The sequence below is a fragment of the Rhea americana genome, unplaced genomic scaffold, assembly GCF_003343005.1.
Source record: "Rhea americana isolate MKP2758 unplaced genomic scaffold, rheAme1 scaffold_10, whole genome shotgun sequence".
NCBI lineage: Eukaryota > Metazoa > Chordata > Aves > Rheiformes > Rheidae > Rhea > Rhea americana.
The window spans coordinates 9380078-9524256 of record NW_028185039.1 but is presented as its reverse complement, the minus strand read 5'-3'; the positions used below and the strand labels follow the sequence as shown (position 1 = coordinate 9524256).

At 41.0% G+C, this 144179-nt stretch overlaps 1 protein-coding gene and 1 long non-coding RNA gene across 2 annotated transcripts in view; one reads left to right on the top strand and one right to left on the bottom strand.

Annotated features, from left to right (window-relative positions):
- The first annotated feature begins 36219 nt into the window (after nt 1-36219).
- LOC146601739 (uncharacterized) lies at nt 36220-109425 on the top strand. Its single transcript, XR_014895681.1, has 3 exons — nt 36220-36297; nt 106902-107142; nt 109385-109425. It is a non-coding gene; the product is annotated as an uncharacterized LOC146601739 (long non-coding RNA).
- A 29614-nt stretch (nt 109426-139039) lies between these two features.
- Nucleotides 139040-144179, bottom strand: part of TMEM114 (transmembrane protein 114) — a 90801-nt gene continuing 85661 nt past the window's right edge. Inside the window, exons 6-7 of the transcript XR_014895667.1 lie at nt 139936-139982; nt 139040-139075 (exon numbers count right to left, since the gene is read on the bottom strand). The gene's annotated coding sequence lies outside the window, so the exon portion shown is untranslated. The remainder of the gene's footprint in view (nt 139076-139935; nt 139983-144179) is intronic.

Sequence of the window (144179 nt, the reverse complement as noted above, 5' to 3'; positions counted from 1 at the left end):
TGTCAAAGCAAACTGTTGAAGGGAGAGAAAGAGGCTCAAGGTAGAAACCCCACCTGACAGATTGAAATTCCATGAATCAGTGTTCAGTTAAGTATAAGGAGTGATTGCTTATGAWTCTGTTGAGATTATGTTTGAATTCATGTAGCACTAAGCTTTTAGCTGCTATTTAAATAGTGCTTCCTGTAAAATAAAAGTAAAAATAGTCACCTTCCCTTTTGTTAAGGATTCTTGCTAGTACTACAAAATAAGACTAAAAAAATTAGGCAATACCACAATAGGAGTTGACATTCATTGTCTGAAGCAATAATTTTGTGCAATAGGAATTAAAAATACTTTTACAATTAAAACTGTATCTTCTTGCACTGGGAAACAGATTCAAAGTTGCATATAATTTGACAGATTCCTGTTTGGAAGCATTAAGTATGATTCATCCCAAACTGAGCTAAGTGTTTGTCCTCCCTCCACTGTCTGTGAAGGAAAGGACATTGCCACCCCTACTCGATTCTAAAAGACTTTTCTAAGATATGCAGTGTTTATAAAACTGGTAATACGGCCAGTTCCCAATTCCTGACTGTTTATTGCATTGCAAAGCTCTGTTGCAAATCCTGCTGGATGTGATTAAAAAAAAAAAAAAAAGAAAGAAAAAAGAAAGAAAAAAAAATTAAATGCTTGTTCTCTTAATAACTTTAATATTTTCATAAACTGGGATTATATTGTTCACAGCATGTTATATTAGATGGGTGTAGTGTCAATGGAGTTTAATTATGATTGCTCAGTTTTTAGCTGAATATAGATATAAGCAGCAGCTAAATGATGAGCAGCAGACTGTCAGCTTCTGTTTTTACAGAGGGGAGTAGTGTAACTTTTAACACTAAAGGAAAATTTGTCACACAAAATACTAGAGACACTGTTTCATATTGTGAACTTTAGTAAATGAACTTCTGCTAGACAAACTGTTGCTGCACCGTATGTCCAAGCCCTGTGAATGTGGATATAAGACTGTATGCAAATTATTAGTTCTGAACAGTTTAAAATTAAGTAGCTGGCATAAATCTTAGATCTTCATTCATATCTGGACCTGAATGTTTGATGGGTAACTGGAACTGAGATTTTGTTGTGGACTCCCCTCCTGCATAAGTAAATGAATGATAGCAATCAGAGAAGCGCTCCTCTTTAAGGACTAGAACTATATGCTTTTATAATGAAAGGTAGGGCCATGTTCTGGCAGCTCTTTTTAGGCATTAGTCACCATTGAATTCACTGTGAAATTCTGCATAAAACATGATAGCATGCTGTGGCATACAGCAATTGCTGTGATGGGATAGAAGTGTATGGAGAAAACATATTAGAAATGCAGCGGGTAAATGAAGTTGACATACCACATGGGATATTTTGAGCTACATTTTACATTTCAGAGTAGAAAAATCAATGTAGAGGGGAAAACTTCTACAAAATGAGCATCAGGGGTTGATCATTCCAAGAACTTCTTTTTGTTCCCTGTTATCTAAATTCAACTTAGAGTGAGTGATGTATTTTATATCTGTAATGTATTCTGCTGCTGTCTTTATAGTGAAAGAACAGCTGTTGAGCAAAAATTCTGCCTTTGGCAATATCTGTTAATTGATGAGTTTCCTCAAAAAACCCAACCCATAACAAAGATAAAACACAGTGGAAGGGAAGTACTGCAAGGTGGTTAATTTCTAAATGTATTAGGTGACCCTAAAATATGTTTGAAGTGTTTAAGAAAATAATTTTACTGTTGCTGTTTGCCAGAAACAAGTTCTAGTTTGTGTTGATTTTACAAGGGGGAACAAATGGGTCATGGCAGCCACGGGGGGGTCCCCTCAGTAGCAGAGGCACCGGGGTGCTGGGAGCCCAGTTTGCTCTGCGGGAATCCTGCACCCACCCGTAGACTCGCTGGTACCGCAGAAAGGGAAAGCAGGTTTCACTGGGCATCTGATTTTTCAGTTCTCCATATCCCTGCTAGCTTATTGTGTGAGGGGATCCGAGGAGCTGGAAATGGATGCTTACATCAGGTCATCTTATTTGCCCTACAGCCAGTTTGAAATTGTTCTCCATATTCAATTTTCCGGTGATTTGTTTTGTCTAATTTTAACTGACCCAAATAACCAAGCTTTTATTTTCTTCTCTTTTTCAGTCTAATACTTCTAAATGTTAGCAGCTGTTTCCTGTACCTAATCTAAATTTATTTTTTCTTAATTTCATGGTGTAATTGGGGAAGAAAATAGGGGGAAAAAAGGAGAGAATCAATTGACTAAAGTTGTGGGCTTTTCTATCTGTTTCTGATTTTCGTAGAAATTATGAATAGATTTATTTATTTTTAAGAACATCTTGTCAGGGTGCTAATGTCGCATCCACTAGGTCACTTTAGAAACAGATGAAATAATTCAATGTGGTTCCCATACTGTCTGGGCCGTGACAACAGGCGAGGTTTTGAGTGCTGCCGTAGGCGAGCTCTTGCAGTACCTAATGAGGAAAAGGAAGACCTAGAAGTCACATGAGAAAAAATGTTCTTGCGAAATTCCCTTCCCTATTTTGCTGATACAAGTTGTTCAGATAAGCTCCAGATAACCATCCAAGCTTATAAGTACTCATTTGCACCATCTCCAGGTGGTTTTGAGGCTCAGTCATCACTAATGCAAAAATATGTTTGACAGCAAAGGAAGATATGAAGTGCCCTCTCCTCTAAACCAGGAGCTATCATTCACTGTAACAAAACATTGCAGATAACACTGCTGGCAACTTTTCTCTATCTCTTGCTTCAGTACCAAGGATATAGAGTGAACTATCTCTCTGATTCTACTGTCAAAAATGAATATGATTCATTTTATCATTACTTACCAATAGTAATTCATTTAAGTCTTGGCAAAGGATGATGACAGAATTCCAAGCTGATGGAAGAAGTTCAAAGCTTTACAATGTGCCATGAAATCTCATGCGGAAATTATGTCCTGTGAAATGTTTTGCCACAGAAAGTTCAAGTGTCACCCAGCTGTAATTATAGCCTTGCTTTCTGAGAGGTTTATAATTCAGCAGCAGAGATGATGCCAGCATTAACTGAGCACGCTGTACTGGGCATGACTCTAAATAAAACCTCAGTATTTTTCTGTCAGATTTGTTCCTAAGGAGGTTTGGAGGCTTGTTAGTTTGTTTGCTTTTTAATGAGGGCTGCTTTCTTTCATTATTTGGTGGAGAAACCACTAAAGAATATGTGGGAGTTTAAGTCTGGTCTCTGTTATACATCCAGAAGATACCAAAAAAAAAAAAAAAAAGTGTCTTCAAGTCATCTTTGTATCTTCTGGTATCTGAAATTTAGATTTCTAGTATAACAACAGATTTCTCGCTATGTTTCTATTTAAAAAGAAGAAGAAGAAGAAGAAGAAGAAAATAAAAGGAAAGAAAAAAGTCTTTTGTTGCTTAAGGCTTGTGCAGCAGACAGAGCTTACCACAGACCCTGCCTTAGGGACTGCTGTGTTTCTCTCCCTGAATTGCTGTGACTCTGGAGTTTGCTCAAAGAAAGATCTCATCACTGTGCCATGCCCTTCCAGCTGGGAAAAGTCCAGCCCCTAACACCTAGCTCGAGTCTGAGCCAGAGAGCAACTGCATGTAGCAGCTCAGAGGCGTTTGGAGCTACTACAGCTACTGCTGCATGATGTCACCTCTTGAGGTGCTTTACTGAAGGAAAAGCTGTAATCTTTCTGGTTTTTCTGCAGTGCACATTGTGGCACCTGTAATCTCTGTTTGCTCTGTTCTTTCAGCCTGGGAGACCACAGGTTAGTACCATATTAAACCTTGCTGAAGGTGGACTTCCTCATCTGTGGCTCTACAGGCTAGTTTTCTGGAAATACTAAATAGCAAATAAATCCTGATTAGCTTTTAATTGGATTTTCCTCTTCTTTCTATGGTTATGTGCCAACATATTTATTAGACTGAGCTGGTTTCTGAAACTTGAGAACAAAGAATTCTCTTCTCGGATTCCTCTGTGAGTTCCTTTTAACTTCAATGAACTAAAACAAAATTGGGTTCCAGTGTTCTACGCAGCTACAGTTAAAGAAAAATGTTTCTTTACATTGGCCCGTCCATCCTACTCAAGTCACTTAGCACTCGTCCTCCTGCTGATTTTCCCCTGATGGGGAGGGGCAGACGGTTACTCCTGGTGAGAATCTTCTCCTACAGCGACGCTTCCCWGCCTCTTCCCAGAGCGTGATCATATTTTCAGAGTATGTCTACCTATCGATTTTTCTACCTGAATTGTTTCARCAAGTATACGCTCCTAGGGATTTAGGAAAGGTCTCTGAAAGAGTCTGTCAGGTTGGGTGAGGGGAAAATTATCTWCGCTTCGTAGCGCAGGGGCGTTTGCTCCCTGGGATACCAAATGCTGGGAGAGGCACGCATCGTCCTGGCCTGCCGGGGCAGGTGGGACAGGCCGACCGCTTTGCACACGCYGGTGCTTAAAATCAGCAGGCTCCAAGAAACCTTTCTGGAAAACATCAGTCTGCTGAAAGCCTTTCTTTTTAAGCAAAACACTATCTGGAGATGTGGATATCAGTGGATACAAAAGCACTTCTCTAAAGGCTTTGTGATTAAAATCTTCCATGCTAATTATGTCATTTAAAGGGTAACTATGGGTAAAATCACATATGTGGCCTTTTTGTGGGATGCTGGTACAGGTTCCTGTTTTCTTCCATTCTGACTGAGATGCTGCATGGGGGGTATAAAAACTTTGTGTGGCCTTTGCCTCCCTCTGCTCACCCACTGCTCCTCGGGGCAGCTCCGACTTCAACGGGCGGCTTGAGGCTCTTCCCAGTWATGTTTGGATTTATTGGATCCTCAAAGATTGCACTGAGAGAAGAGAAAAAGGAAGCTGCGGCAGACTCGCAAGGGAAGGAGTTGGGCAGGCAGGGGCTTCCTCGGCTCCTGGGTTTCTGAGCACCTCCACATCCTTCGTTACAAGGGCACTGAGAAAACAGTGTCTCCAACTACACGTTTTCTTATGCTTCTGCCACTGTTATGGGCGTTCAGCAACTGAAATTATTCTTTTTTTTAGTTATGCCTATAGACTTTTCTAGGAATTCTGTAACTTTCTAGAAGAAATTCGGGCGGCAGAACTTAGGGATGATTTTAACTACAGTAACACTTATTATGTGGCAAATAGTATAAATATTTAGACTTCTGCCCATTCAGGCATGAGAGCAGGAATAAATTCCGTGCAGACATTTTAGGTACGTTCTAACCTCCAGTCCTCAGTTTTCAGAAAGCAATGTCTCAGGAAGAATTTGCTGATAAGTTAATGCAGGGAGACGTATATTAGATTAATGTCACAGCTTATGTTCCAAAATACACATCACAAAAAATAACCGTACAAGTGTTTCATCGGGCTCCTGTATTCTTGTGCCATGAAAGAAAATACATAAGCGGAACTATGCAGGAAATTTTTTTTAGCCTGTGAAAATTGTCATAATTTACAAATGTTCTCACTCTATATTAGTATAAAACCTTGAACTTCAATCTTGCATGTTGCAAAAGGAGAGTCCAAATCACCAGATATTAGCTCTTCTTGAGGAACTGGCTGTTTAAGAGATAAGGCCGTCTTCATGGAAAATTTTTAGTTGTGTTTGTAAAATGTTATCACCTGGTGATTTCCACAATAACAAAAAAATTGAAATCTCTATTCAGACAAAGATGCCCGTTTCTCCATTGAAAAGCAGGAATAGTAGGTCCTTCTCAGACTTTGTTATGTTCTGTAATCTGATTTTTAAAATAATTGTGAAGGTTCTTCTATTTCTCTAGAATTCCTATATATAAAAGCCTAGTGTGATGCTTTACAATAGTAACACCTAAAAGCACCTATTTTTCAATGAAAAGTAGCAATAATGGTATCAGCAACACTGTACAGCTGGTGCATGCAGACAGCACCACCAGCGTGCTCTTGGAGGGGATCTGCGTGGGCCGAGTGGGATGGGAGCTGCCAAGGTTACGGTGAGAGCTGAGGAAGCCCAGAGCGTGCAGCTGTCCCCAAGTCTCACCAATGGCAGCTTTAAAGAGCAAGACTTTGCTTCAGCCGCGTGCAGTGGCACTTTCTGTTACGTGGTGGTTCACATTAGATTATTTTTCTTGTTACTGTGAAGAATCAATGCGACTATTAGACTGTTGTGAAAAGCTTTAGGTGGAACCAAGTAGTTTGCCAATGAGATTTTAAAATTCAGTTGTYATAACTTAGGTGAGGTGTCATTAGCGATATGGCAGGTAATATTCCTTCTCAGAGAGATAAATGTAGCTTTAATTACATGTAGAGAATACACACTTAAACACTCTAGCTGAATTTCATTAAAATTCTGGTGTTCTGTCCTCACCACTGCTGACCAGGAGCTGCCCGCAGAATACAACATGCCCTAATCAGCATGAAGACGCACTGAGGAGTTTGTTGCTCTGTATTACTAATATAGACAAAAAGTATGATTGCAACTAAAATAGACCCTTTTGGAAGTATTTATCTAGGAAGTAAACAATTTGATTTAACACTATAAAGATAGATCTGGAAGCAACCCAAATAAATAAGTGTATTTGATAAACCTGTGTGGTGCATTATACCTGCAATTTCAGTCCAGGCCATGAAGGCAGTTTTGTAGGCTGATGGAGCAGAACTGGAAGTGGTGCTAGTCTACAAAGTGGGTTTTATTAAAAATTTTGCACCTGCTTTTAAACATGAAGATAACAGCTTACATGCCTCCAGGGAGATGTGCAGGTACAAGCAGCTTTTCACTACACTGTGTCCTCTTACTACAGTGTTGGGCACTGGTCCAGTTCCCATTATAAGTTAGATCCATTTCAATGCGAATCATCCCTTAATAGCTTCAGAGCTCTTCTGCCAGCCGAAGCTCCGCTGGGCACAAGAACGCTATTTTTTCTCCCTTTGGTGTAGTGGGTCCTTTCTGGGATGGAGCAGCTGTTGCAGTTGCAGTGGGCTTTTCCCACCAGAAGATTCACAAGGAATTGCTCATCAGAAYATTTAGTTGCACTGAGCACTCTCTCCAACTTAAAAGGGTTTTTTTGTTGTTGTTGTTTTTGTTTGTTTTTAACACTGGAGAGCCTGGTCTTGTGCTAGTTCATTGCACACAGAGACACATAGCAGTTGCTGAAAAAAAAAGAAAAAAAAAAAAGTAGTTGCTACCTCCGTAGATGAAGTATAAGAAATGACTGCCATATTTCCAGATATTTCTAGAGTAAACATTGAAAAAAACTGACATTTTAATGGCAACCACTGCTATAGTCATCGGAGCCCTTGTACTGGAGTCTGCTTGGTGCTATGCATTCTCTCACATCTTGAGGAAAACTTTATTTTGCCCCTCATGACCTGAACACAGCCTAGAGTGATCAAGGTATCCCAGGGATAAAGCAGCCGATGTGGATGGCTAAAAGAGAAATTTCCCAGATTTCGTTCTGGATTGCAGCTCTCTCTATAGATGCTCCCTAGCATGCACTGATAATTATAATTCATTCAGAAACAGTTATTGAGATCTTCATGATCAGACAGAGGTGAACATTAATGCCAGAAGAGCAATATCCCATTCCAGTTAGTGATGTCCTTTGAGGAGCGAAGCACAGGAAAAAAGCAGAGAGATGAAAATAGATATGTGGTATCTAGAGTTTTTAATTGCTGGTAATCCTCCACCAGGACGAGCTTGTGATTGTACTGTAAAAAACAAACACTGACTCTAATGCACGTATCTAGGTGATTGTTCCATGCAGTGTCCTTTTCCATAAGGATTAATGCACATTTTGTACATTCCTTAGAGTGTTAGAATTCACTATAATTTCTTCAGTGTTTGCCAGCCACTCACAAGCTCAGTCCTTTCTCACATTAAGAAAAAAAAGAAAGGGTCGAGTGAGCAGAGCTCTTTGACAATATTAACATTTGTCCCGTGGGATAGCTTCTATATTATAAAGTGAAAATTGACTCTCATGGAGGTGGATATCAAGGTTTATCAACCCTAGAGGTACATATTGACTGAGACAAACTAGAGGTCACTATAACGTCAAGAGTAAATAAATCTTAATACTGCCCAAGCAGGAAATCAATATACATATTTTTCCATTTATTTCAAATGTTGTGGAACTATCTGGAAATCTCTYGGTTATGTGCCTGAATTCTGAGATAACAGGAGATTTTTTTCTCACCATGAGTAACTCTCTAAAGCAAAGTCAAAGCTTGAGCAAGGATTCAGGAAAAACCGTGTTGTCTGGTTCTGAATCAGACAGGAAACAGGATCTACTTCTTACAGAAAGATGGAATTTTTTGTGTGACCTGTGTTGAAGGAAAAGTACTCAGCTGTGCTGAATTTCACTCCAAAGATAAAATCTTTTCCCACAGTCAATCCAATGGTAGTTAAATTGTCGGAAATCGAGTTTACACCATAACCTGTAGTGACAAAAAGCTGCTTTGTAACACTCCTGKAGCCTGACTTCAAATGAGTAAAATCTGGAGGCTGTTGCTAGCTGAGATAGTTACAATTTGGGGGTCTTAAACAGCACTGCATTGGTATAGTCTCTTGTTTTCCTACGAATGGCTTTTACATTCATGCAATCTGAGGAAATGTAACATCTTTTTGAAATTTTGTGCATGTGGATATGCAGTATTCAAAAGGCATTGAGCACACTCCTCCAGACTCCCCAGCAAAAAAGGCAGAAAGATGGCACAGAGCTCTGTTGTCTCGCACCTGAGTACCAGGGTGTGAATTAGCATCTAAAATTAAAAACAGGTGCAGGCCAGTGGACAACTAGATTGAGAAGGGCAATGGGTGACTTAAATAGCAAGTGTTTTGTTATGTATTTAAAGACGGGTGGGACAGATGAATATATTGAACGTACTTTTAAACTTGCAGTGAGTATTGGGCAAAGGAGAGGAAGGGGTAGGGGAAGAGGAGAAAAGATGACCCCAACTAAAAAACAAGSTTTTATAGTTTAAAAGGTCAACTAGAAAAAAAAACAGCTGTAACAGTGTGCAAGTCTGTCACTGAGGATTTCAATCTGATTGTAAATACCTGGACAGAAATTGAAGGGTAGCAGCACAGGGGGGTTTTGATTTGGCCAGGATTAAAAGAAAACAGGAGGAGGTGGAGAAGAGACTTGAGATATTATTTGCTTTGTTATTTTGAAGGAAAACACAGAGTCAAGCTCATGAAACTAGCTGGTCTAACTCCATAGCACAGCTCCTAATAATAAGGTTTTGTTTTCATGTGCCTTTGCTTTCAAGGATTTACAATTATTAAGAGGCAAATTTCAGCAAATTATCTGAAGGTCAGCTGCAGAAGACTTTACTCACCTGTGTTCCTGAAAGCACCTATTCACTTGCTTAACCTTCAGGCTACAGGCTGTGCTGAGCAGGGCTCTTTGGTGGCTATTTAAATCTCATTGACCTTGTTGGAGTGGAGGCTTGGGTTTGAGAGAAGGAGTTGCTGAAGTTTAGTTTATATGCTTGAAATTAGGTGGGTTTGCTGTTTGGTACCTAAGGCAAATGTTCACTGAAAGTGAAAAATGAGCAAGTCTGATCTTAATTTAAAGCCTGATGAATCTGAAAGAAGTCTTCGTGTAGGCCATTGGCACTGAAGGATTTTTACATCTCCGTGGTTGGCAGCTACTGGACAAGGCATGGCTGGATGCTGTGTCCCGTGCGGCTCCTCTCAGCTTCTGCTGCTCCCTTGGTGACAGCGCATTTGCTTCTCTGACCTTACTGGGAAGGTGCTACCATGTGTACTTGACTTCACCCGTAAGAGCCGCTCCCCAGGAGTGCCATGGAATGATCCCTCTCACCCAGCTTGCCACCTTGGTGGTGAGCAGAGACCCCAGTCACGAGCTGTGAAGGCCCTCAGTCCCGTACCTCGCTCCTACTGCCCTCTCCGAGCTGTCTTAGATACTTCAAATGAGAACCATGAATCTAGTTATTTACACAACTGAAATACAAATCAAGTCTATTTTTTCCTCTGTGTATATTTTTTTCCAATTACAGCCTTCTGCTATCAAGAACAAGCCACGTCTCTGAGGACTTGAGAGGAATTTTTTGAATTGGGAGAACTTATTTTTAAAGCCAAAGTAATAAGTTTGTCAATCACTTCTTTATTATCAGTCACTCTCTGATGAACAACATTCAGACTTTAATATCAGCAAAGAGACAATCTGAGGAATGAATGTTCAAGTAATAATATTTTATGATTTGACTCTGTTTTTAAAATGTATACGCAATGGCCTAATTTAGCATCAGTGAATCTAACAAATTCCCTGTGGCAAATGCAGCATATGGGAATTAGTTTTTATTCTTTTCTTGAAGTGTGCAAAACTCCCGTTAGTGTCATGCATACATGTCAGGAGGAAAAGCCCCTTCACTTCTGCTTGGTTTGGGGTGCTTTTTTCTTAATTATTTTTAGAGCAGTCCTACATGCTTCTAGATAGGTTCTTGTGCATGACTTTATCGAAAGAAATCTCATGACAATACTATTGAAATGAAACTGTTGCAGAGGAAAATCTTTTAAAATTTTTACTTAGTTATATTAGCAGTTCAAGTTCCCAACCTCCTTTTTTTGAGCAGATGATTATTAAGACAAAGTAGTTTTGCCTTTACATCTTGTAGGTATCCTTCCTTGCAATGGTGACCTGACTATTGCAGAGATGCTATGGAGCATGTGTCTGCAGCTAGCCATGGATTCTGTAATATCTGCTTATTCAAGCAGCACCTCTAGGCAAGCTACAGATGTGTTCTGGCTTTGGTTTTTGTTGTTGTTGTTTTTGTTTTTTGGGTTTGGTGTTTTTTTGTAAGTAAGTCTTGTTAACTGATGGTTCTGTGAGAAACTGAGAGGAAATTTAGGAGGACACGTAGCAGTTGAAGAAAAAAATCTTTTTCTTTTCCCTTATGGCTAGAATAACACATGGTTTAAAGTACATTTTATGGGGTGCCTCCATGAACTGTGACATTCAGAGCCCAGAAAGCATTTCCAGTACTGGAGCTCTTTCTCTGAGTTCTGAACCGAAACAAGTTTGACCCAGGTAGACAAAATTCCTCTCTGGCATAACTGTGTTCCTAGCAGCTATCATACTTGAATTTGGTCTACTCATGCTCACTTAAAAGTAGTGGAAAATATTTAGTATCTTATTCACAAATATCTGGAAATGGGCAAAATAATTGCGTAGAAAAGATGTTGTGTCAGTCACAAATTGATGACTGAGTTCTTATGCAACAGTACCTATTACATCTGGCTTTTTAGTGCCTTTTGAAACTGATTTCAAAGCTCTAATGAAAATGTACAGAGAGTATTCTCACATTTTTCTTAGAAATGAGGACTCTGGCATAGAAATTGCAACTCCAGGGAAGGCTTGGTGAGAGAAAAAGCAGAGATTTGAAGACCAAATCCAGGAGCATCACAAATTTGAATTGTGAAAGAGTCTATCTTCACTGTCATGGGTCTTTCACAGGAATAATTAAAAAAATGAGATTCTGTTCATGAGCATTAAAGATCCACAGAGTGTTTTGTAAGACGGAGGGCTTAGCAGCGCTTTCTCTGGCCAGATTTTTCTCTTCATTAACTACTTGGCAGTGTGCTAAACATCCAGAGGTCGTATGCAACCTTCCAGAATCTATGCATTTAGTATTGTCTGTTTAACTATAATGTGATTTGACACTTACAGAAATCTTGTGGTTTTTGTCCTTATTTGATTGCCTCATACATTCAAATTAGCAGGCGATTGTATCATACTGTATACAACTTGATGTTGGGGGTGTGGGTTGACCTCTTGTGCARAGAGAGCAATTCTCTTTGTATGCAATCAAATCCTGAATATGCAGAGTAAGGGCTGCTGCAGTAGTTAGCATAATTCTGGCTTTATGGACGATTTTGCAAGGCTTTTCCAGACTCGCTCTGTATTTTTAATGTGCCTTTAGCAATGCAAGTCTGATCAAAGGGAATAATTTGTGCCTGTTTCTAAATGGCTGGCAAGAATTTTAACAGATATTTTGAGTAATAATTAATTAGGGATATGGTATGATAATTACTACAGAAACACAGGTCTTTTATTTAAATAGGATAATAATCATTGCTACAGTGAAAGAGTTATTTGGATTATTCTGAGAATCTCATTTCTCAAATAAAAATTTATTTTATGGAATTAAAAAAAATCACAAAGGGTTTTGAAACACTCTATTGTCAGAGTAGCATTTCATTTTAGTGCATATTTTTTGTAATTATCTCAACATTTTTTTTCTGAGTTTCTCTCATTTGTTTTCCTTGCTCCCATAGGGGATAAGTATCCACTTTTCTACTTTTTGCTTTCACGGGGACTCCAGTGTATATTTGGTGTTGTTTTAATAACTGTTTAGGTCTTGATCTGAAATCAAACTTAAAAAGACTCTTGTTTTCCTTGAAGAACAATATATCATATAACAGAAGTTTTAAATCTGTTTATCTTTTTCTTTTCTGAGTTCTCAGTCTCAAGTCTAAACCTGGTTACTATTCCTCATTGGCTGAAAGATTTTTAGACAGTTATATTTGTAGATCATATACATTTTCCTACTGCTTCCATCTCTAATAGCAAGACACTTCAGCCTTGTCTTTTTATTTATATATTTATTTATCGATAGGCAGCTAGGAATTAGCTGGAAACACTTTGGTATAGCCATTTTCTGCTGGAGTTTGCATTTCTATCAGAAGCAAAATGGTTGTAAAGCTATCAGTTGTGCTGAAATTTTGCATCTGCAAAAATTAAGGCAAGGGAAGTGCTGACAATGTTAAACCATCCTGKTTTGGTAGTATAAAATACTTGACCCTGAATTCTGAGGTTATAATCTCTTCAGAGCTGTAGTCACCTGTGGGAGAAGTAGAAAAAGTGAAGAGGGAACTCTGAAAGTTAAATGTTCCTCTGGGTGCAGTTGTTGCACCTTCTTGCTCTACTGCTTATTCTTCTTCTGCAGCTGAAATGTTAAATAGCCAGTTTCTTCATCATATTGCTATACCTAAAGTGTCAGGAAGATTGGGTGTCCAGCTCCGAAGTGCTATATGGTAATGCCTACAGTCAACACATCATGGTGACATTTAGCTACCTGACATCCTTACAGGAGTCATAATCCAATAACATAGAACATCTTCAATGGAGCTTTTCCTTTGGCAATTTTTGAAAAATTGCTAAAGCCTGAACTATCAAAGTCAAAGGTTTTTATAAATCTAAAACATACTGGGTTTTAAAATTTTTATTTCATTGAGGAATCTGAAGAGGAAGCAAGTTTTTGTTAGTTTGTTTTTTACCAAATCAGATGTAAGGTAAATACTGTAATCTCAGAATCATTTTCAAAATCTTTTTTACATCTTTGCCTGTGCTGCTGAGAGTGCATGCTCCATGGTACTAAAGGGGAACCATTTGCTCACAAGGCAGAGGAACGTAGAGGATGAAAAACCTCAGTTGTGTCTCTCATGACCAATGGCTACATTGCCTTCTGCCCAGAGTCTGCTTACCATTTGCCTACCATTAAATTGGCTTCTGGTAGCCTTTGTATACTGCGTTTTCTGGTAGCCTTTGTATACTGCGTTATAAGTCCTAATTTCCATCTCTCTTCCTAAAATTCCCCTATTACTTGGTGCTCTGCCATTTTTCCTCTCTTTTGAGTAATAAGGAGTATAGCGTTGCTTGCAATTTTGGTAGGAAGTAAACAGAAATTAAGTGGCATTGGTTTTGAGGCTACCGTTGTGATCCATAGCCTAAGGCCAGAGGGAATGGTTATGGTCAGAAGACCAGAATTTCTCTAAAGAGCTGCTTGAAACTACAATTCCTACCTAAACTTAGACTGYGACTTCTTTCTTGAAATGTCATAGAGTCTACATAGAGTCAAGGCCTCCTCCAGCCCTCTTTTCAATTATTTTAAAACCTCTCCCACGACCACGAAAACCAGCTGTAACATAGTGGTCAGAGGATTTCAGACCTGCATTTTTTGCTGACTTAGTCGTGTAGGGACTCCGTAGTCCTTCCCTTTGGGCTGCTGTGTGGCGGCAAGCACAAGAACTCAGCTGAGGGTTTGAGCAGACAAGAATCAGCTTTYGATGTTCAAATGTAAGCTGCTTTATTTTTCTCCCAACTGAAGAGGCAGTATTTATTTTCTTGCATGAGCCAGTAGACTGAGCAAAGATGAGTTTTCTTTTAGCATCTCAGCACATTTAAGCAGCATAATGTAAGCGCTGAAGAAAAGACAACCTTGAGCCGAGAATAGTTTGGGTAATTCTAGTTGAAGATGGCTGCTTATGGCAACGYGCTAATCGTCTGGAAGCTGAATGCCTAAATCAGGCAGGTTTTTAGACTCTGAGAGACAGCAGCTTGTGCTGTGTATGTGTGTAGTGGAGATTCCCAGCTCTCAAAGACTGTTATTATGAGGCCAGACTTTCTTTGAATGCTGCCTGATGCTGGTGCAGATGAAATCAGCAGATTGTAGTGTAATATGGTAAGTGCTTACAGAAACTGGTGCAAACAGGGAGGCGGCAGCTAATCGGATTAAGGCAAAGTCTATCACAGCCGCAGCTGTCAGTGGATTTTAGCAGATTTTTTTATCACTGTTTGTGTGGAAAACACATGATAGAGGGAATCTAATGAAGGAGATTGAACTAATAAGCAGAAGTGCTTTTGATCTGATAGTTGCTCTTCTGAGTAAAGTACTCTGGAGAAGCTCAGGGAAAGTTTTGATGTAACTCTTATGTGGAAGAAATAACCTGCAGACATTTTAGGAGAGAAAAGTGATTGGATAGGAGATGAGATAAATTATCAATAACTGGTTTAAGTGTCCTGTTTGGTGCACTCTGGGAAGAGGCTGACTAGTATAGGTGGCACGAGCACGGCACAGGGCGAACCAAGGTACCTTGGACTCAGGCCAAAACTGAACTGACAGCTAACTTGTCATATTCATGTGGGGCTTTATTTTTCCAGGAATATCTTGTTTATATTCAGGGCAACAGCCCCCACTGACTTCAGTTCCCACCCTAAAAAGGAGAATATGTCATTAGTGATGACTGAGAAAAGTTGTTTCCAAAGCCTTCCTCTCACGCCACAGAGGCAAGGGCAGGGGGAAATCTAGTTACTAGGACAGCTGCTGTAAGCCCAAAACCATCTTTCCTTCTTTTAGCTCATTCCTTATGCACTTTCCAACTTAAACTGCAAAGACTGAGTTTCAGGACAGTGCAGACTAAAGCCTCTTTGGCTGTGCCGGAGAGGCTGGGGCCAGCGTGTCCTTCCGTTCGTGCCGGCTGAGCGCGCGCCCGGCCCTGGGGGACAGGACCTTCTTTTTCTTTGAAACCAGATAAGAATGGGACACCGGAGCTGAGGCCTGGCTGTGCTGGGAGGGCAATACTGTGCGAGCTGCCAGGCCTTCCCGCGAGCCAGCCGGGGTGCCTGGGCTGCACGGGGCAGCAGCGGCACGAACTACCAGCGAGAAAGCCGCGTTTTGCCGGAGAGAGGGCCCGGGACATTTGTTCTGCTTCCTTGCAGGACTGCTTGGCTCAGGCATAGCTCCCCCAAGGATGCCTCCACATTTTGCAGTTTCAGAGGGATCTTGAGTGCTGCTGGAGCGCTTAGCATCTCTGTCACGGCTGCAGCGTAACAGCAGTCAGTGCTTTGCTCCGGCCTCTCTCGCAGGCACGTACTCAGCACCTCTTACAACCCAAAACCCCAGGGTATCTATTTCAGGTCTTTCTTTAAAACAAATGGTGCTACTACTAATCTGAGTCAATGTAACTGAGCTGGGAATCAGAGCCTGAGTTTTAATAATTAGAACATGATAGAAAAAGATCAAAGTAACATTCACTGTTTTGTTGGTTTAAGCTGTARCCTCCATACTGAGGGAGGTTTGTATTTCCTGCAGATTCATGGCTGTATGCAAGTTGGGGGGACTGTACTTTAACCTTCCAGATTCTGTCTTCATCATATGTTTATATCAGAACTGAGCACTAACTAATTGAGATTAACTGAGGCAGAAAAGTGGCGTGGATTTGTTGGGTATTTGCTTGTGAATTAGATGTTTTCTTCTAAAAGTCATGGCAGAATCCTTTAATCCAACTTTTTGGTTTTTAATGCATGCAAAACAAACTGCTGTATCAGTGTGTTCTGCTCTGGAACTAACTGAAGGGAAGAGATTTATTCTGAGCTACAAATGAATTAGGAGGGAGAAGAAAAGCCCTTGTAGAACGCATGAGGTGTCTTAGACAAAGAATAAGCAAGACCAAACTGGAAAAATGCAATTTTCTAAAACTTGTTAAATGTGTCAGCTGTTTTTTCTGGACATTTTTGTAATTATGTTTAAAGGAAGTTATTCTGAAAGCCTTAAACTAAATATTAGTCATTTTWCTGTACTCCATGTTGCTCTGCTGAAAGTACAGAAATCACTATAGGCCTTGTGGCCCTCACAGGTAAGAGAAAGACTGGAGCTGCAGCTGAAGGGGGCTGAAGAGGAGACAGTCTTCCTCTGAGCTCTCAAGGTTCCTGAGCACTGCTGAAGTGCTAGTGTCAAAGAGCAATAACGTGGTAAATCAAAATTTTATGCTGTGATTTAAGTTCTGACATGCAAAAACCCACAGGATTTTTTGTACTTTGATATCTCTGTGCTTGTCATGCATTTTTGCCCCTTCACTTTGATGTGAATACTGGGGTAAGAAGAAAAGACATAGCTCAGTACTCTGAGACCTTATTTTAATCAAACTCCTGTACCAAGGGTAAAGCTGGAGATTTTCAGACATCTTTACATCAATTAGTAGGACCCACTTTGTAGGATTTATTCTCAGGAGTCCATTTTTTCATAATGAGAACCCTTTATGCTGTCAAAATGACAAAAATTTCTTGGTGTAAAGGCCTGCTTTTCAATTAAAATCTCTCTTTGCTGAGTGGAAGAGTCCTTTGGCCTTGAGGACTCTTCTCTCTGTCTGCTGTCTTTTTCCCTTGCATGTATGCTCATCCTTTCAGATCTTTTTTTCTATTCTGCTCTTCAAAACAAGAAAATTGCATATACTTCAAGTAAAAAATGTGTGAGAGTAAACAACAATTCACAGCATYCAGTGTCTTTGATACTAAAATATAACTAGAAATGCATCGTTGAAATAACTTGCAAGTGCTCCTACTGGAATAATTTCCACATCCTTGGTTGGAGGAGGAGAGTGGGGAAGTGGGTAAAAACAAAAAACAGCTAGAGTATGGAACAGCATCTTTTCYTTTCAAATGCTTCGGTGCTCGGCAYCATTGCACTTTAATCCCTGCCCCACCTGAGCAGTGCTGCAGCTGCAGCAAGTACTTCACAGCCTGACATTTCCATAGGTAAGGCAGATACTGCATAAGAAAACGCTTTCACACATTGTACTGTTCAAACATAGGCTTTTACTTTCTAAATTTTCATTCCATCACTGTAACAATGTATTTGGAAGAGATATTCACTGACATAAGAGTAAAAGTAGGCACTAAGTTGATTACAGAGATGTTGCCAGTATGGCCAGGAATTGCCTGTGATGAGTAAATTGATCCTGAGTTGAGTTAATGCTGGATGATCCATGACAATTGAATTTTTAACCTAGGAAAATAATGTTTACAGCTGAATAGATCTTCAGGAGACGCTGATAGCACAGCATTGTCACGCAACGCTGTTCATGCTGCTCCTGACACAGGCAGCTGTCATGGGTCCGTAGTTGCTGGCCTCAATGGAAACTCGTGRATCTTCCATACGTGTTCAGTGCACAAGAATGAATTGATGTTGATAAGCAGAGACCAGCAAAAACATTGCATTAACTAGAGATTGTTTGCAAAGTGTCATGTGAATGTTAAACACTGCCGTTTCTTCAGGTCTTGCCCTGGTACGAGCCTTTTGCGTGTGGAGGCAGGTTCAAGCTTCTGTGGTTTCTTACTCTGCAGCATCACTCAGACAGCCTCAGAGCCCAAGAAACTTTGTTCTCTAATAAGCAGGCTGGGAGACTAGAAATCCTGGGGAGCCCCCCTCTAAGATGTTTGCTTTGAGCGGATTTGAGGGCTTTGAGATGTCCTTTATACTGCCTAGCCAGTGATTGACTACTGGATCAATTGTGTCTCCAAGGCAGCTAACTTCAAGGGCACTTGGCTCTGGGAGCTTGGAAATTCAACTTCTTGGAGCCCGTAGGGTGCCCAGTTCCAACACATTCTGCACAGCAAGTGTCCAGGAACCACAGACGTGCATTAGCCATGCACAGGAATAGCGAGCTGGGAGGAGGAAACTCTCCTGAACTTCAGTGGAACTGTGGAACCTTCAGCTGCTCCCATAAATTGTCAGACTTCCAGGGAATCAATCAATTTGATTTAATTTTTCTGATCTTTCACAGGTGTTTCTCCAACCAGCTCCACTCTGCATTAAATATGTGCAAATTATTACACAGTAGTTTGAGTACCTTGCTAAATGTTATTGCTTTCGCTTTGCTAAAATCTGCTTTGTTTTGTGGATTAAAGCAATGGCAAAAATCTTACTGTCTACAACGAAAACAAGCTGAGCTTTTGGTACGTCCGGTGGTGCTCCCCTTGAAGAGCACTAACTTGCAGGTTCCAGTGAATGCTGGAAGTTGCCCCGACACCCTCCTGTCATTCTTTCCTTTCGTTATGCTGACATTGGATCCTACGCTTCGGGACCCGGGGGAAGCTGCCGGAGCCCCTCAGCGTGTGGGGCACTGTCGCGTGCGAGGCCAGGCCCAGCCCTGCTGACCTTGACCAGCCTCAGACTCGGACTTTTCCTGAGATCAGGACCACCTCCTGCGTGGTGCCCCGGGTGAGCAGCTGTCGCAGGACGGCTCCGTCTCCTCGCGTGCTCAGCTCACAGGGCGCTACGTTCAACCCTGTGCGCAAACCTGCGCACTCTGTGTGCGCGCTCCAGTGGACGTAGGTAATCTTGTAGATTTGTGTAAGGCTTCAGAGAAAGAGGTGACTTCCTTGAACTTGTGCATGGACATTTCGTGGATGCTTTTTCTGTGTTTTTCTGTGGAAGAGGAAGAATCTTAGTAGTCCAGCATCGCTCGAGCAAAGCTGCATGAGGAATTTACCGCCGAATTTGGCCATTCACATGAGGTAAGAACGTAGGGTCAACTTTTCAACTTAACACTGTAAGGCAATCTGTTTGGAAACAGCTGCATTTGTTTAAGAAGTTACAACTCCTGCTGTTTGCTACAGATTGCCAGACTGGGTCAGCCTGAGCCGTGAAGGAGGTAAGTTTAAAACGAGGTGCCTGACTTTGCACTGAACGAGACTGGCAGCGCTGACGCAGGCACCAGCTGAAGAGAGGCCTTCAAAAGGCCAGGGCTACGCACGTTTACCTGTCTTTGCCTTATGTGACATAGATACTTAAGCATTATTTTTTGAAAGTGATTCAAGGGTTTTCAGGCCTATGTCTCATTTTCCTCTAAAGATCCAAAATGCTCTTCCCTCTCTTGTTTCTCAATAAATAAATGATCAGTTCTGACTACCCATGCCAGAGCAGATAGCTGCACTCTACATGCTTTCCTCACTCAATATTTCAGGAGATATCCCAGAAGCGCTTTGTTATTAAGCAGTTTTGTCGTTCTGTGAACCATCAGTTACCAAACAGTAGCTTAAAATAAACAATACGTCTTCTGCAGTAAACAACGTGGCTGTTGTTTTAACTCACAGCTGCATGACCACATCTCCTTTCTGTAGGCGTCACCGTTTGCCCCCCACTGTCCTGCTTACTGCTGGCAGCAAAAGGACATGGGGGTCTCCCTTCCTTCCCTATGCACGTTTGCAGCCTTCAGTGTTTAAAAAAAAATAACTTGAAGTGTATCAAATTGAACAGTATACKAGCCCATGATCATCAGTCCAATTAGTGGACTCTTTCCTCAGATAATCTGGACCAGAGCGTGAGCTTGCAATGCTTTCCCTGCCGGACCACAGCCAGGCTGACCTCCAACCCCTCTGCATAACTCTGTCCCCTCCTGCAGACAGCATCGGCTGGTTGACATGGAAAAGCCATTCGGCGCTCAGCAATCCTTCAGGGCACAACTCATTCAATCAGGATGGAGCGGATTTATGGCTCCTGCGCGTGGGTCCCAATTTCCTGCACTGACATCCTGATTTGTTTCTGTGACATTAGGGGTTTGCCAGGAATGGTGTTTGTTCACTCGTGAGGTATGGGATGGAGGTTGTTATGCTAACGGTCTGCAAAGGGGCAGCAGAAAGGCCCTGCCAAGAAGGGGCCTTCTTGAGTCTTAGCCTTCCCTGCRTTCCAGATGTATTTTGTTAATCTGCTTTTCCATTTTCTAACCAGAAAACCAATAATACAACACCAATAAAACTGTTTTGCATGGGGCAGCATTAAGCTAATAATAATACAAAAAAGCTTGCTTGCTTTCTGGTATCCATCATGCTTGTCAGATGTGTGTAAAGTATATGCCATCTTGTGTTGACAAGCCCAAAAAGCAGCTGTCGTTTTCAAAACTGTTTGAAATTGTCTTCTGTTTGCTATTTGAAAAACAGGAAATATGAAGGATTGCAGAAAGGTTTGATGCTGCCCAAGTTTCATTTGCTGGCCTTCAGATTATCCTTCAGATCACCTGGGAGAAACATGGGTTTTAGTAAATAAAATTTCTGAATAAGGTTTCTGCTATATGGGGCTGTACGGCTAGGAAGAAAAGAGAACCATGGTCTCCCCAGAATTCGTAAGTTAAGCAGTGCTAATTCTGAGTTACGAAAGTCAGACCCTATCGTTATCTTGATACCCCAAACCTGTGGCTGGCCTAGCTTTTGTTCACGCTTTAAAGATCCTTGATCATGGCGATAGATGATTAACAGTCATTTTCTGCTATTTGCTGCAAAGGGCAGCAAAACCCTGCCTTAGAGTCATACGAAGTTGTAAGCTTAGAAAGGCCTGTTGCCATGGCCCTGATCTGACCTTCTTCGTAATTCTGGATATAGAACTTGGTCGAATTAATTTTTGTCTGAGGTCCTGTTGTTGTGGTTAAACTAAACCTGCCAGACTAAATCAGGAGTCAGTTGAGGCAGTTCTCCATCTCCCAAAATGAGAACAGTCCTTGAAAGCATTTTCTTCTGTCTCTGCAACTCACGATTCAACTTCTTAATGCCCAGTGTGCTCTTAGTGGCTCTAAGGTCAAAAGTGCTCTGCAGTAATTTAGGAAAGAGACCTGCCTGAGATGGGCTTTGCTTCTTTTCTAGCATTTTTGTTTGTACAATAGCTTCTTTTTATCTTAAAAATACAGAGTGGGGAGATGTAAGTAATGCAGCTCACATATCATAATGTGCTTCTGAAAACAAGGGAGGCTGGTAATGTCTCCAGCTGCAGCCGTTTTCCTCCTTAGCAGAGGAGGCAGGTAAGAACTCGCAGTGTTGATTTCCCCGTGCAAACGGCAGCTGAGCATGCTCCTGGTTTTACATCGTGGGGCTGTGATATACTATCTTTCCAGAGTAGCTGCAGTCAGAAATGGTGTTGTAGGTGATAGCTCCCTTCCCTAGTAAATCTTCACTCTTTGCAGCATTTTTATAGGTATTAATTTGGGGTAAAGGAAAAGAAAACACCTTCCTTWGCTAGGTCAGCTAAGGGATTCTAATATTTTAAAATTTTTTCCCTCCATCTGGATACTTTCTTATGAGATTTGAGTGGACAACCTGTGCGTGATTAGAACAAGCAGTGAGGTCTGGCTTAGACTGAAACCAGTTTAATCACCCTGATTGGAAGGAGAAATGCAATTTGTCATCAGGTACGTGAGTCTCTGGGTCGGGCTCGCTGTCTGGCAGGGACGAGCCCACGGCAGCGCTGGAGAGCGGAACTGGGACACGAGGCCTCAGTGCAGCTTGCCCTGACGGCAGGCAGCGCCTTGGATTTACGTTGGACTAAAATAACCCAGGGCTGAGCTTTTGCTCCTACTGTAGGCAGGTATCTTGCTGCTCTTGCCCGGCTGTGCTTTCTCCTGGGCAAATAAGCACAAACTGCAGAGAAGCAGCTTTGCAGTCCTCCGCCTGAGCCTGACCCCGCGGCGGGCGGGAGTCCCCGTGCACCGGCGGTGGCAGAAGCCCAGTGTTCGGGACAGGGCTTCTGGCTGACTCGAGGCAGCCGGCTGAGACGCGGGGGCTGCTGACGTGCTCCCCTGTGAGCAAGGTAAAGGGCTGTGGTCCTGAGCGATCGCCGACGGGGTTAGCCCCGTTCGAGTGTGTCGGCCGTTCRTCCTCCCGTGTGCTGCTAAGGTGCAGTGGTTACTTGTGCTCAGGAGAGTTACCACAGAAAACCAGATGCTTACTGTAGCCTTAGTYGCTTCCTTGAAGTGAACTCTGCACAGTTTTAATTATAATGTAAAACCCAAGTCTGATACTTTTACAGCAGAAGTTTCCTTTTGAGTTAAACAATGATGAGGAGATTAATGGAGCTCTGTGGGAAGAGGCTTTTTGATGGAGATGAAATACTGTCTGCGCAATTTCAGATGATTGATTTTTGTTGATGAGGTACCCATCAAAGTGCAGTCAGCAATGCTCAGGGTATGATCACAATGCAGCAAAGGAAAGGGGCAGCTCATTAACTGCATACAACCGTCCTGCCATCCCATCCTCACCAACCCACCCTCGCGTATTTTCCTGTTATTTCTTAAGCAGCTCAGGCCTCACAAGACTCCTGTGCTGTATGGAAAGGCATGTGGTACCTGTCACAGGCTGCTGTAAGGTAGGGTCCTTGATATGGAAAATGAGGCGTGCAAAGATTTCTAGTCACTTACTCATTTTTAAAAGTTTTGAACAAGCAGGTATTGTCCTGTGAATATTCCTTACTTTGTGAGGAAGTAGTTTGGTATCATCGGAAGAGTAACTTTCAATTTGGCTATTCCCCGAGCAGACGTACGCTGCTAAATCATCTTTCTTATCACTGGAGCTTTAAAAACAAGGCTATTGACCATGAGATGAATTTTGTCACAAGCTAGATGTAGGAGTCAGTTTTGACATTGCTTGAAATGTTCTCTTCTCAAAGAAAATCTCTACTGAGAGCGGATGAATAAAAGCTAAGTGGGAGATTTTGGATTGCATAAATGAGAATAAGACATCTGATTTACTCAGGCTTCCACTGAGAGTTGAGCATCTCACTGTCCTTTATGCCTTTAAAATCTTCCCTCTAACTGCCATCTTACAAAATACAGTAGTGATATCTGGTTGCAATATCTAAGTCAGATTTGTGTCCGTAAAGGTTTGCTGATTTTGATAGCRTAACATGTGTCCGCAAGTCTTCCAAAGAACCCAAACAAACGTTTTCATGTCTCTTTTCTTATATTAAGTGAATCTTTGCTTTTGCCTATTGCATAAAATCAGTGCATGCTGTTTCCTTTGAGGATGTTTTGTTGATTTCAGGGAAATCTGGGGGAAGAGATCTTAACATGTCCCTTTACGCTGGTAAGAAATTTTGTCATTAATAATAGCGAGGCCACTATGTGCTGAYGTTAACTCAAACCACTGGGATCTACCTCTGCACGAGCATGGAATTTGGTTTTGCCACCTTCATATTGGATTTATATTTTAGAAGTGTAACTCATAACAAAAGTGAATGCTTATGTTAACGCAGCATTACTGCTGTGTATTGAGGGATTTGAGAATTTATTACAGAAATGAATTTGTGTGAATATTTATGCTTCATTAGTTGCTCACTGATGTGGAACACAGTATGGGAACTTTGTACTTACCGATTTTCTCAAGTTAAACTGCCAAACTGTTCTTGACTGATATTCCCATATTAAGTGTGTGCAGCTTTTAACACTTGACTTAACAAGTGCCTTTAATTTCACTGAACATAAGTTATTGATCATGGTGCTTGTTGCCTGGAAGCTCCATTCCTGATTGTTAATTGAGCTATTGATTTTTTTAATGTTATCATTAACAGAAGGGTGGATGCCATATTGTGAAGTGGTTTGCTTTACAGCAGGGAGGAGAGAAGTATAGCTGACTAAAGACTTTTTTGGTTGTGGTTTTTTGTTTGGTTGGTTTGGGTTGTTTTTTGTTTTTTGTTTTTTGTTTTTTTTTTAAAGACTATTTTGGCTGAAATTTGTTGCAAAGCTCCCATTGACTTGAACAGAAGGAGGATTTCACTTGATGTAGAGTTGATTTGGCAAAAGTAAAGTTAATAGCAAAGTCTTGCAGACTTCAGGGAGACCAGATGTTTGGTACAAGTTTTGTGTGTTAGCTTGCTTGGCATGACACTAAATCCAAACCAGTAGGCCTTGCTGAGCAAAGGCTCATGTGTATAAGCTCAGGCTTGGCACCACATTCTTACAGCCAAAGAGCTCCTGTTCTGAGCTGGCTTGTGGCCAGCCGACGTGCAGCTTGGGCTCGATGAGCTTGTGTTTGTCTGCAAAAGGCATTTAGACCATGCCAAGGTTAGTCAAGCCACACAGATTTACACCAGCTAAACTAGCCCATTGCTTTGTTACATACTCACTGTTAGCACGTTAACCTTAAGATGTATTCGCACCAAATGAGCACTACCAACACCACCGCATCCAACTGAAATGGAGAGCAGTATCTCCATGTTAGAAATACAAACTGCAGACATGAAGACTTAGTGGTAGTGAGCATAATCTTAGCATTTGCCAAGTGAATAATGATGACTCTAGGGTGTTCAAGTGTGTGCGTATGTACATATATATATATGCGTGTGTGTATATATGTGTGTGTGTGTGTGTTCTGATGTTATGGACATGAACTGTAACTGAATTCTATATATTTTCTTATGTCCGAATATATATGGTAAGCAAGTGGCTGTTTAACTACAACTGCATCGTTGTCTTGGAAATAGTATTATTATTCATAAGGTCATCTTAATTGCTTAGCAGACTTGGGAGAAAGTCATTTTAGTTCACCAAAAGCTTTTTGCTTGTATTCTCTCATTTACAGCTTTTATGAATTTTGGAAATGGAATAAAACAGAACAGAAACAATATTTCTCTCTTGAAGGCACATGATGGAATTTGTTTTCTTCCTTTAGAYATTGTTTCTATGAGAACATATCAAGGTATTCAGAAAGTAGCTTCGTAAACTGTTTCTTCTGAGCTGTCTTGCAGACTTCCATGGTGATTTTAAAGGGCATGACTAGCAGATGCAGTCTAGAAAATTTGAAAGGATTCATTATTGCTGTTCCTGTGGAATCGTATTAAAAAAAATATCCAGTAGAAGCCACTGTAGAGGTGTCCATGTTCATGAGCTCCCTGAATAATACTATCGCAGTGTGACACCTATGGTAAGGATGCATTCATGAGTTTACAGTTCTGAAGGGTTTGAGTTCTTTGTAGTTCTCCAAGCAGTTTCCAGAAGATCATTAATGACAATTTTAAAAGACTTTAAAGACTTATTTTGGGGTATACCGTCTTTCTCTGGGAGACAGAGGTTTGGAGAGAGGTCTAAGTTGAGCTGATTCGGGTGATACCAGCTCTCCTCATTTTCTGACCTTGTGTGGATGACAGTTTTAGTGAGGTTAAAAACAATGCTGATTTCTGAAGACTGTCAAGTGTGAGCAGTTCTCTGCTGAGTTGTAGGAGGCTGGAGATCTATAAACCTTTTTAAGTGCTAAGAGGAAGGAGAAGGCATTGTTTTCATTGCAGCTGGTCTTTAAGTCAGAAAGAGAATAGTAACTATTGAGTAATGGACTTGAGAAAAAAGGCTAAGTGTTATTTATTAACTAGTAAAATTTCTTAAAAGGAGAGTGACTGAGCAAAAATTGTTTAGATCTACTGCTCTGGACAAGTAGGTCTACAGAAAGCATTCTAATAACCCAGCATTAAATTGTATTGCTAAAGAAATACAAGTTCTTCCTTTTCGAAAAATCATTGTAAATGTGAACAGCATTTCAAGACTATCAAAACTAAAATACTTGTTACTGGAAAGTAACACACCCAAAATTATAGATTACAGTTTTTCTGAGCATTTGTCTGACTTTGGCTGAGAATTTTCTTTATTAAATACTTGGTTCTATTCCCAACCCAACTAGCCAGATTTTTGAAAGAGTTGAGATTATATTTATTGAAATAAAAAGTCAAGGATGAAACTGGTGAGGCACTCTGCAGGGCCGGGGGCCAGGATTTCACTTCAGGAATTGAATGGCATTTAGTTTCTTCTAATCACCAATTTTTGAAAATGGTTTGTCAAGCCTAACCTTCTGAGCTCTACTGAAGACCAAGTTACTTTCTTAATGACTAACAGGAAGCTGAGGAGGTGAAAGTACTAGTGAATATTTTGAATGTTTTGTGGCCTTTCTCAAAGCAAGACTTGGCCTTAGGCCTTTTTCGTGTTGAGCAGCTACCTTTACAAACAGAAACTGGGGGCAAAGAGTACAGTGCACTTCTCTGGTATTTTGTCCATGATCTGGACGGTTTCTGTGATGCTGTTTCACTACCCATCTTTGATAAAAATGTACATATGCCTGTTTTTTTGCAGCAGAGCAAAGAGGCACAAAGGAGAATTGATAGAGCAGTCCACCACAAGGTAACACATCTCCTTTCCAAGAGGCTCTTCACCTCTGGGAGAGCCACACAGAGAATCCTTAGTTTTCTGAATGTCTTGGATCTGTGGTCAGACCTGACAATGGAAATAGCATGAATGGCATTCTCTTCTCCACATGAAGAGAAAATGAAAACCTCAGGAATCAGGTGGAGGTACTCTTTTCTTGAAGGAAGACTTTTGAACCAGCTTGGTGATAATGGTACAGCTGAAACCCTGTCCCTGTGACACACAGGAATGGAGAAGAAAGCCACTGACTGGGCTGGTTCTCCTACCATTTGTTCTGGCTATAGATAATGTTGAGATTGGGCCTCCTGGGCTTAGAGAGCCAGAGGGGAACGCTGACATCTCTAGTTGCACAAGACATCCAAGTGCAATGTTGTGAGCTACCGTCTCCTAGCTAAGAGTCATGCCTTACTGTACACAACTGCATCAGGTAAATGAGCTCTTTCAGGGCCTAAGTCCTGTACTAAGCTACACTGTGAACTTACCTTGTAGCAGCCTCATTGGAGCCTTTATGATCTGCATTTACACAGTAACTTCCCACAATCCAGATTTCAGACCCACTGTGAACACTGGCAATCTCTCCAAAGACTTCACAGAGTCTTCACAGGATTAAGACTCTTTTAATACTACGCTGATTTTTCCCCATTAAATATCATTTTTCTCAATTTTCCTGCACTGAACATGCACATGCTTTCAGATCCTGGCTTGACAAATCACCAAGTCTACTGCATACTGTTGGCCCCTCCATACCATTCTGATAAAAATAAAAAAAAACAGCTAATCTCTTGATCAGTTTGATTTGTGGTCATCTAATGTTATTAACTGATCCGTAGGTCCAATTACGAGCAATCCTGTGAAGGGCATTGGCACTTTGATACTAGCATTTGTCCAGGCCAACTAGAGAAATAAGTTCCAAGTAGTGTCTGTGAAGTTATTGTGAACAGCATTCAGAATTTCAACCCACCAAAGGGATTTGTTTTTAAGCTTCTCTGAACTACAGTATCTGGACGAAAGCTTTACTGTTTAGAATTAATGATGTCTTGGGTTAGCTTACACAGCTTGCAGCGCTCTAGGTACTGCGGTTTGATGACTGTCACTGTTGGTTGGGTCAAGAAGAGCTGCCACAGACATAATCARCGTGTTTCCTCATTTTATCAGACTGGTGCAAGAGGTAGTCATTTTTTCCAGGGGACAGAATTAATGGGTGAATGTGCTGTGGGGCTGGCACATGCTGCTCCAGTTTAATAGCTGAATTAGAATCTTTTTAAACCCTTGGCACCAAGAAATGTGATTTCCCGATGCTTAGGGCTAATGCTGTAGTAAGTGCTGGGAAATCCGGACTGATAGTGCTGAGAGTTAACAGAGACAAAAATGAAGCACAGTAAATCTTACCTGAAGTGTTTAGCTATGTATGAATTACATATGTGCATATATGTATTGGCTTGAAAGGTATGTGCACACGTGGAGAGATTAATTATAGTTTAACTCACACATAAAAGGGTCATCAAATCTAATATTTTTTCACTAAATATTTCATCATTGCTTCTGATGGTCAAGCTGGGGGGAAAAAGATTTATAGTCACCATGTGGGGAACTGTATCAAATAAATAATGGGGGCAAATTAAACACATTGATTAACTATCATTCACTATCCTGTAATCTCTTAATGACTAAGGTCTAATTTAAGAAAGGCTGGAATCAGGATTAAATTCTGAATTGCTATTATTATTACATGTGTTCATTAGGTTCTAGAGGAATTCAGCAGAGAGATTAAAAAGGCATCTGTGAATTAAGACCAGCTATTAATGGGGAAAGTTGAAGGGGCTTATCCGCATTAACAGCATTTTTCTTATTCAGATAGCCTAACAAATGGAAGCATTAAACTTCACAGATTGTCTGTGTATTCATGGATTTCATCAGTCTAGTTTATTGTCAGAAAATTTGTAGAGCACCTGCAAAAATAATAATGGCTTCTGTGTTACATTTACTAATCAGAGTAGTGCAAAGCTAATTAGAGAGCTTTTCAGGGCAGTTGAAAGGGATAAGATTCAGTCAGTTCTGCAGCCAGTCTGAACAGATAAAATGGAAGGAGACYGGCAGAGGAGGGGAGAAAAGTGCTTTTGTTTTAATTGACCTGTGTCTGTAGTTATTTATATTTAACGCTGCAGGTTTCAGACTGGAAATGTGCCAASCTCAAATGAGTTACTCATGGGAAGTGGAAGGACCTCGTCAAAGAGGTGAATGACCACCTCTCCACTCACTCACTGTGGCGTTTGGGTCAAAACAGCAGTAAATGCCACCATAGTCTTAATATTTTTGGCAGTTTCTTGTCTTTTTCTTTCAGTAGTATGTGCGTGCCTTGCAATGAGTTAGGTGCATTAGAAGTCTACATTTGTCATTTCTACATTTGCTAGTCAGAATTGCAAGATGGCAATGGTATCTTCTGGGCAAAGCCAACACACAAAGTACTGTATGTACAGTAGTTCAGTCTGTGCATGGGTGAGACGGATATGTTGTTGTGAGTTTGGTGGATAGCAGTCTGCCAACTGGAAGAATTCTTTCCATTGACAGCCTCAATTTGACACAGTAAAGACACAAGTGGATGCTTAAGTCTAGACCACACTAAAGAAACCACTTCAGGATCTGTGTAATTTCCTCTGCCTTCCAGAGTGCCAGGAATAGTTATGAATTCTGTTGAGCAACTTTTTACATGTTAAAATTTGGAAGTGGTAATTAAACATACGTACAAAACATTATTCTGATGTGGGGAAAAACTCAGTAGGAGTTCACTCTTAAGATCCTGTGTGCCTATCTCTTTCTTGATCATCTTTTCTTACACTTACGTATCCAATGTTTAATCCTGAATAACTGTTTTGGATTTTCTATCTTTAACRTATGGGTGGCCTTGCAAAACTGATTATAAATTCATGCTGCCCTTTTTGAATATTTGATTCCATACTTGCTAATAAAGCACTTGCTCATGATCTWCAGCCCCTCCTTCTTTGCCACTTTTAAGCCAATTTTTTGATGTTTTACTTTCCATAGAGGCTATTATTTCTGCAATCTATCATTATAAGGAGTGCTGCCTACTTCAGAGAACCTCTTTCACCCTAACTGGAATCATTCAATGATTTGGATCATTAATATATTGCAAAATGACAATAAGAACTGAAGTGAGGGGGCAGGCAGACACAAAGTGCTGATGAAGATGCATCTCCTCTGCTGTCAAAATTCCACTTATAGGCACCACCACTGAATTTCTTTTAGCTAAAAGGTGAAGCTTTAGCACACCTAAAGAATATTGATTATTAACCCTATTGATCTCAGTTTGGGAAGAGGCTCAGAACAGTTCAGTCTTCTGCTTTTCCTTTAGATTTCTGGATCTAGCACGAGATTTTTTTAATCACTGAGTTATGGATACGATTTCCTTTTTTCAAGCTTTGTTCATTGTTATGATACCACTGTATAGGACTTMCTTTTCTAGGCTTTTTCTCCTTTGGAACCTGAATTTGAGTTCTGCTTTTTCTCTTTTTCCTACCATAAAGTCATATTTTTAACTGAATTTCATGACATTAATGATTTTTTTTTAAAAAAAAGCTAGAAACAGCAGTAGCTCATCTCATCTGCAACAGCAGCACTAATCTTGTACACATCAGCATGCACACAGGGCAATAAAAAGTGACATTATGTAACATTTCAGTGAAGACTCGTTAGTAGTGGAGCCAAATCCTGACRTTTCAGGCTTTCTGTGAGGATAGATTTACTCTCAATTTGCAAGGTTTTTGTTTGTTTTTTTAGTTTTTGACAGATTGTTGTGAGTTTTGTGAATCATGCTTGTACTTCTAGGTATAAGCGTACTTGTGACTTTAGGTGTGCCTGCTTTCTGGTGCCCAACTTGATGTTCTAGAAGAACTTGACTCTCATGTCATGGCTCAAGCACACGCRCTTTCATCTTAGAAAAAGAGGGCATCACAGAGGATCTCAAGCAGGACATACAAAAATCATTGGCTTTGACCCTCTGTTACCTGCTATTCTGAAAATGCCAAGAAAGATAGCTCTAACAGAGAGTGTTTTGGATATTAAGGTCTGATCTAGCCAGACAGCTTTCAAAAGTTAACATATTCTCCATTTATACAGGCTTTTAATAGGCAGAAATCTTCTATTGCTCCTAGAATAGGAARTGGAGCAGGGACTGATGGGACAAGTCACTTCACTTTTCACATTATTAGTGTGCTCAAGGCATARATCCTTTTTAGAGGCAAATACATAATAATGATAGCTGTTTTGCCAACGGTGTGATAATCTATATTGTTCAGTTTAATAATTGGCATGAAACCTATTAACTGCATGAGATATGGAGTTGGAAATCTGGGGTGAAATCTTTGGCACTTGAAAATACTAACCAACTTGTTTGTAATACTACAATCTCCTTCCGTTAACATTTTGGCAATTACAAAGATACAAGCTTTTGAAGATAAGCTTGCTTTTTTTGTGCTATACCAGTGCCTTTCCCTGTACTCAAAATCCAGAGTAAGCCTTTTTGGAAGCTCCAAAAACTTGTAAGATTTTAATCTAAGTTAATTTATTTTGATTCTAAACACTTGTGAACTTCCTGGCTCTGACAGAGTCTCGCAGTGACTAAATCCACAGAGCATCTCTTTGCAGCAGTGTTGATTTGGGGAATAGCAAACCAATTATCCAGCCAAGGGTTGGGCCGCTCTAGTGTTTTGATGTTCCTACATTGCGTTCYGTGTCCCTCCGTTGTCATTTCAATTTTAGCTAGCGAGAGTGTGGAATTAAGCTGCTTTTACCAGTGATTGTGAGTGCTTCTGCATAGAGTCAGTTCTCCTCTCCTTGCATGTGCCTATCTCAGTTGCTGAATTGTGCTGACAGAAGTTTGAAACTTCCCTTTCAGGAGAGGTCAGTGAAGCTTGTAATTTGTCACTTCAAGACGTCAGGTCCTTTAGCAAATTTCTCATTAAATTTTCTGTGTGCGTATCAGAGGTGGAGGTCGCGAGGCCTCAGGTTGTCTCRTCTCTGAGGGGAAAGCCGGCATTGGAGAGTTTGATGGCTCCACCGTAGCCGTGAATTTGAAGAAGTCAATCTCATCTGGTTTGCCCTCCCTCGAAGGCGTATTTCCTCCACGACAAAATGCAGTAGTGATTGGCTGTTTTAATAGCTTTTGAATAAGCTTGCTTTTAAAAGTATTTCCTCCAGTTTTCTGCCATGCACGGCATGGAGTTTGCACTCTGAGTAACTTACTGGTTTGCTCTGATGCTTTCCATGCCCTCTTCAAATCTTCTTTTTAAGTGTAGCGATAAGTAATTAGGGAATGTCATCAACACTTCCCTTTCCTGGTGCCATGGAAAGAATCGGTGCTTATCATGGTGCCTAAAAGTCCCCTTGTGATTCCCTGTTAAAACTGTTTTGCTATCTGCCAAGACCTGGATCTCTCTAATTACTTTTTCAACATTGTTCTGGTAGTAAGACTATCTGTTATCACTCTAGGACAAGTTTCCTTCTCATCATCCCAGTAGGCTTCAGTGTGCTAGATCCTGTTGCTTCATAGTTCGTCACTCTGCAGAAGCTGGCACGGAAGAGGAAGTCTGCTTGCGTCCAGTTAGTTTTCTGATAGTTTTTTTCTCTCTTTCCCTATAATTTTGGATCACTTTGTTGCCAGACACTCTATTTTGTAATGAGCCCCTCTGCAACTTCAGCTGTTTCATCTGCGCTTTTTTTTTTTTTTGCGCAGACGTTAGAACTGCGTCCCTCCGTGGAAGGCCATACGTAGCACAACTTTTCATGGGCTTCTAATTTCTTTGGCTTTAGTAGCTGAAATCCTGGCAAGTGAAACCACCCCACTCTTTTCTTTCTGTCATGTGTCGTTCGAATTAACTTGCTTTTCTTCTTAAAGAAGACAGCTGACTATAGTGTTAATGCAAAGCAAACCTATGAATTAATTTGCTAAATATTATTCACACAAAGAGCAATACTTTCTCAGAACACKAAGTCCTGGTATTCTCCATCTGTTTTAACAGGAAATAGGAAATGATTAGTATGACTATGCTGGGCTTATCTCTTTCTGGGCGGGTGGGAGGGAGGTGTTTCTAAGGGCCTTCATGGCTGCCCTGGCAGGGGCTGGGTGCGACGCTGAGACTTGGGTCTCAAGCCATCCGAGTGGGGTTTGCAGGCAGAGGCGCTTCCAGCCCGCAGAAAAACAGGCGGTAGCAAAGGAAAGCCGGATTATGGCTCGGCTACAAGTCACTCGTGCAAATCCACAAGGAAATTGGGTCTTCTGACTGTCACTGCTTAACAGAGGATTTGGGCACTAAATTCTCCTAAGAGGGTAAGTGGGGGGTGGATCGTTGCAGCACGATCAGCAGATAGTTTGTCTTGGAGAAAAGCGGGGCCCTGCCCTGTCGTCCCCGCTCTCCCCTGCGTTCCCGGCCTTGCAGCCGGAGCGGTGGGTGTCTCCCGCAGCGATTCTGCCCCTTCCTCCGGTGCAGCCAGCGCTGCAGGTTAGCCGTTTGCACTCAGCAYCCTAATGTGCCTGGCTGTCTTTGCAGGATGAGTCCTGCTGCTTCTCCCCRGCAGTCTCTGCTGCTTCCCTCTGCATGCCCTTACCACAAGCAGTGCCTTAAAATCATAGCTGATGGCAGAAGTCAACCGGGGAGAAGAAGATTTGGAAATCCGAGAGAGGTGGAGGCAGCCCGTAGGGGAGGGCAGAGGACCGCGTTTCCTTTGCTCGGGGTGCTGAGCTGGGAGGGCAGGAGGAGAGCGGGGACCGGAGGAGCTCCTGGGGCCAGAGCAGCGAGAGCCGCCGCGCCGCTCTGCTGACGGGGCGGCTTCAGGCTGCGCGGTCAGGTGGAGACAAGCGCTGGCGTGAGCGCGCTGGGCAGCGACAGCAGGCTTCAGGCCGGAGAGGAGGATGCGTCCGTCGGCCGCCCGCGGTACCCCAGCGCGGCTGACGCAGGCACGGGCTGCACCCAGCCGCAGCTGGGGCTGTTCTTGGCGGCCCCTCTGTGCGGGAGGAACCGGCGTCTCTCCGTCGAGTGAAAGTGGTGCTTTAACGGAGAGCTTAATGCACGACTGGTCTGGAAGAGCTGGAACTGCCGGTGGTGCCGGGTCTGCTGTCTGGGGGAGAGCCTGGCGGCAGGGTGGCTGCGCGCGTGCTGTGTTTATTGCAGCTGGCGTATGGAGAGATTTATTCTGTGTGCATTTTGTGGCACAACAAACATTTAAGTGAAAGAAAAGGCATTTTCAGAGAAATTTTAAGCACTTGTACTTAAAAATAAAAATAAAAAAATTTAAAGGGAAAAGGGAAAAGTTGTGAACAACAGAAGACCCAGTAATGCTGCATGCTTTTATATATATGTGTATGTATATATATATTGCATAGTAAAGAATCAATTTCTCTCCATAATTTTTTTTCGGAATCTGGCCACAGTAGAGTGCGGGAAAGCCTATAAAGGTCCTCTGTGCTAGTCCGTAATTGTTCTCGACGTGCACACGGAGATCCACCGCGGCTCTGCTGGCRGGCGCCGTAGCTCCGTGCAGGCGGGCCGTCGCGGAAGCGGCCGGCTCTCCTTGGCCGCCCGGGCGAGAGCCGAGCTGCCGATGCCTTCAGCTGCCTCTGAAAAYCCATGCAGCGCGAGTGCTCCTGCTAAGCACGTTTGACTGAACAGGTTGCATAGCCCTTCCGTGCTGGTATTGAAAAAAGAATAATAATTTAATACTATTAAAAAAAACCCTCTAGTAAAATGACATTTGTCGCTAAGCAGAGAGGCACGCTATTTGTGTTTCTAATAGGAGCCATTGGGAAAAGAGAGGTTTGGGGGGAAAAGTTAGCCAGAGGGAATAGGTTGATGAAAGCTGTAAGTTCTAAGAGGGTTTTATTTCTTTGCTGCTTTGTGGTTCCTGTGGGTAGGCAAGTAAACCTGACAGTTCAAACTACATTTTCCTCAATATCTCAAAATTCATTCGACCTCCCATGTTACTAATTATTTTTCCACCTGAGAATCAGCTATTTTGTTTCAGGCTACAGCAAGGAAAAAGCTGCAGCTTTATTACCAGGGTCAAAGGAAAACAGAGAACTCATTCCATCCTTGATAGCATGCAGCATTTTGCAAAGAATACCAGTCCCTCTGTTTTCACTTGGGTAGTTACAGTAAAGCTGTTAGCACCCACCAGGATGGCAAAAGGAGGTGAATCTTTTTGTTAACCCTCTTGAGTGAGTAAGTTCTCTTATTTGAAAAACTAAATGCTTTCTATAATAKTAAAAATGTAACGGATTCAGGAGATTTTCTTCAGCAACAGATTCAGCAGGTTGGTACTGAGAATTTTGGAAACTGGAGCTTTAATTTCCTTCCTTTCCAGAAAGCATTGTACAGGCATTAACTAAGTCTTTAATGAGGCGCCTGATTGCATTTTGCTCTAGAGGGGTTAAAGGCCTGGCACACAGACTCTTTCAGATCGATGGCAGTCTTTACATTGATTTTGGTGGGATCTGGACAAGTCACACAGGWCTCGATTCAATTTTATACAGAATGACAGTGAAATAGATTCTAGATTTCTGACCTAYCTTTGCCTCCTTGGTGTTCAGAGAGTGCACCCTAAGAAAAGAAAGGTTTGTGCWAAAGTAGTGTCCAGAACAAGAGTTTAATGATTTTGTTGATCTCTGCAAATATTGCTATCAGTTAATGATTAAGRAATTTCTGTAGATGATTCACAAAATGGTTACAAACTCCAGAAGCCATTAATAAATGTTTTGGCTTTGTGTTTTAATAACGAAGGTGGTAAGGCAGGAATTGGGGGAAGGGGGTCTAAGAATAGGCCATTCTGAAAGTAATAGTGAAAAGCAACTTGGTGGATAGTAACTTGAGAAATTATTTGTCGATATAATTTATAACTAAGCTTCAGAAATACAACCTCATAAGAACGAAATGGGATAATTCATAGAGCTAAAGCTAAACAATAAGGTCAAAGCTGACATATGGAAATAATCTACTCTGTGGTTTAACAACTGAGATGTCCTAGAACAGCATTTTCCCCCGAACTCTAACCAAGTTAGTCCATTCCTTCTGGGGAGCTCTTGCCTTTCCCTGATTTTTCCTGTGAGAATACTCTAGTCCTGCAGTGAAACAGGTGCTGGATGAGCTAGGCACAGGGTGCTCAGTATTGTTTGTGGTGTTTATGCCTGAGGATTTTCATGGATCTCTAGAGTACAGCCAGACTATATGGATGTTATTGAAAACTTGTCATTATTGGCTCAGAAATCTTGGGACCGTGGCTAGTAATGTTTTTGAGAAGAATTTTCAAAAATCTAGGAAGTTGGGCCAGTGTCCTGTGGGATGTTTTTCAAATCTCCCATCCCTTTTATCGGTGAGAAGATTTGAGGTTTAATGCTGGAAAGACTAAAGTACTGGAAAGAAAAAACAGGACTGAAATTGYTTTGTCATGCATCTCAAACACGTTAATTTTCCCTTCACCTATATTTTCAATAGTCTATTCAAATAATCTCAAAAGATTAATTAAAACCCTTCAATGTATATTGTACCTTAGCAATGGATTTAATGTATTACTCTGCTTCATTAGATCAATTAGGCAGTCAGGACAAATAGAGGATTATATTTGGAATGTAAATCTTTTTTTGTTGTTTTTTCTTTTTTGTTTTGTGCTTTCAGAGGACAGAACACCATTTTAAAGTCAGTTATGCYGAAGGTCTAACGACGTAGTTGACGGTCTGAAGCTTTTGAGATGGGAAGGGGTAAGTGACAGCAGATGATCTCTAATCTATTGTTCAATTATTTGATACACCCARTATCCAGCTTCAATGAAATGAAGCAAGTAAATCTCATCAAATATTCCGTTATAGGCAAGATAATTAATTTAGCTAATTCTTTTCATCATTTGAGAGTAAACAAAACTGATAAATTCACTCATGTAAGATTTGTACAGAGATGAAGTCCTGTCATTTCATTTGCACTTAAAGGTAGATGAGATTGTTGCTAGTTTTAATATCTGTAGTTGAACCATTGTTTTTATTACAGTAAGCGATTCTAATGTGATCAAGAATATCAGGCAGTTGACAACTTTTTGTCCCTTGTCCGTTTTTGTGTCCATAATGTAACTGTGTTGCTGTGGCAGAGGGGCTGCTTGAAGACAGTGAGGGTGCTTCCTAGCATATGGTGCAGCATAAAGTCAAAATAAGCTGCATCTTTAGTTAGTATAGATRTGAGTCAGCTGTTCACCACTAGTGGAGGCCACCTCGTATCGGGTGATTGAGCCCCAGATGTTTCTGTGATCAGGACAGGTTTAAATTGTATTGGCAGTTCTGATGCTGAGATGTTTCCTCGCCTTCTTCTGTCCACCCTTAGCTGGCTTTGGGAAAAGATTATTTATGCTTCTGTGTGGTTAGCAAAAGAATAGCATTTGCAAGAATTTTCAAGTCTACTTTCAGGAGTGAAAGGCCAAAGAAGAGTCATTTTTGACAAAGGAGGTGTTATTCTATGTTAATTTCCTGTTTTTTCTTGAGCCTAGCCTGGCTTGAGGGATAGGCCGAGGTACTTGGCCCATTCTCAAAAGCTTCCTTTGCTCAGAGGTTTAGCAACTAAGTTTACATAATAAATTTTAAGAAGCTGTAATTAAAACATGTTCTTGGTTTTTCAAGCAGCTTAAACTGGCTGGATAGAGCAGCCACTGGGAATTTAAATRCCAAAATACATTAAAGAATGGGARTCTGTAGTTCATTGGATGGGGCAATTTTGTCACTTTTCTGCACAGTCTGTGTGCTTAGACTGTGGGAGAGAAATAGCCAATACACTGAAAATATATCACYTGAACATCTCCAAATAAGACTTTTTGACAAGATTTGGAATGGATTCTGTTTTGACAGATTATTAAGGGATTATCTGCAGAAATAAGGTTTTCTCTCCGTTTTATGTTTTCTGGAGGAAGGAAAAAGAGTGGTGAGCAGATCTAAAGCCAAATACTGTAACTTTATTGATTTCATTGAAATTGTTACCAATATCAGTTGATGGAAAGAAGATTTAAGTCTGTCTCGCAGTCACCTCTTCATATGCCTTGCATTAAAAATATAAAAGAAGTCAAGGCTTTTTTTTTTTTTTTAACATAAAAAGAAAGTAATCCTTTAGCTGCTTACACAGTGGTTTAGATAACTTAAAATAACCATTGCATAAGGTTTGTTCAGATATTTGGAATGTTTAATGGATTTTTCAGACATTTCATTTTCTTTATAAGTGCCAATTATCAATCTAAGCTAATAGAAGATGGTTTAACATGAACTGTCAAGAAAGTTTATAAAATTATCATGTCAACATTGTACTGTTCCAGCAGAATTACGTGAAGACTACAAGAAAATGATATTGTCATTTAATTAAACAGTGTGTATGTTAATATTTTGCTACTACTCATTACTTGTTCTTATACTGGCAAGTAATAGGTATCGTTTTAKGGTGACACCTGTCTGCTGCACTTGCGGTTGGGCAGCTTCTTAAATGGCCTGACAATTTCAGGTGTTAAATTGTATGAGTGGGCGTATATGTAATAAAAGTGGCGATTTTGCTATCCTAACCTGATGCCAAAATGAGATTTCAGTCAGAGTTGATTGTGCAAATATTTTAGATGTGAGTGATCTTCCCTGTTCAGACTTGTTCAGTCATCAGTGAAAGGAATACGGATACCTGTCTGTACCTAACTAACCTGTCTTTGAGATGTAGTCCCAAGTTGTCCACACACTCAGAGCTCCTACGATTAGTTTACATCTTTTCGGCAGCGTCGCTGATGTTTGTCTTTAAATCTAGATCGGAAAGCACAGTCTCCTGCCACCAAAAACTCTGCTAGCTCTGTAAGCAGGTACCTGTGTTCATTTAGATCACGTAACACAAGTAGTACCTGTGAAACCATGTCAGCTAACCCGGAGTAGCACCGCAGGTGGAGATAAAAGACCTTACTGTAGGCTACAGATGGCAGCAATGCCACACTGGTGTCCAGATGGGCAGACAGAACTGGGCTCCAGCAAGAATGCAGTTTTCCTTGGGCCAGTGCTGCTATGAACCAGAAGGGCCCAAATTAAGTCACTGATGCTAATCCCAATTTTCCATACTATGCAAAGGCTCTTTTGAACCTAGCTTTATAGTTTAGGTCAAGAGAATTAATTTCTTTCCAGCAGTTTTGAAAGCTCTTCAGACACACTAATTAATGAGTATTCAGCTTTCCCTGTGGTAACAATACATTTGCTGGAGTCTTTTTAGGAACATTTTTGGCCCGTTGTGGCTACTCTGAATTATTCTTTTTATTCTGAGATTTGTGTCAAAATAAATCCCATTCCCTCCAGGATACTTACGGGCTGGTAGAAGTGCTGTATGTAACAGTTCTACTCTCTGTCATTGCCTAACAAATAAGCACTTTCCTTTTTTTTTTTTTTTTTTTTTTTTTTTGAGTAATCTCAGTCCTGCAAGTGAATTACCTTAATTTACAACTTGACTTACCTTAATTTACAATTTGGCAATGCTGTTGTGTCTCAAACTCTGGTTGTTGTGAAAATGGCTGTTGTAACATGTCTGTATTATTCTTTGAGGAGGTAGACCTTTTCCTAACTCTTTCACAATTGTAAAAGTTCTCTGATAGTAACAACAAGCAGTTTGAAATGGTCACAGCGCTGGAAACTAGAGAGCCATGTAGAGACGGTAAATGACACACCCGCCGTTAAGGGCTCACAAACTAAAGAACAACGCGTAACTGTAAATAAGGAGGAGTCAGTGTGCTTCAGAGTAAACTAGCATGCTAAAAGATTAAAAAATGGCTCTCACTGAGCATTCCTCCGCTGGAGTCTTGAGGGATTGACCGCTGAACAAGGCTGTGGGTTTGAAGAAGATACCTGAGTGCACAGAATTCTTGCAGAATTGGCTCTCAATTTTTACATTGATTTTGCACTGCAGATTTAGTAATGTTCTGCAGGCAAGAAGGAAGTGATCCATTCTTAGTACATTCTTAATGTAAGACTGTTATTACAGGCACCTGTCAAAAGCTACTAGAAGTGATTAAGATCATAGGATAATTGAGGTTGGAAGAGACCTCAGGAGGTCATCTAGTCCAACCTCCTGCTCAGAGCAGGGTCAGTTATGAGATTAATATGCTTCAAAATACTTTCTTTTACACTTCCCAGCAGATCATAGGTTAATTCCAGCAAAGTGATAATTTTACCAAGTGCAAACCATTTCCGTAGAGATTTGGCTATTATCACTTTTATATGTTTTTAATTCACGGGTTAACTATGGGAGCTCAGTAATGTATAGTCACAATTCTGTAGTCCTTTAAAATGTTATGCTCATTATTATACCATCTTCTAACTTTCCTCTTAGTTCCAACAAGTGCTAGAAATACTATTGTTATGATAAGTTATGGATCCCTGATGGAGGTATTTAATTTCATGGTATGTTAAAGGCTATAAGAGCCTATTAAAAAAAAAAAAAAAAAAAAACCCAAGGGGCAAGTGGCATTTATCCAAGAGAGCCATTTCTCAAAACCCAAATCTTAAAGATAAAGCTTTTTTAAAAGTAATATATTCTTCAGGGTCTAACTATGAGAATGGTGTGGCCATCCTTTTCTGCAAACTTTGGCTGCGATTTCTAATTCAGAAGAGCTATCGGTGGCAGCTGAAGAGAGACTAAGCTAAAACTGATGTATGTATATGATCTTCCTTTAATCTTACTAAAATGGCTGAAAAAAATGAGACCTTTAATAGTTATTCTGAGATGTGTGATTATAATATTGGGGCATATTCCTGTGAAAGGCTTGGTCAGTGCTTAACTTTATTCACATATGTAGTCCTTTTGGCTTAAAATCATAGATGAAGCCCCAGTGTTTGTGCGGCCTTTAGGAAGCGTTCAAAATGCAGTTAGCCCTGTGTGCACCTTGAGCAGCAGTCACTGGTTCGACTAGGAAATCTGAAAATACCTCCCCTGCCAGTGTAAGTAGCAAAGCACCATTGCTTGCATTTCAGCTCTAAAACCTTTTGGTTTTGTTTGCAGCTGTATATCATAAGTAGTTTCACTGGTGAATATAAATGAATAACTAAAGATGWGAGGTGATTTTGTATACGGAAAAAAAATAGATGAAACCTTTATTAAACTCAYGACTCTAGTTTTCTAAGTACTTGTTTCAGTGCCCGTTGTAGCAAACAGGAACCTTTTCRTTGGCTGTAGCAGATACTGTGCAGATCCCAGGAACTGTAGCTCAGGATATAAATGAAGATGCTAAGGATTTTCCAGAGCTAAAGGATCCAGGAATCTAGGGGGGGATTAAAAATTAATTTCTGCCTAATTGGTACCAATCTGCAACTTGCTCATAAGGGATGTCAAAGAGTCAAAGAACAGGTTAAAATACAAAAATAAATACACAGCTTGAAAATCAATAAAGTCCTGTCCTATCGCTTCCYYGGGAATACAATTACATTGTCTTTTWTTATTAATATATATGTCAACATAGCACCAAATAYGGGTTGTGCTGTACACTCTGAAGCAGCATACAATCCATGATTAAAAAATGTCAGATAAAATGACAAAGAGATGAAGGGGGAGTAGGAGAAAATAGAGAGGTGAAATCCAGAGGTGGCAATCAGATAATCTTGTCACTTCAATAACTCATTAAACAACTCCATGACTTCTTGGAGTGCTGTGGTGGGAAAATATGGTTAATAAAGGTTGGGCCAGTTGAGGAGGCTTGTGGGGCAGAAGCTTTCTTAGTCACCTAGRAGAAACAGTAAGAAAATTTGAAGGTGAGGGAGGTTGGGGTGACGGGTGGCAGAAAGTGAGGAGCTAATGTGAAAAGAAAGACTGTTGTCACCATGGTACACACTAATAGTAAGGGCCTTGAATATGAGGACAAGGAGCCTGAATTTGRTGCAGTTCAAAGTGGAAGCAAAGCAGAAGTTTCAGCAGTTAAGGTGGGAAATAATTTGCAGCTGCATCAGTGAATGAGCAGTATGTAAAGGAGGAGGTGCTGGGGTATGGATTGAAAGCAGAATGATTTAGTGCAGCAGGATTCTTTTGAGAGTATAATGAGCTTCTGCCCCTAAATTAAAACTTTTCTTTAAAGATTTTGAATCCAAAAGTAACTATCAAGGGAGTTTCACAGAAGCATTAATTACTTTCATTCCTGAATCTGACGGTGATCCAAATTCATGTTCCAACTACCATCCCTTTTCCCTTATAAATTAAGGTTGCAGAGCTAAATTATTGGCTTCTAGGACTGCAAAGGCAATTTTCTACATCATATCTCATTCCCARGTTGAATGTTATACGTAGACTATGCACAAACAGTGCTAAAAACCTTTGCAGCCCTATCCCTTGAGCCGTTAAACTCTCCTCGTCTGCTAAAGAGAGCTTCCTAATGACGCTGAGAACATCTGACTGCCGAGAGTGGGATTGCCTCTTGTGTAACCCTCCCTTGGTCTGTATTTGGCCCACATTTGATACATCTATTTTTACTCCTCCTTTGTAATACTTGTAGGTTTATAATGTTATGAGTGGTATTTTCTCTCGGTCTTCCCATACGCTCTTTTCTGCGGGCTTTGCTAAGTGTTTTTGCGCAAGGGCGTGGGGAGATGGGTGCAGGCATGGCTCGCTAGTGAGGATGGCTGCGCGCGGGCAGCGCCCGCGGGCGCCCGAGGCCGCGCTGCTGCTCGCGCTCGCCGGGCGGGCAGCTCCTCCGCTGCCCGCTCCTACCGGCAAGCGGGCTTCAGGCATCGCGGCTTCAGCCAGCGCCTGAATGAAAAAAAGCGATGTGGGCAAAAGCTCGTTTTGGCTGTTTAACTGCATCTACTGCTTCTCTTTTTGTTAGGTCTTGCTAATGTATAAATGTAATTAAATGTCACAGACCTGATAGGCAGTGTTAGAACAGCAGCAGCTTCTCAGGACTGTTTAGGTCGGCACTGCCCCAGCTGAGCTGTTTTTGCAGGCCTAGATCTGAGAAACAGATTCTCCTTCTAGATTCTGAAATTTGGGTTTAGCTGAGCTTGAGGTGAGCAGAGACGTCAGAGTGGGTATTGCTGTCTGCTGTTGGTTTTGCTAGCTTTTTTATCGGAAGCCTTCAGTTGCTGCCTTGGACTACTGCAAGCACACGTGTATTGATACCCTTTCCCTTTCCCTTTCCCTTTCCCTTTCCCTTTCCCTTTCCCTTTCCCTTTCCCTTTCCCTCTCTTGCTTTTTCTGTTTTAGTTGTATTGGCAGCTAGGAAGAGGCTCTGGAATTTTTCATTTCTCTGGCTGATCTGAGCGCAGGAGTCCGGTATAGCAGACAGGCACCTTCCTGCAGACGGCGGTTGCTCCATGCGGACTTTATCGCCGTTGCTCTGCCGTTGTGCAAACAAATGCCGGAGTGCAAAAACAAATGCTTCTGCTGGCCTCCTGGCACAGCATCACTGGGAAACGTGCTCTTAAAATAAGGCTCTATAAAAATATATAMTGACCGGTCCTAATTCTAAAACTGGCATGCTTTGAAACTTCAGAACATGTTTTAAGATTAAAGTCTTACTTAAGTAATCAACTTCCTCTGACATGGCTGGACCTGGGCTGTATTTTTTAAGTGAATGGATATTCTTTAAATAGTACAGTAAAACTACGGGTTTAGCGGAGGAAAGCGAATTAGTATCTTTCACTTTTTTCCTGGTTCTTTAGTCTTATTTCCATTTAATGAAGTTGTTAATGTTTAAGGGTTAAGCAACACGCATGCCTGTCCCTGAACCCTGGGTCTGCGCAGGGGAGCCCGGCAGTTGCCCAGGCAGGCGAGGGGTGCTCCATGTTAGCGTGGTACGGCCATGACGTGCACATCACAGGCACTTGGCCAAGGCTAGTAAAATATATGGAAATAGTATGATGGAGTCTTTCCTACTTCTATACCTTTTTTTTTTTTCCTGGTCCAGTGTCCTTACCAAGGGAAGTTGGCAACAGTCTATTTCCCAAAGCATGCATGAATTGTCATGCTCTTCTGTTGAATTMTGATTTTCCTTATTTTTTAACTAGCACATCTCACTGTCTCTGGTAGTTATTTTGCTTTGGAATGCGTAGATGGGGTGGCAGAGGAGTTTCCTGCAGTATTCATACTTACTATGTGTGAATCAAAGGGAAGAAGAAATAACCTGGGATCTTTTGCAAGGAAATAGGGAGAGGCTTGTTTACCAGATCTCACATTTCTGGCAAACAGCTGGCTGTAGTTTTAATAATGAGCTGCCCATAATTGGAATGTATTTAATCCAAGGTAACACACATGCACTAAACTTGCTAATTGGAAATTTCTCTTTATAATAAGCACATTACTCCTGCTTTTTCAAGTAATGCTAACGTGCTGATACAGCAGAGAGAGTGCACCTCGCTACGTGAATGCAGCTAGCAGGCCCCAGTGCATGGTAATTTTTGAAGAAAACATATGGTAAGAGTAATGGCTGAAGTCTGTAGACAGCTTGCCTAAATTACAGTGCATCCATTGAAACCAGGACACATGCTAAGCTGCTGAAAGCAAAGAGATGTCATTAAAAAATGATTCATATACCTTTGCCTTAATGAGTGCTCACACTTGAGGATTGCCAATTGCCTGATCAATAGCTTCACTGCTGCCCAAGACAATTCTTTGTACAAAGGAAATATTGCAATTGCAGAAGTGTACAGCTTCAGCCTATACGCTCGTGCCTTAAAGGAACTTGAAAATAATTATTTTTTATTTTTCTGAAACCTGCCTATATTTGAATCTAGTAAATAAACAATCATGCACTGCCATATGGAGCAATTTCATAACAGCACATGGTGAGGTTCTAATGAGTTTTACCATACTGTGCCTGACAGGTGAATTTTCAGCTTTGATTACAGGAGGCCAAAAGTAATTCATCCAGGCCAATAAAGTCTGATTTAGATAAGACTGGATTATTTTTGTTATCAGCCATTAAGAATTGTTCTCTGCTTGTTTTTGTTTTCAGCCCACAGCCTGGCAGCAAGCAATAATGGATATTTATTGGGCTATCAAATCCACAGAGACTTGTTTACCTGTCTGAGTACAGCAATTGTCAATACTCTGTAGTCCACTGACTGCTATCTTTAAAAGGTGTCATGTTTAGGAGTTGTTTTCAAGCTCAACTCTTAAACTTTGAACAAGTCCTTTGAAGTTATTATTAGTAATACAGTGCCTAGAGACCCCATTATGCCAGCCCAGGTACAAACACAGTCAGAGACAAGAGACAGACCTGACACAAAATGAGCAGAGAATCTTCTGTGTTTATTGGCAGGCCCAAACATGTAAACAGGGATAGTCCAGCTCAGTCCTGGTGCAAGCAGAGGCACGAACGTGGCAGAGGGTGCCGCTGCAGCACCAATAGGCACTGCCGGGCTGCGGCAGCGCTGAGGGCTTCCTGCCGCAACATTGCACCTCCTGGAACTGGCAAAGGTTGGTAGGACAGAGAAAAGCTGAAAAACCCTGTGTTAARCCAGTGTCTTAAGCTGCTGTTAACTTAGGTCTCAGCCTGACCTCTTGAAGACTAGCCTAAAGCCTCAAAGACCAAGTTATACCACTGAGACAAAGCCACAGAGCTAACTTCAGCGAAAGAAACAATCAAATGAGATTTTATGCCATTTTTGGCCATGTGAACAAACAAAATTATTTTAGCTTACTGTTTCAGATCACCTAGTTTCCCTGGTTTCCTGGTGAACTGGGACACTGGCATATTCATTAAAAGGCGAGCACAAAGGAACGAATGTTTTGTCTGGACCTCCTGCTGCTGCAAGAATAAGGGAAAGTACTGTGAGTCTTGCTATAAAATTATGAGGGTTTCTCCTGGCCATACCCAAAGTAGCTTAGCATTTCTGGAAGGCTGTTATGCCTCAAACTTCTAAGATTGCACTCTTGAACTAACTGCTGCTTTCTGGATTTCTTAGGCAAAAGGGCATATAARATGACATCTTGGTCTCTCAGAGGGCCCTTTATTCCCATTCCTTTATTTCTTCATCATTTTTTCCTCCTTCCTCTCGTGTTCAACAGGTGATGAACATTTATGCCTTTTCACAGARTTGGTGAATAGGCAGGCATGCCATCCCTGCGTAGTGTGTGACATTTTATGCAAAGCTTCATCTCTGACCTTTCTCTTCCTACCCTTGGTTCAATTTCTTTCTGCCCCAGGGTTTGAGGCAATTAAAAGTTAATTGTGACTCCTGATGAGTCCTTGGGGAGGTTGCGTCTTCATATACCTCTACAAAAAAAGTGACCTCGAAGATCCTCTTTCAACAGATGTCCCCTCTCAAACTTCATCTGATTTTCCTTCCTTTTCTTTCAGCAGAAATTTTGATTAGTTTTTCTGTTAAGTGAGGGGAATGTGAGAATTCAGTGTGAATAGAAATGATAACAAATGCAATCTTATTTTCTTCCTAGGGAATAATCTTGGGATTCCTGCTCAAGGAGTTCAGAAATCTTTGCCTAAAATTGAGATTACATCTCTGAATACCAAGATAGAAGTCTAATTCACCAATACATTCCCATAGCTACTGAAGCTCAAGCAGTTCCTTTAGGTCCCCTCTTTAAAAGTGAAATTGAAATGACTTCTCATATTCTCCAGAATTATTATGAGAATGACTTAGGTGCTTGCTTGGATGGCTAGCTAGTGGTTTAAAAATGCCTAGTCTTTGTGTTCATGAGCTGTGTTGTAGTTGGTGTCCTACTTGATTAAAAACGTAGGATAAGCAAAGAACTACAAAATTAAACCAATKTATACCTGAGCCTATCTAAGGCAGTATCTCTGAGGTAATTAAGAACAGAGCAATAGARTGATCAAATCAAGGTTGTAGTTAAAACTGAATCAACAGATCAATGGGTTCAAAAGAGCAAATCATATAGCAGAAAATCAAGTAGAATTAAGAGGTTGACACAGGAGGGAATTTCTGTGAGTTTTACCCTTATGCTGGGGGGAGAGCAAGGGAAGAGCCAACTTTTTCTCAGTCCAACGTTCCACAGCAGCAATTGCCAACGTAAGGAAAGAAGTACGTGCATGAGCTTTCTGATCCCAGGTTTAGTCCTAGTGCTTTTGTCCACCGTATGTGATAGTCTGATCTAGGTTCGTTTTTAGGAAGTGCGCCTTTTCAAGACMGTTTTCTTCTAGCCCACAGTTTTACAGGTTTGTGTGTACAGAATCTGCTAGTGGTTTTAACCATCATCCATGTCTTTACATTCAGTACAGTGGCAGCTTTTGGCCTTTCTGCTGTTACTGAAGTACCAGGGAGTCTGATCCCGAACCAGGATCCTGTAAAGTATTTGATAAACAAGAAAAGAAAAGGCAGGCCTTTTTCCAAGACTTAAAAATAAAATATAATGGGACAACAGAATGTCTCAGGGAACAAGGCAAMTGGTTTGGGTGTGCGAATGGACAGAAGAGGCGCAAAATCCATAGGATCGTTTGAGTTGAAAGGAACACGAGGCTGCCAGTCCCTTCTTCTCTAAGCCTTTGGCAATATCCATCTCTGATATTGGATATATCAGATAGTGGATATATCTCCACCTATCTAACTATTCCCTATCCTATTAAATTTAGTTAAAATAGGTTGTTAAGCTCAAAAGATGCTAGAGGCATATAGACAATATGATGATATATGCCTTGTTTCCTTAGGAAAAAAAKGTTAACAAATTCTTTTTACATTTTAGTGTAATAAATTCTCTCCTTTATTAAGGTACAAATCTTCCCAGACTCAACTAGAATTTTGACATTCCCTACAATTTAAAATAATATATTTTGCCAAATAGGTTACTTTTGAGATTATGAGTTACATTTTTTTTTTCACTGGTATAAAATAACTCCAGTAAGCTATAAATATAGCTTTAAAACACTGAGGTAATTCAAACRTCGTCTGCTTAGTACGATGAGTACGAAGTCTTCCCCTTTCCATGTTAATGGGAATGGACTTTTGGAAAGATTGTAAAATCGTTGTATGAAAAAGATTTTGTTTAAAAATCACCATGATTTTGGTAGTCAGATTGTGCTTCTCCAGTCCTATGGGATGCTTACAAATYTTGTCATCTTAATTCAGAGATGCAACACAGGAACACAGGTCAACTTAATTTCATTTCTGTCACAAGGTCTTCTGCAAAWATAATGCTGGTGAGCCACTGGCCACCACAAGGCGATGCCACCTGAGGAGAGTTCATTGTGGTCTGCCTGCTGGAATGAAATTAATTAACCCATGTCAGCAGTGGGTAGTTAAAAGTAGGCCCGTAATTTCTTCATATGCCCAGAGTAACCATTGATTTAAATTTCTTAACTTGTTAAGAAGCAACACAAAATGCCAAATGAATAGATTTTTAAAATTGATAGACATTGTAACAAAAAGTGAAGACTGAAAAAAGTAAGATGAGGCATGTTTTTTTTCTCTTTTTATAGTAAGTGCTTACTAAGCTTAAGTTAACAGCACTGCATCCAACTGCAGCACTGGATTGCCCATGATATCTAATTTTCAAACAGACATAAATACTACAGAACAACTTGTCATTTTAAAAGGGTAAACAGAAAAATCATATAAATTAAATGACATTTAAGAAGTTCAAGGTTTATATCACTGCCACCAGGGAAATCAGAGAGCTAAGGAAGAAACATTTCTTTAAAGCGTTGATGTAATCAGGGTTGGAAGAAAGATTTTTTTTTTCTTCTTCTTCTTCTTAAATGATTGTCCAAATAATTCAGAAGCATAGTTTTGGACGCAGATTGTCACAAAGGATTAGCTATGTCTCTTTTTAATTATGGGCCCTGTATTTGGAATTAATTTTTAAATTGATTTAAAATCAGTTCACTAAAGCAGTAAAAGGCTGACTGCGATCAGGTGACTAAGAAACAGCCTCAGCAAGACCCTGTTTTCTGAAAATGGGTGATAAATGGCACAGTGCCGAAGTTTATTTTGTTTGGGTCCTAACCTAAGTGTTTACAAGGCTAGCAGGTCCTGCCATGGGACAGAGGAACACTGGCACCTCCTGAGGTCCATCCGCAACTATTTGCTCTAATGCTAATTCTATCAAATGTTAACAAGCGTTCTTACGGTGAGACTGCCTCATGTTAGGGGAGCACCTCGAGGTGGTGAGTTAAGGGCCCTAGTGTTGACAGTAACTAACTGGACGATACACTGATGGCAGAGCTGAGCTTGAACTGCTCAAGAGTGATCGAGGCCAAGCTCTGCTTAGGCTAAAAGGCAGGAGGGGATGGATGGGTTGTGATGGGAAGGGAGAAGGTGAGGAATCTTCCATTAAAACTTTGACAGGGCGAGTATGTGAGAGAGAGAGACCTGTGAAGCCATTTGTGTGCTGCTTCCACCTGTGGGAATAAGCAGACGGAGGGGAATGGGTCCCCCACTTCTGCAGCGGCTGGTGGGATGCCCCAGCAAGCAGCCTGCTAGTAGGCAGGCTTTTGCCCTCACTGAGCCCGGGTCAGACCAGAAGAGTCCCGCTAAGGAGGCACACCTAATCTGGAGCATGACAGCGAAGACAAGCTGTTGCCGTAGCGGATGAAAGGTGTCCTGCTGCTATAGTAGTGATAGGGCAGCAAGGCACCTGGAGCGGCTGTTTCTTGTGTGGCTGTAGCAGCTGGTGGAGATGTTGGTCCTCTTCCCGTCTGCAGTTCAAGGCCGCTGTATTGACGAGCGGAAGAGAAGAGAAGTGATTAAGGGGAAATGCCRGCTCCCTGTGTTTGATGTCCCTCGCTGTCACAGCACGTCGAACACACGCACTGTTACTTCCAACCCAGAAATGCAGGAATCCATCGTGTTTGTCTCAGAGCAGCGTCATACACGCCAGGCAGCRCTGAGGGCCTGTCCTTGCTGCTGCCGTTTATCGTGTTAAATGGTGGCCTTTGGAGGCTCGAGTTACCAAACACCATGCTGGCCACAGCTTTTCAATATGTATAGCCAAGAGCTAGCTGCAATGCAATGGTACATTAAATTACTTAGCCCAAGCAGGACCAGAGCTTGACCTCAGTACAGAACATGACCTAGTCTTTGCTATATTATCCAATTAGTCATAGTCATTAATTCATCTCTTTAAGGTCTTGTTCTAACAGGAGACAGTCTTACTGCCAGGATAATCCCTGACATTTCACAAAGGTAGTATTATAGACAGTTCTGATGAAAGAGAACCTCAGGGGGGTTGACAAATCCTACCCCTATCCTAAGGCAGGATCAATGAGACATTAAAGCTTTTCATGAAAGATATTTATCTAACYCATCTTTAAAGAGAACCTATAATTTTGAGGAGAGGGCTGGGTTATAAGCCCTGTCTCTTATTCTGTCTTCCTCTACAGGTTCCTTTTTCTTCTTTTTCTTTCTTTTCTTGACTTATTTCATTCACCAAATGTTTAGTTACAGATAGCTAGTAGAAATACATATATGCGTACTGCATGCAACTGATTCCTGCCTGTTTTAATAAATGAATAGTCAATGACTTGAGTCTATTAATGAATTAGTTGAGGCGATCTATAGTGACTTCTGCTGATGTATTAAGAACTATCCGCATGCACATCCACATATATTTTGATGTATGTTATACACGTAACATTGGATTGTTTGCTTAGAAATCAAGTCTTTGTAACATCTTTTTAAAAAAGATGCCACTAGATTTTTAGACTGACATAACTTTTGTGCAGCAAGAACATTATGCTGTTTGTGAAGTAAAGCTGTGATCTTTTCTGGTCCTTGTTTGCTTTTTATCAATAGTATCTGTGGCTCACAAGATTTGTAGCTTTTCCATATACAAAATTATTAGTATGTCAGCACAGACACTGCAAGTTTTTTCTGTACTGAAGGGTTTCGTAAAATGTTATGCAAATGTCTATTACAGATGGAGTTAGTAGCATTGCTTGTTCTTAAGGTAATCCAGCATTCTGGATTTTCACTTGCCAGGTYTAAATTATTAAAACTATAACTTTTTATGGAAATACTTGCTCCAAGCTAAATGTTTTGTGGAACTTTCAGGAAAAATAGTTCAGCTGTTTCCAAGAATAGGAAAATCTGAATGAAGGGGAAAGGAGGAGATGATTTTATCAGAAAGCTTTGTTTACTCTTTTTTTTAAAATTGGCAGAGAGATTGCTCTAACGTCAGAGATTTGTRTTCTCCAGCTCCTTGAAAATCCAATACATTTTCTGAAAAGCCTTGAACTGAATGTGCTCAGTAGGTGCATGTTGTAGTTGTGTCACTAGCTTGTCATCCAGGCACAGGTAGCTTCTKCCCTTGCCCTTTGAGAGGCTGTGCAAGTTCATGGATCTTCTATCAAACYTATTTAATTTGCAAGAACAGCCAAAGAAAATCATTGTAATCCACATACGCTTTTTGGCTATCTAGTGGCTATCTAGTAGCTATCTATAGGGTCAGAATTGTTTTTACTTTGTTCCAAATAATTTGCTGCTGCAGCTTTCTCATCATTTGCCTGCTAGGTGAGACTTAAGGCATAGCCTGTGCCTGCTGGCTGGTTTCGACTGCTAGAGCTTGCTCTGTGACTGAAAGCTGTGAGTCATACCTCGCAACAACATATATCACTTAACATGGCTTCTGCGATGTCCAGCCTTTTTACGWTTGTCTGTTAAACCTCTGCCTCTCTGGCCAACACGCTGCAAGCTGCAGTAACAGCTTTAGTTGGAAGAAGTTTGTTAGCAGCAACTTACAGRGGGATCTGGTGAGGACAGAGCTGGAGAAGGTGAGCAAGTACTTGTGATGGTGTCAAGCCTACTCAGGCTTATCTGGTTATTCCAATGCTTACTTAAAACAAAAAGCATTCTGAATTCAACCCAGAAAGAGTCTGTGTTGAGCATGCTGCATCACTAGCCTGCGGGGACTAAGCAGGACTTACCCTGGCAGCTGGAAGAAGCAACTGCAGTATTAAGCACTGAACCAGAGAGCAAGGAGACAGTGAACCCCTCCCTTGCTTTAGCCCTCAGTCCCCTGTGATGATAACAGTCTGCTGCTTATTGCCAGACTTCTCATCACAGCCCGTGATAGAAGGCTGTGCTACCTACCTGCGTCTCTGAGCCTCCAAGTAGAGGAGTCTTKCTTGCTTGATAGAATTTCACAATAATTTGCTCCCTGAAATCAAAGACTCTTCGCATTATGGATATGTGCACAAACAGGCTGACTCAGGACTGAAAAGGAAGCAGTTACCTAGTATTGCCAGACTTCTGAGTGGYGGATTGAACAACATTAACGACCTTTTGAATTATTTATTTTTTAGGATGTAATGTAGCTCTCAACATTTGTATCAAATTGGAACCTTAAGGGAAAGGTGGGCAATAGGACGTAGTAGCAATTATCCCAAGAGCTCCTCAACTATATGGCAGCTTAGCTGACTGGTTTTTGCTTTAATGGAGATTATACTGACTACAGTTACTTCAGAACTGTAGTTTTCAACCCTTGGCTATGCTTTTGTGCAAAATCATCACCTCCAAGTCAAACTGTTTGTTGCTGACACATAGTAARCTCCTGATTTGTTTGTAGTTCTCTAACAAAGAACAGTATGGCCTTAGGCATCCAGGTCCCGATGAGACCTTCATTACTTCAGTCCAGATTTATTCATCATTGGAGGAAGGAATATTAGTGGTAATTTTGAGAGAATAATAGTGTACAAGTATTTTTACTATTTCAAGTATGACACCAATGTGTTTCAATGAGATATGCTATTTCCATTTTTTTTCCTTAAACTTGTAAAAAAAAAATGCAATTACTTTGCAAATCATTGTACAAATACTTTCTTTAAAAGAAAGAAAGAAAGAAAGAATATCATTGTGAGTATGCTGTAAAGAAGGTGAGCTGACTGGGGCTGGTTTTACCAATGCGGGAATCCAGGACTCTTTGCAAGTCTGCTAGCAGGTGCTAGAGCATACTTCTGTATAGCTGCACTAAGTGACTCTCTGGAGTTCGACTGTTGCTGTTGGTTAGAAATTCCTGAAATAAGCAGCCCGTCAGCTCTTTATCTGTCTTGCACAAAGAGGYGCTGTTTAAATGTAAGCAAAGGAGATGCTTTTAGGATCATGAGCGTATGCAGAAGGGTTTCTGGAACTCAGTTCTGAATCAGAGCGAGTATATGTGATTCTCACATTGCAAAATTAAATGGATTAGTTTAAGTAAATAGGCATTCAGTTTAACGTTGAAAGACTGTGGGATTTGGTTAACAATTACAGATTCTTTTTTCTTCTAAAAGAAGGTCTGTCTTGTACTATTAAAAGCCAAAAAGTACCTTTCTTATTGAAGTATCTTCCAGAATGTAGGAAAGGATTCATAATGCACTGGATGATAAAACAGGAGTTTTATTTCAATATATTTGTCTCCACAGTGTAATGTACGTTAGTATGTGTAATGACTGCGGGGATCGGTTAGATGTGTGATAGAACACACAGTACTGTGCTGTTATCTTGTTCTAATTACATGCAACATTTTTCTTCAAAATGAAGAAAACAATAGAGACCATAATCYGTGAGCAAGCAGATATGTGGATGCAAAAGAGGTGCCTACAGTATTCCTCTGTTGGCAGTACCAAGAAGAAAGGTCATGAAAAGCCCCATAAATAGCCTCTATTACCCAGAAAGAATGCCTCAGTAAGTGTCTGACAGAGAGATCCCCAGCTCCCAGCAGCCATTAAAGCAGACTTTCACTTTCAGACATTAGAACATAAAGCTCCTTAATGAAGGGAAGATGTTTTTAGTCAAATTGTTTTCCTTTAATATTTGTTTTCTCCACTTGAACAAAATGTATATGACAAATGAGTTCCTAAGCTTACAGAAAAGATCATTGTTAAAATGGACAATGTGAATCAAAATTTTAAAAAATTCCCATTACACTATTTAAGTGGAAACAATCCAGACATCATTAAAATAAAGCAGGATTCCTTCAGGGAGAAATTATTTCTGGTTTGATTTCTGTCAAAATGACTTTGACTTTCAGAATACTTTTACAAAATGTTTTCCTGAGGCTTTGCCTTTGTGAAAGGTTTTTAAACAAAGGAACTATTTGCCACTAAACAGAAGTAATCTGATAAAAGATTGAATTCAAATTAAGTATGCTGCTTTTTTTAATGGAAGAGATTCTTTATTATTTTATTTTGTTTTAAGACATGTCACCTAATCAGCACATAAATCTTCATAGAATTCATCTGACAACCTCATTAATTTCCTGTGAATATTTCAGTGCAAAGAAAAGACCATAATTTCATGAAGGTAATTTATTTCAAAGTCAGGTGCCTCATATTTTCAGTTCTGTGATTTTCAGTTCAGTTTTTGTTTTAATGAAGCTAATCTTAATCATAAACATATCCTTGTGGACATAACATGGTTATATACTGCTTCTGGAGAAGGCCCAATCCTGCTCAAACTCGTGTAACTGTAAATCAAGGATAGAGACGTATGAGGGTATGAACAAAGCTAGATGGGACTTAAGACTCTAAGATCCACAGTCATGGCATATTATGGCAAAAGTGGTATAGGGGACCCCAATTATGAATGAGAAACTTAAGCTATTAATTTTCAGGTCTGCTCTGCTGTAAAGGTTCCTCCATGCAAGTTGATGGTAGTAACTGCACTGAACTCAGCAACTAATAAGCACTTTACTTTTCAGCTCTTCTGGTGTTATTAGAGCAGCTTCTCTGGCAACATTATGTTCTTAGAGCACCATAAACCTGAAATGAGGTAACTCTGAACTGAGTGTGTTRTGGATAGCTAAGTTTTTGCTCCCTTCAGTGTCCCTCATAATTTCAGATTCATCCCTACAAAGTTCAGTCAGTATCTGAAAAAGCTTCATTTTCTGCTGGAAAAACACATGTTATGGGGCCTGATTTTCAGTTACCTTGTTTCTTTGTCATTTACAGTTGTGCAACTGAGTCTGATATTTTGTCATTTATATCAGTAGAAAACTTTTTTCCCATTTACTTCTTTTTTCCTATGCTTTTGTGTTTCTGTTATTGGTGTTGAGGTATATACAAAGCAATAAAAAGGTATTTTTATAGTCCTCTCAACTTCTGTAGAGGACTGATAGAGGAGGCWGATGAAAGGGGTAACGAGGCTCTCTGGGTATGGTGCTGAGAGCAGGGTCACAGCAGAGCTGTACCTAACGTGGGGATAGCATGGGCTCTCCAGCGTTGGAGCTCTACCAGTACCGGACAGGCAGCTGACTGCTACACCTGCTTGTGTGTGCGGGCTGCCTGGCTTGTAGTAGGTGCACACACAGGCACACGTACGTATGCTAGGAAGCAAAAAAGAGGCAAAGACTAGGAATCTTTGTCTATTAATTTTTGCCTTACTGTGGCTATGATCATGTTTGGAACTGGACCTTGTAGGGTCTGGCCAATACTGTTGCATTTTGAGACTATGGATCTTTATCTTCCTTGTTGTTTGATGTGCTCGATGATGAACATGCTTATATAATATGTGCGATATTGTTGTTACATATAGGAGAGAGACTGTTTTCCTCTTCATAAAGCACTGGAGCAGTGGTTTTCTACTTTGCTGCTACTATTTTTAACGTTCATATAAAGTACTGTGTATTGCTTATGAAAAAATCTCAGACCTTTGCTCATAGTGTGCTAATACTTTAATGAGGTATGGTTAGTCCCGTGTTCCTATAACTATGCTGCTTCTGCAAAATCCTGCCCATTTGTCAGTGTTGTTCTCTTAATTTAGTTTAAAAACTTGATAGTCACAAATTCCATGAAACCATTAGAAATAATGAGATAAAATTTCAGAAAAAGTAGCAATTCATGTTAAAGTGGCTTGGGCTTTAAGCAAATATGAAAAATCTCTTATATTGTCAGAAAAGTTTCAGAAAACATGCAGAGTGGATAGAAAGTGTCTTTCAGGTATGATTTTGTAAATTGCTAGTATTTGAAACTAGCTGGTATACAAGGTTACTGAGGTGAGGAGAGAACTGCTGCCTGGAGGCCATGTGTTAGATCAGAAGATGTTGCAGGCAAGTTTCAATATCAATAGCTATTTTTTACAGTAATTTCATTGCAACATTGACCACTGAGAACAACCACCCATCATTTAACCAGTTTTGCAACTTCTTTTCCTCCTACTTTTAATCTTCTAGTGGAGGCAGCTGAATAATGCCTTTTTCAAGGTAAGTGTCTGATGCATTACATCAATCACTAGAATTCCTTCTAAGATCCACATTATACTTTAAACCTTGACCTTAACAGCCATATCAGCATAATAATTTTTAGGTATCTGAAGGATTTAATACTTGATCAAGAAAGAAGGTGTTGGGGGCTCCTTTTATGGCCCATGGCAGATAGGAATACAATTCGGTTGCTCTGCCTTGCAGTCTTCTCCAACACCAGGCTTTCACAGCCACGTAGTAGTGCTGCAGGGCTACAGTCCTATCTGTATGGTAATGCGTTATTAAGAAATAATAGTGATCGTAGATGACTAGCAGGTAAGCTRTTTTGGAGAAAGGTGTTTGGTTTCTAGGCCAACTACAGCATGAAGAGCAGCAATAAAGATTTTTATCTTTGCCCCACTGTGAGAGAGCTTGCTTTAGCATGTTAGAGTATTGCAGCTTTCCTAGTGGTTGGCTGGATTTAGTGCCTGACAAAGAGAAGTGGAACAGTGTTTATCAAGTGGTGGTTTCTGTAATGTGAACACAAACTGTGAGAAATAAGTGGTGACCAGCTCATTTCATGTTGGCTAGGTACRCTTTTCCAATGTTAATGAGTTTTGGTCCTAGAGATTTCTTGCTCCAAATCCATTGACTGGCCACTCTTGTGAAGATGTCTAGCTTTGTAGCCCCTTTTTAATCTCCTGATCCAATCAATTCAATTGCAAAGCTGTATGGTAATGAAGAATTACTTCCGTTTCTACTAGGGATGGTCAGGATTATTTTCAACTTTTGTCAGTGCYTCATGATTTTCTTTGTTTATTGTGATACACAGCTGATTTCCAAAAACTGAAGTATTTAGGTAAGACATTTTACAAAGGAAATAATAATTTTGAACAGCTGATAAATAGTATCTTCTTCTGCTTGTCACAGGAGAACCGGATACTAGGTTTTTGGTTATTTGGTCCCTAAGGCATGCAGGCTGCAGCTATCATAAACACAGTTTGATAACAGAGGCTGTTGGTTTGGCCTCTCTGATTCTAGGCCAAGACTTTCTGGTTTCAAGCTTGGCTCTACATGAATGCAGCAGTCTCCAAGGTCTGAACGAATTGCAGCAGTTGGGTCAGGGGCTTGCTCAGGACTTCAGTAGGTGCCTTTGCATTAACCTCACTGAGATGTGGCCCAGGCTCCAGTGTCATAACCGAGTTCTAGGTAGTGTGATGAGTGACTTCATTTACAATATGTATATTGCTCTGTGAGAGATAGCAAGTTCTCCATGAAAATGGTCCTGCTTGGCTGCAGGTTAAAATGAATATGCAATAGGCTGTTTATCCCTTCTGGAGTCTGAGGGTTACTAGTTCAGAAGTTAATTCTAACTACTGCTCAGCCTGACAGTGTTAGGCTACATTTTTTTGGTGAAATAGCTCTGGAGCCAGCTCACAGTATTACTCTAGTGTTAAAAATGGATGTTTGAGTAGGGATTTCTGTAGCAAAAAATGTTTTTTTTTCAAACTTGTGTAGACRTGCACTGCATGCCCTTTATAAAAGAAAATGCTTTTCTGTTGTTATAATCCCTACTGCTCTTCTTAGCAAATATTCATTTGACTTGTAGACGAGTCCATTTCCGTACTGCTCCTCTGTCCTCAGCAATCACATCATGCAGCTGTCAGGATCCTCCATTTGTGACGAGACATAGTTTTGCTGGGTTTTATTTTGTCACAGCTGTAGTAAAGCATCAGGCATGTAAGGTCGTGGAAAAGTAGATGACTTGTGAAAAGAAGAAAACCTTTGGTGCAGCTTTTAGTTTTTAGATTTTTTTGTGCTTAGGAGAATTATGAAATATATGTATAATGGCACATTTCTACTCTGTTTAAATGCTTCTTTTGTGCTCTGGGACTTGTCTTTATCAGTGATATAAAAGATTCTGCAAAGTTAATTGGGGAGGAGGCGTGTTTTTATATGAGCATTTTATAATCAGACCAAAGCTAATTATTCTTTTCCGTTGGTTGCTACACGGATGAGTTGARTTGTATGTAGCACAACACACCTAGTTCATGTAACTTCTTTATGATCATTTGCACAGGGTAATTTTCTTTATGGTCAAGCTGAGAGCAGGAAAACACGTAGTATGAGCTTTATCACAACACACTTACAGTCTGTGTTGGAAACCACAGGATTCCTGAAAGCATTTAATAAGTAACACATGTCATCCATCTATCAGCTGAATTATAGTGCACTGCATAAGCTCAAGCAGTCAGCTGACCTGTTTATCTTCACCCTCCCACCCACCCGGCAGTTCTATTCAGTGCGAGTGGAGTTATAGAANAAAAAAAAAAAAAAAAAAAAGCCATTAATAGAAGAGAGGCAGAAGATGATGAATTAAGGGAGCCTCCATTAATTTTTCATTTTGACAGATTATCGTCTGTCAAAAGGCAGAGGAGATGTTTCTCGTACACAGAGCCAGGGAGCTCGCTCTTTGTAACACAGACTTATGTTTTTCACATGAATTAGGTAGTGGGCACCGAAAGGATGAAAAATTCATGACAATCTATAATTTACATGCTAGAAGATAAATAATGAACTAAATCCTGTCATTAAATTGGTCTTTCGTTTTTTCCTTAATCTCTAGGGTGATGAATCTGATTCTGCAACAACATTTAGTATAAATTGATTTTTTTTTTTTTTTTTTGGAGGGGGGGCAAAGCTGTTTAAAATACTTTTGTTATAAATAGCTTTAGCAGCATAGTGCATTGCCTTAGGCTGAAAGATATGCCAACCTATTAATGTAATAGTACATTAAGATTGACGTTAATTAATGTCAATATTAACATCACCTTTTCTTAGCCACATTGAGCTATGAAAAAATCATAAATATTGTAGGGTTTCGTTTAATTAACTTTGAGTTTTGTTCAAAGAAAATGTCTGACATATYGTGAAGCTTCCTTTATTCAAATGGTATTAACATGGATAAATGGGCATTTGAATAAATGGGGGGTTTTCACATCAGTTAATATATGTCAAGGGACATGACCTCATTTCAAACAAATGTATTTTTTCCGATAAGACATTAGGATAAGTGAAGTTTCATTGTGTATAATAAATAATAAAAATACAAGGCTTAAAGGAAAATTTTAACGAATTTTGTTGTATTATAGGTTGGTTACTAAGGGCTGATGGAACTGTTTAGCTTCCTTTGCGTGCTCCTTACAGATGGCCTGATGGCTTTCTGGGTTACTCTCTGGTTTCATTTCCACAAAGCAATCTGCGGTTGTCTACAGAAACTAGACTGTTTCTCCAGGTCAGCCTTTMTTACAAAGAATAAAGGCCCTAATATCCTTAAAGGTATCTTTAGTACCYGAATTCTCAGTAAGGCTGAACCAGCGGTGCTAGCTAGATCTCCAGTCAACAGGACTTCACGCAGGAGCAGGGATTTACTTGGGTAAATCTCCATCTCTCTACAGTACTGAGATATATTTGGCTTTGCATCCCATCCATTCATCTGCCTTTTGAGGGAGGAGAGCCTTACTGGATGTCTCCTATTTCGAGTGGTTTCTTTGTCCATGTGACAGCTGAAGCACAGATCAGAAGGAACAGCAAACGTAAGGCCAGGTTATCCCGTTCAGAAGTACCAGGTGAGTTAATTGAAGCTGAGAAAATCCTCGTTAYAATTAGTAGTGATAGATAAGGCGAGGTATGTAATCACCTCTACTCAAGGAAATCTAAGCAGGTCCCTTGGGTCATCCTTCTGTATCTGTAGTGTATMAGATTGTCTATTGCAGAAATCACTAATAATGATTACAAAAACTGCTAAGCAGACAAGTTGATTGAAGCTGAATGTCCACAGGAAACAGTACAGTTGGCTGCAGAGGTCACGTGTTTCTAAGCCCTCCTGCAGTACTGAAGAGTATATTGAGCAGTATCTAGCTTTTGAAATGGAGAAGGTTTGATTTTGTTTTGACATTCGTGCTTTTAGGGACTGGTAACCATAATTACATCCATTTGATTGAGTTCTCACCTCATAATGCTGTTAGTTGCTGTGGATCAGTTTGCACTGTCACCAGGGTCTGAACTGAACTGGTGCCGTCGCCGGGCCCAGTCTCGGGCAGTGCCTGGAAGACCTAGTGCCCAYGGGCATCTTCATTCAGCTGGTAGAATTAAATTTCTGTAGGAATCGGTGATTTTGCAGGAAAGTGCTTTCATACAGTTTCTTTGCGAGGACAACTGCAGGAACAGACTAACAAATCCATCAATCGCAACAGCAGCTTCTAAGGACTTCTTACAGAAAGCATCAGAATCAGAAGGTATTGGAAAAATCCACACAGAGAAGTGTGCGGGAGCACGAGCAAAGCGAAGGCGTATGCCAGTGACTAAGGCTTGCTAAATAAATCTTAAAGCCTTTGTTTTCCAGTGGACTCCTTTTTGTAATTCTAGATAGCTTTTAGCKTTTCTTTGCCCGGATTTTGAATTTGCAAATGTGAATAGTATCAGTGTTTGAAAAAAAGGATTAACTCATATATTGAAGTGACTGAATTTTAGGGTCATGGATGGCATCTCATGAGATTTTTCTACACAGAGGAGGAAGGCTTGGGCCAAGATTTTCAAAGTAATTAGTAATTCTCTACTTGTTTTCTCAGTGCTTCGTGAAATGAAACAAGTTGGCAGGCAGCRAAAGAGGGGTTGCACCGCCCTTGCCTTCCCTGTTTCTGTGGTGTGTAGCATTGCACCGTAGCTGACCTTCCACTGATAGTCAGAATGGAGAGATTAAACTGAAAAAAATAAAATAATAACCACATTATCTCAACAAGTGCAGATTCCTAGCTTTTGCCAAAACAACACTCTCTCTTCCAACAATGCTACATCTGTATTTTACAAGAGCAAACTAACTTGAGTCCATAGCACCAGTGGGTCCCATCGCACCCCGGGTGTTTGTATTGGGTGGCTGTCACATGCTGTGAGATACAGGCAGGTTCTGCAGGGCAGCTACTGTACCATAATGCATTTTAAATTGTGTCTGTAGGTGTTCTTTTGGCTTCTTGCTTGCAGGAAATACCTCCTAATGAGCTGCCATAAAGAAAGCCAGGCTAATGACAGACTGATTTAATGCAAGTTCATACCATTAATTTCCAGGGATTGGTAGATTGAATGAGAGTCCTGAAGAGCATTACAAAAATGTTTTAGTTAATTCTAGCCATTATCTGGAGTAATGAGCAGTAGCTGCTGTGCATGGCCTCCTTCCCATCACATGGCTTTTGGAGGCTGCAAGGCTTCCTACACCCAGTGCAGCRCTGTAGCCCACCTTCTAAGACCTGCCTGGTGTCTTCAGCATGGCCACATCTGGTGAATTGTCACTTTTTCGCCTGTGTAGCRGTGGTAGCCATGGCAGATGTCCCAGGCGTTGAGAGGAGGCACTGCTGAGAGCATCTAGCTGCCAGCGTGGTGGGAGTTGCCAAAGCAGTCGTTCCCTTTTGCTCCCAAGGAGATTGGAGATAAATTGATATGAAGCCTCCTGTGGGGCAGATTTTACTGCTATGTGTGTTTGAGATGGGGCCAGAAGTTAAATTTTTGAATGCCTTTGCTTGCTRTCTTACAGACAACAAGTAAAATAATTAAAAGCTTACACTTGCAAAAACTTAACTTACAATAAGGTCTAAATTTCACAGTGAAGCTTAAGCKTCTATAACATTCTTGTGGTGCTATACTTACGTTTTTAGGAAGCCACACAGAACACTAGATTTTGACTTTGTTTATTACAGTTTTCATATTTTTATTTATTGATCTGTCAAGATACATTGTCTGTCAGCCCTAAGGCTTAGCAGTCAGTGACCTGTCCATTTTATATGGACTTACTGAGGGAAAAGTGTTCCTGTTAAGTTACTGAACCCATTGGMGAATAAACACTGTGGCCTCCTCCTAATCCCAGGTCATTCTCCAGGCAGCACTTTGCACCTGCAGACATTTGGTTTGTTGGGAGAGCAGGCTGCTTCCCCATGTCCACTTCTGGCAGCTGATCTAGCTCGTAGTGGCACACAGGGCTGCCAGACAGCCTCCAGCCTTGCTCTCCAGGAGGTGTCCCCTCCATCCCAGCTTAGCTGCCTGCAAGCATTTTCTGGGTCTTCACTATCAGTCCCATTGTTTCAGGCATCTTGCAGTGAAATGGAGCTTGACCAGCACCCTTATCTAGAACGGGGGTAGTTACGAGCCCACTGACTTTGGCCTCTGTCTTTGACTCTTAGCCTCTGTCAGAGCAGTGTCCAACTRCATTGCTGCTCTCTCGAGCTCAGGGTTTCGTCCTGAATAAGTCAGTAGGATTTTTTTTTTTTTTTGCCTTTGACTTCCTCTTGGCTAGCATTTCACTCTTGCAAAAATGTAATATATTTTTAACATGTTTGGGTTTTATAGCTCATTTCCTGTAACAAATGTGTGGGAAATATTGGTGGGATTTCAGTACAGATTATGCTTTTGTAGCTGTCCAAATTATCTTGGCCTATTTAAACATATTTAATGCTATTTTAGGCTTGTTGGTATTCACATTGCTCACTGCTTTAAATCTAGCCTCAGGGGCCCTGTGGGCTGGAGCTGGAAATGAGGTTCTCCCTATGGAAGCCCTGTGGAGTCATATGGCAGATAATGGGATTGATCCAATTTCCACTGAAGTCTGTGGTGGTGAGATTGAGTCCAGTATGTTGATTAAAATTTTGTGCTTACTCATGAGACTAGGTATCCCATCAATAAATAGAATGACATGAAATATCAGAGGAAAATCTATGCACCACATTTTCTGCCAAAAATATATGCATTCTTTCAAGACTGCCTTCCTCTTCTGCATACTCATATTGCTTCTGATCCTGTGTAGGCAGCACATTTAAACCTTAATGATTAATATGCACTTTCTTCTGACTCTCTTTGGAGTCAAATGTGGAGTCAAAGACACTAGGCATGTGGAATCTATATTTAAACTTTACAGGGTAATGAGTGGCCACCGTGGGGCACAAAGTCCAGCTGCTTGGCCTTGAGTCACAGTGCAGTGGTCCAAATCAGACGTTTAAAGCCATTTACACAGTGTTTTAGGATGACTGGATCAAACTGTAAGATCAGTTTTGTTCTGGYCTCTCGTGTTGCCCATCCTGCTCCCTGTGCAGGACTGCTGGTCTTGAGATACCCTGCTACAACTGTACTTTTGATTTTGTTCATTCTCTTTCCTACAAATATCCACTGAATATTGATGTCTATAGGAATTAATCAGTTTTCTGTTTAATCATCCTTTTATTGCATTGTCATCTCTTTGATAACCTTATTAAGGCCTTTGAAAGATCAAGTCAGTACTTTAGATAATGAGTTCTTAGTATTTTTTTATTCCTGAGTAGGAAATTGTTATGATTGTAGCCAAAGAATTCTTATGGAGATCTTTAGGGTTTTGGTTATTTCATCTGTTTCCAAGAGAAGTGAAAGCCAAAGTCAGCTTGCATAAAACAACATTAGYACTAACTGTTCGTTGGCTAAATGTAAAGAGAAAAGAAGAATTTTTTACAATACTATCTGAATTTAATTTCTTTTAGTAAAGGTAAATATGAAATGCCTGATTAGGTTTATGGGCTGATTGCTAAGGAAACTTTATAGCTTATTTAAAAAAAAAAATCTGAATCAAAGACAAAGTCAAAATAGAATGCACCTGCAGATGGGCATTTCCATTGTTTTTTTCCTACCAGTCCACTGAAAAGTTTCCAAGTGGAAGTAAAATTGGCCGAGGCCCAGTTAAAGAGAGCTCTGAAGCAGGAGAGAATATGCATTCTTAGAAGGATGCATAAAAAAATTTGAAGATTTACTAAGAGCGAAAATGTAGGACATCCCTTTCTATAGTCTTACTCAGTGAATTGGGAGATTAGGGTATAAGAAAACTGAGCCAGATATATGGTGSAAATGCTGGAATTTTTCCATACAAAATTCATAGATCATCATATTCTCATCTTGAGAAGAGTGATCATTTTGAATACCCGGGAAATTCCTTCTTCCATCACCACAATGAATAATACTTTCAGTCGTTACTTTCTGTCTTATATCTGATATAACCACTGTTGAATTTTATGGCCATGGTTGATGGGATTATAGTTAAGCCAAACTGATTGCTTCTGAAAATTCCAGCCTTGTAACATCTTAGAAAATATTTAAACAAATCAGACAGACCAAAGTTATAYATGGTGTCTCTCAAGTATGAAACCACTACATACAGAGAGCAGATTCCAGCTGTCCTTGCAGTTATTGTCATTGTTTTCTTGTAATACAATAGCATCTTGGAACCAAGCCATAGATCAGTTTTTGACTGTGCTAATGCAATGCAAACACAGACAGAAGGAAAATTGTTTACAGAAGGTGGTTGTTATTCGTAATAAAACTTGATATAAAGGAAAACAATGCATAGAGAAAATTTCAAGATGAAAACAAGACTTGATGACAACCAACCTAATCAACTTACTGTCACCTTACTGACAGGACAGAGATTGTGGGAGACAACGCCAACGGAAAGCAAAGTGGTGGCAATGGTGAGAATAGGGAAAGATTGCTGAGYGCCATGGAGCGGCGCATGTGCTCCSMTCTGACTCGCACAAAGAAAAGAACAAAGTTGACAAAGATCAAACCGCTCGTGTCTCCAGTCTGATATTCTAATACCTGTCACTGCCAGTCAGGGAGGACTGCTTCTTCAAAGGTACCAAGCCTTTTTGTGTGCAGTGCAATGAATATTCGTATTGCCCTGCACAGAAGAGAAAAATAATGAAGAACTTTGGAAAGACAATGTAAAGCTGATGAAAAATGTACTCAGAATCAGCAAAAGTTTTAGCACTGTGAAGCCAAATGGTGTGAGGCAAGGGAGTTGTTTATCATGTTGGATGCAAAACTGCACAAAACCTTTGGGGTTTGCTTGATGGATACAGTACAGGACACTTGGAGGCTTTTGGGACACTCCATTAACTTTGCATCCTAAAATTTCCTTGGGAGCATATTTTCTCCTGATCACAAACTAATTTCAATCTACTGAAGGACAACAAATGTGACCAGCATGGCCATTTAGAATGAAACTCAGGGAAAAGAACCATAAAAATGAAATGTGGTCATGACAGATGACTAAGCCTTTCACTTGCTGGAAAACAGAAAACTTTAAGTCTCTGCAAAACAGAACAATGAAATCTGAGTCTCACAACAAATTTTATTGTGAACTTTAATGGGACTAGGACCTCTTTCTCTGATTGTGTTGGCATGTAGTGAACATGCCTCGGGATTTTAAAAGCAGAGATCTATAGAGTGTGCATCTGTTACTAACACTGATAAAATTCAAACCCATTAAAAAGACCATGTCCATGTAATAACAAGCTTAGCACTGCTAGCAACAAAAGGCTTCTGAGTAGAATCAGAATTAGTCAGAATTGTTTTTATTTCATTCTTCTTTTGTTAATTATAATTCCTCATCACCCAAAATGTTCTTGTCTTTATGAAGATATGCTTCAGAATATTTATTATAGCACTAACTGAGGGTTTGGGGAGAACAGAGCATTCAGCTACCGCGTTTGATGTTTCTTTAGTGTAACCGTTTACATTACTCCCTCCTCCCGATCTAAACATAAAAGCTAAGGGTGTAATCCTGCTCCCCTGCTATAAAAGTTTGTATTCTGGTCTAACCAAGCTCTGACTATGGCAAAAATGTAGCAACAAGCCTTGTGCTGCTTCCTGTTGTTCATGAAGTCTCTCAGTCTTGGAATTGATCTTTTTTCAGTGTACCCTCCTCTGCATGTGAGACCTGTCTGCAGACTCCTTGAGCTTCTACCGAATGCTTATGATTATGGGACTAGAATGCTGGAAAAAATATATTAAGAAAAATTCCATTATTGTCAAGATTCTTTGCTTTTTGAGAATTCCTTTCAGATGGGGAAATACAACTCTAAAGGGATTTTTGGCATTTGGGCATGATTTCTGATTTAAAAGATCTATATTTCGTTTAGAGAAAGACAAAGAAAGACCCAAAAGATAAAATCCTGCTTCACAGAAGTTTGTTAGAGCTAGGATTGCATTTATTTGGGATGGAATATGTTAAATTAGGTTTATTCTGTGCTAAAAACTCCACATCCTTATCCACAGCCATTGTGCTATTCTATAAGAATATTTTGAGGGTGGGGAGGAATTATATGTGAAAGACTATTTTAAATTATTTTTAAATGCATTGCAATAATTATCTTGCAGAGGAGAAAGAGCCTTAAAATTATGCTACAATTAGCATATTCAGCCTTGCATATGAATGATTTACTTAAGTGTCAACCAGCAGACTAATATAGATATATTTCAGTCAAGAAGAAGGGCATGGAGTCTTTATCACAGTGCTGTGAATCTGGACCCTAAAAGAGTTTGGAACAACAGACAGCAATTAATTTTGGCCTTCAAGGATTATCAGAAGGCTTCTCATAAATTAAAAAGTATGCTGTGGAAGTTAAGAAGGTAGGCAACTGTGCAATGCTGGAATACCAATGACTGCCCTTGTTTATTATAAAATAAACAGCTCGCTCACAGGAGAACAATGAATTTCTATAAGCATGTGAAACTGAGAATTTGCCATTACTCTTAATTTCCTCATAATGGCAGCAGACAAGATCTTTCTTTGCCTTTTGAAAGGAAATACTTTTAATATAAAGAATAAAGTGTTTGTTAGTCAATAACAAAAAGGCAGTGCTCCGATACCAAAAATGCCCACTGGCATAGTATTGAATTTTCAGTGGGAGAAAAGAAATATATATATAGCTTTAAATAATGCCATCTCTATTTTTGGAGGGTACTTTCTAGTAAAATGAAGTATTTTCCATTGTGATTGAACAGAGAGCTCCAGCTCAAACTCTGATTTTGATTATATGTACAGATTTCCGTTGATTCTGTTAGTATCCATGTGCTTGTACAAAAGAACGATTTGACTCTAAGATGAACCTTAGGACAATGCTGAAACTATTGTTTTTTCAATTACTGTATTGCAAAATTCATGACAAGAAATCCGGGTTGAGACAAGTTTGTATGCTTGTTCTGCCTTGATCAGACTTCCTTCTATTAGTGAAAACACATTACTTCTTCACAGAAAGAAAAATGAACAAACAACTAAACTGGGTAAAGACCAGTCAGATACTTTCTCGGTATCAATTGTCTGTTTTTATGTGATCTCTTAAGAGCCGCTTAATTATCGTCCAGATTTTGTCTTAGATTTAGTATTAAAAGTAACATTTCTGCATCATGGAGTGGAAGTATCAGCCTAGAGAACTTTTTTTTTTTTTTTTGGGGGGGGGGGGGTTATTTATTTAAGTCTGAAGCTTATATGCTCACAACATTGCATTCCCCTTGGGGTATTGTTATTTTTGCTAAATGAAGAAGAAACAACATTTCCAATAAGAACATTTCATGAGAATAAAGTTCGTTCTTTATGGTGAATTAAACTGCTAAGTGTTCAGTTTATGTTCTGATTTCGACATTACAGAGCTGCACAATTGCAAAAGTTAAGAAGCCGAGCTGCACAGTTTTTGTACATCTCCCCGCTAGTAAAACCAATAAATTGTCTAAAACATTTCTCAGGGAAGCAATGACCACCAAATTCAGCCTCCTGTTGCATTGATGTTGGTGCTGTAAGTGAGCAGAGACTTTGGTTCCCCCTTCCAGTGCTGAATGCTGTAACCAGCACACCGAAACACTGCTGGAAAGCTTCAGCTTCTTCTCTGTTTTAGCAGCTCTCCATAAAACGACAGTCCCACTACCGAAGCGGAGCCAGAGCTGTGCTCTGGCCGCAAGGCGGGCACATCCTACAGTATTTTCCCAGGGACTCATGGCTCCGTATTCTCCTTTGTGTTTGTAATTTGTCATGGCTTTTTCTTCCCTAAAGTAACTAACTCAGTTTTGAACTCCTATAAAGTTTACGCATCCCSGTTTCCAGCATGAGAAGGCTCCATAGCTTCAATATATACTCTGTGGCAAGTTACCTCCTCTTGCTGCGTTCAGGCTTGCCTTACACGGCTGTTTGTCCCCTCTCGCGCAGTGGCAGAGGCAAGGAGCAGCTGTTAGCTACTCACTTTCTGAGCACTGCTTAGCAAACTGCTCACATATCCTTCCGTTCACCTCTCTTAGTTGCTAGTCAGAGTCTTAGACTGTGTAACCGTTCCCTGTGTGGAAGCTGAAAACGCTTGATACATTTGCTGTTAATTTTCCATTTCTACTATGTTCTTCTGAGGACGCAGGTGGGCACGGGGCTGCTCACCGCTTGTTCTCACCACTTGAGGATTGCCTTTGCAGTGATAAGCTGCTCAGAAACTATTTCTGTATACGTAAATTGAGAGTTTTTTCCTATATACGTTACTTTATATTTATCATTATTGAAATTCATTTGCCTTCCAGTGTCTTGAAAGTCTTCTGCATCTCTTCATAGTTGTATTTTGACTGTATTGAAAAAATGTTTTACTCTAAAAAATTGGGTATCACAAGGCAGCTTTGCTCGCTCTTTGTCCGCTTCCCTTGCTGCGGTGCGGGCACGCTGCGTGGCCCCGGGCAGCGTGGCTGCCTCTGGGAGCCCCTGGGGCGCCCAGCCGCTGCGGGAGCTGCCCCACTTYGGTCCCCTGGCTTTTCACCGATTCTTGATCTGTGAGGGATCGTTGCCTTTGGTCCCAGGACAGCGCAGGTTCTTTAAGCCTTCGGTGAGGGACCTTACCATTTGGAAATACAAATAGACTGTATCAGCCTAAACGTCCTCATCACACGCTCGGTGCTGTCTTCAGAAAACTCCGGTAGCTTTGAGAGGCATGGCCAAAGCAGTGTTGACTCTTCACAAAATGCCATACTTATTCCTAGGTCCGGTAATTCYGTTCTTTTTTATAATTCACACCCGTTTGTCCATCTAAGAGTACAGCTTTTTTCTCTTTTTTGGCTGTTTCACAATTGTACTTTACCATTGGTCTCATGTTGTGGCAAGTAACTTGCACCTTTAAGAGCATAGCCGGATGAGAAGAAATGTTCAGTAATCCACACCATTTGGCAGTGAGAAGATTTCACTCCCTTTTCCTGCTCTCCAGCTGAGAAATACCTTTCTTCTTTTCATTTTTTTAGCTGGCAAATCCTCTCCTGCTGCATAAACATCAGAGAATAAAGGCTAACTTCTCTTATTCTGGAAGTGCTAATTACCCTGATGGTTCCTGTGTTAAAAATAAGATGCAATTGTTTGCATTGCAGCTCCAGCTCAGTGTGGGGGTGTGTGCGTAGGAAAGCACGTTACTGTTTTCTTCTCTGTGGTCCTCGATAAGACTGTGGGTTTTGTTTGTTCTCTTTTAAGCCTTAAAACCTATTTCCAGGCAAGAGATGTAACTCGAATTGGTACTTTGTCCCCCTCCCTTGACTTTGTGCCTGTGAGTGTTTTGGATCAATACGTTTGTAAGCCCACACTTACACTCCAGGTCAAAATCAGCAAGGACTAGGACTCCCCCCCGTCTCGTCAAGGCTGAGTGATGGTAAATCAGCACGGAGGTGCCTGGCAGCAACAATAAGTGCTACGTACTGGAATGAAAAGGTTACTCATCTTGACTACTAATGCATCAAGTTATGTCTGCCACAGCTATTCTCTGTATGGTACGTTCATCAATTAAATGAATTCAAAGCAGTTGTTTGCATCCCGGAGATGAGGCAGAGCAGTTGCCGAAGTGTCTGCAGCGCTTAGAAGCTTGCCAGAGCAACAGGGAGGGAATGGAGGAARATGCTATAACATATAATGTTTTATGTTGTTGTATGTTAAAACTAGATGTTTTAACATATAGTTACAACATGGTGAAACTAAAATAGCTGAGAAATCTCGCACCCATGGATGCAATCGTTGCTGTTAGGACATAGAAAATGAGAAGCATATGAAGAAGGCTGCATAATAGCACTGCTATTTCCTTGACCTTAGGAGAATTTTAAGGCAGCTCCACTTATAATATATGCCCTTGAGCATTATCTGACTGTCTGTTGGTTATAACAAGTTCTTTTTATTTCTTGTATATTCTAATGTGACATATGATAAAAGCAATAAATAATGTCCATCAGACCTCGTATAGGAGCAAGAGTTTACCAAGAACTCTCCAGCTCCTTCAAGAAAGCAAGCACGGTTTTAGAAACTCTAGTATGTATATAAACATTTCTGTGGCTGAGATCAGGTTTGGTTGAAGTAGTTAATCACCTGTGAAGGTTATTACAGCCTCCACCGATAGTATATGACACATGATCGCTTCTACCTATTTGATTGCAAAATTTGAACTTAATGTAAATCAGCATACTTAAGCTCATGCTTCTCCGTAAGCGTGTGAGCAGTTGCTGTGAGCTCTGCTGGGCTGGTAAAAGGCAGRGACGCTGGCTCAAGCATGGCTCAGCGTCTGGTGACACCCACCGCGAGGCGTTTTCAGGAATTAGTTGTATGTGCAAATGATTTGCTGAGCCAGCACTGAGGGAACAGTAATTCYGTTGAAGTTCATGGGATTGCCCTTGTGTTAAAACTGTACCAGTAAGAGAATACAACCTCTAGAAAGCTTTAGGAAAAACATGTATTACGGATGATGTAATTTTCACATCCCTAGTCCAGAGATCCCARCTGTCTTGGTGGGCTTTTTTCCCTCAAAGAGAAGAATAGGCTGCTAATTTATAGTCAGAATGAGTGGTCTGAACACATCTACAAATACAGAAGTCTTTCAGTCTTCTACTCTCTCTTCCTTTTATCATACTGCCATGATTACATTATAGTGGCTAATAGTTACTTTCATGCAATGTTTGTTCTTAAGTTTAAAGAGCTTTGTGAGCTCTAATGAAATTAGTTCTCCAAGAGGCAGGGAAATACATGCAGTTTCCACTTTTCACAAGGAAAAAAAGTTAGATACTGCAAGGTGCAAGAACTGCTGATGTCGCCGGCTCTGAGGTCGTGCTGTCGTGAGCCTCAGCCCTTGCACCAGCCCTCCCGCGRGTCTGGGAGCTGATCTGCAGCAAGCTGGTGGTGAAAGCCTCATGCCATGGGTTTGGGAGCTTGGGTATCGTCTCAGTGCTGGTCACCTTTGCAAGTTTACTCTGCTAGTTTCATTTAACATCAGCCAGGTCATTAGTCTGACCAAGCTGGATTTAGGTTTGGTTTGTATCTTTTTTCCTTGCCATTAACTTTTATGACAGTAGCATTCATGCATCCTCCTCCTAGAGGAACAAGCAAAAGAMAAATGGGATTTGAATTGGAACTGAGGAGAGCCCATGTATATTTTAAACAAGAAAAGGTTTTATTTATATATCAGAAAAACATTACCTTCATTTAAAGCAACATCATTGCCTAAAATAAATTAAATTACGTAGATGTGCTAACAGTCTGGAAATGGCTTCTATAGTATAAAGTTGATTCAGCTATAGGCCTATGTGTATGTATTTATATGCATGCACAGATTTTCCTGCATTGCAGAATAGGGAGCCAAAATCCAGTATATACATGTGCATATTATATATATTTTATATATATATATCAGTGAATAACATAGATAATATGAAGTATTTATTTAGACACAGACACACAAGGATTTGGGCTGTAATCCTTCTTTATCTATAGAATCATGTTATCCAAAGGGAAAAAATAGCAGATTTATAAAACATAATGAGATTGATCTTGCAGCACTTACTCCAGGAAATTCCTACTGGCATCCGTGAGAAGTTTACCCTAGAGGATTTATCCAGCTCCCAGGCAGGAACTGCAGCCTACATTGACCTCATTGTGGTGCAACTGCAATGCTAGCAGTATTCTAGCTAACTAATTTAAAGGTAATTATGTAGTTGAGATTTAGAATCAGCTAGCACGGACCTGCTGGAGCACTTACTGGTGCTCAGCTCTTCCAGATGGAGCCTTCTAGTCCTCGTAGGAGCTGAAGCCTGTGCGTAAGGTGCTAGCTCTTGCATTTATTTTTGTGCTTGTTGCACTGCTTCAAAGCACAAGTTGTGCAATACTACTGTGATACATTTGTGTCATTAGCTGGATAGTCTGATGAAGTTAGAGTGATCCTTTACACCAACAAGGCAAAGTGGGAGTTTCTCRTAGTTTCCTGAGGCATCTTTGATTCTTTCTAATAAAAACGGAAGTTAGGTGTTTGCTTCTGAAGTTTGCATTTCTAGCTCCGATCTCTCATCTTTCTCATCCGCGCCTTCATCTTTCCTTCCTTAGCATGATTGATTGCTGTGTCTTGAAAACAGCATTAGTTTTCTGGCAGCCTGAAATTTGGAATTGTGCTGTAGTAGCAGGAACAGTTGGCAAGTGTTTCTGAAAGGTTAATCTGCAGAGGAGTTACGGGCTTGTATTAGAGAAAGCAAACATTATTTGCGTTGTCACGCTATAAAATCTGTTTTCTTCCTTTGCTCTCTGTATGACATTTCCTKCTTTATTAGCATTACTTATTTTGTACTCCTTTTCCAATAGTATCATGTCCACTGTCTTGTTCCTAAAGGGCCTGGCACATCTTGCAGGGTACATGTTAGTTCCTTTATTGAAATGCTGCATCTTCAGGATTTTTTCCACGGGGCCAGAAATATGTGAGGATGTTGCAGACATCCCACTCCAAGGAAGCTGAGGTCCAAAGTATGTCAGCTGCTCAGTGCGCGAGGTGGTACTCAGAAGCAGAACATACCCAAGGGAGCTGTTTGCATGTTACCCTCAGTTAGTCGGAGGATCCATTGCAGCCAGGAATCACCACTGCCAGGAGCAGGATCCTACACTGAATTGGACATTTAGATAAATATTGAGAATGTACAGAGTAAATGTAACTTTAAAGAATTTTAAATGTCTGTGATGCTGTGGGCAGTGACTGCTGGTCAGTGAAGTTAAACCAGAARGCCTCCAGCCATCTACTGCAAACTCTTTTTGTACAGACTAGGAACAGAATAGAAGGATGTTCTTTCTCTGATTTGTCAGATTAAAAAAAATATATATATGAAAAACAGAAGTATGTGAGAGGTCTGAAATTTAAAAGGGAGAGCRAATGAGAGAGATTGGGCAGAAATGACTTTTCTTTGATGAAAGTTCCCTTCAAACTTTGGTCAAAGTCTAGGCTGGCTCATACTTAGTTTGAACCAGTTTGCTTATCTCTAATTAAAAGCATATATTTTTTTCTGATTGCCTTAAGGCCAATGGGGATTTTTTTGCAATCTGTGCTTTAAGTAAGAATTTAATAGTTTACATCTGGGAAGAAGAGCAAATGTAAAACTCTACAATCCTAATGTGACAGATAATAAAGGCAACATGCAAGATAACTGTATTAAAATTTGATCGTTTAATATCATAAGAAGATTGTGGTCATTTTGKAGGAAAGCAAAAGTTAAAAGTTCAGCCTCTGCAGCTTTCCATGTTCTGCCTGTAAGGGGCTCATTTGAATCCATGTGTTGCACGTATCATAGACATAACAACTTTTCAAAGAATTCATATTCATCCGGATTTTGGTGGAGGTTTCATCTTTGAAGAGCAACCATCTGTGACTCCTCACACCCCTTGGAGAGACGGGCTGCTCTCCGGGCAAGGCCACAGGGTAATAGTGCGTTCAGCTGCATATGTTTGTCACTGATCACAGTTCTTTCTCATTCAAACTCTCAGAACAGTAATCTTCAAATTAGCTGTGATACTGGAATTGCAATAGTAGTATTTTAAAGCTTAATATGAGTGATCTGGAACTAGGAATTGGGTATGTATTCCAGGTGTTTCATCTCTACCAGGCTAAACACTATAATCTTCTACATTCTGCTGGAGAATATTTGACACTTGCTTTACATTTGACATAGTACGCTTCCTCTCATGGCAAAGCAAGTTTTATAGGTCTCATTTGTTCATCATATACTATTACTTGAATATCAGGCAGCATACGTGCTGGGTTTTGCCTCCTCCCTCCTCCTTTAATACATCAGAAGCAAAGAGTTTATCACTTCGTTAAAAATGGACATGAAAAGGAACTGGTGTGGTGATGAAAGGTTACAAGTTGTATAATTGACCCTGCAAAGAAAATACAATATAATTTTCCTGAAAACCGTTGGGAGCTGGGAAACTGGATGGAAAGTCCAGTTCCCACTTGGCTCTGAGAAAGGAGTTAAAAGAGCAAGATTTGGAGAATAGTCACTGTCAGCATTTGAATACTTGACAGTTACCACAGAAACGCCATGCTTTAAGCGTATGCAACAGTTGTAGCCTGCTGGGTCAGTACTGACTTCTTAATGGCAACGGCTGTGGGAATGACAGAAATGCTGTGATCCACGTGTGGCAAATGTGGTGAGTGTAACCCCACACCAGCATGTCTTGTTGTGCCTTGAGTACGTCATCTAAGACATCATTAATGTACATGTGCCGAAGAGGTGGGAGTTATGTCAGTGGTGAAACCACTACCCTCCACTTTGGTTCTGGGATGTCTTTCTTTCTCAGACTCCTCTGAACTTTATCTACCGCCTAGGCTGTTGGCTTCACGAACTTGGGATGTCATAGGATTTTTAGTAACACAGTGTTTTCTGTAGGTTTATTTTCACTCTCTCTTCTAAGGGAGAGAAATGAAAAGTGCTGTTCTCTTTTTCAGATGGGGAGTGGAAGCACAGAAAGACCTAAGAGTCTTCCAAGATAGCCCAAGGAGGAAGGCAGCTACAAAATAGGGAGCTAAAATCCAAGGCCAAGTTCTAGTTGGTTGTCAGAAGTCAGTACTCCCTTTTCCCTTTCTACTTCACTTCCTTCTTTTTGCCACTTCTTACGTTAAAGATGACCTATCTCCTAAAGATCTCCTCTTTCTAATGTGTGTTCTTCATACCTGAAAACCACGTGATTTGTGTAAGTCTGCAATTCCTCCATTAAATAAGAAAGTTGGTTGTAGCTTTAATTCTAGATTTAGTTATATAATAAATTGAGAGACTCTTTCTAAATATGTAAAGGGAAAAGATGGAAATCTTTCATAAAGTGATGGATAGTACTCTAAAGCTTAGTTATTAGCCCCGGAAGAGTTGTTTTGTATCTGTAAAGAGAAAGGGCCATGGTGGTTGTCTTAAAGAACAGGTAGAACTTTTTTGTTTGGTTATAAGATCCACAATGCCTTCTGGTTCTTACTCTTGCTAGTATCATAACTTTAACTGTGAATCGCTCACAGCTACAGCTCTAGTAAAATCTATAGAGAATACTATTGAACAGCAGTTATTTAGAGGTCATTTGTTTTGATTTAGTTGAAATTATTTCAAGAGGTTGGATGCATCAATTAAAATTGGAAGCTACAATAATCCTCCTCTAGATTTAAAACTCGGCTAGACTGAACTCTTGACCTCATTGTATCCTGCCTCCATACAACTCCGAAATACTTGCAACTTAAATTGAAATTGCCCTTCTACATAATTAACTTCTGCCTGCAAAAATTTTGCACCTTTGTAACGAAGTTCAGTAGCAGAGCTTTAATGTCATGTTGTGGCTTAATCTCAGAGAAGCAATTACTGTTGCTTGGTTACTAGTGCCTTTGCTAGCTCGTTTTTAAACCAGAAACTAAGCTAGCAGCGGACAGTTTTAAGTTTAAGCCTTAATAGAAGGTGCAAGTCAAGGTTAAGTGTGATTAAGTCTTTTGTTTTTATCTGAGTCTTGATGCTTTTGTGTTTCTGTGTAGGTACAGAAAATATTTTTCGGTGGGCTATTGTTTGGTGTAGTTTTTCTGAATTATGCATTTGAAATTTCCAGAGTTTTTCTTGGTAGAATCAAGTGCTGGTACCTAGGGGTGTTCCTGAGCTGAACAGAAGCACAGTAGCTTTGAGTTTAAACAAAAATGAAATTTAAAGGGTATGAAAACATATGAATCAATGTTAATGGAAAAAGCAGCTGATAACCTTCTGAACCGAAACTGGTGGTTTCAACATCCAGTCCTATCAGTTGTAACTGATTCCTTTTCAATAGACATATTTAATAGATTTCAAAGCCTTTGTAATGTGGACTTCAGCAACAGTGACAGAGGATCTGCTAGTCCTAGATTTGAATAGAGGTGTCCCACTGATTTCATTGAAAGTGTTTGCTAAGGACTAAATGCTGTAATCCTTGGTCTTAATGAAGCTATTGGTAGTTTGTTCAATTGAAGGGTCACTTTAAAGGTTTCAGGTTTGTTCTTGCAGAGTATCTAGATAGCTAGTGTATATTAGACTCAAAAGTTATTTTGTGTAGATACTCCTCCTTTCGAATAGTTTCAATAGTTTTCAGTAGTTCATATACTGAATAGAAACTTGACTGACTGACACTCCATAAAATGTGTATTGCTGATTATAAGCAGGACTTGAAGTTGAGGTAGACAACGACAGTCATTTTAAATCACTGTCATTCAGTGATTTACACAGTCATGTCTTCAACACATATTTCATGTGCAGTAACAGACACTCTGTTGTACACTTGTTGGTCTTCCCTCATGTAAATGCACAGGTTAACGTGGCCTTTGCTGTGTTGCTGATTATAAGTGTCCCTGTGGTTAGGTAGGGAACTCAGGAATGCTGCAGATTTATAACTAAAGTTATTCCAGTATTCTGAAACTGTAAATAATGTCTTACTTCACAACTTACCCCCTTTCACAGTTTTAATATGAGGGGAATAAAGCATATCTGTCATGCAGAAGGACATAATAAGAGCATCAGTAAACTAAGGAAAAACATAAGCGCTAAGGGTGGTGCATGTGATGAACAAGACTTGAAAAGAGAGAAGATTCAGGCTTATTGCTGAAACTGAAGATGGATGGCGTCCTAATCCCTGTCATTGTACAAGGAATCTTAGAACTTTGCTTATAGTTGAAATATTAACCAAGATACTCTTCACCTGCTATGGATTTTCTTTGTTGCTCAAGCTGCAGTTATTAGGATATTTGAACTCCTGCAAGGATTTGCAGATCCTTGTAAACAGAACGCACTGTGCAATTTTGTTTTGTTTTATATTTCAAGGTTCTATTTTCTCTTTGTTGTCCGGTTCTTTCAAGGACTGGATTTGAGAGTTTAAAACTGAGACACCAGTACTGTACCAGAGGTATATGTTGCTGATATTCATGCAATGATCAGAAGTTTCTTACATACAGTATTAGATATATCCAAGTATACTGAATTCTGTAGTGTTTTATACTGCAGATGACAAAGACATTTTCTATAAGACAATTTCTGTAACCTTCTCTGCAGAAAGTTTGTGCACACAGATTGTTGTCTTAGGTGTTTGGGACTCTTCTGTCCTTAAAGGCACCTCCATATAATGCAGACTAGTGTGGAAAATGGGGGGACCCATGGGGTTGAAGACTTGACCTGGATTTCAGATGGAAATTAAGCCTAGGTTAAAATTTTAGGTTATGGTCTTTGCAAGACTGGTCCCTTCTGCTTCAACTTCTCATCTGCAGACTAGGGAAAATAGTATCTCTTCCAGAGATGGCAAGAGGTCAGCTGTCTGCCTGACCGTTAGAGGTACAGTGCTACGTGGAGCTCTTTGGGAGAGCACATGCCATCTCAGAGTACGGGTTTGTACCTGTCCAGAGCAACGATCGTTTGAATTAGTGTTTTCCCTTTCTCCAGATAAATGACCATACCTCAAGTCTATGCAATATAAAAAAAACCCTCTGAGACCTGCTTTCAGGATGGGTAAATGCTCGAGAATCACAGCTTTAAATGGAAACTTAAATCTGCAGAAAGAGCTGGAAAGCCTTTCGGAGCACGTGAACGGCCTGCGCGTTGCTCCATGCCGGATCCCCGCGCTGCTGGTAGCGCGCAGTCGCAGCGCACGGTTGCTGCTTCCGATCCGCACCCTTCCGTGCGCTGGCAATGTGACACCTACTCCTGCTCGGCCCCACGCCCCCCACCAGCTGCCTGGTAGTTTCAAGCTGGCGTCTGAAGCACCCAGATGTCTGGCTCCAGGAGGARTCTCTTCAGCAGAACCATCTTCTTGACAACTCATTTTTCTCTGTGTGTTTCTTGGCGCTGTAGCAGGAACCTGCCTGTGGGCCCGGTGCAGGGTCGGACTGCTGCAGCTATGCTTGATCCTCCTCAATGTGTTTTATTTTCTGTTAAGCTTATTGTAGGTGCTACTGCCTACAGCACAGGTGCTGGGGAGGAAGGAGAGGAATCATATACCTGAATTAAGGAGAAGGCTTTTTTTCCTTTCCAGAACAAGTTCCTATTTTATAATGTGAATATGTCTGTGAACACCTATACTGTTATACATGAAGTAGGGGAAACGTGGCAGAGTAAACTTGTTATCCGTGTTTATATAAAAGCACCATAGTTTTATAATGCTGCAATAGTGAGCAGAGGACTCATCCAGGTGAGCAAAGGGTCCAGTGATACCATGCTGCACCCGGGAGGACCTATGCGTGGTGGCATGCAGTGGAGGGAGGCTGAGTAGAGGGACCTCCAAAGGGCTTCACTCGTGCAACTGGGAGCTCACTGCTTTCCAAAGCAGTATAGTGGTTGTATTTTGTCTCAGGCTAGTCACCTGAAACTAACTACTAATTTCACACGGAAATTGTGGCATCCCACATGCTATTGTACGCTGACTGTTGACAAATTATATCTCTTTAAAATGGTGGTAATTATTCATAGTTTTCTCAATCAGTCACTGAGGTTTTAATCTAGAACATGATCTGTGCTTTTATCTCTCCCATGGTCTCTCCATATACCACTCTATCTACCTCAGGGAGAAAGCACTTTGGGTCCAATGGCATTGATGGGATATCGCATCCATTTCTGTGCTGCAATGAGTATTTGTATTTTGGTGCCAATAGGAATTCACCTGAAGGTGCCTAAAGTGGTAGATGCTGATGATGCTTATCTTTTAARCGATAGAGAAAATTTTCCTTCAAAAGCATGTATAGTTAGGAAAATAGGACAGGACATCGGAAGCCTAGTTGTGTACTTTCTGTCCAAAGTTTAACCCTTCCATGTGTATCCAAGGAAGGCAGCTCTTTCAGGTAGGAAGGTCAGGCTGTCCTGCCCACGGTATGCCTCTGTGCCCTGCTGCCTTGTTCAACTTGTCATCTTTTTCTGACCCTCCTTAAGCACCTGATAAAGATGCACTTGGTAGGCTTAAGTGTCTAGGTGGTCTGGTTCAGGCAGAAGGGTGCCTAGCAAGGGAACGCTCTTGCCTGTTATTCCTTGTCGACTGAGAAGGGGGTTATTTACAAATTGGTGGTGTACTGTTAGGATGCATCTGACTTGTGATGGATTGTGCCGCTCACACTGGTATACCCTGTCCTTGACAGTGAATCAGCTGCTTGCCTCGCTCATAATTTTGGCTGCTTGTCTTTAAGMTGAACAGATTCAGATAGTCCAGATATTTTTTGAATCAGACAGTCAATACTGGAGAGCATAAAAGTCTAATATCCTATAATATCAAAATGACCAGTTTCCRTGCTTCTAAATTTTGTAGGAAATGTGTGTCCCATTGGTAAAGCTGTACRCCAGCTCTTCTGTCTAGCCAGTCTTTCAAGCCTTCACCTTCTCTCCTTGCACAGAATGTGTCAGGGTGTGGGGCTCCTGCTTGATAGCTCAACACTTTAATGCTCTTGCACTGCTTACAGCAGGCTTCATTTTTCAGTGCTGTGCCATGATAATGGTGTGGGCAGGCAAGGAAACCACTACRCGCTCTCGAAAGCTCTTCTCTGCCTCCTCAAGGAGGTGCCCACACTGAAGCACAGCGTGTGTGTGTGTCCGTCCGTCCGTCCGTCCATGCCTTAGACTGCTAGGGCAGGCGCAGGGCATAGCGGCTTTGGGGGAAAGGCAATTCTGTGAGAGCCTGAGGAGCTGCACAGTCCTGGAGGCACAACCACATTTCTCCTGGCACCAGCTGAAAGCAGATGTTAACCTGATCAATTATCGATGAGGCAGAAGGACAATATGCAGCTACTAATGACTACAAGCAGCATCTTATGTATGGTGAAAAATAGGAAAGGAGAGGGAGCTTTGGTATATGAAATAGAGAAGTAAAAAGTGTACGAGCATTTGAAGCTCTGTGTTTCGAGACAGAGCTCTGCGAAACAGCAAACGAGCAACAATTCACTGTTAAAACTGGAATACATTTTGCTGGCTTTACTCAGCCCACTAATTGCCCATGAAAATTCAGGTCTGGTATTTGACACATTAATTACTCAAAAAACATTTACACTAGGGTTTGCAGAAAGGAACAAAGAGAAAATGTAACTGAGAGAGTAAAAAGCTGGGGAGAAGGGAGGAGAATTTTAAGTCAAGTCTTTTGATGAATTAATCACATCATGTTCTCTGGGGCCAAATGCTGACCACCGTAACATGTCGTGCAAGCGCTCGCTACCTAGACCAAAAACAAAGGATGAGGAATGGCAGATACACTGCAGGCTCAGCCACTGGTGTTCCCGCCCATGCRACAAATGGTCATCTTTGCTGCAGAGAGGCATAAATGCTGGGAAGGAGAAAGCCCCTTGGAAGTTCACACTCAGCCTGTTGTTTGTAAGCTCTTGCTAGTCCGCATTTACTGTTCACTGCAAGGAGAAGCCCTCGCCATGGCATGTGCACCACCTCTGCCTGGTCCTTTTGCCCTGACTGGTCTCTCCAGAGTTAGCTCGTGATGATACTGACTTCTGAATGTGATTATTGGTATCAATAAAGGGCATCATGCCCTGGCTCTTGTGAGATCTCAAACAGTGGATAAAATAGATTGTAAATCTGGGGAGAAAAAGAAAATAAACGATGTACTGCAGGTTAGGCTTTTTTATAGAACCAAGGCCATTTACATATGAGTAAATAAGAACTTTGTGGAAATGTGGTCTTTATGAAGCCTCTGAGGAATAAAAATGAAAGTGTTTTTTTTTCCTGAATTCCATTGATTGTGGTGTAAAGAGTATTTATATTGTGTGCCAGAAAGGAAGGAGAGAGGTTGTTTGCTGTGAAGAGAATTAAGGCATGAGTTACTATTGAAATTAGTACTCTTTATCGACTCAATCCAGTTGTCTCCAATCATTACAGTTTTACCGAAACATTAAACTACTTTAAAACTTTCATTTTCCCTTTAAAACTAAATTACTTTTGTTTTTTCTAGCAGTAGTACCACCCTAAGGCATGCAAGTTACAGTAGAGCAAACATATAAACAACAATCAAAGCATAATTGCTAAATGGGAATAACACTTTCTAACGCTGATTCTCCCGGCCCAGCTCTGCGAGTGCGGTAATGGAAACCTTCTCCTGCTATTTGCGATAGAGTTCTTCAGGCAGATGCCGGATGCGCTTGAGCAGTTTGGGATTGTCTGGCTCACTGATAACACAGTACAATCCAAAGCTTTTTTATTCGTTCTCTTGAACTAAGAAAAATCTTTTTTTTTTTTAGGAATAGAGGGGAAAATCTGAATAAAATCAGAAAACATATGAATATTCCTCATATTATCCAAAGCCTTTGCTGAAAGTTGAAATCTTGTTTTGGATGCAAAGTTTTACTTTCCTCATTTTCCTACTATTACTTAATGTTTCTGTCTCGGTCATAAGCAGAAGTATGATTTAGGATCCCCTTACTGTGGAATGACAAAATCAAATTCATTTTGGGCAAGACTAGTGTGGTTTCTCAAACTCCACTTCATGAAATAGGCATTTTATTTCGGTTCCATATAGTTTCTCAAACTCTGTGGCATGTATCCCCACAGGGTATAGCTTCTGAACCTTTTGAAATTTATTCATAGTAAATCACTCTTCCCCATTCATTTTTAGCTATTTTCTCCTTAAAAAGACCTTAATATGCACAAATTTGAGAAGTTCGAAAAGCTATATATAGTAAAAGGTTGTAAATCACAGGMGCCTTCAGGTAGCTCTAGATACAACAGGTTCTCAGAGTTTCTATCTGGATATATATCGGGTGGATCGCAAGCTGTTGTTGTCAGCCTCCGTTGCCTTTTCTTCCTGGAGCTGGTACCAGATATGGGGCTGGGAAATGGGCCATTTCTGTTCAGATCAATCATACCCAGTGGAAAAAGTAACAACTTTTTTTTTTTCCCTGGGCTTACTATTGTGGACTAACAATAGTAACACTTTGAAAAATCAGCTAAAAATTGTGATCAGCTGAGCCCAGAGTTTTTAAATGCTGAGTTTCACCTCGCAGAGATGGATGAAAGGAGCTGGATATCTAYTTCTCAGGCCTGTTGTTTAATTTCCATGCAAAGTGCAGTCAGATATAATCACGGTGCCAATAATGGTAATTTATCATTAAAGTCACAAATACGTGTTTGACGTTGATGGAGAAAAGGCTTGTCAGCACCCGTCAGTGTGGTGTGCAAGAATCGTTCAGTAAATAGCTGCTGCTGAGGCATTCCTCAATTAGGCATTGCAGCAGGGTGGCTTGGACTTGATTTTCTTGTGCTTTTAGTCAGAAGCACTTTCTGTGAGTGAGAGTGAGATGTGCACCCTACTCCTGCCATACCAGTAACAGGAATGCTTTAAGCAGTAATACAGAGTTTCAAGATAAAGTAACACTTCTGGAAATCAGGACCTGTAGAAAAGCATTAAATCTGTCCAGAGATCTGAATATATGCTCTGTTCAGAAGACTCCCCAACCTCTGTTTATCCTCTGTGGAAAGTTATCAGAGAGTCCTAACAAGAGCTTCATAATACTTGGGCATGATTCATGATAAACTAAAAATATGCTTTTCTCTTTCAAATTCTAGAAAATTTTCTTGTTAAAAATGGTCTCTATTTTATTGCTGAGAGTGAAGTTGCTGTTCCATAGACTCTCATCTAACAATATTCTGTTCAACAAATGAAACGAAGGCATGTTCAAGGGCAGTGGAAGAACCCAAGCAAACGTGCAGCTGGACAAAGTGAGATGTGGGGGGAGACTGCCTGTAATTTATTTTGCAGTGTAATTGCTGTCTGATATTCTCTAAGGATCCATGTGTTCTTTGATCTCTATAGAGTTATTTGAGAGCAAAACCTAATGCTGCACATATATATGCAAATAGATATCAAGTTTAATGTTCAGGGGCATTGTGTCATTCACAAAATATAATGAGCCAAATTATCCTTTTCCTACAGTGTGAGGCCAAAATTCAGCAGAGCACAGCAGCACAAACTTAACTTTCATTCTAAAGGCAATGACACTTAGATATATACTTAAAAGCTTTGCTGAATCAGACCGGACTTAAGCATTTGCTTGCTCTGAAATATGTACTTAAGAGTTTTGCTAATTCAGAACTTAAAATAATGTTGTGTTTAGAGTAATGGAAATGGCAGTATTTCTTTCCTTTCTGCCTGAAAAGAAAAAAAGTAATTTTTTTCTTGAATTTAGTTTGTTCCTCAGATCTTATTTTGCAGTTTCTCAAAATGTATCTCTCAGCCCTATAAAGTAGGTGCTATTCTTCAGAGGTCTCAGATGTAGAGATGGTGAGCCAGTGTTGGATGTAGGGAGTGGTGAGCCTGTCATTTGAAGCTGGAATGATCACGAACCTCCTTTCCGTTTTAACAGCAGCAGCTATTTTTAAGTAGTCTGCAATATTCAGTAAGCAGCCAAGTTCTGCAGCRTGCAGCACATGGGAGGCCAAGAGCTGAGTTGGTTCAGCTCAGAGGGGAGAAGGGTCAGGGGCATCTTACTGCCATCTGCTACTGCCACTGACAGGAGGGTGGAAAGAAAGTGGAGCCAGGCTCCTCACCAAAGTGCACACCGGAGGGTCAAGATGCAGCAGGCACAAGCTGAACCAYGGGAAATTCCAGGCAGAATGGAAATAGATGGAAAACCTTTCCCCACMGAGGTGGTCAGAGAGGCCCAGAGAGAATGTAGTGTCTCCATCCTTGGAGATAGTCCAGACTGGCCCGGACACTGCCTGAATGGTCGGCTCYGGCTGCACGTGGTTTGAGCAGGTGTTGAACTTGGGGCCTCTGGAGGTCCCTGCCCACCTAAATTATCCTAGGATCCTATGGAGAAGTATTTTTGGGGGGAAAACACCACTACAGTCTCACATTTTTCTTTTCTTCTTTGGCAGTGTTAAAACTGCTTGGTTTGCACATGTTTACTCCAGGTCAGCATTTTTATCACTGTCTTTCTGTTTAAATGAAGTCTTCCGACCTGGAGCCATTTGGTGAGAGAGGAGAAGTAATTATGCACGAAGTTCTTGTCGACTGCAGATTTCCCGCTCATTTTTGTGTACCTAGTCAGAATCTAACTCTCATAAAACTTAAGCATTGCTGCGTTGCTAACATTTCCATTTTGCTTGGTGATTTTTTTGTTAATTTTATGCTACCAATTTGCTTGAAAAAGAAGCCAGAGTCTCCTTTTTACCAATAATATGTCTAAATTTTGTTATGATAATGTGTCTAAATTTTCTTAAAATACTCCCAGAAACGGTAAATTGGAGGGAAAAGTCACTGAATTTTCCTTTATTGTATTCCTCCTGAAGCAATCACTTGGATTATTATTTATCTGCTGACTTAAAAATAATGTCACCTCCTGAAACTTCTTTTTCAGTCAAACTGAATTATTTCTGGCAAGGATTCGTCTGTGCTAGTACTGTGCATTGAGCAGTCATTCTAAGAATATGTAGATTTAGCTGCTACTTTTAAACTCAGCGGGGATAATGAAAGCCCATCTCACCTGTGCACCTCAGAAATCCGTGAGTAATTAAGGTAACCAACCTTAATTTGTTTTTGGAAAAGTTGAGCACTTGTGTGTGCTACTCAGAGAAATGATCTGTAAATGAATGAATGCAGCTACATCAGTATTCTGCATTATTTGCTGCTATGGAGTGAAGTGAAGGAGAAAACAAAAATATGGAAATGAGAAGAGGAGGAAATGAGAGAGATGTGAGAAGGACAAAAAGCTTCTGAGTAGCGTATAAGCAAGGACATTTTCTTTCAGTTGTATTCTTCCCTTTGCGCTAGAATAGTCACACTTCCTTGCTGAGCTAGACGTGTTAAAATACAGCCAGAAATTYACTGAAGAGCAATTCACTTTTTCATTAAAACTCTCATGTATATCCCCGCAAAATGGAAAATTTCTCAAATGCTAACTGGAAGGCTTCCTAGATTTCCAAATCAAATCTGGAAGTTGAAATGTAGGTAATTAAACAAATTGTCCACCCTCTTTAACACAGACTCATTTTCTCCTCTTTTAATAGAAGGCTGATATATGCATAGCAATAAACTTTTCCTTTATATCAGAATTGCCACTTCCTTAATTCAGGATTAGGATTGTATGTCACTATACTTACCACATTTAGATACCATTTAAAAAAAAATCTGCAGTAGTGCTTTAAGTTCTTTCTGAAGAGTGCCTCCAGTCCCTCAGTACCCGTTACAGTACCATGGATTAATGTGTGTTAATGAGCTTTATTTATCCCTCCCCCAACACTGACAGTGCAAACATGGCAGGAGGGTTCTGGAAACCCAACAGCTTTTATACTTTGATAAAATTGATACAAAGAATGCAATTGCTAGTGTCTGTATAGGTAAAGATAGGAACAGCGGAAAGAAGTTGAAGATTTTAGGAAAATCTCTGGAAGTCAAATTGGAGAATTAAATTAATTTTAAGGTTGAATGAAGCATGAGACATGATCAAGGGCAGACTTTCCTTAAGGCCAGTTTTGCCACCAAGAGCATGTTGCATGTGGGCAGGAGAAGCCTCTGCATGTGTGAGCTGTCTACCAGTATTGCATGAAAGGTAGGTGCCAGGATCTGCTCTCTTTTGGGTGTGCATCTCTATTAACTGGTGGTGTTATCATGTAGGTAACATGTATGATGGTCACTGTGAGGGATCTCYCAGTGCACAAAGCACCTTAGGTGCCCAGAGACTCAGGTGTAGTCTGGTCTTAACTTTACACATGTCAAGTATTTACAGTGGGTAAAGTATTATTTGGACATTTGAAAATCCCTTTCCCTGTCCTCTCACAGGTGTGACTATACCTTCCTCTGTACAAGTAAACTGCTGTGGAAGGAAAGAAGGTTGCTTGGAAGTAAAAGTCCACTAGGTAGACAAATTGTGCCAGTGCATATCTGTAATAATTACCGCCACAGCAGGCAGTGATAAGCTCTTTCCTTCATGCAAAGCAAGCTGACTGCTATTTGGCAATTTCAAGCAATGTAACCCCCTACTATAGCTGTCTTAGCCTGTTCTTCTCCGTTTGTAGTTATTAATACAGATGCTTTAGTTATCAAAGGTTTGACAGGAGTGAAGGATTGACCTCCTGTGATTGAAGATGCAGACGATCTCAGCTTGTTAAAATAATAAATGGATACCTGTCAAAGAGACACTCAGAGCAAATGTGGCCCCTGTAGATATCTCTATTGTAGCTTTTTAAAAACTCTTTCTGCTTCTCTGTCCAGATATTAATTAATAATAATATTTTCTTTCATTGAGATAGATGGAACTGCTAATTACTCTTTCCCCATGAATCCCTCACTTGTACCATTTATCCTGCAATAATTAAACAACTCAAGGCAAAAATGGTTACTTAGAAGTAGTTAGTAGTGATTTAAGTGCTGGTAAGGATTTGGCACGTAAATTACTGCAAAGAAGGAGGTGGTTATTTGTGGGATCTGTGTCTAAGCCACTTACAGATATCAATGTGGGGGCCAAGACTTTTGTTGTGCGTCCCTCTAATTTCTGCACTCAACTGTCACTTTGCTCTGAACTGAGTGGGAGAACATGGGCACCCCAGGGCCCACTACCTGCCACCTCTCGCCTACACTCAGGGACCCCTGGGCAGGTGCAGGGGCTAAAAACAGGCAAATTAACCCAACTGGATTTCATGCTGTGAAATCCTTATCTACACAGATTCCCCTGAAACAATAAGAAAACCTTCTGCCGTATTTTCCTTTGCTAGACCAGTTCTCCTTGAACTCCGTTATCCTAAGATGTCTACTGCTACGCGCCACWTCTGTTGCAACAGAGCTCGTTACTGTCATAGATTGCACCAAACCCAAGGCAGCTTCAGTATAGATATCTGTAGTCACTTATGAACTTAGCACAAGCAAAAAACCCCTCACTACACCAGTTTTTGTTGCTATCTGTGTAACGGTGCCCAAAATGCCTATATTTCAGCCAGGTTATTCTAGCTTTGCTATGGTACCAGTGCAAACAGTAACAAGAATRTCCTTAATATCCTCTGAACTGAAGCAAATCTTCCTCCCTCAGGCATTGAGAAACATTACTGTTGCTGCAATATTGCTTAAAAAAGAAGAATAAATTTGTGTTTCCTTATTCTGTGAGTGGGCGGAGGTACTTTCGTWGTGAAACATTTGCAGTGACTAGCTTGCTGCATTGTGAAGGCTCTTGTACTGTCAGGAAGGCAGGCACTGGGTTGCTTTGCAAGGAAGTAAAGAGATTTCCGAAGAAGGAAACCTGTACTTTTCTATGGAGAATAATTGAATAAATGCATATGTACTTCCATAATAAATTGTTAAAGAACATTAGTTTTGGACCCTTGAAGCATGCTGAGCTGGTGTGGAGAGAGATAATGAAATGAGCAGGTATTAAGAAATAGCCATCAGAATCTCCACTGGAAGCAAATCTAACACTTCCAGGTACGTTGGGGTGATTATTTTAAGCAATGGGCYAAAGCTGTGTTCTTTACACTGAGTCTGTGCAGAGTGGAGGATACCCCTAAAATTTAGAAAAGTAAACAATCAAAACCCCAAAACGAGACAGTCCAGGTGGTAGTTTGTTTTTTTTTCATACTTCACTTTCTCTGTGCAAGAAGCTGAGCATTAAATGTCATCTTCCAAAAGCATAAAAAGAGAGAAAAGGTTAGTTTCYTAGATTCAGTTTTTAAGAATATCTGTAGGTATATAAATTTAATATAAATTTCATGTGTTTGGAAAACACCATACAAGCATTGTTAGTTATCACCATCACCCTTGTGTTTGGACAGCRTCCTATAAACATTGTTCATAATCACTGCTCCGTACAAGTCTCTGATGCATGATCTTTGCAAAATTTCACAGTTCAGATCTAAATATTCAAAACTGTTGCTTGCAAATGAGTTTAAATCCCACGCTATTAATGCTTTTGCACAAACGATTCCTCAAATAATAACAAATACAAAAACCACTCTCAGAAAGTTGTGATCTGTTGGCACACTAACTGTCACATAAAATCTGTGACTGGAAGAAGCAGTGAGTGTAATTCTTCATATTATTTTATTTCATATTCTGAAATGTCAGAATGTAATAAAAATGCTGTGAAGCAGTGTTCTTGGTCAGAAGCACGCAGGGAGAAGGAACATGTCATCAGTTCCACCGTGATCGTGACATACTCAGCAACAGAAAGGGTCTCCACTCAGTCTGCGATGTGCAACCGCGAGCAGCGCTGTTGTGGAAAGAGCTTTATTTCGCAGATGAGCTTCAAGTAAAGACTGGGTCAGACAATTGCAAGAGCTTGAGTCGCAGCAATCAAGAATGTACCATTTCCTTTGCTTTAAGCTACTGCTCTTCCAATGAACTTGGGTAACTAACAGTGTAATAGCACCTCCTACTTTAACATGAAGTAAAATAGCTTTGCTTGGATCACCTTCAGCGGCTTAGGTTGTGTTGGAGAAGGCTGAGGATAGCAATTTACTGCTCTTCGATGTTACGTCCCAGCCCTGAGCTGAGTTCCAGAGGACAGAAGCCCAGAAGAGGAGTGATGCATACTTTGCATTAGTAAAAGCTGGTTAATGACAAGAGTTATGGTGGAACTTGAGCAATTTTCTCATTTGCGTTCTATGTAAAATAATACCTGTTAAGAAAGAACAAGAAAGAAAACGTTAATGGAATTCTCTCAGGAATCAATCTGGTGGCAGAAATCAGACCATTAGCTTTGAAATACTGAGAGCAGGACGTGAATAATTTTTGTAACCAGCTGAGGACAAAGGAACTGACTCTAGTGTTCATTAGTCTGGCCAATAAAACAGTATCACTGTATCAGAGTCTTACTAAGATTGATGGCAATTGAGGCACAATTTGATTTTTGTCTATGGCTAATAAAAAAATCATTTACCACTTTCCAGCCACTGCAATATCTTTGGAGCTAAAGCTAGACTTGGAACTCAGTAAGTATATCATGATCTTCAAGAAATATCTAAAGTTCTTCATTTATCCTACTATTTCTAAAAGTTTCCCAGATAGAAAGATTTAAAACAGCTCTGTGACTATCACRTGTGACTCAGCAAAAAAAGAGAGAGAAATTACAGTATTTTCTGCATGTATTTTTAGACCCTGATTCTGTACTGAGAGCCATGGAGGCAGATTTTGCACTAATGCAGTGGCCTGTAGCGCTCTTGACAAAATGAGTGAATTACTGTGGTTATAAACCAAGCCCATAGAAGCCCTGACAGTTCAGGTTAGGAATTGGATCCTACCTGTCAGGGGACCCTGCATGCATTTTGCCAGGAACAGCACTAGATTCTTCTGGAGAATGTCCTTTACAACATGTTATTCACTAATCTTGAGTTGGTAAAGCTTGATTTGTCCACTGCATGTATTTAAACATGCAATTATCGCAATACTCACCCTTGTTGTACCTGAAAGAACAATATTATTTTTGCAACTGTACTCTAACATACATTTGTTATCACCTGCCTTAAATTGCTTGAAGCGTSCATGTGCATCTCCGTAGGGCCAGCATGTTGAACTAGCGATTGTGGGGACTTCATTTCTCAGAGCCCAGCTGCATGTATGTTGAATACCTACCTAAAATATCTAGCATGAGAGTTCAAGCCCTGCCCTCAAAGTGGAACTATTCTTCCCTCTCTTCTCCAAGAGAAGAAATTGTGCTTGTAAATTCAGTTCCTGACTTTTGTTAGATTTACTATGATGCTTTATCCTCTCTTTCACCAGAAACTCTAGGCAGGCAATTTTCCTTTCTCAGCACCTTTTCTTAGCAAACTATATAGAGTATAAAACATACAGATGAATGTCATGTCAATAAGGTCAGAGAGCAAATAATAAATACCTGCTGCAGAAGAGCACATCATATTCCACAAGTGTAACAGGGAACCTACACTTTCACCAGAGATGCACAATTAGTTGGTAGCAAAGGAGCACTCACCGCTCAACAAAAGGATTCGATCTGCTTTCTGACAGAGCTGTGAGGAGAACAGTTTGCAGGTTGAGTGCAGCTGCATCTTTTTGGTTTTTTTCTGCCTTAGGTTATTATTTTCATGGATCTTGGCGCTGTTCTGAAAGCTAGAACTCAATGAAAATAAATATATATGCAGCTGCTGTATGTTTCCTGTTTCATCTTCAGAGAATGGATATTGTCACAGATAAGGAGAAGAATATAAATCATAAAATCGTTCAAGTGTGTTGTCTTACCAGCACCATCTCTCTGCTACTACCATGTCTTCCATGACACTGATTCCCTTGGTCTGGGGGAAAATAGCAATCTCTGCTTCTCACTTCATCAGTTGTCTAACCAGGCAAGCTTTTAAACCCCAAAACACTGTACTTGAAATCCTGGATCTGCTGAACACAATGGCMGTTTTGCTGTTGTGTTCCCTGGGCCCAGAATTTTCTTCTGAAGCACAAATCTAGAGCTACTGAAAATAAGTGTTTAATTGTTTCTCTTGCAGCTTTTATTTTTAATACTATAGCTCTTAGAAGCCTCTGCTGAGATCACATTCCACTGTGGCAGCTGCTGCCCCATCTCTCAGCATCGAGATAGGACCTAGATAGGTACCTTTTGCATACCCAAAAGACCGTTGAGACAGGCAAGGCAGACTGACAGGGACTGTTAGCAAAGTAGTATTGTTACTATTTCATGTTCCTGCTACTGAGTGTCTTCTCAATGGCCCAGAGCTCTCAAATGTCTTRATCTTTAAGCCAAAACTCTCAAAGTCTAAATGAAAAAGTTGTTTCATTTGAAGTTACAGGTCAGCTTCTCAATTTAGAGGGTGTAATTCCTTTGATTTTAGTTCACTAACAGTGAATTCCATTATCTAAGTAAATAGGACCTACATATCTTTTTATTTTACAGCAAAACTACTCAGGCACTCTCAGTTATCCTTTCCTTAGCACGTGTGTAGGGCATTGCAGGAGAAGGCGATCTCCCTCGTGGGCTGGGAGCAGATGGTACACATCAAAAGGAAGGCTGCACGCAAAGCAGAGCTTGCTCAAATGTGCATCCAGTGTTCTCATGGCGAGCGTCAGAATTAAAAGTAAGCACTTCTGTCCCCAAAGTAAAGCTTGTAACATCCCTTAAATTCACACAGAAGCCTGGATGCAGAAAAAGATACTCTGTTCTGTGGCAAGAGGATCCTGTGAAGGCTTTTCGTATTTGGAGAATTAGGTGTGCAAGTGGCCCGTGTTTGCAGTGATAAATATACACTCGTCTTTCTTGCTGTAACTCAAATGAGAAACACCTAGAAAGAATTTCCACAGTAGGACTCAGCACCCAGGAGATTCCCCCATCGTTAAAAGGGCTAGTAAAAGTCTCAAATTGCCACGTTATGATGATGTGCTCTCTGGGTACCTTTTTCTGTCCTTTCTTCTCTTTTATTGCAAGCACTGATGAGCCAAGTCTTTGTCATTCAGTCAGATGGAGTTTCTCTGTTCCCGCCTTCTTGTCTGCTTGGCCCAGATCTGGCAGGGCTCAACCGAAATGCTAAGAAAACAGTCAAAACTCCCCTAGCCTATTCAGCTCTTGATTTCTCATGCAGATTAGAACCACTGGTGTCTTTGTTCTGGGGCTATAACCTACTAGAAGCTATAACTTAGGTCACTCAACCGTTTTAAGAAATGCAGTTAAAAATCACTTCTTTTCTGATGAACTTGTAAATGGCACTATTGTATATTGTTCTGTGGGCAGAAAGAGTAGGGCTGCCGTTACACTGCCAGTTAAATTTGGCTAGTGAACTGTTAGTGAAAGGCAGCCCACAGATTCATTCTTCCAGTTTTATGGGCGAAAATCCTGTAGTGAGGTATGGGGGATCTGATTGCTTTCCTCTTTATATGGGTCATTAATCTAAGGGCAGAGGTTGCGTGTCCTTACTATTAACATTCATGAAAAGAATTGACTAAWAAACAGTTGTTCTAAAGAATTTTTAAGTGTTACCATTTTTCATTCCACCTCTTTTTGCTGTAGAAATTCTGAAATCTATTCAGATCCCATAAAGTACAAACAAAGAGAAGTGTTTTAGTGCAGGGACCAGCATGCCTTGCAGATGAGTTATAATAAGATGAGAGCTATCTTTGTGAGAACTGAACCCATACTTTTCATGTACAACCTTTACAAATTGTGCCCATGTGGCAAAGTTTGAATTACTTTTTTTACAACTCCAGAAAACAAATGCAAAAATCTTTCAAGTGCATTCAAAGTCATTACGGTACTTTGCTGAACTGAATCAATTGTCGTAACCTCTGTGGGTGTGTAAAATATGAAATTACTATTACTCTTGTGGTCTTACTGAGTTTGTAAATTAGAAGGAATTGATTATAGGTGCTTTTGGAAAGGACTCRAGTGTATTAAAAGTGTCTTGATGACAAACAACAATATATTATTTGTAAGATCTTGTTTGATGAAACTGTCTCGTCCACTAATGGCTGTTTGTCTTCGTTATTGTTCTGACTTGCCTTCTAACAAATTGATGTGTGGGTTGAGATTTATCATATCATGACTTGAGGAAATAAGAAACTTTACCTATTAAAGTGGTTGTAATGCTCATTTTATTTGATAATCTATGATATTTTAAAGTTAGTTAACGTCAATCTTTTCTAGTTTAGTCACTCTTTCCCCAGTAGACAGTTTTTAGAAATCCCTGCTGCAAATTTATCTTAAAATGACTGAAATTTTGTTTTTTGGACTACTTATTTCACTATTCAGATATTTTATTCATTTCAGAGGTTCTATATGTGTAGATGGGGCATTTATCTTTACGCCTTAGAGTGATTTCGTGGATTGCTATTTTCTTATCTTTCTTGCAGCCTTTCTCTGAATTTCAGTGTTTAGCAATTGGTGAACCTCAAAACATTTAGAGCTTCATCTTTGCTCAGGTTTGTAACCACATTTAGCTAAAAATATTTCATAACTTAATCACTAATATCAAAACAGCCTCTTCCAAAGTATTCTGAGTCCTTTGGTTTCAGAAAACAATAGAACAAAGGATCATAAAAATACGTCAAAATTGGAAAAACTTAATTTCTTTATTTTGTTAAAACAGCTTTTTTATTTCTAGTTAGTATTTTAATTTCTAGTAGTATTAATTTTTTTCTTTTAGTGAGTGAAGTTTAATTCTAAATCTTCAGCCTCTTTTATTAAGTAGAGCAGAACCTGTACTACTCAGTTTTATTAGCTTGGAATTGCTGTTTGCCAGATTGTTTTCTAATATAAAAATGGCATCTCTTGTTTTTATTTAGTCCTGATGTACAAGAAAAAGAGGAGGATGACATATGAGATAGTTGAAATAAAGCACATTGACATAATCTTTAGAACATTACAACTTGATTTAAAGGTTGCATTGGTCTGGATTTTGATGGTTGGATGCTGATGCTACTTAACTGTGACAACAGAGGGGATATGCGTAGGGGAGACCTAGTTGTCCTCCTCCTCTGAACTTCTACTATAGGCCACCAATCAAGACACAACATCAGATTTGGCAGACTGACCCAGCATGGCAATTCTTTATGAGTTATTATCCCAAATAAGTGCAAAGAAATTCATTAGGACATAGGGTACACTAATATAACAGAAACATATTTTGGAAGTAACTAGACAGTTAAATATGTCTTTTCCATGTTCTTCATTGTGATGCACCAGGACCTGATATGCAGCTGTAGGGTTACTCTTTACATCACGTAAGAGGAAATGTTAGAAACTTTGAACTTAAACATTATAGTGTTGCAGTTTAACGTGTCCTGCAAATCACAACAGGAGAAGATCCGATACTATTAGCAGGAAAATGTTGAGTCCARCATCCAACATGGGATTTTTCAGGGTTAGAATCAAGTTCCATACATCGTRCCATTGGGATTCCACCCTTTTGAGAGTTCCCGGTGGCAGCACTGGTGAGTTGTGTGCTGGAAGGCTGAACAGTGGTATTTGGAAGGGGTAGAGAGAATTCTGGTTCAAAGCATATGGGAAGATTAAGATATATCAGGTTGTAGGAGATTATTTTCCCTTGTTTTCCAATGAAACTCTTAGAACCACACTACTTCTTAGCAAGAATAGATTAATAGGGGGAACAGAAGAGCATATTCTTCGTCATATGGATGTTCTCCGTCTGGTTTCTATTTTGTGTGTGTATCAAAGGACTGCATATGCATTGCACTAAAAAAGTCACCCGTTACGCTGCTAGTTGATACTCATTACATTTATTTTTTCACAGACTGAAAAAAAGCAGTTACAAACTGACATGGCAGGGGATGAATAAGATAGAAATATCTCAGTCTTAAAAGAGTACAGTGTACATTTGAATTTGATAGGTAAGGGCTTAGAGACCATTACAACAGCAGCAAAGCCCGGAGCTCTTCAGAGACCTTTAACGCTTCCTTAACATTGTAAGCTGACTAGGCAGTGAAAATGGTGACAGGTGGAGCTTTTACAGCTCTCCTAGTATTTGTGCCAAAATTTGGACAAGCTCTAGTTCAAATGGTAGCTCGCATCCTCAGATGACAAATTATACTTGATTTGCACAGGAATGGAAAACAAGCAAGACACCTTTTTTTTCTCCCTCTGGGTTCTTTGGGGAGCTAAAATACTGCTTTCCTAGAGCTTATTTAAAAAAAAAAGAAAAGAAAAGAAAAAGAAAAAACAGTGACAAACGTCCGATCCAGTAAGTTCAACTGACCAGTTCAGAAAGGTTGTCCAGATGATGCTTCCCTGCATGATCCTTAGTTACTCCATGCAGTACCTCACCAAAATCTTTCAGCATGTAATAGCTGTCACTCCTTTCAAAACTGTAAGCCTGTGATGTCTTTATATAGCTTCAGTAACAGTACAGCAGTTCACAGTGGCAAGCTTTATGGTTTTGACAATATATGCCTTTGCTCTTCCTTAAAACAAAACGGGTATTGCTGAAGTCCCTGTGGCTTTATTACATACAAGTGGCAAGCTCTTTACTTTTTCAGTAATCCACATCTGTCAGCCACTGCTTACGAGATAGCCCAAGGGTTATCTGCCCTCAGTTATTGCTTTGATTCCTTTCATTTGTTTGCTTGCCCAATTTAATAACAAGGAGAGATCCAACTTCTTGATGATTTTGCTGGCCTAACACCAAGCTCATCGGCACTTAACTCTGGGGCGGTGCTGTGGTTGCAGCTCTATGCATTTGAAGCTTCTGTACTGGGTCAGCAACTTTGCTGAAGCGTCGTGCTGTTTGGTTTATTCTCTGTTCTTCCTCTGTTGCTCAGTAGTTGCTGTGCAGCAGCCATGTGGGCTTACTTTATCATCTCAGAAAAGTGTTTCATAAAGCAACAAAATTTCCTTTGAGTGTAATGAACCATTCTGTTATGTGAATTTGGGGTTTTTGTCTGTCTAAATGTTTTAAATATGAGGGGATACCACTGCTGTAGTTCCTTGTTGTCTAGAGCATGCAGTAAAGCTGTGATACATAAATAACAGATGCAGAAAAGAACAGAGCAGAAAATTGCCAATTAAAGAACATTGTATAACAGCTTCTCCATCTGGGTCACCAGCAGGGTTTGAACCCAGGATGCACAGTGCTGTGAGCACCAGTAGGCTGTTATCCATCCCCACGCCAGCCTTGGGAGGGAAAAATGCACGATATTCTTATCTATGCTTGTGCTTACTCTCCTGCTAGTGATGGGGAAGGAAGGGGTTCTCACTTGCCTAGGACCACGTAATAAAAATGTGGCTGATTTGTTTTCTAGTGCAGTCAAAGCAAAAGATCTCTGCAGACAATCATTTCCTGAAATTTATCATAGATTTTTTTTCCTTCCACAGGTGCCACTACATTTTTTAAAAGTGTTGATGTATATTGAGCTGGTGATGTGTGAATATGTTTCCTACCCTCCTCCAGGTGCTGTTACTCACCTTCCAAAATGTTTTGGGGGCTTGCTGATACATGTGTCCTCCTCTCTTGCTGCACTGTTAAGCAGCCGTCGCTGGGCTGCCTAGTAACAACAGCTGCTTCCCTGCTAGTTCAGAAGACGGGGGTGTGAAAAGCATTGCCCTTCCCATGGAAAATTTAGCATAATCCTGCCTAAGTGAAATCCTGGCCAGAGCAAGTGAGAGGGCTTGAAGTCAGCTGCTGGGGGTACCCACTTCCCCATGCCGAGCAGAAGGCTTTGCTAAGGGTGGGAGGGACGCAGTGCAGTGCAAAGCTAKACTGAGTCTTGACTGTCTCTTGCCGTGCTCTCGGATATGCTGTAGCCTTCTGCAGAGATTAGTCTGATGTGCAATTTAGTGTCTGCTTCTTTCTTTTCCAAAAACTAACTCAGTCAGCTTTTCTTTCTTGGAAGAGAAACCACAAAATAATTCCATTTCAAACCGACTGTTTCCTGTTTGGGGGATCTGCCAGAAAGCAGCCTGCGGGCCTTGCTGTTCGCGCTTCCCACGGCTCTCTTTAACAACGGACACATCCTATCAGATAACCCCCAAATCAGCTCGTCGTGACAGAAGTACCCTTGAGTATCTGAGCAGCTCGCAATACGTGGAGATGTCTTGCTACTCCAAGTGTGGGGGCAATGCTTTCATCAGGTAAGGAATAGGGTTTCTGACACATCAATAGGAAGAGGCTCCCCGCAAATCCCAGTGTTAAGCCAAATATGAGGATAACTTGGCATCTATATGTCAGCAAAAGTGCTAGCCTTCATTGTCAGCTTTCAGAGTGATTTACAAAATAATTTTAAAAATTCATGAACCTTCTTTATAAAGCATTGTTGTGAAGTTGAATATTTTATTACACAAGGTAACCATCATTCATTTCTCAAAAGAGTTTGTGACAGCTATTTTGAAAGGCCAGGATGCTGGGATGTTTGATTTTGGAGGAAAAGAATTCCTGCACTATATTCAGTGAATAATCACTTAAGCACTTTCATACGTGAGACTTCCAAGAAAGGATTAGTGCTATTCGGTCCATTTTTTCAAATTTCAGTTTTATTTACAGACTTTGGTTGAGATATTTTTATTTCTTCTTCTTTTTTTTCAGATTGCATGTTCTTTCTCATAAATTGAAAGCTGACCTAGTAAATACAAGTCTGCTAGTTAACCTCCTTCGTGTAGGCTAGGTACATGAAGCACAAGTTTTCAGTATGGTTCATTTTGGTCTACAGCTGCCCACTCGTACCAGGGTTGGAAGACACCACAGAGCTTGTAAGGTTCTGCAGGTGTTCCTGCTCAGGGATAAGTAAACACAGTGAAACAAAAAAGCCATTAGTTCCATATTCTATATTACTGTGCGGTGTTAAAATAAGAAATMAAATGCTTGCGTGCTATGTTGAGAGGTGACTGGCATGCTATGTAAACATGGTCATGAAACTGAAATCCAAAGCACTGAGGATAATTTTAAAATAACKGTCGCATCTCCAATCAGTCATGTAAATCCACATAGCCGAATTGRATCAAAGGTGCTCTGGTCAACGGGAACATCAGCACAACTAGCTGACCATAATTAATCATGATAAGGGCCATCGGTTAGGTTTTACTGCTTTGCCTTTTATTGCAAAAAAGAACCTTTCCCCCCACAATTTACTCATTAAAAAAAAAAATACCTAAATTTGAGACAATATTGGTAGAACATGACTCTTCCAAGCATGCCTCTATGAGCAGTTACAGTGTGAACACCTCCAAGATCTTGCTTTGCAGCATGTGAGAGTCCATGTAAGGCACCAAGAGCTCCCTGGGGCCTGTCTGCTGGGCCCCTACCCGTGGGTCGCCCCCCACCATGACGCGGCAGCACGGAGGTCAGGCATCAGCCATGCCTGGGTGCAGGCACGTGGGAGGGAAGGGGCCACAGCACTGCAGGGCACGAGGCTTAGGGCGAGCTGCAGGAAGGCATGAGATGCAAATGGGCAACATCTGGCTGGGTTTTGTCATGTTAACATTGGGGAGTTACAGCTCCTCAGCTACAGTTCATGCTGCTTAGCGGAGACCTTGCTGCAGGCTAAAACAGCCTTGCTGGACGCCCTTGGCTGAGGGGCAGTAACAGTTCAGGTGACCTCAGTGCTGTTTCAGTGTTTCAGTGGCCAGTGTTCAGAGCCCGCTGCTCCAGTAGGTGCACCTGAACTGGTCTGAAATTTGCAGCGATCTTGTTCTCTGTACCAAACTCTTGCTATTTGGAAGACATTTTGCCAAAAAAATGATAGATAAAACATTCTCTGGCCAAGATTCTCCTTCTCTCTAGCTCAAAGACTGGTGGTCCCTGTCATCCAAGAGCTCTGATTGCATGAGCCATCTTCAGTGGTGGAGAACAGGGATCATGATCAGGTGTTCAAGGTAGCACTGGATGCTGGATGCATCCTGTGAGTTTTACAATTTTTGCAGGCCAAGCAGTAATTTTCAAAAGAGTCTGTTCCTAAATCCCTTCCTCTGTATATGGGGGTTGTTTCAAGGGCTTTCGCTAATTACTGCAAAAGAGGCTCAAGGAGAGGTGGAGATAAATTTGACAGTGACTCTTTAGAAAGACTTTTCAATAGTTCAAAATTGCTAAATGTCCTCTCTCTAGGATGGTGGGTTTTTTTGATTTTTGGGTTTTTTTTGTTTGTTTGTTTGTTTGTTTGGGGTTTTTTGGGGTTTTTTTTTGGTTTTTTTTTTGGTATGGTTTCTGACCTTTGTAATACAAGAGCTTTCCTTGCAGCTGTACAAGGTGTACAAGCCCCTTCCCATGGCACAAGCTGTCTGCCAGGGCTTCAGCAGGATTAACAGTATGCCTGAGCAAGCCTGTAGCAGCAGCTGCACCTTCATTAGCAAAGACTACAGAATAGTTTCACTGAATGCAAAAGGGTATTGCCAAAGCAGAGGTCTGTTGAACCCATAAAGCAGGAGCGTATTAAGCAAAATATAAATAATATTGTCTTGCCTTGAAACCAAACATAAGCAGTCTAAAATAGTGCAACTAGCAACAGTAAGAATTTTGTGGTGTTGTAACACTAAGCAGCAAGCATTTTTTTARCAAATATAACCTTAACTATATAAATAATGTGCAACTGCAAAAGGGCCAGTGGAGACCTGTAGTATGAGTGCCCAAATGGGTACAAGAAAACGTGCAAATAGTAAAATCTGCAAGATAAGAACAAAGGATGTAGAGCAGGCAGGAAAGATATCTGGTGAAAACAGAAAATCCCTACAGGACAAACAAGAAAAATGCCCGGTGAAACTCGCACAAGTCCAGGTCCCTAGAATGAGACAAACTGTATTGGAAGAAGATGAGAACTTCTTTTTTTTTGGGGGGGGGGGGGGGGGCAGGGGGTGTAACACCACCACCACCAATGAGGAAAGAAAGAGTCACCCCTATTGGTTGCAGAAGAGCTTCAGAGTGGGTCCTTCAGCTGATGTGACCACGGAGGACAGSAGCCAGCAGTGCCAACCATGTGGCACCAGCCGCAGAGCTACTGCATTCCCGCAGCTAAGTTGGAATAAGATTGGAATAAGAAGATGCTAACTGCTTTGCTTATGTGGTGGTAATCATCCATAAAGACTAAGGAATGTTAGTCCAGTGACATGTTGTTCTGAAGCCTGAAAGTGGCCTGGTCTGTCCATCTATCAAACGCTCCCGTCGCAGCGAGCTGCAGTTCTCCTCTGCGTACCTGTATAGCATAGGTGGCTGTGTATTCAGCTGCRAAAAGGGAGAGAGGAAAAAAATCCAGGACATACATTGCCAGAGCCTTGCCAGCCAGACCGGAGACACTGGGATATGGCCCGTGGCAAGTGGTGAAACAGCTGAGCTGAGCTGAGCGTTAGCACGCTGCCCCGTGCTAACGACAGCGAGGAGCAGGAGCCGCCACCGCTCCTTGGAGCCTCTGCTTCTGCATCAGAGGCTTCTCCCAGGCCCCGTTTGTGCCCCCAGCAGATCAGCCCCTCTCCTTTCCACTCCTGGCACGGCACCAGTTGCGGCTGGGCAGGAGGAAGTGCAGAGCCCCTTCGCGGGGCTGTGACATTGGYGGCTTTGCCTCATTAGAGACCCTGGCGAAGGGCCTGTCCCCGGTGGGGACAGCTTCAGCCTTCATGTCACTGAGCTGTAAGGGGAGAAAGGGAGCATCGCTGATGTCACCGGCACGGGTTAAATAGAGCCATGTTTTCTAWTTGGCACTGCCTCTTCCTTCATGCAGTTACATATACCACAATACTATAATATAGTGTATATATTCTTGMCATTCCTCTTCCATACCCTCTTCTGGCTCCTCTTCTTTCAGAGGAATTTGTCTACCCTAGCGCAGATTCTAAGGCTTTGAGCAGTTGCAAGCAGGGATCTGTTAGATTATATTCGACCTGCCCCAGAAATTTCTTATTTTCGGAATTTTCTCAACAACTTCGCTCTGATCCTGTGTCACTAAGCATTTTTATATCCATACYGGTTGTGCATTTTTGTTACCTTTCGGAGCTACCAGACTGGTCGCAGAAGTTTGCTACCGCTTGAATTGGCATTTACCCACATGCCTTCTGCAGATTCAGCATACTTTTATGTTTGGGACACTGCAAGGGCTTTAGATGACCTTGTGCTGCCTAATCCRGTAAGCAATCCAGGTAGGCTTTCTCAGCACAAATACTGTTTGAAGGGATGATTTTTTCTTCTTTCTCAGTGTTTTCATTCAAGATATATGTATTTATGTATTTATTCAAAAAGAGGCAATGTTCATCCCAGTATGAGTCTTTTTTTTTTTTTTTTTTTTTTTTGAATCAAGAGATTTCACAGGACAAACTTACTTGTAGTTCCAGCAAAAGCCATAGCTATTGCTCTCAGGCCAGGGTAGCACTGGTGTCCATGCATAGGAGCATGTGAACGGGTACAAGATCACAGGAACACATGGTGTCTCCCTAATTCCCACAGCTGCCCTGCCAGTTGCCCCATGGCCACCATCGCATGGGCTACAAAATATCGCATCCAGGCTCTGCGCTTAGGAATGTACATGGGACCCTGCCACAGTGCATCTCCAGAGGGAACAAATGAGTCCCTAGTGCGACATCCCGCTGCATTCGCCTGCAGAAATTCCTGGCAAACTCTTTTGCTAGCGCAGAGAGGCTGCTCTTTATTCAGTCACTTATTACGTGGGGCTGTGGTACTGTTTGAATCACAAATTGCATGCTAATGGCCTAATTCATAAACCATTGACATTTTTTATGAGTCCTTAACATTCAAAAATGAAGAATTTGTGCTCAAAAAATAATTTTCATTGCAAAATTCAATAATTTAGTTTCTCATATTCATTAATGCCTAAGCCTACATCACATAACTTATCCCACTCTAACTACACTTCCCAGCACACTGATAAAAACAGGATGCACAGTAGTTCACATAAAGTGCTTCTATTTGCAACTAACTCTTTACCTGCACTGATGGATTATATTTGTAGAGAGGAAAAATCCAGCTCTGCAGCAAGTGTGATGAATGCACTAGGCAATGGCTGCTCTGAAGCGGCTTTCTGCTCTAATCATGTTTTCCCCCAATGGCATTAACTACCATAAAATATGAGATCATAAAGGAGAAAGATATCAGACAACAAAATCACCCAGACTGCTCAGCCCCGCCATATTAGGAAAGGATTCATGTTTCAGTAATGAAAACTTGCTTTGCTTTTGACCTAACACTGTTGGTTGTCAAAAACAGAAGAGATGAGTAATCATAATTTATATCTCCTAAATGATCCTTTTCATCCACAAATTCCAAGGGCTGAATGTCAGTCCCTCTATAGGAAGGAAACTGAGGCACATCCAATGTGAATAGCCCAGTGACCCTTTCGAGACAGAAACAGAGGCACTTCCCTGACTATGCCGGGGGCTCAACACGCCAGCGTTGTTGAATGCCTACGTTCACGGTGGTAGAAGGGAATCAGCGCTGTCAGAACAAGTTTATGAGCAGCTTTTGGGCACTGACAGTAGTATAGCTGTGGCATCATATCGTCCTGTGCTTTCAGGAGGGTGCATTAGCACAGGTGGAGGGACTGCACGTTGGTGGTTAAGTTGTCTCGCACAGGCACTCAGGGGGCGTTTATAAAAAGGGAAAGCGATTTATTGGGAACTTTGTCTAGGGTAATGCGTGTATGGGGAAACATCTCTGGAAAAGGGTGGTTGGCTGCTGCCTGCAAGGAGATGGGGTCTCTTTTGCAAGTGTCCTTGCAAAGGCATTTCCAGCTGGCTTAGGTTGGATTCTCCAAACTACTTTCTGCTAAATGCTTCTTGCTCAGCTGGCCTGCAATCCCCTGTGGTCTCTCCAGCACATGTATAATTCATCGCTATTGATATATATTAACTACAGACAAAACATCTCTTAAATAGCTTAACTACATACAAATGACTGTCCTACGTGACCATTTCCACAGGAACAGTTTCTTCTGGCTGTTTGCAGCAACTGTCTTATCTGAGTACAGTCTGGTCACTTCTGCAGCAGGAATCACCACCASGAGAGTCTCCAGAGGGAAGGGCTAGGTTCTCCACCCAAGGCATTAACCAACACATTTAAGCATTCAAATGGGGCAAGGCACAGGGGGAATTTCTAGAACAGCCCACATTCCCACCTGAATAGCACTGTAACAATCAATCAAAAATTTAGCTGTGAAGGCTCCGTCGATCACCTCCTTTCCAGCTGGCCTGAAGCCAGTGCAGCAGCTCATCTGTACTGAGAAGAGCTGGGCTTTCCTGGACCAGGCAGTTAATGCTGTTAGTGCACTGAGTGTGCACACAGGCTCAGTCCTGAAATCCAGCTACACSGCAATTATAACTAAAGAACAAATTTATTTTTCATACTTAAAACTCACTTATAACTTATTCCCTGTAGCTCTTGCCATGGATGTTGCATGCAACTCGTTCAGAGCTTCAGGTATCATTCAGGTACCTGCACCATTGCACAAATTGTGTGTATATAGCCGCAAAACCAATTTTACTAGAATAGGGACTGTTTTCTTTTTGCAATGATATTTCAAATGATAAACTCTGCACCCAGCTTAAGGAACTTCTGTTRCATTTTTGTTCAGTTCTAGTAAAGATGAAAGGATAATTCACCCACCATCTATTCTGTCCCCCTCTAGGATCTGAACRTGCTCCCATTTGAAGCCTTCTCCATGACAGAACAGAGATTGAACTGAAGCCTAGAAAATGTAATGCAGTATCTGGTTTTCCTCCTCTTTTGGTTTGGCCTTAATGCAGTCATTAAGAACAGATTTTGCATTGTGTGCTGTGACTGTGTGTGTGTTAAGACGAGTTGTGCTGGCTCCTACCACTGGTAATCGGCAGTAAGGTTTGCCACAAAGAGATGTTGCTCCGATTTCTGTCTGGTTGCTGGCAGGCTTTGGGACTAACGCAAACATGGCATCACAGCTCAAGGAAAGAAGGTTTATTCTAGGTCAGCGGAAACTTTTCTGTATGGTCGAATTGTTGAAAGTCAGGTTTGGCCATTCCCTTTGGTGGGTTGGTCACGACATGGGAAGCACAAAGTGAGGAAGAGGATAGGCTTCCCTCACTGGACACTCTGTAGGATCCTGGGCTTTTGCGGTATTGTGTCTTTCTTATCTTCAGTCAGCTCTTAATGATTCTTTGGCATGTTGGTGGCTTTTGATCTGCAGTAGCTGAAATTGCTGATAGTTAATAAAGAAGCAGCTACAATGTATTTGCTGGACTTCTGTGTGAGGTCGGTTGCTAAATAGAGCTGAAGTGTTGTTCCATAATTATGTAACGGCAAAGGATTTGGGAGCAGCTGAACTATGGATTCCTCCGTTGTAAAGGTCAGATGAAATGCTGTTTTACCATAAAATAAATCGATAGCAAAAAAAGGGAGGGAGAGGGAGAAGAAAAGTTGAGCTTCCACACTGCTAGTAGAAAACGCATGGATTTCAGACTGCCAGATAATGTACATGTGCAATAAGACAAAATCGCTTCTTTTATCTGCCAAAGTTAAAGAAGCATGAGACCTACCCGCTGCTCCTTCCCACGCTGCAGCCAGTGTTTGCCAGAGCTCCAAGTTGAGACCTGTGGTCACAGGGACCAGGGCAAAAGCGGAATTTGTAACTCTCACTGTAGGAGGTATCTCATAATGTCACAAGTTTGGGCTTTCTCCAATCTCCAGGCAAGCTCTTCCATTTGTTGCCTTTCTACCATGCGAGAGACATGCTAGTGACCTGGCTATCTTGCAGTGACATCTAGATGAGCTTCCAAACCCTTAGTATGTTTTAGATGCATCTCTTCCAAAGAGCTTGTCAAAGTGGAGATAGCCACCTGGCATGCCAGCAGTCAAGGCTGTATGGAGTTAGTCATCCATCAGAGTTACCTCTGCAGGTCAYTGCGCCAGCAGCAGCGTGGGAGAGGTGGGTGGACCGGAGAGGCAGGCACAGCGAGCACATAAGCAGCCGCTGCTTGCTCTGGGCCACAGCTCCTGGGGAATGCTATTTTTCTTTCCCGTCCCTGTCAACTGCTATCTTAGTGGATCTCTCTTCAGGTTTAAGGGCTCACTTTTTCAGGAATTTAGAGTCAATTCTCTGTTTCGATTAAATCTAATATTCTTTAGTTTCTCCAGTGGAACAAAAGATAACTTTGGGACTCCACTTGCGCATCTCTTTTCGTTCTCTTGCACACAGGCTGTTGTAGTTTCCTCATTACTGACCGAATCTCTCCTTGTTGCTTTTCATTAATTGGTAAGTTTGGGTAGTTTTTTTTTAATTCATTACCTTAAAATTTAGGTTGCTTAAATTCAGRCCTCTGTTTCCAGTGTTGTGCACAGACAGATTTAATCCTTTCTGCCTGCCCTCAGATGGCAGAGGTGTTGTGAAAGGAGCTGCCCATGGGCAGTAGGAGGCTGAAATCTGCCCGAGGTCTTGCTGTGCCCAGGCTCGCGCAGATTGCCCTGACCCGCCGCACCGGGACATGGTATCACTGTAAAACCGGGCCTCAGGATCCGGGCCAGGGAATCAGGAAACACAGCATGTTGCGGGGTTTGCTGTGGTGGGAGACTGCACTGGAAACCCCTGYGTGTCCAACCACTCACGTTGCTGCTGTGCTGTCGCGCGCGGCTCTGCTGGTCTCTCATTGCAGAATTGCCATTGCAGAAAATGCACAAGTCCCGCTCCACTGAAACCTATAAGATTGTGATTATTTTAATTACATAATTTTGCACAGCAATAATGGAGTGGGGGGAGCAGTTTATGCTTTCTGGCTGCTGAGCTATTTGAGCAGTCCTGGGTCTATTCTAATTGCCAACATTTCTCCACATCTGTAGAGTCTTAAAAATTTTGCTGAAAAGCAAGAACCAGTTTCTGAGTGTTCATATCATGTACTATTTAAAGGAGTTTATTTATTTGAAATTGTAAATGTTTAAAATAAATGGATGAGCCCTCTTTCAGTTCCAAAAAATAGTATCTTGAAAAGTAGAATTATCCAAATGAGCTTTCCTTTGGAGATTAACCAGTRGGCCTAGAGATATATCTTAAATACCACAAGTCTAATAAAGTCATGAAAGTTGGTCATTCTGATTTTGAGCAATACTTTAMAATTCAAATTTGAGGACCAAATGATTGCATGACAAGAGTGAACGTACCTCAGTAGTGTATTCTTGACCAATATATGAACTTTAATTTTTTACAGGCACATTTCAAYGTGCCCTTCTCCAAGTAACAAGCTGCAATTTTCAGTCTGCCTTTTTAAAGACAGGCTACATTGCCCTTAAAAATGAGTAAGTCTTCCAGTTATTGGTACATAGCAGATGGGGTGGCAGAACAGAACTAACTGCCTTGTGGATTGTAAAACCAAACTGCTGCTAAGAAAAAATACTGCTGAAGATGATGATCAGGAATCATTTCACAAAAACAGATTTCTGTGCCCTCCAATATATTTATGTGTTACATCCAAAGCAAAGACTGAAGAACATATGTATTTGCATGAAATGCCAAAGCAGCATGAGCTTAATGTTACAACTGCTTCTAAGAGAAGATTGGATTTCTAATTTAAAGTTGTTTCAAAGYAGTGATGGGAACCAGGGAGTTGTATGGGGCCATAGAATATATAACATCGTTACAAGCACATGCAGATCATATTTTGCTTGAACTAATTCCTCCTGCTATTTTAATATCAAACATAACCCGTGCCAGTTTTACATCTCAAATATATTTGGTATTTCAAAAAATAATTAATAGTGTCAGTTTTATTAATGTGTTAAAATATGAATTAAAAACATGACAAATCAACGAGAAACAGCAGTCTGTTTTAATGAATATTTCATACTGTACATCAATAAATCATAGATCAAAGGGGAATGAAGCACATTCTGCAATATTTCTTTTCTGCCAATGTGAGGTTACTAAAAGTTTTACAAGTTGTTTGGCACTTACTTAGTTGCACACTTGAATTAACATTTTAGGAAGGAGGTAAAAAAGAATTACGACTTTGAATCCCAGAAGAGTCTGGTGTTCAGAATTGCTTGTCCTGTTCTCTCTCCTTGTTATTTCATCACTTTAAAAATCTGTGGTTGACCATAAAATTGCAGGCGTGTGCTGTGTGTGCAGGTAGGTTGTGGTTCTTCCTTCCCAAACCAAGCCAACCCAACACTTCTCAAACTGGGACTAGCAGAAGGTGAAACTATTCCTAATGAAGTGTCTTGACCTCATGACAACCCCCATATCCAGTCCTATGACTGATTTACTTTATAAGACTTTGGATGAATTGTGCATATCTCTTTCTGATATCTCTGTTTACCCATTAGTGCTTGAAGTTAAGGACTCAAACATGGAGTCAACCCACTAAATGAATTACAATCTGTGTCATCGTTGATTGTGTGTGTATATGCTTAGCCCTCCTAAATGAGGTGAACCTCGCTGGCTTACAGCAGGTAAAAGCGATGATTAAAACTGTGCATCACATTTTTATGGTTTAAGAGCACATTTGTGGTTACTACGAGTCATGATAATATCGTAAGCAGAGATAATCAGTGTTCTTAATAAGCATGTAAAGATCCTTCGATGAAAGGTGTATTACGTAGATAAAAGACTTTATCTTACCTTCTTTTTTCAACGGTAGCAGGAATCAAAACTGAATAGAAAGCAAAAAGATTCAGATACTCAGTATCACTCCTAAGCTTTCAATTTAGTGATTGATTAGCACTAAGGATTGGTAGCTGGAAGTGAGCAAGAGAGTTTCTCCTGAGTAACCTTATGATCCAAAATCTCAGCTTTTCCCTAAAGGTATTGTGAATCTCTATCTTTTAGGCTGAAGAAATGAACTCCAAAACATGAACCAAGTTGATGTCTGCAGCAAGCTATGCCTGAGTTTGTGTAAATAATGACTGCAGTGGACAAACCTCCTTTGTTTCTCCTTCAAGACTTTCTGCTTGACCCAGGACTGGTAACATCAGTACTGTTGGTGGTTTCMGTTGTCTACATATTAAGCAAGAAATCCTTGACTTTCCAAAGATTTCATCAGTGTATTGAGAGCAACCTCTAAATTTGGGTAAGTGGACAGATKTAGTTCATGAATCCTACTTGTAGTTTATACTTCTATCCATTTTAACCACATCAACAAACCCTGTAGTTACTCCACCTGAGGTACTTGGTCAGTCCTTTATCCTCTGAACCAGTTCTGGAGACGCAGGGTAATCTCTTTTCATAAACACATCATGGGCAACAGTTCACAATTAAGACATAATAAATGTTGCATAAAAACAAGTATAAACAGGGAATACAGGAGGTAAGGGATATGTATTATATTTATAAATGTAATCATACCTCCCTATCTATGAAGCTTTGGATCAATTAGTCATCAGCAGCACAAGAGTGTTTTCCCCGGTGAAGTCACCATTTCCACGGTGACCTGTCCTTCCTGAGGATCTGACAAGCTTGTCTGTATATCACTTTCTGGCTAGAAGGATGGGTATAAAGCYATCTTTGGATATGAAATCTGGAAAGTGGCAATGAATCGGAAGCAGGTTGCCATTTAAAATTTAAAAAGAAATGAAGAGCAGATGAAAAGCAGACCTGAGGCTGAATGTTACATGTGGAGCCAAAGGGCAGGTTGTGACGCCCACTCACCTGCAGGCATCAGCAGCGCAGAGCCTTCCTCTCGGGTCCTGGCCAGCAGAGCTGGAAGGATAATTTTGCCCCAGGGCTGGCCTTTTACTCAGAAATGCTATACTTGCAAGTAACCATCCTAGAGCATRCTTTCAATGTGACTTTTGGAAAAGGTAGTTAAGGATGTTTTATTTTTGCAGGAAGTTTTGTTTAATTCTCCTTTCTCAGAAGTGTTTTTGAGGACCAAGTGTATATAGCTGATCAGTTTAGTTGCAAAGTACCTTCATTTTCAAGGGTACATTTGTCTGGAGACCTTACATTTCTAAGTGGATACCAGGCATTGTGTCAGATAGATACACTATGTAACAACAGATTTTAAGATTTGACCAAACCCTATTCCCATCAATAAAAAAAACTTCCCTGATTTCTGTGGGATTTGATTCTTGTTCAGATTTGATAATAATTAGCTCATAGTTGGAGCTGAGTGAAATATTTGCAGCAAGCAACTATTTTCCAATTTAACCAACTTTGGTTTTCATGAGCTGCCTGTGCGCAGGCCATGAGTTTCTCAAGCTGAACGTAGCTTTCAGAGAGAGCACGATTTAGCTGCAAGGCATGAGTGTCCCTCCAGGAAGGGAACCGAGGCACAGACAAACAGGCCACTAGCAGCGTCCCCGTCTTTCACAAATGTATCGGTTGTTTTGCATAGGTTTACGAAGTCTTCTTGACTTAAAGGTTTATCTAGATACTTGATACACTGTTCATTAATACTGCATTGCTTAACCYAAAGCAGTCAATAAACAGGATTAAGGCTTCCAAATTTATGAGATCATTAAAATTGTATTTTTCTCACTGTAGTTGATTATTCAGGGTTCAGTTTTACATCTTTTATCTGCAGTGCTGCGAACTAGAAAGCCTTCTTTTCTCTTTTAAATGAAAGCTAGCCTTCTCACACAATAAAATGAATCCAGAAATGAGACCTAATAGTAACACATATAGAAATAAAAAGAATTGATCAAGTCAATAAATTCGTACTTAATTTCCCCGTACAGAGAGTCAAATATTAGAAGTGAACCTGATTCTTCTTCATAGATTCAGGGATGAAATTATACATGAACGTAGGTTTATCTGAAAGACCCGAAGGTAAAGTTTTTCTATTTAATCTGTTACAGTTATCAATTAAAAGAAATGATTGACATTTCCAGTGAATCCATCTAGCTGCCTTCTACGAAGTCCTCCATTTTTCATTTTCATCTTTCTACAACAGGCATGTATTGTATTACGGTTGTGCAATGGGATAAAAGGAACACAGKCTGAAGTTGCCCGTTGCACTGCAGTTGGTAATAACTGATCTTGCTTCATATCACTGACAGAAGTAACAAAAACGTGATTTAATTCAGAGTGACTCAGAAACTACAAGCACACAAAAGCCCAAACCAAGAATCATTTGGGCAATTCTAGTCATACTCCTGTATCAAGATCTTATTTCTGAAGCAAGAACAAATGCATTTGTCTGAATTTATATTCCTTTCAAAAATGATGTTTTGCYTAGGGCAAATTATTTTAACATGTGGCAAAGATTTATTTTCTTAGAAAAGTTGACGTAGGAAAATACTTTCCAGATGTGGTGTTATGTTTGTTTCTCTTAGCATCGGCACTGATGAAAATTCTTAAAATCTTTTTAGGGTGGTAAAATTTAGGAAGCCTGACAAATGAGAAGTAGACCCTCGAGGAGAGGAGTTTTGTAGTGAGAAGACTAGCAGTGGTTGGCCCTGCTAGTGATGCACCTGGGAACTTTTGCTGTCAACTTCAGCAGCACAGTGCTACTCCTGGATGCACTTGTTCAGCAGCACAGTGCTACTCCTGGATGCACTCGGTAGCTAGGAAGCCAGAGGATGAACTGCAGAGTGGACAGAAAAAAGCTTTAAGCAGCGACAAAGCTCCCACGGGCTGGGAGCATGGCAGAGATGAGGACACGTTTCCAGCAATTGGCCAGGTAGGTATTTCCACGCAGCATGTTTACCTGTGTGATAGCAACCCCTTTCCTCTCTTTTTAAATAGAAAAATAGAAAGGAGTACACACATTCATTTGGTTAGAGATACAAAAGTCCTTACAGTAATTAGGTATCACTAATTAATTACATAACAAGACCAGGGACAGAACTGGAGATGGAGGTCATCCAGTACACAACTGTAGAGAAATGTGATTTCTTTGCACTTCAGTGACATTCTCTGAGGACTACTGCAGCTCCAGAGCTTTGCAGCAGGCAAAGAGGAGATTAAGTCTAAGAACAATTATTCTGAACTTGATCCTGATGGCAGGAAGGGCCCCAGGCGGCCTGTGAGGGCAGCAGAAACGAGTCCCATGCTTYTGTGCCCATCCCAGAGACCAGGGTGTAATAGTCTGTTCTGCCCCATTGATTCCTCCACAAGCGAGGAAAGAAAGGAAAGAAAGGGGGATGCATAAATGGTTTAAAGAGCATAGAAGGGAGTCTGCCCCATCTGTGTTGTAATATTAAATAGGAACCAGAGTACCTGTGTAATCCCAATTAGCAGGGCAGAAATGAGAAATGGAAAATCCTATTGACCAACACCACAGAAAAAGTCACCTCAGTCTCTGAAAGCAGARCTGGAATGCCAGAATGTGCAGAGATTAATCTGAAACTAATACCAATTGCCACCCATCATTTTCAGTATATTTGACATAATTACCTTAAGAACAGTCTAAAAGTGTTATATTGTTAAAGCTGCCAGATGGAAGACAGAACTCTGCTGATAGCAGGCATGTCAGCAAAAATATTGAAGAGGTGCCTGAAAAGTTTTAATTAATCTTTTTCCACTATTTCATATAATTGACATAACTTTGGGCTCATTTGTTCGGTAAAACCCAAGCACTTGGCTCCTGGTTACAGGACTTTAATGGATAAAGGTTTCCCTGAAAAGAAATAAGAAAAGAGGAGGCTCTCAGCTCATACAAAAGCTACTGCAGGGTTACCGTAAAGAAAAGATGCTTTCCACCACTCTGTGAAGCAAAACTTCATATATCAACGTTGACATAAAATGGTGTTAAATGGGTAATTTTTTTTTCAAGCGTTTATCTTCTCTGGCTGAGACCCATTACTTTAGTGTGCTGGTTGGAAACCACCACACTGCATGACACAACCATGTTTTTAATTAGCCTGAAAAGTTTTAATTGGGAAACAAAGGGAGATATCATATAGATTATTATTGCAACATTTAATTGCCTGACTCCAGAGACCATTAATTATCTTGATGGGGCGATGACACACCCTTCCGAACTAAGACATCCRTATTTACAGCACCTTTTTCAGAATACAGTACCTGTTGACTTTCTTCCAGCCTTTCATTAAGGAACTGCTGTGATAGGAATTAACTACAGTAATTCCATTACAAAACCTGCTGTCCAGTGGAATTTTTCTGGAAGATTAGATTTCTGAAAGGGAAAAAGGCCATTTAAGCTAAGCATTTCCTCAAGGCCCAAAGTAAATAACCGACGAAGAAGGTCAGAATGAATTTCGAATTCTTAAAGGTCTGCTGTACGCTCGCATGCGGCACACAGAAAATAAACAGTGCAGCTTTCCGGTACAGTGGGTTTTATTGTTTTAAATGTTTCACATTTCAGTTTAGGGAGAGATGAGAAAAGCAGAGGACAGAATCTGATCAAAATGATTTTACTTAGAGGAAGAGCAGCATTTTAAGCAGACATTTCAAGGTTGAAGGGATGCTGCTAGCAGTCACTTAGGATTGGTACCAGAAGCAAACGCTTGTTAAACCCATTGGGGCAGAAAGGTGCAGAGAGAAAGCAAGTGGCCTGGGGTTCAGTTCATGCCACGGTACCGCCAGCACAGGATGGGTGTGGACTATGCGGTATGGATGTATATTCTGCCTGTATTTTAATTGACTTTTAAAAGTGTACTGATGCCCAGCATCTGTCTGCAGGGGGTTGGTGTTCATTGCCTGCTCTCATCTGCTGTTTCACAGCTGAGGTGCTTTCAAGACTTGGTCATTTTTAGTAGGCCTGTAATTGAGTCTACAGCAAGTAAACTTGCCAGGAGACTATCCTTTAACCTTACTTGATACTGTCTTAATGGAAATTCAGAAGCAGATTACTTTAAACAGCTGTGTTAATATAGTGGCTGTTGGCTCTTTCCTAGAGGTCAGCAGGATCTACTCCTGCGTGAGGAAATTGAAACATTCCCCAGGACCCGTTTGTACCACGGAGTTTATTTTAAAAATACAGCCACGCGACCTCTTCTTCTAGCCGAGAGCAGGTGGGCAGGCAGTGACGAGCGCTCCGGCTGTGTCAGCCTGCCTCCGCCCCGGTGCTGGCTGACGCAGCTCTGCGGGAGAGGGCATCGCGCTGCCGCTGCCGGGGCTGCGGCGAGCAGCAAGGAACGCCACGCGGCCGCGTGGGCTGATTTGCAGGGGGCTGCTCGGAGAAGTAGCCAAAAACAACACGATTTAAGCTATTGTGCTTTTCCTCAGAAGCTGTTCTACACACCAAGGGAGGGAAGGCTAATTCGGACGAGCTGTGTCCCAGCCGAGGGCGCGCGTTTGCCTATCTAACAAAAACGCRTGGAAGTGGATTCCACCTGCTGTGCGTCCTGTCCTACCAAACAGCGAGTGGGAAAACAAAGTTTCAGCCTACTCTGATTTCATTTGGGGAAGTCTTTCAACAACTGCCGAAGTCGTTACCCTGCATCTGCAGTAGGTGCAGTCACTGGGAGCAAAGTGACTCTCGGCGGTGCTGGAATGCCTCCGACGGCAGCGCTTGCACGAATTGAGAGCCTGATGCTGCATACTGATCGAATGCTGCAAACTGCTTACCCCTTCACTGTCCTTTATTTTTTCTTCTCTCAAGTTGCTGTCAGTAGTAATCCCTCTTCTAATATACTGAGATGGGGAAAATCTCTCTTCAGGGTTTTTCTGGTTGTTTGTTTGCTTTTCAATTAATCTCAGCTAGGACTGTGCTCAGTTAATGACATTGGTTTGCTATTCGCATGTGCAAAATTGAAGACTTGAGATGTGCTATGTGCAAATTGTGCTGAGGGTAAGATGCAGGCCAAAGGAAAATCTTTGGTAGAATAGTGGACATTTAGGCTTGACATCAGCTCCAAAAGGCTGCATGTAGCTCTGTTATTGGATACGAATTTTAAAGGGCTGTTCGCCTGATGGCAAAAAAAATACTGTTCTGCAGACAACTTCAGCCATTTAAAAGAGTGATTACTAGCTGATTACATCTAACAGTGATGACATGGCTCTCAGAGACCCACAGCATTAACTGAATAAAATGCTTGATAGTGCATTGGCATGTACAGGTCGACGTGTATTTTATTTGTGAGTAAGAATTAGAGTATGGATTTAACTTAGTAAACTGGATATGCAGCTTTTTTTAAAAAAAAATCTGTCCAAATATGGTCTAGTTTCCTACCTGGGAGATGAGCTGAATGAGCAAAGTCAGTCTGAATGCCTCAAACTTCTAGAAAACTGGTATATCTTGGAAAACAGTGGCAGCTTCATATCTTCATGCCATTGAAAATTTGACCGGCATTATACCAATTTATTTCATTGTTCTAGAAAAACAGCTATTGTTTCAGGATTTAGTTAAGTACTAGAGTCCTGTAAAATTTTCCTCTAAACCAAAATAAAGGGATGAAAATGTAACTTGGTTTATAACAATTTTAATACTAAACTCTGATTTATTCCTCAGAATTTCTATTTAATTTGCCTCATCTAACATTTAGTTTTATTAAATGCCTCTTAAATGTTTAATTTTAAGATGTTGCAAATAAGAAAAGAGTATACAATGAAGACATCAACATGAACGTATTTACTGACTTTGTATGCATGTCAGTGCTGTGCAAAAAAAGGTACAGTGTGCTGACCTGCAAAAACAGGGTATAATTCCTTATTACACTACAATCATCTTTTTAATCATATGCTGAACAACCACTTTTAGTGTTAACGTGCATTAACTATATGCATTGAAGCAAATTCAGCTGCAAAGCTCAAGATCTCTGGAGTGGCAGAAGGAAAGCCCATGAAGGTGCAAGTATCCATCTGCACGTGACTGATGGACAGGGTTATTTTCTCCTCCCCACTGACGCGGTGTTACTAATTCTGGAGAACTAAATCCAGGTTTAGGCTCTTCTGGGCAAAAAAATGAAGCCGTAACCGTACAGGGAAGTCTCAGACTTGATGGGCGTAATGACAAAAATCCAAACGCCTCGAATGCTCTGCCTTTCACTAGCTCTTTTTCCATTAGATTTTGTTGTTGTTGTTTTGGGTTTGGAGTTTTTTTTAATATGTTAAGACCTTTTGCTTGAATGAAGATTTTCCTTGCATTTTTGTGTAGCAGGAACTGAAAATATCACCTAAAACTCTTCCTAATTTTTTTTTCCTCTCTTTCCAGTCACTAGAGCTGTGTTATAGAAAGAGAACTGGATATTTTTAATCACTGATGAGAAAGAAGGAAAGATGATGAAGCAAATTCTCTCTTGGGATGTAGATTAGGCTTTGAACCATATTGCCTAAAAATATCATCACCTCATTTCCTATTTGGAAATATACCTTGTTGGTTCATTTGGTAATCCAAAGATTAATGAAGCCAATGAAAACATACTACCAGTGATATCCCCAAATAAGTTTGTGGACCTGGACTTCCAGGCTGCTGAAGCTAGATCAGTAAAAATGATCTGTTTTGTGATTCTCTTCAGGTTTCCGGCTTTAGGTGCCTTCTTTGATGTGGCTGGATGTGGAAAAGCACACGAGAGCAACTCTATTTTAAGCACGTGAGGAGTCCTGCTGTCTTTGATAGGGTCTCTTGCCCACTTGAAAGTTAGAGCTTTACTAGGTCCAGGGGAAACGGGAATGGCTCATGAGAGACTGCTCTGAGAAGATGGTAGACTGAAGGCTGTAGAAAGCTTCAAAACGAAATTGTCATTTAGTCTGTGAAGATTGTGCCTGTAGGCGTGGCACGAGGACTTGCAAACAGAGGAGAAAACAGTCCATTTGGGGGTTCCTGGTGGGAGGGTGCCTTTTTTTAACACAAGCAGTTGTTACTGTTTGTTTGCTTATACTCTGTGTGTCTTGCAGGGCAGGACTTAACCCACTTACCGATAGGAAATGGAAAGCATCTTGGGACTAAAATACTGAAGAAAACATTGAATAGAGTAAAATTGAATTACGGTATAAGATGATCTTAGACACTGGATGTAATGAAGTCTGTGAAATTACTACATTGAGCTTCATAAAGAATCATGAAAGGTAAAAGAAAACTCGTAAATAACAGCCAAAACTAGCTGAATATAAAATGAAGGCTTCACTGGTGTGAATTGTTTAATACCTAGCTGTGATATACCACTGCTGCTTTCTCCTCGTGCCTGCGGGTGGGTGCCAGGATCCAGAACCTCCTCACTGCCATGTGGGGCTCGTGGGGCTCCGCTAGCCGGGGTGGTAGTTTGTAGATAGTAGTTTGTACTCAGATAGATTTAAAACTAGATTTAATGTGAGCAGTTTAAAAGGAAAGACTCTAACAACAGGCAGCTTGAAAGGAGACACAATCTAAGATTTATCTCTATATTTTATTAATAAAAGCAAACCCAAAGGCGAAGGGAAATCACTTGGAACACTCTGCCAGTTTGATGTGTTCTGCTAATGTCTGCGCACCTCTTCACCGAATGAAGCAATCTGTTTGGGATTATTAAGTGACTGTTTTGTGCTCTGTCTGTGCGATTTGCATGCAGCTCCGTTAAGAATGGTGGTGAAACTCGCTTATTCCCTGAGTTAGCGCGGGAATATGCCTCCACTGGGCTTGTCGCTTGCTTTTCCCTCGTTCCGGARCGATGGGTTGTGCAGTTATCCTGACACATTGGGATACTGACAAGCAACGTCAAATCTCATGATAGCGTATAATGACTCTCATTTTCAAACAAGAAAGAGAAATGGGTGTTATTGCAAAATGTTGTTAGATTTTGTATTAAATCTTGCATAGTAACAGTATAATTATAATGTGCCATCTCTAGCTCAGTAATTTGACAATTCAGTTCTTTTGGGGGGGGCAGATGGCCTATAACATACCATACATTTATAATTAGTTTATTCTCTGCAAATTTGGTATGTAATTACTCCCTCATTCATTACTAGTTTCTTTGAAATCTTTCTTTTCAAGAACWCATAAATCCTCCAACACAAGTGAAGCTTAGCTCTCTTTTTGTACTTCTCTCTGCCCTGACTAAGGAACTTACTTATATTTCTAATACTAAACACCCTGGTTATTTTCATGCTCATGATTACTTTAAATATCTCCTCAACATTGCACTCTGTATAACACTTGGTTACCTTTCTATTTTTTCCTCCTCTTTGGTTCAAAAAATAATGAATTCATTACTAAATGAGGAACAAGCAGTATAAAGATGAGCATAAGCAGAGTCTAAAAACAGAGATACATGCAAGCACATACACACACACACACACACTCATATATATATGATGTATGTATATGCTACATACAGATACATACATACATACTTGTATACATACATAGTATATGATATGTGAGAGCTGCAGTTCACAGTGGAGCAGGCATCTGTATAAATAATAACACTCATGTTTTGGGGTTGGGTTTTTTTTGGTAGCATTTGAATCCCTGCTACAGTACTTAGTTTTGCTTTAAATTGTATGAAGAAGTGACATAATCTTCTGACAATAAAGTTTCTTTCCAAATCCAGAGCCTCCTGTGTGGTTGCAGGTGCTTCAGACTATCTCAGCCACACGTTTTAGCCTTGCTTAAAGCYCTGCCAGCAGCTCTGTTCCCAAAGAACAGGCCTTTTGTTGTGGTGCTTATCTGGGTCCTGTCTGGGCTCTGGTGCCGCTGGTCCAAAGGGGTTCCCGGGCTTACAGCACGCACTCAGATTTTTCAGTTTKCCCTTTAAATAAATTGACTCTGTGCTTAAAGAAACAAACAAAATAACTGTAGGAGAACGGTGGCTCTTTCTGTCCCTCTTTCTWTTAGATAAGGTTGTCTTCTGTCTATTTTCAGAGTAACATTGTTATCTTAGAGGTAAACCATATCATGGAGGCTGAGATTTTCAAAGCAGCTTAAAGGATTTAGAGACATTTTCTATTCAAATTAAAAATCTTTTCTTTCAATGTCCTTTTGAGCGATACTTCTCTCTTGCTCTCTTTTTCTGCTTGCTTTTCGGTGGTGGTTGTTGTTGTTCTTTAACCAGGGCTTCGTGGCAGTTGCTGGCAGTTCTCCTGGGCTGGTAATGCTTTGCAGAAGTGGCAGTTTAAGCCTCTTAGACAGTCAAGCTTTCCCATCCTGTTGGATCACAAATAACTCTTTAGGAGCTATTTTTTCTCAGTGTTTCTCATAAAGCTGATAGGAAAGGCATCCATCAGGCAGCAGGTTTGAGACAAATAAAACTCTTTCAAGTTGACCAAAGTGAGATAAAAGAAAGTGGAATTACTCCTTTCGCAGGACTCAGAGAGCTCCAGAGCCCCCTGCCTCGACACGAGCCCAGCCCTGCCCATGCCATCCCAGRGCCCCATCAGCCCTTTCCTGGGCATCTGCACTGCTTCAGAGCCCAGGTGGTCCATGTGTGCTGTCAGCTTTCCCCCATGGACAATCTCAGCTGCTTTTGCTGCCATCTAAGACAGTATTCTTCTTTGCGTATGGGTTTTTTTTTTTCTGTCTGAATTAATGAATACCTACTGCAATGAATGCATGATGGCCATAATTATATCCGGGAGCTTTAAAGAGAAGCTGTATTTTTTATTATGAACCCAATATAAACCCTGCATTAAGCCATCTTTTTTATTTTTTTTATTTTTTGCTTTGATATTCCAGTTTCAGACCATTTCCTCCCAAATTGTAAACATGCAGCTCCATGAGCAGTGTAACTAATGAAGCCTGTTTTTCAACAGATTCATGTCTCATTGGTTGGATTCCCTGGAGTCCAGGATGATATATAATCTCCTTCTCAAGTTTTTATTGCACTTAGGGTTGGCCTCTCKCCTTTCTGCCCACCACCTACTCCTTCCCCTTCCATGTGGGTTCTTTCGTGACGAGTCAATGGTGTGTCATGCTGTAGTTTTCTCYTTAACGAGGTCTCCTTCCTCAGTGAAGTTTCTTATATTTGCAGATCTATCAGGACTTGATTAGATAGCCACAGCTCTGTCAGAGATGGTTCAGATTAGCCAACAGGTTCAGAAATTACTAGGAACAGATGAGCATGCACAGTGTTAGTGTGAGAAGCCCAAAAAAAAAAAAAGAGAGAAAGAATAAATTTCTTTCCTTTTTCTTCTTCTTTTTTTCTCTTTCTTAGTTCCAGATTTGCTGCACAGCCCAAGTCTTGGACTGCGTGGTCAAGATTTGATCACTTTTCACATGCAGTAATAGTCTAAGTGCATAGAAGAGCAGACCAATGCAATTGTAGGGAAAAATTTGCTAGCCTTGGCCCATCTTGAAAACTATATTCAGTTATTTAGTGGTAAAACCCCCTTGACTGTTAATATGCTTACATATTTGACTTCTGCAGTGCTGTGTAACATCCTTTTGTATATCAGAGAGAGAAAGAGTATATGGGGATATGCTTTCTCTTAATAAATTGTGCATAGGAAGAGAGTCSTTTTTATATTTTTTTCTTTCTTTCATGATGTTGAAGCTTTCTAAAAAGGTGCCAAACTCATTGTCAGTAGCTGTTTTAAAAGCCTTATAAAACACAGACAGCTCCTTAACTTCTGTTCAAATTAACTGCATTAGTGGAAAGTTTCAGCTTTTCCATTCTCTCCAGTGTTTTTAGGAAGAAAAAGCTGAAAAGCAAGTAAGGATTTGTGTGTTCACTTGTTCTGTATGCTTTCAGCAGATGATACCATCAACTGTGACCACCAGTGAGGCAGTGGATTCAGTGAAATTATTTCAGCAAATATCCTACAAAATATCAGTTCTTATTAAATGGAATTAGTTTCTTTCTGTTCAGAGTTCATCAGACCAAGATTTTCTCCCACTGACTCAATTGGTAAGTGGTTTGAGGTGTAGCAAATTGTACTATCAGGAAATTATGGATAACCAATCTACAGAGAAAGCTTCTTCTTAACTGATATTATTAGCACCTGGTCCAAAGCTTACAGAAGTCTATAGAAAGTCTTCCATTAATTTCTATGGGCTTTGTGCCCGTAGTCTGCTCACAGACTTTTTCTAAGCATTCTGATTTTTTGCTGTAGATATTCTAATCCATARAAATGTTCAGCCTATGAACTTAGCCTACGAGGCTTAATGAAGTCTATTAAGCTAAATTATATTTACCTGCTCCTTATGCACTTCAAAAGCAAAATTATAGAAAATACTTGTGTTTCTTTTTGATCTATAAAATTGGATTGATGATCTCTTGGCAATAATCACACTCATGAGATTTCTGATGCTTTTAGCCTTTTAGCTGGATGGAAGAAACTGCAAATTGCTTTCTTGTCCATCTATGTCAGGATTTAGATGTATAACTTTTAGTTCAAATCTTACAAGAAATTCTGGTGGAATTTAGCATAGTTGCTTGAAATAAGTTTTAATTTATCTGTGCTAGTTTGTTCAATTCATTCAGATGTCACCAGCTATTATAAAACAAATACTCTTTTGTGATCTTCTCAATAAGCCTTGATTTAATATTTAGCTTGTGAAGTTGATCAGACAAGCCAAACTGTGAGAGGCATATATATGAAAATGCTACGCAATTTGCAGTCTTTCCTTAGAAAAATAACCGTGTAAATAAACCTGCACTGAGGTGCTGTATTAGCACTGGTGTCTCAATGGACAGCCCCAAAGGGAAGGTCTCCTCTCGTCTCTCATTCACATAGAAAATTAAGTGTATGAGCTTAACATTCACATAGAAAATTAAGTGTATGGGCAACATCATTTACTCTATCTGTATTGATTAGCAAATTTTCTAAGGAAAAAAAACAATGTTTTTACAATAATGGAGCATGGACAAAGGATTGCAGTTTTAGGATCCCTTGCAGCAAATAACCTGAAATCTGGGACCAAACATTACCTCCAAAAATGGGCTTTACAGCATTTTGTGGAGTAAAGAATAGTACGTTCTTGAACACTGTAACCCAGAGAAGTTTTACAGCTATTCTTGTGTCAAAAGCTTTTATTGTTGGCTTGCAGGACTTGAATATTTGTTGCATGGGTTCTGCTAATAAGTTAGTAACAGGAAAGTGGGGAAAATCCATTTCTAAAGAAATATGGATGAGAGGGTGGTATATGCTAAAAGAATCTTTGTTTTCAGTAAAACAAAAAATCATTCCCAAACTACAATCCTAAAATTAATTTTAGGAGTGGAATTTAAAAAGTGTGGTCTTTAAAACAAGTAAAGCCAAGACAGATTGTCAGCTAGAGTAAACTAAGGGACGAGCAAGTAACTACCCTGATGAGCCACAGGTTTTAACTCATTGTTTTTATTAGCCTTTGTCCAAGACTGGTACCAAAAACTTCTGTACTGCTTGCGTACCTCTCTGCTCTGCTYGCCATGGGCCTAGGCTAGAAGTCATGTCAGTGCACTTCCATTCCTARCTTTTTTGACATGGGCATTTCTGTTTTTTCTTAAAGTTTAGACTTTTGTTTGTTTCCCTGGCCCTCCAGACAGCGTTGACTTCTTCACAGCCAGAGCCAGACAAAAGCTGCCACGAAGCAGAGCAGACAGCATATCAAGTAATGGAGCCGCTTGTAGCTGAAGAGCTGGACCTCATCCATTATTCATAGTCACCTTCTCCTCCATGTCTTCGTCTGCCTGTCCGAACAAGAAGGCACGACTACCCTGCATCTCCAGTAGTGAACAGCAGTTGGTGAGGTTGGCCAATTATTTGCACTGCCCCAAAGGAAACTGGGAAGATCACGTTTGGAAGCACGCGGATTTTGCTTCCTGTCACCAGAAAGGTTACTTTCTTTAGTCTCCAAAGGCTTTGGAGAATCAATTCTTTTGCGTGGGAAAATAGATTAGAAATATGCCGTCAGGTACACTGTGCACAAGATCGACAGATGGAGACAATAGTATCTGTCTGCTACAGGGAATTGTCAGAGGGGCACAACTCATCGCACTGGTTCTTAGAGGGCTTAATTTGCTGCTGGTAAATAATCTATTTTTTATTACCTCACATCCCCAGATTGTCAACATTCTCAGCTTTTTGCCACAGCTAATTAGACAGGCAAAAGCCTTATAGCCTAAAGAACAAGTCTGAGCTAAGCACCTGCCAAAATATCTGACTTTTTTTAAGAACTGGAATGTCAAAGAGTGAAGGGGCTGCAGATTACATTTAAATGCTTTGAGCGTCAATAAGATGATTAGACCCATGAGGCAAACGTTCAGAATTTCTCTTAGACTCACCACTGAGAGAAGGCAAGATAAAACTCTGATAGATAAAAACTACTGTGCAATGGTACCAAAGCTAATTATGCTGCTGAACTCTTGGAGAAATCTTGCAGGGATGTGCTGACATCGTGCTCTATGTAGCCATTTCTGTTYGAGAGAGCAATATTTAATTGCATATTTGAATGAAATTTCTTTGTATCAAGTCTAGCTTTCAGAAAGAAATTTGTCTGAACCAAAACAAAATATACCCTCACTATTAGACAGGCATGGCAGATTTGGCGAGGAACGAGGGCTTTTTATTCTTTTTTATAGTGTTTTTATTTGTTTTCCCTATCCAATAAAAAAGAAGAAAATATTTTATTTCAAACAGTGGATATAGGAGTTTCTCCAGAGAGCCCTGAGCCAAGGCCAGAAGGCACTGAGTGATGCTCCTCTGTGTTGTTGTTAAGGTGCACATGCAAATAGCAGCAAAGGTGTTCCTGCGATCTCTAGTGCCCGTGTCCATGCAAGGAATGCTGTAGCAGGCTAAGAACCTTTCGATTCTCAAAAGCTAAAAGGACTTGCAACATGAAAGACTGCCCTGCGTAACTGCTAGTCAGTCTACCATCTTGTGAATCAGCGAGTGAGTAGGTTATGAATAAAGTACTCAGGGAAAATATGATTCTTATTAAAAAAGGAATCCTCAGAAACCGGCTTTCCTGAAAGCTATCCAGTCTGTTCTGGAATGAAAGGCAGAAAGAAGATGCCTTGCTTGGGCAGGGTTGCCTGGGTTTTTTGGGCCAGGCAGTGACACTGACCTTGCCGGCTTTCCCTGAAATTCAGCAGTCTGTGACAGTCTGCGACTGAAGAAAGCTCTTCYGGAATAATTACAGTTTGGTGGCTACAGCATACATCTAGAATATATGACTATTTTGTCAAACCCATCTTTTGCTGATTTGGGAGGGACTCAGCTCTAGAAGCAGAGTAACTCCTTGGAAGTGAAYGAGAGTGGGATTCTGCATTCAATATTGCGTCTGCTCACTCAACGTGAAGCACACCAAGATTTCCAGAAACACGCCTTCTGACTGTAGGATATTTTTATGAATACATACCCAGTGACAAGGTTTCCAATCTCTTCCTGAAAATTACTTCTTATGTATTTTTTAATAATTTGATCTTTAGTTTCAGAGATACAGAAAATATCCAGAGAAAAATCCTTAATTTCTCTCAGCTTATTTTTTCTTTCTTTATTTAGAATTTAAAAAAAAAAAAAGAAAAAAAGAAAAGAAAGAAAAAAAAACACCTGGAGAGTTTTAACTCGTGCAGAATAAAATATCATAACAAAGGGACTGACCTCAAGCAAAAATGCAAGATAAAATGATGTAATTCAGGCACATTGTTCCATTTTTCTTTTTTCAGGCTTTCTTCTACTCTGGCCCTGCAGTATGCTGACAGCAGGCCCAGTACAGAGGCTGCCTTTGCTCAGGAATTCCTCCCACTGCCTTTTCTTGGTCCTTGGGGGGCCCTTCCCCACTTTTGCAGTGCGCCTGCCTGAGGCTGGCTGCTCTTTTCGCAGCCAGGTAGCGACGGACAGCCCGCACTGCCTGCAGCACCTTCTCTTATTCCCGTTGAAGGAATGGCATGGTCTTCAAGACTGGGGAGGCTGCAGTGTATCTCTGTGTCTATAAAACTGATGGGTTACACAGTATTTRAATATTTGGAGGAAGAGATGATGGGGGAAATATTGGGGAGTACAAAAGCTGCTAGTTTCTAGCGACCTGGGTAGTAATTCCGCTTGGTGGGATTGTCGTTGTTTAAATTGATTGCTGCAATCAATTTAAGCAAGCTGTTATCTGRCTTTGACTTTCTATGGTTATGAGCCCTAGCACCTATTTGTGCTTTTGGAAATCATCCCAGAAATTGATGACTTATGGTTTCTCATCAGGGATCTTGCCCTCTCAGTTGAAGTGAATAACCTGCTTTTTTCCTCTATTAATTTTTTTACTGCAATAACTTTTTGGATTTTCATGTTTCTGATATTGCAGAGGTGGAGATGGAATGGAGCTCAAGCAAGGAAAATGGAGATATATCGTCTGTCCACACTGAAGTATAGCATTCACCAGCACATACCATATATTGTTGGATGACTTTGATGCTGCTGGAGAAAAAAAGCTCTAGGACTGAAAATAGTAGGGATAAAAAATTGGCAGACTGTGTGGTTTCTTTTCCTGATTGAATACAAGGTGATAAATGTCTCTTGGTTCCATTTATAGCAATGGTCTTGTTTTATATTGATTTACTGCTCTTTAAAGCAGAAAAAAATCAACTCCAAATAATTTAGGGATACGAGAAAACCCACTCCACTCCATCAATGGCTTTCTGAGTGGTGAAATTTAAGGTAGCTCTTTCTTATTGTCCTCAACATTGAAAATGTTCTCTCTACTGTGTAACTACAATAATTTCTACATACAGGGCTATGATACAGTCTGAAACTCATAAGGTGATAGTGTGATTAGCCAGCTCAGCTCTTTGATCTAGCTTCAAACTAACCTTACCATAGTAAATAGATCTCCTCACTGAGCAAGCTGAGCTACACATCAACATTAGTGCCAATAAGGAAAAAAGAGGATAGTAATATGGAAGCGGGAGTGGGAAAAGAAAGCACAATGCTAGYGGAGTAGTCAACCCTTCCATCTTCGTTCTGCATCTGTCACAGCTTTCACTTGTTGACCGCAGGGGCTGTTGTTCCAGCACAGTCCGGAACAACAGAAATAGAGGCAGAGATCCAAGAGAAGGCTAAGAGTCTTTAYCAAGTTAGCATTTGGAAAAATACCGCATCGTAATCCAAAATGAATGACCACTCACGGTAGGTGTAGCTGCAATATCGAAACTACAAAGGTCCAAAGACAAAATATTTGACATGTTTTTAAGACTGAAAGAAATAATTGCAGTGCTTTAGGGCAGCACATATAAGAAAGAAAATAGTTGGTGAGGGCTAGGGGAAAGACTCTTAAAAAACAAAAATAGCTTTGCTTTCTGATGACTGTTAAGCTTCAAGATGAAGTGTTGCACTGTGGAGATTTAAATAGGCTAGCACTTTTTGAAATAACTCTGCTTCAGGCTCAATCTTCAATGTGAGACCACTATGTTGTTCACAGAGGACTCACTTATGCAGAATTTAGGATTAAATCACTGAGATTGTGCATGGGGGAGTTATTTTGACCCCGTATGTACATATGTTTTATGGAAACCCTATTCTTCAACCACTGAATAAGGATATCATGCAATTTGGATACCATTAGCAATTACAGGTTAAGTAAACAATTTGTTGGGTAAATGAACAGGATAKCTCTCCAGGATATCTGTATAAGAGACTAAAGTTTAAGATTCTCAATGCCAGATGATTCCTCAAAAGTAAGAATTTTGAAAGTGGCTAAAAAAAATCTTGTAATTGTTGCCRGTACAGGAGACTTTGTACCATTAAAAATAAAGCAACCTAAGAAGGTCTTCAGTGCACTTCAGGGTAATGCAGATTGATCTGTCAATTCCTTATTTCCTTATGGAAAAGGAATTACGTAACATAAATTAGGTTATTTGGAATATTTTTCTCATACAGATTTTAACAATGGAATGGATTTATTAAGAAGGGAATCACCTTAGAAGTATTTTACAAATGCGACACTAGAATTATTATCTAGTATTTTGCCTGTTAGTATTAATGCCTGCTCAAGTTGAATTCAACTTGCAAGGTTGAGCAAACTGTTTTTTGTTAAAAGAAACATAAAATATCTTCAACATTCAACTCAGAACAGGGACAGGAAATAATTGAAATATTCCTGGCATGTAGATTCTGCTACATATCTGTGAAAACTGTGAATGACTGTTCAGCCACAAATGCAGAGATAAGGCAGCAGGGTAATGGCTATAATGAAAATGACCCTATAAAACTTTCTCACCAAGAGCAGYAGAGAGAGAGAGAGGTCAGTGACCTAAATTTTAAAAGATGAGTGATGATTTGGAGTGTCTCTAACTTTTGAATACTCTACTGGGAGGTATACGACAGCTCCCAGACTTTGGTAGGGCCRGAGGTTTAGCCTGAATTTTCAAAAATACAGAATAACTTCTCCTGAAAACGTAGCTGGAGGAAGTTGCAGTCAAACGATTCCCTCTTATTRTGGAATCTCCTGCATGTGTAACTCTGCTTGGAGAAGAAAAGTCAAAATGCTGAAATTATTKTATTTTCTTAGATTTAGGGTAGAATCATTGCTGTTTCCCTGAATTTTCAAAATTAAACTTCTTTGTGCCCCCTTTCTCTCTATGTGCAGTAAAATGAGGGACACCCAATGTATTGTTGTTATTCCTCAAGATATTTTGTAGTATTTTCCATCGTAAACACAGATGTCAGAGATTGGCAGAGCCCTACAGCCATGGTCTGTTTTTGCTACTTGAACTTTTTTGCCTCCATTGAGAAAGCCATGAATATTTCCAAAGCAATCACATGTAAAAGTGAAGGTCAGGAGTGGACATACTAAATTAAAATTAGACGTTATGTTGTATTCCGTAGCAAAAACAACAGGAAATTCATAGCAAAGAGAAAAGGAAATTACAAAACCAAAAGATATTGTGGCCACTCTCAGCTGGCATTTTTCTTAGGTCTCGTTTTAAAGGTTTGGCTGCTTCCTTTCTTCATTCAGGACAAGGCCTGAGAACAGGATAGTGTAGAGTCATGCAGAGTACTTCAGGCCCAAGTGACAATCTTCCCTTCGGGGGTTGCGTTCTCCATGTGGGAACTTTCCCGGCAGTCAGGTTAAGTTGCCTCAGAGATCCCAGCCTTGGCAGGGAAATGATTCCRTTTCCTCGCCTGGAAACACATTCGCTCTTTGCCAAGACTTTCAAAAACGCATCCATAATCCATTGTTCCTGCRTACAAGAGCTAAGCTTACTTTGCTTTGCTTGAATTTAAATAAAGGTATTTGCACATCCCTGATGAATTTTGTCCACCTGTATTTTCATCCTTAATAGACTGTCTCTATACTAGCAGTGACTGATCAATTGTTTGGGGGTTGTTTGTTTTCAAGGCAACGCGTGGGTGATTCTCGATTCTCTCCTGTGGCAGAGCATGCTGTTATCAATATGTTACTTTCTTTTCACTGGGAAAGGAGCTTTCAGAAGGCGTGTAAAATAAATGGGGTCTGTTTTAATTCAAGTGATGGCTTGGGAACATGTCTGGGAAACTAACTTCCAAAACTCCCTTCCCTTTTGGAATAGGTCAGTGCAAGACCTGCACTTGCAAGGTCTGAATTTCTTTATCTTTTTCTAATTAACAGGAGTTAGTCTTTCAAAGTATCTGCAGCCAGTGAAAGCCAAAAGGCTGCGATGAATGCTCTCTGCAGTCTTAAAAGAAATGCATTTGCTTTTCAAKGGGAATAGCAAGATTAGAAAGAAGCATGACATGGGCTGTCAGGTCTCTAAAGCAAAATCCATGCTGCAGTGTCTGAGCGCTGATGGGGCCAAGGAAGAAACAMGCTCAGAGAAATGTGTGAGAACAGCACATTTCCTCTCCTTTGCGGTTAAGATGCCCGAACGATGGAACAGACATGGAGGGTACTCACGCCAAGCAGTACCAGCAGAGCTGTCCCCTTCGGGCACACCAGTGCCACCCGACCACAGCAGTGGGGCACAGATGGAGGGCTGCAGAGCAGTTCCTCCTCCGTGAGCAGCTCCTCCTCTACCGTGAGCCGTTCTTTCTACATGATGTTTGAGCAGCGTGCATGTCAGAAAGCTGTGTCCTGCCACAGACCACGAGTGCTGCCTCTGGCCACGCTCTCTGTATATCCTTTTGCCCTTCCATGTTTAGTCTGCTTCATTTGTTTGGCTTGTTTAGCCATGGAGACAAAGAGCCTATGTGCCTTTCCTGCTGCAAAGGGGTTTCTGTCTCAGTGACTTTCAGCAGCTGAGCTTCAGGGAGGAGGAGGAGGAGGGTGAGGAGCACCTGAGGTGCTTTCAGACGAGAATCACTGTAGAAGCTGCACTGACGCTTGGCATCACCAGGCAAAGCTGCTCTCCCACACCCATTGCTGGCTAACGCAGACAGCGCAGCCTCTAACCCTGTTAAGATAAGCCACTGTACTGGAAAAGGAGCGAGCGGGATTCTTGAGGAGCAATTTTTCTTACCAAGACAGAAATGTATCTCACACAAAGAGTTGGCCCATTCCTGCAGAGAAAATTAGTTCCTCTTCTGTTTTCCCCAACACTGTTGGCTGTTTCTCCTTGCAGAGGTGCTTTGCCTCCAGTGGGGCTGGTGGCCAAGACTGCTACYCATCACGTAAGGCCCGCTGAGCCTGCTGCTTGGGTTTTCTCAGCTGCAGGACTTCTTTGTGAGCACGGCTGAGCAATCCTCCTCCTCTGAGTGGCCTTCCAAAGCCCTGCTGGTCCTGGAAAGGGGCTTTTGAAGAAATGACATTGTTCATCCCCAAATGCTAATGCCCTGAAATCATTTTTAGTTTGTGTTTGAGGGTTGTTCTATGTGCAGGAGTGTGGTTCTCCCTTCTGTAAACTCAGCATGAGAGCTGAATATCAAGTCGGGCACTTTGTGGCTCACACATCATTACTGCTAATCGTAAGAGTTCTCTGAATGAGAGGAAATCATGAAGCTTTAGCGTTTTTGCCACACGAATGTAAGAAAGATCAGTATTTCAGTTGTGCTCGCAGACTGAACTCCTCCTTGCCTGAGTGGCAGCCTCAGTGGGACGAGCACGGGCTAGAACACGAGCTTTCCCTACTGCTGCAATTTCAAGGGCGTTGTCTCGTGCAGTTCCAGCTGTGTGTGTCCCTAACGGGGGGATTTTCCACCCTGCGCATCACAGACCATCTGCAGACTTCTAGCTTCTACCTGTGCAATATATAGTCAACCTATTTTCCTTCTTTTCCCTTCTTGCTTAATGCTTCATTCTTAGTTTCTGGGTTCATTTCCACCAATGCACCATCTGAGGCAGAAATATCTCTGTCACCCCTCTGAGCTCTTTCAGCTAAGAAACATTCTGAAGAGCAGAGCTGCTGTGCTTCTGCCGTGGAGGTGCGCGGAGGATGTCCCTGCAGGGCCGGCTGCTCCCCTGCGCTGCGGCTGTCCTGGGACGTGACTAGCCCTCTGCACACTCGCTCTCGCTACCCAGGGCTGCTGAAGCTGTTTTTATTATCAGACTTCAAAATGCAGCCCTCCGGGGCTGGTCTGGGGGGCGTGGGGGTGTCGGAGGTTCGTTTGAATGCAGTGAGTGGGAAGAGCAGGATTACTGTAGATCTGATAAAACCTAGAGGGGGCTGGAGACTTTCTTCTTCGTTCTTAAGAATATATTAGCCCTCAGTTCACAAATAAATAACAAATTCTGGAACGTCTCAATCTCTTGCTTGAGCCTCAACCTGTGTATAAATAAACGTGTATTCTGTCTCAGCATGTTTGGGGAGTTGGAGAGCCGTTTTCATTTTGCTAACCCTGCTGTCTGTGTTTGAATCTCTATTTACCTTAGCATGTCCTGAAGTGTGTTTCATTATTTTTGAGAATGTTGGTGCTTTTGAAAAATTAAATATATCTCACTCATATCATCTATTTTAATTTCAATAATATGACACCCAAGGGATGTTAAGCTACGTCATGGCCCTGTGCCCAGTAACAGCATTTCGGATATTTGCTAGCTACAAGGCAGTGCAGGGAATTTCTGGAAATATTTGACTGGCTTGTAGAGTCAAATATTGCTGTTTTTCTGCGTAGGTAGACTAGAACAAAGGGATCCTTCTCTATGACTGCAGATATTTCTGAATTTCTCAGTCTTGCTTTGCTTGGGCAATGCCATCAACACCACTGGCAGCAGTGGTATTAATTCCTGCTTGAATACATTAACTGAAGGAAATATTCAGCTCCCCAGGCAGCATCCATATGCTTAAAGTGACTAGTGACTTGGGGTGAGCAAGCTAACTAAACTTAAAGAAGACTAACTATTATGGAGTACTGAGAACTGAGTCTCTGAAAATCAGGCTCTTCCAGCATATATTTTAGCTGGCCTCTTGAAAATCTCTTGTCACTTCTGACAAATGCTAGAACTGCTGTAGCTTGCTTTTCTATGGACATGAAGTTTATTTAATGGCTTGGTCTGTATGTATGTGTGTCTCTCTCCTCCTAGTGATTTTTGAGCCCATTGATGGGCTGCAACCCAATCTGTCAAAAGCTAGRGGTCCTTAAAGGAAGACATAATTAAGTTCCTACATACTTTCATGAAAATAGATAGCGAGTACAAGGGACCAGGGTTTGAACAGTCGCAGTAATAGTCCCAATATCTTTTGAACTCTGGTTAGAGATGGGCTAAATGATCTCCTCGTATCCTGTCCAGCCTAATGAATTAGTATGATTTAGTTTAAAAAAAAAAAAAAAAAAAAGTCATCCAAGAGACACAAACAATTAAAAGCAGGACTTCTCTGTTTCTTCTGCTGATCGAACAGATCATCTTTCTTCTGGAGTGCCAAGGGAAGTTTGATCTGCATGGAGCTGCTGAAAAGTAGCTCCCTGGCACAGCTTTCAGATGTTCATCATCCTCTTTCAAATAGATTTTGATTTCACCTCTCGAGCCATTTTGGTTAATTAGTCTTGCAGAATTAATCTTCAAGTTCTCTCTATCCACATAATAATTTTTGTAGGYACTGAAATAGGCTATTGGAAGTTATCCTTTCTTTCAAAAATGTATGTCCCCAAAGCTCAGCTGGAAAGACAGACAGGCTTAAATAAGTAAAGCTGCTGCTTCAGGACCAAACTATTCTCAAGAGGTCAGAGGAGAAAATAGCTTATTTAATAGATCCATCACCTGTGTAAGTAAAAGAAATTCAAGTTAGCACATTTGCAGGATTTTGGATTTAAACTGTACACTCACAATGTTATTTTGGTTTTATTTTCAAACCATTAGCAATGATGCTTGGGGCTCTCAAAAGAGCACTGGAAAACAACAGTTAGGAGAGGCCCCTCTGGCCTCTAGTGCCAGGTGCTCCGCTTGTGGGTGCTGAGTTAGCAAATGTGAGTCCCACCCAAAGTGACTGGTGACCACTGCCTGCACTCTCCATGTATGGACTTTTCTGCAGGAGAGATGAGCGTATATAGAGAGTTGTTAGCATAAAAGTATGTTAATCTTCAAGTACGGGCTTTCTTTAACCAAAGTCTGTAATACTTACTTGGATGTTATACATGATAGCTGGAAATATTCCTATTTTTATCATTTCCAATAGATTTATTTTAAAACTATGTCTCTTTTTTAGTTCCTTGTGGCTGCTTAAAATCAACTGCCATCTTCAAATATTCCTGAGACATTTGCTTTTCACTGTCTGGGGAAAATTCTCCAAATTTTGGAACTGAATTTATGGGTAGCACCGATGCCATTTTCTGCCCAACTAGAGAAGCTGGCCAATACTTTCTGCACCTTCCAAGCTGCGTGAAGCTCCAGCAGTGAGCAACTGCCGTCGGTCCTGGGAGAGAAACAGGGGCCTTCAGACCTGAAACCACCTGAGCACAGGAACGGGGGGATTTGCTTCGCTTTGCGCCCGTGACCTGCAGTCAGCCGGTCTGCCGGGAGCTGCAATTCGCAGGAGAGTGTTTGCAGAGCTGCGGCAGGCGTACCAGGCCTGATTTTATTCTGTTTTATTTTCCTGCAAGGAAAGACCAAGAAAAATGCGGGCTTGCTCTCAAACCACCCGTTGGTTTTGCACCTCGGCTTGCTCGTGGCAGTGCTCTGTGCCCGGGGGTCCCCCGCACGCACCCGCGAGCTCGCGCAGCAAACCCACGCAGCGCCGGCGGCGCGGGAGAGCTCCATCCCGGACACCCCGAGCACTGGGTGTCCCCRCCGATTCGCCCTGCTCTTACCGGAGACTGAAGGGAGAAGCTGAAGGAGTGTGAATTGCAGACAGTCCCCAAACACGCTATAAAAGTGGGGTTTTTTTCCTCTCCTGGGCATCTCTAGAAGGACAGTGAGTGCGGGAGGATTGGAAGGAACGGGAAATTTATTGTAGGTGACTGAGATATGTGAGGAACACAGGACGTGGTAGACAAAGGTCAGAATTAACAGTTAGGTACCTGAACACACACATTTAGAAAAAAAAGGTATGTTAAACCTGAGCCTCTGTTAGCAATGATCACAGAATTCAAATAAAACGTTTTCATGTTAGAAAGCAGGATTTTCTTAACAATTTGTTGCACGTTGGCAGTTCCAGTATCCCCATCTATTTGAAGCAATAGTCTTTAGCTGGAAGCCTATTTCTGAAAACTCCAGTCCCAAATAAGCATCCAGACTCCTCAAGTGCTTTATTGAACTGTTTTTCAGACACTAAATCTGAAGCTTTTTATTTTGAGTGCGTGTGCAGACCCTGAAGTCTCTGAAACATTTGAGATTCACTTAAAATTAATCAATCTTGTCTCTTTATACACTCTTATTTTCTCAATAGTGTTAATTCCTCCCCCCCTCCACCCCCAAAATGGGCTTAATYGTCACTTTATATAAGATAGTCACTCTGGCTTGCACCAAACACTCGGGGCTTCGCTTTGCTTGTGAAGCTATCTGTGGCCAGTGCAGGCATTCAATGTGCTGATCCGACTCCTACCGTCCCCTCAAAAGCCATCCAAACCTGCCCCTCTGATTCCCATCAAAGATTGGGATTCTCAGATCTGGTTTCRTGGTTTTATTTATTTTGTTCCAGTTCAGCTTTTCAGCACATCACAAACACATTTATAAATACCTTGAATTATGCATTTCTCCCGGGACACAGAATCTTTGCTCTAAAACCTTCGTCTTTTCTTTTATCTTATTCCATTTTTTTTTTCTCCCCAAATAGAAGGTAGCTGTAGAAGCTAATTTAACATAGCACCATGCTACAGTCAATGGTTTCTGCTGAAAGAAAGGCAGAGGTTGCAGTGCTATGGGCTTTGGTGACTGAGGGGTTGCAGTACAATGAGACTTCTATTTTCCCCTGCAATAAACCATAAAGCCCACAATGTATAACCCACCAGAAACGAATTACCTAATAATTATAGAGAAGCCATCTGTGATTTGTAGGCGCCACCATCTGGGCATGATATTTGTTTGCAACTAGAAGAAAAGGCATCACATAGGAGCTTATAAGCTTTTTCAAAGCCAGCCAAACCTGAAAATTGTTCCTATTAATAAAATAGCATTTTTATCTAAATCAACATATATGCATATACCCCCACACACACACTCTATGAATGTCTAGAGATGATAAATACTAGCTGGTAAAGATAAATTAATCTTTTTTTTTTTACATTTAATTATATTCCATACTGTTGGGACCAAATCTGCTAAATCAAGGGGGAATTTCCCATCCAGCAGCACGGCCCTGGGTTGCAGCACGCCTGTGCCAGCGCACCGCTGAATTAGTGAGTTGCAACCGCCTAGTTCCCAGCTGCACGGCGGTGAATACCCACGCAWGGCCGTGAGACCTTCCCGGCAGCAGGGGCTTGTTGCAGGTGGCTTTTGGGGGTGTTGTGCTCCCTGCTCATGCCCCAGTATCAGTTGGAGAGTGAAATAGGGATGCGTGGAAACCCAGGCGTCGTTGCACGCTCAGGAGAGCTGCAATCACATACCTTGTGATGAGGGAGGGGTGACCACCTTTGCTGTGGTCAAAAATGCCCCGTTGTGCAGCCAGCCCGGGAGAGGCCTTTGCTCCACAAGCTTCTCCCGCTTCCAGCTTGTCAGGAGCTCCAGTCTGGAGCTGGGCTCCCCGCTGGGTGCCCTCAGGCACAGCAGCCAGGCCMGGTTTCATGGAGCTCATCCTCCTGGGATTATCACCTCTTTCTCACCAAMCTGAAAGAGCCAAACCTGTAGTTTTGGCTTCTTTTTTTTCTCCCCCCCCCCCAACTGTCCAATGCTTTTATGGTGGGTCCCTGTGTCAGGAAGAGGTCCAATGCAGTGCTGCTTTACAGTGCTGTCCACAGTTGTGAAAAGAAAAGCCAATAGAGAGTTTGACCCTACGAGGAAAAACCTGGCGCTCTCGAAGTACTTTTGACTTCAAAATATCTTTGCTCTAGAATAAACCAGCTGTTGAGGGTAACCTAGATGGATAAACTATCATCTAATGAAATCTAAGAAAGAAGTTAGATTTTGAATCAGAATCACCATGAAAGCAGTAGAATCGGTACATCGGGACAGAAGAGATCACAGGCACACGCTGTTACTGTCCCTTCCCTCCTGCCTGCTTTTCTAAAATTCCTATTGTTCCCCCGAGGAGCAGGAGTATAAACCTGTTGTCAGTTTTACTGCAGAGCTGGCTGCCTAAACTGATGGCTCGGTGCAACGTGGCAGTAAAAAAAAAAAAAAAAAAAAAAAGGAGAAAGCTGTCAAAAAACCTTGCTGATGGAAATAATATTCCTGTTGGAAGGATCTCCAGGAAAGGGCCTCTAAAACAAGAGAAGCCTAATACATAGAGCAGTATTTTCAAAACACCAACCTAAAAATTTAAAACCCTCTGGCTTTTTTGATGGCTGTGAGCTCCGAGGAGAGCTGCTGGGCTCTCCTCCGAAAYGAGTCTGCAGAACAGACCGATGTTCAGCAAAACAGAGTGGGCTGATGATGATCTTAATTTAAAATCCGCCTGAGAGACTGATCCATACGCCCTGTGTTTGGGACCTAAAATTATTGCTCATGCTTTTGRGATGGCTCCACCACAACCACCCCTGGTTTTCAGCCTCCAAGACATGATGCTCTTTCTTCTCACTTTCTGTTTGCCAGGGGACACGTTGTGGTGAGACAATTCCTTGTGATGTTCTGGTGAGACAGATCGTTGACACACGTTGTCCCAGGGTCTGGCGCGACGGCTTGGTTGTAGGTGGTGTGTGTTCCCTTCCCAGCGAGCGCTACTTTCCTTGCCAAGGTTAGGTTCATCATGTTGTGTTTCAAAATGTCAACACGCTTGGAAATTTCATTAAAAATCTTAACTTTATCTTGGGCTGGCATATTTAGGTTTGAAATCTCATGAGGATAATTTTCCCTGTGAAGTTGCCCGTATTTCTTGCTTATAACCGAGCAGAGAGCAATGCTGATACAGAGCTCAATGAAGTCATGTGCATTAAAATGAAAAATAACAGGAGAAGCCTACTGATTTCTTGATTTCTAGAGTTTGGCCTGGTTTAGTTTGGGGTCAGTGTACAGAAGTGCATGTTATTATATTCATTTCAACTGGTCTTTCATTAATGAAATTCCAGATTTCCTGTGAAATCAGGTTCAAGGGGTAAATCATGCACTGTCCTAGCTTTTCATGCCACCTCTGAGTCAGAAATGGTGTTTCTCTGTGATGCCATCTCATGTCCATTCTCCACTGGCTACACTTCCTCCAAAGGGGAGGTTTTAATCGCTGACTTTGGTCACTGTTCGGAAGTTTAGAAAAATGTAGAAGGATCCGTTTGACCTCTACATGGAAAAGGAGTGAGCAGGAAGGAATATTGGTTGGAATATTGATCTGTGCTTGTTCTTAAATACACCACAGCCTAAATATATGCCTTTGGTCCTTCCCCCAGTGGGTGTAAATTACCATGGCTCAATGAAGCTAAGCAGATTTACATCAACTGAAGGCACCAGGCTGTGTGCTGTAGCAGCTTGCTGTTTAAGAACATGGCAGCTAGTGTGCCGCTTGTGGGATTTATAACGCATACAAATCCAAACTACTGGACTTTTTAGACTGCTTGGAGATACTCAGTGAAGAAAGGCAAGCCCCCTTGGCTTTTTTTGTGCCAGTTTCTGTCCTGTTTTGCATGTTGGTTTGCTTGGCTAATGTGAAATAGTGGGGTTTTTTTTTATAGCAGGTGAATTTTGAGGAGCCCACGGACCCCACAGCTCTGGTGCCATCAGAGGAGTGCCTCTGCTGCCCTTGGGCATGCTGTGCTTCACCCATGAGCCAACCTCATTTCCAAAGTTTTCCATTGTGCAAGTGCTCTCATTTTTATAGGCATTTCAGTACTTTTATGTTTGGAACATATAATTTAATGAGTGGAATCCAAACTAACACTAAACCCCAGCTGACCAGTGCATCTTGCGAAGCCAGTTGAAATTCTGTTCATTACGATCTTGGACTTCCAAACCACGCTTATCTCCTGGCATCTGATACTTATTACTTTGGGGGTGGGAGACCCAGAAATTAGTGCAATTATTTAACTCTGCTTTGTTCTAGCAGTATGATTAGCAACATCTGGGATCTTCGTAAGATGAGGAATATATCTAGAAAACCCCTACCATGAACATCAACACACATACACACTTGATGGACAGCAGTCTCAGCCGTGTCTCCATTTGCAAGCTGCTGATYGTGAAGTCTTAAATGCAACCAGAATTGCATTTTTTGTAGAAGTTCTAGGTAAGACACAAATGCAGACAGAATTTGAATTCTAAGAAACATTGGTCTGTTATTTGACTATATTTCTCTGCCATTTTAGATAGTCAAGACGCATTAGGAATAATTGATCCTGTATAAATCTCATTCTTCAGATACCTGCCCTATTCCAGTAGGTGTGATCTATCCTCCCTGTCCCACTGAATATGTCTACACTGTATTTATTTCTAGATATGCTTTTACCTCTTCCAAAAGTGCCCTTTTAACTAGATGTAATACAAGCAAGAAAATGCATTTAAATGTTATATTGATTTKCTGATGAGGTACTGCAATTGTGAGATAACTATATGTTAGTAAACAGTCTATTTTGCATCTCTGAGGTGAAAAAAATGATTAAGATGAGAAAAGACCATAGAAACATCCATAAGATTATTCCTCTATCTATTAGACAGACTTATACTGCACAGTGTTATTTTAATGTCAAGATGTGTGGGAAGGAAAAGAGATTCTGCTTCAAATCCCCAAACATTACAAAACTTCTGTTTTCATCATGTTATGAATCCTTTGGGGTTTTTTTTCCTCTCTCAGGTAGCTTTTCTTTCCTGCGTCTGTTTGAGTATTCCATATTTCTTTCAAAGTGCATTAAGTTTATCCATAATTCAATTTGGCTATTAGCCAAAACAGTATTWTTTGTAGGTAGCAGAGGCTAGTGATTTTTTTAAGGTGAACACTACGTCGYTGCTAACTGGTTCATTTTTTTTAATTGTTTGTTGCTATAAAAAATGTAAGTTCATGTGGCAGTGCACTACCATGAGGACCTGCAGCATCGGTGGCCTGAGGGTTATTCCTCACTTAATGCCCAAATGTGATATTGCTTATATGCTTCTGTCCCCCATGGGATGGGGCGAGAGAGGACAGTTTTGGTTCTTTGGCTCCCATTACAGTAATTCATGTTTTTAGCTCTGGATGCTCCTGATATAATACTTGACTGAGAAGGAGAGGCTGTGAAATACCTGTACCACTTCCAGGAAAGCAAGTGGAAACTGTCTGTGTAACCCAGGACAGCATTCGGTATGGTGAACAGGGAGGAAAATCCCCAGTCAACAGATTTGTATCTTGTACAAGATACTGGTGTACTTTAATTACTGATGATAACATGCAGGTCTGGGGGTCATTTGGTTATGCTCTGAACAAGTAAACACAGAGATTTCAGATTCTGCTTTTGAGTTTGATTTAAATAAGCCAAATCAAGCACTCAGGCCTTGGTGCCTATGTACATCCCTTTGAGTCAGACAGCTGGAGAGGCAAGCCTGGGGGTGAGGCTCTTTCCAGAACTGAGGGCTTCTTTTAGCTAGTTCTCCATTCCTTGTCCCCCTTCACCCTTCTTAGGAGCATTTCTGACTTAAAAGCTTTGGTCCCTTTGACATGAATTCAAGCTCTGGGTCCTCTGTGTTGCATATGAACAGCTCTTCCTCAGTGGAGAAATCTCCATTGGCACCAGTAAGGGACTCTCATAAGAGGAAGGTTTTGGGGAAGCGTTAAGGGCTTGGTGTGGAAATGGTACAGAGAGATTAAAAGTGGAACTTCATGGCATTCTTTTACTTGCTTTCTTTTGCTTTTTTTTTTTTTTGTTAACACTGTGCTTTAGTTAGCACAGATAGGAAAGTATGCTGACATTGCAGAGCTGAAGTTTGAATCTTTTCCAAACTTCTTTACTGACCAGGAGCCTTAAAGGTTTTTGACGACTACAAAGGAACATCTGGGAAATCGAATTCATCGAACGTAAGTTTCTTAGGGCGTCTCCAGGGCTACCTGTATTCTGCTTGGTTTCCTATTATAGATTATTTTAGAGGGGGTTTGGCATCCATCCAATACTGTCAGATCTTCTAGCAACAGTATCTCTACTGATCTCATCTGTTGTGTTTATTATAGCTATTTTCTGTATATTATTTCCATCATTCACAGGCTTCAATTCAAGCTGTACTGGAGTGCAGGCTCTGTAGTGCCTTTTAGCAGAAATATTCTTTTATAGTATGCATCTTCAAGCCTGGCACTCGTCCCATAAAGAAGTACCCTTATCTTAATCCCCTCTGCTCTATAATGTAGCAACAAGAGCCAGCTCTGCTTGAATTTTCTCAGGTATAAACTTGCATCTAGAGTGTGCTTGCCTCCCTCTCCAATTTTCAATATTTATTCTAGTATCTCTCTATTAGAAATGTCTTTCATCTTTCCAGAAATGGCTTACATTAGTATCTTGAAAGGCGCTGCATCTGTGAATAAATTTCTATCATGGTGCTTAAGGGAAAAGTCTACTGCTGATCTACAGCCAGATGTCTTAGCTAACATGGGAATGTCTTAGTTTGTGTTGGTATTATATTTTTTCATGTCCTTTTTAATCTTTTGATTCAGATTTCCAAAATCTTGTTATATTCAACCGTTCTCTCAAATTACTATCTCTCTTCATGGCATGTCTGTTATAAGGTATTTCAATATTTTACTCCAAAGAGCTTTTAATTTAAATGCTTCAGCTTTGTACCTGTTGTTAGCTATCAGCTGTACTATTTTCTTAAAAGCTGTGTTTAGCAAACTAGCTCCGGTTTKGGGGACACCAAGATTTGCTGCTGAAATCCAACCTTCCATCACTACCGTGCCATTGCCCCAGTGACAGCAGTTCTGGCAGCACGGAGGAAAGCTGGCTCCAGCCTCCTGGGCTAGGGGAGGACTCCTCTACCGCTCTGGCAGCGCTCACTGAGAACCGAAGTGCAAAGACATTTTGCAATGCAGCATTTGCAAGAAGAGCAAGTGGATGCTTTAGCACTCTCAACTTAAAAGTCATAGGTTTAAAACACATAGATATGACGCCTGAAAAGGACATGTCTATCCTTCACCCTTTTGTACGTGATAAATGGGACGCCTTGCAGCTGGCTACGCAGGTCTTTCATGGCAGGCTAGAAAAGAAGGGCTCATCATTCTGCGTTTGGAGTTAGAGGTCTCCTCCTGTATAAAAGCAGTCCTGTGTTAAACCTCTGGTTAGAAGGCTACATTTCACAGTCATGCTAGGCAAGTAGCTTAGCACAGTGCTTATTCTTTCCCTTGAAAATATCGGGACCCTCAAGACCAGGACCTTCAGCTGGATGGAATATAATTCCTCTGTTCCTCTGTACTGTTAGAAGGTTACATTAGAATTACCAGAATCTGGATCTTCCTAGGATAATGCTAGATTTATTTTTATTGTCACAGTTTAAAAAAATAACCTCTCTGCTCATATCAATATTTTAGAGCATCTTCAGTGCTTGAAATCAGGTCAGGCACAGCAAACTGCTGGTAGTCAAGGTGAAATAACAGATCAATAAGGTTACCTGATACATGGATGGTACAGCGAGTAGCAATCATAACATTAACACAATATGTATCAAAATGCCTTTATATGCAGGAGTCACAAAAGAATGGAAACAAATACTAAAACCCACACAGAAGACAAAATTTATGATTCATAGGATGAGACAGGAAAGAAATTTTTGGAAGAACACAGCTGAAAACAAACAATCTAACAGAAAATGCATTAAGTATCAGTCCATTTGAAGGAAAAGGCATAAGAGCTGCCAACATTGCCCCGTACCTCCTCCATTTTGATACAGCAAGCAGCTGCAAGSAAATAAAAGTTAGAATGTAATATCCAAGGTGGTTAGTGTTCTCAGCAGAAGATTATGCTTGAAAGCACCTTAAACAAGAAAATTACTTTAAAAGATAAATTTGCAATAAGACAAAAAGAGCTCATAAACTTGTAATTAAAAAATTTACTCTGCATTGCTGGTATTTGTTAAAAAGAGCAAAAATTGTAAGAGTTTTAATGCTTAATGTGGCTTAACTCGGCCAGGTGTTTTACATAGCCAAAGCCATAGAAACAGCTATCCAAATTGGTTCTGGAACTGGTTGGCCCACATAAGCACAGATTTGCAAATCATAATTTATGCATTAATAGATGATTTCATTAAGTTCACTATTTTTAGCTAGAAATTTGGGTTTCTAGACAACAAAACTGTTCCCATTCTCTCCTTTGTACACTTGCAAAGAGCTCCATATTGCAGGACAAAGACTGATGCAGCCCTCCAAGCCCACGTCCTATACCGCAGAAAAGGTGACTCGCCCTCCCAAAAGGTGCATACATGTACATGTTAGGTCTAGCTTTAATTTGTAAAATGCTCTGGTGGTGCTAGCTACTCACAAGCCCATCACATTCATCCAGATCATGATGAAAGTTCTCAGCAAGAAACCATGTGGAAAAGACATACTGCAGAGGACAGTGGGGCCTCCCATCTTCATTCCTCCCAAAGATCATTCCCRTATCTATTAGGCATAATCCTACAAATCGGCAGAGAATTCGGTCTTGACAGCTGTGCTATCTTGGTTTATATATTACTCTGAAACACTTTCAGCTAATTTAAGTTTTATGAAAAAATCAAGAAAACTTTTTACAGGTTTCATATATTAACCTAGTGACTTACATATGTCTTTTCCTTTTATTGGATTGTGGTCTTGCTGTCATCCTTCACTGTAAAACAAATCAAGTAACAATTTCCTTTAAGAGGTGGTAAGCTTTCTTTTCTCCATCCAGTTACACCTAGCATGCTAAAAGTTTCCCACCCCCACACACATACATGTAGAAGGATATCCTGAGGATAAAGGTAGACAAATCTGGATTTCTTTCGATCAAGAAATCATTTCATTTAAATGAGAAGTTTCTCCAGAAATCATGGTTTAATGAAGGTGCAGAAGACTGATAACTAAATTTAACTCTCTTCAGCAATGCCTGTAACTTGCTACTTTAAATTGCTGAAGGCTCTACTGGATCTTTTTCTTTTTAAACTCCCCTACATCTCCCCCACAAACACTCACTGCATTTGCTGGCTGTGAACATTGAATGAACTATAAGGGCTGCATATTGATCACTCCAGCCTCTGTTTGCATTATTTAGCTCTTGAAGAACATCTGCTGAGCATCCATCAGTGTGGGGCATGTGCCACCACCATATGGGATGCCAACTGCTGGCGGAGCCAGGGAGGTGCCGTTATGCTCCCATATATTCCCATACAACAATGCCATTAACATCTGGCGTGCCATGGTACATGCTTACTTTCATGGTATAATAACAGGAGATTAGTCATTCCTAACTACAGTGAAGTCATGGGAGTCATGGTACTGACTCAAAATCAAGTTAGAGAAACTGTTACTGCAACTAGCTAGCCCTGACCAAACCTCATGTGGCATATTACATGCTAAGGTCATGTACTGCAATTTTGTTCCTACTACGAGTATAAAAGCAGTCCTTTGGCTCTTCTGAAGTATCCTAATGCTATTTTCTGCTTCTAACCAGAGCCAAACACACAGAAAGCGTTTTCCTCAAATAATCAGCTGGAAGGTAGGATCAATGCCACAATATCTTGATACTTCAAGGTGTGCTGGTTTGCAAACCATTGCTGTAACTGTGAATATTGTATCCACGGGATTATGATTTTTTTTTTCAAACAACTGCACTGCTTTGATTTGTATCTTGTATTATTACTCCAAGGCCCAAAGAACTAATCAGATGTTGAGAGATCAGTTGTTTATTAGTATCCATTAAAACATATTGCTTTCTGCTTTCCGCCACACTTCCTGTTCTTGTCCTAGAGACAGAAGGTAGAAAGGACCGTGCAGTTTCCTCTTTGCGTGCTGTGGGACCCTCTGCACAGCCCTGCAGATCCTGTCCTGTGTGTTTAAGCTCATCTCCATGCTGAACTGTTTTGCTGGACTGAGCACTAAATCTGGATCCTTCACATCCTTYGGCCAGATGAGGTAAGAGAAATGTCTCAGTTTCTTTTCAGTGTACTTCTACCTCCCTGGAATTTGATGACAATTTTTCCCTATCCCCAAGCAGCTTCACAGTCCTCAGAAGATCATTTGTCTCTCTTGAGTTCCTGAGGGACCTAGCTGTGAACTGATCTTTTGTGCTCTATAAGTAGGTAGTTGCCAAGGCAGGTGAAGTAGCTCGCTCACATAATAAATTTGCTAGAGAATCTCATGGTAACATACCAAACCTATTTATTTTTTTATACTCTGAAGTACGTGATTTATAGAGGGACACCTGCCAAGGGAATGTGCCACTGGAAATTGTCAAAAAATTCTATTCAGATGTAACAAACAAACTATTTCCTCCTTGGATTCAGCCATGTAGTTCACCTAGGTAACTTCATCCATTTTCCTAGAAGAATTCCATTTTAACTGAAATTTGTTACATGAACTCAGCAGAAAAAAATATTTCATATAATCTACCAAGGGGATGTCAAAAGGGGAAAGCTGACTTTGGAGGTGTTTATGACACACGCAGCGCTCTTTCTGGTGTTTAAAGAAACCAGAGATCGTCAAAGCAACCTAATTCCTATGCAACATTTCTCAAGACTTGGCTGCTTCATGAATGCAGCAAGAGCTCAGGCCCAAATTTTAAACTGTATTTGGGGCTGGGTTTCTTTTAACATCGGCTGGATCCTGGCGCCAGAATGGCCATTGAGACCCCAAGTATCAGTTCTGCAGAAAATCTGTAGCCAGCAGCGGTAATGCAAATTTCTGATTCATGGTTGTGTGTGTTGGCCTGTAGCCAGCCATCACATAGCCAGAGTTCAGTGCAGTCCAAGTCGGGATTGATTTTGCACTGGAGGGAAAAGAAAACATGATGCAGAAAACTCTGCCTCCCTCAACTTGAGTTTGGGCAAAATGAGAAAAATGCTGTAGATGATAGATAAAAAATGACCCGTTTGTGCATGGCTCCTTTAGGCACCCATGCCGAGGTATGTTCAGTACTAGAGAGGCAAGAGGGTGGGAAAGCWGCTCCCTGAATCTGCTGAGTGGCCYATATCTCACCTGAGGCTGCTCTAGACTCCACGTCCCCTCCAGCTCAGCCCAGGCCCTGCCACCAAATCGCTTCTCGGCTGGTGCTTTGACCAGGAGGTTTGTGTTTCCTCCCGAGCCCCCGACTCCAGCAGTCGTTACCACCTGTCTGTCCAGGAGCCTGGACAAGGTCGTGRCTGCAGTTGCTTCACACTCATGACAGCACACGTCTCCGCTCATCGGTAGCTTCCTCGGTTGTCTTCAGGAAGGTTATCATCCCGGGGAATCACTTCTAGCAGAGAAATTATTCTTAAAAGCTGTGGAGTTACTTATTCAGGCTGTCAAGCCTCGTTACATTAGGCTTCTCCATGACAGAATATCTAAGAAATTTATCTTTTTGTTCGTAGAAGCAAATGATGGTCCCACTAAGGAAACTGCAAATTTAATTATACAGTAGATTTCCTCACAGACAAAATTTCCAAGGGCCTCCGTATGTCAGCGTTTGCTTTCAAATCTCAATCCTCAGCTCTGACTTTAGTTTTTCTTTCTAAAACGTTTCAAGTGAGGCTGTTAATCCAAAGCAGTTTTCGCGGTCCCAGGTCTGCAGCCGTAATTCGATCCGAGCTGTCCTCACTCGTGCAGGACGCGGCGGGGTCCCTTGCTCCGGGAAAGGCCCGCGGAAGTGCACCCTTAATAGCTGCTTTAAACGCTGCAGCAGGCACTTCCCGCGTGGGCTGAGCCGAGAGCCCCGCGCCGTCCCCGGCGCCGCCGCGGCCTCGCTGCCTGGCTGCAGGTATGTCGCTCAGCTGCTCGGTGCCTCAGTTGCCGCATCCCGAAATTGCGCTGCTTTCCCCTCGTAAGCGCTTGTCATTTGCGAAGGCTCCACACGGGCACTAACGCTGCTCCTGTTCTCCAACGGGGAAACCGGGGCGGGCAAGAGATTAGACTGGTCCCCAGTGCCGGCAGAGCTAGAAATGGATCCCCCTCAGCTGGGGATGGCGTCGGGGCTCRCCGCCAAATTCCCTCTCTTCCTGATGGCCTGTCTTTGGGCATGACACCCACTTTTGGGATACCTGAACAGGCACCTTTTGAACAATTGAACTGTTAGAAAGAAATTCCTGACAGGTTTGGAAAAGAGCCCCTTTGGACAGCAGTCGCAAAGCTTAAGCTGATGAACTCCCAGTTGCATTTGCCCGCTGCTTTGTCTCCAGAGAGGTCTGGATTCTCCTCCTGGCTCGCAGGAATCACTAACAGATCTTTTTCAGTATAGGAAGGAAACATTTAGTCTCTGTATTTGTACCTCTGGCCTTTCAGAGGAAGCCAGTACAAACAGCACCGTGTCCTGGCCCGAATCCATCCCATGTTACTAGGATGACATTGATCTGAGATCTCACCCCATTAAAAATTTGAAGTCTAAAGCGGTTGCTGCTAGAAATGGGGTCTCCCAAGGTTTAAGCATTTGTTCAGCCCTCACCATTGCCAGATGGTCAAAAACTGGAATCTGTCACGAATGTTACTGGTGCCTTTTGCAAAATGATGCTGTTAAATTAGTCCTGATTTCCATCCCTTTAATGTAAGGTGCTACTTCCTCTATGTAAAGAAATGGTGAATCACTGCMTCACCAATGAAGAAAAACTACATTTCTTGAAATGTATGAAAAGGTAGCTCTGTTTTTCTTTTCTAGACAAATGAATAAACATTTCCCTGCCTACTTGCATTTTTTAGTCACTTGCATGCTTGTTAGCCTGGCACAGTCCAGGGTATCAGAAGGTAGCTAGGAAAACTTTGGATTTCTTCTTCAGCTGGTTACAGAGCAGGAGGGTACCTAGGAGGTCTCCATACTCCCCTCCACTCCAGCATCCCTGACACCTGGAGCTCCTTGAAG